General features: G+C 65.6%; 12 protein-coding genes across 26 annotated transcripts; 5 read left to right on the top strand and 7 right to left on the bottom strand.

Moving 5' to 3' along the window:
• Positions 1-21,348: 21,348 nt before the first annotated feature.
• On the bottom strand, positions 21,349-26,836 carry SAPCD2 (suppressor APC domain containing 2). Its single transcript, XM_028526335.2, has 6 exons — positions 25,338-26,836; positions 23,335-23,447; positions 22,675-22,821; positions 22,279-22,386; positions 22,082-22,192; positions 21,349-22,010 (listed from the first exon to the last, which is right to left on the bottom strand). Exons 1-6 carry the CDS (start codon positions 25,930-25,932, stop codon positions 21,882-21,884), a joined length of 1,203 nt encoding a protein of 400 aa, XP_028382136.1. The 5' UTR covers positions 25,933-26,836; the 3' UTR covers positions 21,349-21,881.
• Positions 26,837-30,632: 3,796 nt separating this feature from the next.
• On the top strand, positions 30,633-35,257 carry UAP1L1 (UDP-N-acetylglucosamine pyrophosphorylase 1 like 1). Of its 2 annotated transcripts, none has more exons than XM_028528991.2 (9): positions 30,633-30,995; positions 31,606-31,810; positions 31,993-32,168; positions 32,434-32,606; positions 32,741-32,934; positions 33,291-33,431; positions 33,858-34,043; positions 34,554-34,620; positions 34,987-35,257. In XM_028528991.2, the coding sequence occupies exons 1-9, from the start codon at positions 30,707-30,709 to the stop codon at positions 35,068-35,070; spliced, it is 1,515 nt and encodes a 504-aa protein (XP_028384792.1). In that variant the 5' UTR covers positions 30,633-30,706; the 3' UTR covers positions 35,071-35,257. The 2 variants fall into 2 exon arrangements, with proteins under 2 accessions (XP_028384792.1, XP_035878397.1); XM_036022504.1 differs by having other exon boundaries at positions 34,566-34,620.
• Positions 35,258-37,854: 2,597 nt separating this feature from the next.
• On the top strand, positions 37,855-46,692 carry MAN1B1 (mannosidase alpha class 1B member 1). Its single transcript, XM_028525944.2, has 13 exons — positions 37,855-38,109; positions 38,754-38,862; positions 39,494-39,609; positions 40,194-40,348; positions 40,627-40,736; positions 41,830-42,015; positions 42,592-42,740; positions 42,992-43,180; positions 43,645-43,835; positions 44,374-44,494; positions 44,884-45,081; positions 45,171-45,302; positions 45,788-46,692. The coding sequence occupies exons 1-13, from the start codon at positions 37,999-38,001 to the stop codon at positions 45,989-45,991; spliced, it is 1,971 nt and encodes a 656-aa protein (XP_028381745.1). The 5' UTR covers positions 37,855-37,998; the 3' UTR covers positions 45,992-46,692.
• A 674-nt stretch (positions 46,693-47,366) lies between these two features.
• DPP7 (dipeptidyl peptidase 7) lies at positions 47,367-50,818 on the bottom strand. Of its 2 annotated transcripts, XM_028525948.2 has the most exons (13): positions 50,680-50,818; positions 50,499-50,612; positions 50,280-50,419; positions 50,027-50,190; positions 49,601-49,736; positions 49,426-49,507; positions 49,176-49,342; positions 48,924-48,984; positions 48,557-48,675; positions 48,313-48,469; positions 48,146-48,210; positions 47,779-47,849; positions 47,370-47,653 (listed from the first exon to the last, which is right to left on the bottom strand). In XM_028525948.2, the coding sequence occupies exons 1-13, from the start codon at positions 50,759-50,761 to the stop codon at positions 47,509-47,511; spliced, it is 1,503 nt and encodes a 500-aa protein (XP_028381749.1). In that variant the 5' UTR covers positions 50,762-50,818; the 3' UTR covers positions 47,370-47,508. The 2 variants fall into 2 exon arrangements, with proteins under 2 accessions (XP_035878395.1, XP_028381749.1); XM_036022502.1 differs by lacking the exon at positions 48,146-48,210 and having other exon boundaries at positions 47,367-47,653.
• A 3,077-nt stretch (positions 50,819-53,895) lies between these two features.
• LOC118499400 lies at positions 53,896-58,573 on the bottom strand. The gene is made up of 4 exons (XM_036020143.1): positions 58,511-58,573; positions 58,106-58,438; positions 54,629-55,014; positions 53,896-54,349 (listed from the first exon to the last, which is right to left on the bottom strand). The coding sequence occupies exons 1-4, from the start codon at positions 58,571-58,573 to the stop codon at positions 53,896-53,898; spliced, it is 1,236 nt and encodes a 411-aa protein (XP_035876036.1).
• On the top strand, positions 58,455-80,813 carry GRIN1 (glutamate ionotropic receptor NMDA type subunit 1). Of its 10 annotated transcripts, XR_004902390.1 has the most exons (22): positions 58,572-58,829; positions 60,903-61,037; positions 62,171-62,347; positions 64,351-64,413; positions 65,173-65,273; positions 69,362-69,483; positions 69,557-69,731; positions 71,281-71,425; positions 71,523-71,606; positions 73,428-73,569; positions 73,666-73,793; positions 74,104-74,268; positions 74,344-74,462; positions 74,580-74,692; positions 74,776-74,924; positions 75,029-75,186; positions 75,459-75,620; positions 75,857-75,966; positions 76,076-76,221; positions 77,448-77,558; positions 79,565-79,779; positions 79,929-80,811. XR_004902390.1 is itself a non-coding variant. In XM_028517485.2 (21 exons), the coding sequence occupies exons 1-21, from the start codon at positions 58,572-58,574 to the stop codon at positions 79,995-79,997; spliced, it is 2,832 nt and encodes a 943-aa protein (XP_028373286.1). In that variant the 3' UTR covers positions 79,998-80,811. The 10 variants fall into 10 exon arrangements, 8 of the variants coding, with proteins under 8 accessions (XP_028373292.1, XP_028373298.1, XP_028373305.1 ...); XR_004902391.1 differs by lacking the exon at positions 77,448-77,558; XM_028517485.2 differs by lacking the exon at positions 79,565-79,779.
• LRRC26 (leucine rich repeat containing 26) lies at positions 80,813-82,336 on the bottom strand. The gene is made up of 2 exons (XM_028517536.2): positions 81,280-82,336; positions 80,813-81,203 (listed from the first exon to the last, which is right to left on the bottom strand). The coding sequence occupies exons 1-2, from the start codon at positions 81,944-81,946 to the stop codon at positions 80,890-80,892; spliced, it is 981 nt and encodes a 326-aa protein (XP_028373337.1). The 5' UTR covers positions 81,947-82,336; the 3' UTR covers positions 80,813-80,889.
• Positions 82,337-82,926: 590 nt separating this feature from the next.
• On the bottom strand, positions 82,927-84,306 carry TMEM210 (transmembrane protein 210). The gene is made up of 4 exons (XM_028506215.2): positions 83,885-84,306; positions 83,583-83,718; positions 83,320-83,349; positions 82,927-83,191 (listed from the first exon to the last, which is right to left on the bottom strand). Exons 1-4 carry the CDS (start codon positions 83,967-83,969, stop codon positions 82,942-82,944), a joined length of 501 nt encoding a protein of 166 aa, XP_028362016.1. The 5' UTR covers positions 83,970-84,306; the 3' UTR covers positions 82,927-82,941.
• A 1,918-nt stretch (positions 84,307-86,224) lies between these two features.
• ANAPC2 (anaphase promoting complex subunit 2) lies at positions 86,225-93,809 on the bottom strand. Its single transcript, XM_028518281.2, has 13 exons — positions 93,488-93,809; positions 92,601-93,223; positions 91,338-91,470; positions 90,249-90,423; positions 89,771-89,890; positions 89,383-89,500; positions 88,813-88,994; positions 88,490-88,631; positions 88,232-88,307; positions 87,932-88,135; positions 87,079-87,208; positions 86,677-86,912; positions 86,225-86,590 (listed from the first exon to the last, which is right to left on the bottom strand). Exons 1-13 carry the CDS (start codon positions 93,782-93,784, stop codon positions 86,378-86,380), a joined length of 2,649 nt encoding a protein of 882 aa, XP_028374082.2. The 5' UTR covers positions 93,785-93,809; the 3' UTR covers positions 86,225-86,377.
• SSNA1 (SS nuclear autoantigen 1) lies at positions 93,682-95,450 on the top strand. Its single transcript, XM_028517352.2, has 3 exons — positions 93,682-93,834; positions 94,301-94,500; positions 94,943-95,450. Exons 1-3 carry the CDS (start codon positions 93,783-93,785, stop codon positions 95,048-95,050), a joined length of 360 nt encoding a protein of 119 aa, XP_028373153.1. The 5' UTR covers positions 93,682-93,782; the 3' UTR covers positions 95,051-95,450.
• Positions 95,451-96,533: 1,083 nt separating this feature from the next.
• Positions 96,534-104,382, bottom strand: TPRN (taperin). Its single transcript, XM_028521381.2, has 4 exons — positions 102,510-104,382; positions 97,269-97,494; positions 97,064-97,170; positions 96,534-96,968 (listed from the first exon to the last, which is right to left on the bottom strand). Exons 1-4 carry the CDS (start codon positions 104,307-104,309, stop codon positions 96,906-96,908), a joined length of 2,196 nt encoding a protein of 731 aa, XP_028377182.1. The 5' UTR covers positions 104,310-104,382; the 3' UTR covers positions 96,534-96,905.
• A 2,237-nt stretch (positions 104,383-106,619) lies between these two features.
• NDOR1 (NADPH dependent diflavin oxidoreductase 1) lies at positions 106,620-115,221 on the top strand. Of its 4 annotated transcripts, none has more exons than XM_036022507.1 (14): positions 106,620-108,107; positions 108,443-108,520; positions 111,957-112,054; positions 112,403-112,501; positions 112,584-112,685; positions 112,795-113,004; positions 113,164-113,288; positions 113,377-113,594; positions 113,681-113,788; positions 113,865-113,979; positions 114,062-114,208; positions 114,292-114,410; positions 114,493-114,587; positions 114,680-115,221. In XM_036022507.1, exons 1-14 carry the CDS (start codon positions 107,184-107,186, stop codon positions 114,822-114,824), a joined length of 2,583 nt encoding a protein of 860 aa, XP_035878400.1. In that variant the 5' UTR covers positions 106,620-107,183; the 3' UTR covers positions 114,825-115,221. The 4 variants fall into 4 exon arrangements, with proteins under 4 accessions (XP_035878400.1, XP_028367587.2, XP_035878401.1 ...); XM_028511786.2 differs by having other exon boundaries at positions 113,164-113,285; positions 113,374-113,594; XM_028511815.2 differs by having other exon boundaries at positions 107,709-108,107; positions 108,492-108,520; positions 113,164-113,285; positions 113,374-113,594.
• Positions 115,222-115,575: the final 354 nt, after the last annotated feature.

The following is a 115,575-nucleotide window of genomic DNA, read 5'->3' on the forward strand; positions in this document are numbered from 1 at the left end:
CTCGAGGGCTCCAGGCCCCGGCTTCCCGGCAGCCCTCCAGCCCCCTCCCCCTGGGCCCTTTCTTCCACCCAGAAAGCCTGGAGGGGGAGAGAGGCTGGGCTGGAGGCTGAAAAGGGAGAGACAAAGGCAGCTCAGAGCAGCCCCAGCCGCCCATAAAAGGGCATGAAAGGCAGGCGTGGGGGAGACCTGGTCCCCCAGGGCCCCTTCCTCCCCTCCCCGGGCCCAAGCAGGGCTCCCCGATGTCCTGAGCTGCCCTGGGATGGAGCCCCCCTCCCACCGGCCTGAGAGGATGGGGTTTGGACCCTGCCTTCGGGGAGCCGGGTGCATGGCCCAGCGCCCGGCTGAGCCCGGGGACAGGAGGGAAGGGGGCGGGAGCAGGGAACAGCCGGGCTGGGGCGGAGGCCGGGAGTGAGTTCTGTCCCCGGGAACCAGCACAGGAACGCCCCTTCTTGGCGCGCGGACAAGCCCTTCGGGAGCTAGGGCCCTGGAAGGGGGTGGGTGGGGTGGGGTGGGGTGGGGTGGGGTGGGGGGTGCGAGTGCGAGGCCAGCCCCGGCAGCGGCCCAGGGACCCGGCGCCCGGGGCCTGCGGAGCCTCAGCAGGGGCGAGGCTCCAGATGTGCGGCAGCGGGGTGCGGCCCGGCTCCAGGCTGGATGTGCCAGAGCGAGGCGTGGGCGGGCCCTCGGGAGAGGGGTCCTGGAGCCCAGGCCAGGAGCCAGACCTCCCACGCAGGGCGGGGGCGGTCACCGAGGCCTCGGCCACCTCTGCCCCAGTCTCCCCGTGGGAAACCTCAGTGTCCGGTGGCTGAAACACCTTAGCAGGTGAGGGCTCTTGGGCCTGTGTGGCCACTGGACCAGCTCTGGCCATCACAGAAAGCGGGGTGCTCATGGCTGCTGTGCTGTGGACACCGGGGCCCCCCACCAGCTGTCCTCAGGGGACAGGCTTGTCAGAGGCCCCCTCCCAGGAGGGGACCCCGTGCTGCTGGCCAGATGTCCCCGCCCCCCAGCAGAGCAGGGGACGGGGACAGTGCGGCAGCAGGTCAGAGGCCGCCTCCACCCCGACCAGGTGGGGGTGCCTGTCCCCCGCCTGCCCGCCTGTCTTCCCCTTGCGGTGCGTCCGTCCACAGCACGGTGTGGCTTCCCCGAGCCTCCGGGCTGTGTTCCACTGACCCCCTGGATGTGCCCGCTGCTCAGGCCCCGGCTGGGTCACTGCGGCCGGTGCAGCTGGTCCGTGCTGACCTCGGAGAGGGCGTGCCTCCCTGCTGTCATGGGCCCACTGAAGATTTCATTTATTTATTTTTAGAGAGCAGGGGAGGGAGCAGAGAGGAAGAGAAACAATTGATGTGAGAGAGAGATACGTTGTAGCCTATTGTGCAATCCCGACTGGGGGCGCGGCAGGCAACAGGCATGCGCCCTGAGTGGGACTTGAAACCGTGACCTTGTGGTTTGCAGGCTGGCCCTCGATCCACTGAGCCACACCAGCCACAATCATCCTTATGATTTTCTAAATCACACCATCTTTTCTCTAGATAACTTTCTTTCTTTTCTTTTCTTTTCTTTTTTTTTCTTAGAGAGGGAAGGGAGGGAGAAACAGAGAGAGAGAGAAACATCAATGTGCGGTTGCTGGGGGCCGAGAGCCAGCCCAGCCCTGCCGTCTGACACAGTCACGGAGGGAGCAGCACGTCCGCACAGCAGGCACGGCGGGGGAAAGTGCCTGGCGCTCCTCTGCTTAATCACGGTATTACTGCCCGTGCCTAGGGTCTATGTGATCTACCATGGGACTGGGACAAATGGCAGTTCCACAGGAGAAATACAGTTCTTTGAAAGTAAGCAAGAAAATGACAGCTCACTGGAGAGTGACTCCCCACCAGAGTGTCCTCCTAAGTGGGTTAGAGAGTTCAAGGAACGGGTATTGGAAAGATTATTATACACTCCTTTTCTATGAATGCTTAAGCGATCGGGACCCCCATGGTGTTTATTGCCTAAAAAAGTCAGACATCAAAGATGGAAACAAATAATAAAAATGCATCAACACCAAGGTAGATGGCAGGCAGCCAAATAGACTGAGCAAAACAAAGATTGTTACTCGCACAGGATGACAGGGTTCTGGCGCTGGAGTGAGAAGTGAGAGACAGGAACTACCACACTGACCACGAAGGCCTTCGCATGGCCTTTGCCAGTGAGCCTAGACAGCCCTGTGCCCAGCTACGTGCCCAGCTTGCAGCTTTAGAATATATAGATCAAACTTAAGGTGAGCTTTAAGGAATTGAGGTGCTATATAGTGAGGTAAAATGTGTTACTGTTTAGTTGCAAAGATTAGGAGCTAAAAACTTGCACAATAATATACAATAGAGAGCTGCTTCCTGCTTTCTGCAGAATAAGGATAAAGCAAATATGACTTAAAAACCTCAATTTTTTATTGCTTTTACATATGCCACGTGTACACACCCAACTGTATAAAAATAAAAAACTCAAGAGCCCAGCAGAGATGCCTGGCCGCTGAGCTTGAAACCGCACCTCTTGTGTCTTTCCTTCGCCGACGCCGTCCATCCACGGGGATCCCTGGACCTGCTGGAGCTGGACTCCGGCAGAGTGGCGCCTGAACAGGGACCCTTTGGTAAGCCCCCCTCGAGAATAACGGGATGGATAGGACTCCACCGTAGGGTACTGCAGACCCCCTTGTAGAAGAGAGTAAGCAAGGTAAGAAGGTGGAAAGGATTACAGAACTATTTGAGAAGTTATGGGCCATGCTGAGTCAGAAGAGAAACGGCTCTGTGTAGAAATTACTCAGCATACACTGAGTAAAAAAGAAATGAAAGTTCCTACACATAAAATCCAAACCTTTTTGGGTTTTGTGCAAGAATGTTGCTCCTGGTTCCCAGGAGAAGGTACCGTCAATCAAAAGATCTGGGGCAAAGTAGGAGAGGAATTAAAGCTATATTATGAACATCAGGGGCCAGCGGGAGTGCCAGTCCATGCTCTAGCCCTGTGGACTTTAGGAAGAGATGCATTAGACCTACAACATGAGAAAAAAGTTCTTACTAGAAAGTTAGGGACTTTGCCCGACCTGGATAGCGAACCACGTGAAAAAACTCCCTTAGTCGCTTCAACTGATTCTAACCCAAGTTTGTTTACCGTCGAAGAGGAAGATGCAGATGAAAGAGTAGATAATGAGTCTAACCAAAATAATGCAAAAAAAACGAGAATGAGGGGAAAAGTAACTTAGACCAAGGAGGCCAGTTGTCCCCCGAAGATGAGGTGGATTTAGAGGAGGCTGCAGCCACTTACCATAATGATAATGGTTAGACTTTCCCTGTACTTAGTCCTAACAAAACTACCCAGATTTATATCTAATTCATCATATGGATGACATTTTGTTAGCCCATGCTGACCGAGCAACTCTACAAAATATTTTAACAGAAACGGTGATAGTTTGACAACAGTATGGACCAAAAATAGCCCCTGAAGAAATTCAAACACAACCACCTATTTCCTGCCTCAAATGGTAGGAAATGGTCAAATGGTGTTGACCAGCACTGTGACTCACCAACCCTTACAGCTCAGAATACCTTGTCACTCTTAATGATTATCAAAAATTGTTAGGAGATATAACTTGGGTCCAACCTTACCTCATATTGACCACGGCAGAACTAAAACCCGTTTGACATACTAAGGGGAGATTCCAATCCTAAGTCCCCTCACCTTCTTACTCCTGAAGCTAAGCTTGCTTTGAAGAGAGTAGAGCAGGCAATTAATGCTCAACAGTTAACTAGAATTGATTATGATTGCCCTTGGCAATTTGTGATCTTATCTACTCCCCATACTCCTACGGGTTGCTTATGGCAGGAGGGGCCTTTGGAGTGGATTCACTTGCCGGCGTCCAGCAGGAAAATAGTGATGGCCTATCCCTCCCCGGTTGCCCAGCTAATTACAAAAGGCCAAAAAAGAAGCCAAGAATTGTTTGGCAAAGAGGCGGCTGAAATTATCATCCCTTACACAGATGAACAGTTGTCGGCCTTGCTGCAGAACAATGATGAGGGGCAGGCAGCCTTGACCGCGTTTCCGGGGCGAGTTAAACTTCATCTCCCCCCTAATCTGTTGTTGCGCTTCTTAACGGAGCATCCTGTTCTGTTTCCAAAAGTCACCTCGAACACCCCCTTTCTCCTCCCGCGGCTCTCGTTTTTACCGATGGCTCTTCTAACGGGACCGCGGAGACCATTATTGATAATACGCCCATAACTACTCAAACTTCTGAAACTTCCGCACAGAGAACAGAAATTGTAGCAGTGCTTACTGCGTTTCAAGACTTAAAACACTTGCCCTTTAACCTGCACTCTGACGCTCAGTACCCAGCGCGGTTCTTCCCGCACGTGAGACGGCCACGTCGCCGGAAAACAAGTTGGCCGTTTTCCCTTTGCCACAGAAGCTGCAGCTATTACTACAGCAGAGACCGCAGCCTGGCTTTACAGGGTACGTACGAGCGCATACATCCATTCCGGGACCTCTCCACGAGGGGAGTCGGAAATGCACTAACTCGATCTTGTGTGTTTACTGCAGCTGAAAACGCTCGACGCTCCCATGAGCTGCACCACTAAAACGCTCTGCTCCACGGTACCAGTTCCACATTCCTAGGGAGGCTGCTCGTGCTATCGTGTGTAGCTGTAGCCATTGCCCTGCTCGTTTTCCTGCTGTTGTTGCTGGAGTTAACCCTAGAGGACTTAGACCCAATGACCTCTGGCAGATGGATGTTACTCATATGCCATCTTTTGGCAAACTTTCTTATGTGCATGTTTGTACTGACACCTACTCTCATGCTATTATTGCTTCTGCACACACGGGGGAGGCATTTAAGGATGCAAGTCAGCATTTACTTCTAGCCTTTTCATATTTAAGACTCCCGGAGTCAATAAAGATGGATAATGCTCCTGCCTACACATCCACGGCTTTCAAAAAATTTTGTGCCTTTTTTCAAATCGCTCACAGCACAGGGATTCCTTATAATCCTCAGGGCCAAGGAATTGTAGAAAGAGCTCATCAAACGCTTAAAAACCAAGTAGAAAAATTACAAGATGGAGAGTTTAAGTATTGCTCTCCTCACCAAATCCTACAACTTGCTCTCTTTACAATAAACATTTTAAATGTAGATGAAAAAGACAAAACCCTCTGTATAAGCACTGGAATCCTGATTACAAGACACCTAAACCCCTGGTAAAACGGAAGGACCTCCTTACGGGGAATGGAAAGGACCAGACGTAGTCCTAACATGGGGAGGAGGATGTGCTTGTGTCTTTCAGCAGGATTCAGACTCTCCTGTTTGGATTCCTGAGCGACTTATCTGGCCACATGGCGGGGTTGCCCCCTCCTCCACCTCTCCATCTGCCAATCAACCTTCTCCACCCAATCAATCTGGAAGCAGTGACAACAGAGGAGATTCCGCCAACACCCCTGCAGATCCCTCCACCATCACAGGAAGAGGATCCTTGCCCACGACCACCCAACGTACAAATCCTACAGTCAGAGGGCCTTGTTCCTCCACTTCAGCGCTTGCACATCCATGACCCCGAGCTACACCGTTACCCCAGCTGACACCAACGACTTGCAAGAGCCACCCCCGAGGGAAGACCCCCTACTTGGGGCCAACTTAAGGCCTTAACAGAGGAAGCAGAAAACATTGTCCAAGGACAAGGAGCCACTAAGGACCCAGCCACAATTTTTGTGGCTATGCTTGCTGTTCTTGTGTGGCAGGTACCGTTTGTTTGTGCAGATTCCTCACAAGGTAATACTTTTTTGGCATATTTGCCAGAGCCTCCATTGTCGCGCCCTGTACCTTGGAGGCATGAAAATATCCCTGTGTTTGTGAATGATACTGCTCTATTGGGTGGGAGTGCCAGTTCTTTTATAACCCCATGTACTAACTTTAATTTTACCTTTCAAGGTAAAACAGGTACTCCCCCAACATGCATAAATTTTAACCCAAAAAATAATCTAACCGGGTGCGTGAATGCCGCAATTTGAACCCAATTAACTGATGTCCCTAAATCTACTCCCAATACTCGGGATCTGTGGTCCATCACTATGATGACACCAGGAGGTCCAGGATTTGGGTTTAAGTTAGGCCCCCAAAAGCACCCCCCTGGAGCAGTCCCATGTGGTCCTCCAATGGCATCAGGTCACAATTGGAATCGAGGGGACCCTCATACTGGATACCCTTTGTGGAATTATCGTGCAGCCCCACAAAGTGTAGTGTGGGGAATGCATGGAACGAAGGAGTCTATTTCAGATTGGTCTGTTAATAACCCTACCCAGAATTATAGAAACTATTTGCACGCAGCTAATGTTCGCTTTAACTGGTCTGATGACTTTGTCCCCACGCCACAGACTGTTAGTCGCTGGCACTCTCACGGCTGGGTAGCACCAATCCTTACCTATGTAGTCAATGGAACCTATTATCCCCAATTTAAACTGTGCCAATTGCTAGCTGCTACCTCCCCTCTGTTGTTACGCCACCCCTATCTACCTCCTAGACTGCTTACAGCTCAAGCATGTGTACAGACTCCTTATGCTATTTTATATCCTGGAGGAACTGGTAATCTGACTATACAAGCTACTTCTACAAGTTACGCTATATCCTGTACTGAAAGTCGCCTAACTAATTGCCTCACACCAAATAATAATGTAAAGACATTTGTGATTGTTCAGCAACCCCCTTATGTGATGCTCCTGGTTAAGCTAGATATTCCCTGGTATGATGACCCTGGCTTGCAAGCATTAGAGTTAGCTAAAAATGCACTAGAAAGACCTAAGCGTTTTGTAGCTGCTCTAATTTTAGGAATAACCACTCTAATAGCCATTATAGGATCTATAACTGCTTCTACTGCAGCCTTAGTACAACAAGTACTAAGTGCAAACTGCTCAACATGTGGATCAATTAACTCATAATATAACTTTAGCTTTAGCAGCACAAGAACGCACAGATAGAAACTTAGAAGTGAAAGTTAATGCCTTAGAGGGAGCAGTATTACATATTGGTAGTCAGTTACTTTCCCTCAAGGTCCGGCTCACTGTGAAATGCCATGCAGATTTTAAATGGATTTGTGTTACCCCTTTGTCTTATAACAGCCCTGAAATTTCTGGGGAACGAATTCAACACCATCTTACAGGACTGTGGAACCACAGTGACTTCGGGTTTGATTTGCACACCTTGCAACAAAAAATTAAAGATATCAGTTCCTCTCCTCATGATGTAATACCTGCTGCCCAAATAGCCTCCTCCTTTGTAGAACAATTTAAATCTTACATAGCTCAGCAAAACTTTATCCCTTTTATTAGAAACCTCGCCATTATCATTCTTGTGGTCCTTATTGCCGTTTATCTTTTTCCAGTCATCATCAGACTCCTAAGCAGACTCAAATAACAAAACAGCTACGCAAGTAGAGCTTCAAAAACTGCATTTAAAAAACAAAAAAGGGGGAGATGCTGAGAGCCAGCCCAGCCCTGCCGCCTGATACAGTCACAGAGGGAGCCGCACGTCCGCACAGCAGGCACGGCGGGGGGAAGTGCCTGGCGCTCCTCTGCTTAATCACGGTATTACTGCCCGTGCCTAGGGTCTATGTGATCTACCATGGGACTGGGACAAATGGCAATTCCACAGGAGAAATACAGTTCTTTGAAAGTAAGCAAGAAAATGACAGCTCACTGGAGAGTGACTCCCCACCAGAGTGTCCTCCTAAGTGGGTTAGAGAGTTCAAGGAACGGGTATTGGAAAGATTATTATACACTCCTTTTCTATGAATGCTTAAGCGATCGGGACCCCCATGGTGTTTATTGTCTAAAAAAGTCAGACATCAAAGATGGAAACAAATAATAAAAATGCATCAACACCAAGGTAGATGGCAGGCAGCCAAATAGACTGAGCCAAACAAAGATTGTTACTCGCACAGGATGACAGGGTTCTGGCGCTGGAGTGAGAAGTCAGAGGCAGATACTAACCACATTGACCATGAAGGCCTTCGCATGGCCTTTGCCAGTGAGCCTAGACAGCCCTGTGCCCAGCTACGTGCCCAGCTTGCAGCTTTAGAATATATAGATCAAACTTAAGGTGAGCTTTAAGGAATTGAGGTGCTATATAGTGAGGTAAAATGTGTTACTGTTTAGTTGCAAAGATTAGGAGCTAAAAACTTGCACAATAATATACAATAAAGAGCTGCTTCCTGCTTTCTGCAGAATAAGGATAAAGCAAATATGACTTAAAAAAACCTCATTTTTTTTTATTGCTTTTACATATGCCACGTGTACACACCCAACTGTATAAAAATAAAGAACTCAAGAGCCCAGCAGAGATGCCTGGCCGCTGAGCTTGAAACCGCACCTCTCGTGTCTTTCCTTCGCTGACGCCATCCCCCCACGGGGAACCCCTGGACCTGCTGGAGCTGGACTCCGGCAGCTGGGGGCCGTGGCCTGCAACCCAGGCACGTGCCCTGACTGGGAATCGAACCTGTGATGCTTTGGTTCGCAGCCTGCACTCAATCCACTGAGCTACGCCAGCCAGGGTAGATTACTTTCTTATGAGAGTACGGTGTGTTTTATGTATGACATACGAAGTTCACGTTAGTTGACTGTTTCTGTTTTCAGAAGACTCCGAGTCAACAGTTGGCTCTCAATGGTCACATTTTGGGGGAGCTGGAGTTCTATGTGAGTTTGTGGCTGTGTGGGGGTGCAGCGCCCGGGCCCTGCATTGTTCACGGGTCAGTGGCACCCCGACACCGACGCTCTGGCTGTGCGGTCCCCACGGACCCCCTCCCTGCCCCTTCGTTTCCTCCCTCAACGAGCCTGGCCTTGCTGATGGCCACCCTTTGGTCCGCCTGGCCTGGGGCTTGCTTTCTGCGGCATGGGCAGGGGGTGTCCAATTCCTGCCTTCCCACCTGGGGAATGGCTTGTCCCAGCACCGGGACACACGGCACGCGTGGGCCCTGAGGTTGACAGGGGACTCAAAACTTGGAAAATTTTAGCTTAAGGTAAAAAGCTGTAGGTGTAGCAAGTCATGTGTATGGTAAGCTTTTGTTTCAGAAACTACAGATAAGGCCCATCCTGGCTCCTGGGAAAAGCAGCCAACCTCCTGGGGCCCTGGCTAGAGATGACCGCCTGGGGACAAGTTGGAAGCATCCGGGCCTTTTGTGTGACCACCGCCCCCCCTTGGGAACAGCTAACTGCCTGAGAGAACAGGAAGGGAGAACAGGAAGGCTGCAGTTTCGATCACCTAATCCTCCCTGAATCTCAAAGCCCTCATCCCACCTTGTTTGTCCTCCCCACCCCCTTATAAAAGGTCTGGCCAGGAAAGAGAAGGGAAGATGGTGTGTTAGGATATCAACCCACCATCTTCTCAGATCGCCGGCCATCTGAATAAAGGGCCTATAAAAGATTCAATCGCTGTCATTGCTTATTGGATTTGGTAGTGACAGGCAGCCCAAACGCCGGTGTCTTTTCCGGTTACATATTTTGGCGAGTCCGTTCGGGGACAGACTTTGGGACTCCCTGGTAAGTTTGGGTGTTTGCGGGGAGTCCCATTGGCTGCCTGGACTGAGGGGCCCTTGGGGGCTTGGAGTCAGAGAATCCCAAGCAGCTGCCAAGTGATTTCACTTGGGGATTCTCACCCCTTGCTCCCAGCACCTCTCCTCGCGCATCACACTGGATCGAATCGTTGCGCTTTCTGGTTCAGGTTGAAATCCCGGGTCACAACTTAGGTCATCTGTTCTGTTTGGGTACCGTCTGGTCCGCAAGGACATCTGTCTGGTCTGAGAGGACTTCCGTTGGGAGCCCCGCGGAGTTCCGACTGGTAGAATGGGGGGAAAGCCTCCATTCCGCGAAACGGCCCTTTGGGCCAGTTGTAATTTGACAACTTATGAGCGTGTATCGAAAGCGTATGTTGTTTTGTTGTAGTACTGTTCTGTTTGTGTCCTGTATAATTTAGACCCAGGAGAGTGCTGGTCACTGAATGGGTCTTTAAATTACTGTATTATACTGTAACAAAAGTTGTTTTGTCAAAATCAGGGAAGTAGGACAAATTGCCTTACCTAGAAGTTTTTGAGTTTACGTGATAAAGATGCATGCAGAGTTAAAAAGGAAAAAAGAGAGGAAAGTGAGTTAATAGCTCAGAGAAAAGAGAATTTACATATGAAAGACAGAAGGTCAGAGCAGAGGGGCCAAGAAGATCTAGGTATTAAGGCCAGCTGCAGGCTGGTCAGAGTTCCTGCAGCCCCAGGGCATCCACTCCTGGGAGTGAAATGGGAAAAGTGCGCCTGAACTGGCATCGCTATCTTGAATCGGTCAAGAAACCAGATTCGGTGGAGGAAAAGCCCCCACCGGGGCAGGGCACTATCCTTTTTGGAGACTTTTCAGTGCGAGTAAGGTCAGAAGGCCAGTCTGCTAGATGTTGTCTGGCACATACTCTGTTTCCTACAGTGGACCTGTGAAACTGGAAAAGCTCAAACCCTTCTTATGGACATAACCCTGCTAAAATGACTGATTTGATCGCGCCAGTTTTTGCCATTTATCATCTCAATTGGCCAGACATAGAAGCCCTATTGAATTCTTTGCTTCAGTAAGGGGGATGAGCAGAGGCTCGTGTTGGATAAGGCAAATGGAGAGGCTCGGAGGTTATGCCAAGAAAAGCCAGATGGGGCTCTGGGCCTTCCCAGGGCAGTACCTATCGCTGAGCCCAACTGGGACCCTTAAGGGGATGGCCTTTCTCTCTTAAGAGTGTTATAAGAGATGCCTCCTTGAGGGAATGGGAAAGGCATCCCTGAGCAGAAAGTCTGAGTAAGTGCAGGTCGTGCAACAGAAATCCACAGAGGACTCCTCCCAACACCAGGAAACAGTTAAGGAGATTCCTGAGGATGGCAAGGGACTGCTGCATTTGAACTCCAAGCTTTGGGCCCACTGCTAATCCACTGTGTGAGGTTCTGAAGGGACCAGAATATCGCCCTGTTCTTTGTCCTAAAGTGGACAAAGGAGTGCACTCAGGCTTCTGAGTCCCTGAAAGTGCACCTGGCTTCAGCACCAGCCTTGGGGCTTTCAAGCCTCCTGGAGCCCTTCCAACGGTATGTGTGTGAGAAACAGGGCGTTGCCTAGAATTCCTCACCCAAATGCTTAGTGGCATTTGCAATCCATCGCATAATTGTCAAGGAAATTAAATCACACTTGTCCAGGGGTGGCCAGCCTGCTTGAGAGTGGCAGCCACCTGCGAGCTCTTGGAGGAAGCTGAAAAAGTTTGCCTTGGGGCAGCCTATGCCAGTTATGTGTCACAGCAAGTGTTGAGCCTGCTGGAGCAAGAGGGGAATATGTGGCTGACTGCTGAAGGAACGGGCAGGTACCAAGCTCTTTCTTCTCGACAGTCCCAACGTCTCCCTCAAAACTGTAAGTAAAGTAATTCCTGCCTTTTTCTCCCAGACCCCGACTCGGCTGCACTAATACATGACTGCACTGAAATAACTGATGAAGTGTATTCTAGCAGAATTGGTTTACAGGACCATCCTGTAGCAGAAGCAGACTGGACTCTCTGTACAGATGGAAGCAGTTATATAAACAAAGGAAGCAGAGAAGCTGGATATGCCGTTGTGACTCTTCAAGGAATAGTGGAGGCCAAGGCCTTGCTGCCAGGAACCTCTGCCCAGAAGGCTAAACTGGCTGCATTGACAAGGGCACTGGAACTGTCTCATGGGAAGAGAGTGAATGTGTGTATCAACTCAAGGTAGGCTTTTTGATTTTGCATGCACATGGTTCCATCTGAGAAAACGAAAGACTGTTAACCTCCAATAAAAAGGAAATTAAGCATGCAGCCGAAATTCTAAAGTTATTAGAGGCTGTCCAGGCACCCCTACAGGTGGCAGTCATGCACTGCCCGGGGCATCAAAGAGAGGGAACTGAAGTGGCTAGAGAAAGCAATCTGGCTGGACGGGCAGCAAAAGAGGCTGCTAAAGGAATATTTATGATGCCATTGGTACTTGTTCTGGACTTGTCAAAATTTGACCCTGAATATCTGACTGCAGACTTAGAAAAAGTTAAGAGATGGGGTTTGAATGAAGAAGGTCCTGATAACTGATAGAAAAAGAATAAGAAAGGAGCTATACTGTTTTCCTGAACATTTAGTAGAGCTACTCATAAAGCATTTGCACGAGGCCATGCACTGTGGAAAAGACTCATCAACCACCTATGTCAACTGTGGCTCACAGGTCCTGGAATTTCTAAAGAAACAAGGAAAGTAACTGCTAGATGTGTTGTAGGCCAGAAGAACAACCCCCAAACAGAGCCCCACCAAAAGAAAGAAGGAAAGCAATGTCAAGGACGGTGCCCATTTGAAGACTGGCAAATAGACTTTGTTGGGAACTGCCTTGCCTGGTATCAGAAGCTGTAACCCCCAGCAGGGCTAAGGCTGAGGGAGTGGCCTTGGACCCTAAACCAGCAAGGAGACAGGAGCTTACCTCCCTGGCAGGAGCGCTGCTTCTGCTGCTTCATTCATAACTGAACCCCAAAGCTTGGTCAGTTAGCCAATGACAGGTAAGATTCCCCAAGGGGGGAATGACCTAAGACAGGCACGATCATGTGGGAGGCCCCCCAAAGAAGGACTTTGGGGGCTACGGCAAAAGGGGGTGATGGACCCTCGCTCCTCGGCTTTGACATAGCCTGAGTCCTCATTGTCTGGGAGAAAATCTCCTTATCTCTTGGCTGCCTTACTTCCCTTGCTCCACCTAAGCCTGAAACAATGACAGGGTGGTGCAGCCCTGTGCTGGAAAGGGCGGATTCCCCGGGTGATCAGGCCTAAAAGAACATGTAAATTCCTGTGAAACCTGCTTTGTTTGGAATGCTCTCAGTTGAATGATAAGGGTCCAAGGAGGAAGTTATTTGTTCCTCAAAGTCTTACAGCTCTTTGACCCTGACTCAAAATAGGCCCTCAGACTTCCTTGTTATCTACTGTTTGATCCTTACTTCCTAGCAATGAGTAATGAGCTTTTACGTGAATTCTTATACAAACGAAACCAATAAAAAGCATCTCCGGAGGGGGAACGGCGGGCGCTCTCCCCACCAGGGAGGGTGGCCATGGCGCCCTCCAGGAGAGAGGGTGGCCAAGGCATTCCCCACGTGAGGAGTGGCCCCACTGTTCCTATTTCCGCACAGGACCTGGTTGTCTCTGTGTATGTTTTTCTCGAGTTTCGATGAGCCATCTGCAGCGTTCTGTGCTCACTGCTGGCCGGTGACCCACGCATCAGACTCTACCCAGATGCCAAGGCTCCGAGGGTGGAAATATTGGTTAACCTTTGTGGACACCTTTTCGGGATGGGTAGAAGCCTATCCCACTAGAACAGAGAAATCTTCAGAAGCAGTCAAAGCATTCTTGAAGGAAATAATCCCTCGTTTTGGTCTCCCTGACAGCATTCAGAGCAATAACGGACCTGCTTTTGTTTCAGAAATCACACAGAAGGTTAGTAAAATCTAAAATCTTAGGAATTCAGTGGAGACTCCACACGGCATGGAGACCCCAGGCTTCTGGGAAAGTAGAGAAAATGAACCACACCTTGAAGAAAAATATAGCCAAAGTGTCAAGAAAAGCTCATCTTCATTGGGATCGAGCTTTCCTTATTGCCCTGCTCAGGATAAGGGTGGCTCCTCGAAGTGGGATTCAGCTGAGTCCCTATAAAATTGTGTACAGGTAGCCATGTCAGGCCACAACTGGGGTGAAAGATATGTGTATAGATAAAAGTCTGAAGGTAAGAAATATGTGCAACATTTAAACCAGACCTTAGCTGTGATGAACGACCTTGCTGAGTTAGAGACTTTTCTCCCACAGGTTTGCCGCAGTCACCTGAGCCTGCAGGCAGGATGCTGCTCAAGATCTGCGTGACTGCGTCTCCAAAAACCCAGCTAGGAGGACAGTGACCTGGACCTCAGGACATCCTCCTCACCACCCCCACCACGGTGAAACTGAGGGAAACGAAACCTGGGGCTGATCACGCCAGGATAAAGAAAGCGCCCGAGGAACAATGGGTCGCGAGGCCTTGAGAAAACCTGGAAGTCATCTTTCGGAAACAGTGGCTTCTGTTCTCTTCATTACCTCCTGTTTGACCCCTTGTTCAAGTGGACAACTTATTCCATTCAAACAAGATGAAAATATGTGGGTATATTTAGCAAAATTGTTCTGAATATTTCTAACTTTTGCTTTGCAGGAGGAACTTGAAAAAAGTTTCGCTTCATGTCTTATAAGTGTCTGTTCCCCTTTAGAAAGCCTTAGAAACTATGCTGTGTTTGATGATATTGAGAAGAAAATGACCTACTCTGGTATTTATAATTGGGGACCCGTGGTAACTATAAAGGACAGGGAAATGTTTTCCTGAAAGGTCACTTATGTACCCCAGCTAGAGAGTGTGCAACCTTTGTCAGCTGTGCTAAAACTGTCTCGTGTTCTCAGCAGGTGTGAGGATGAATTGCACCACCACCAGTGATGTATCTTATGGTTTTGTTTCTGTTAAACTGCCAACGGGATGGTTCCTGATATGTGGGATGACAGTCTATTCCTGTGTTCCAGCAAACAGCCCTGGGGGACCGTGCTCTCTGGGAAGACCGACGGTGTTTATGCCTCAGAAGCCCCACTTGACCCGGGTTCGATGGGATGTCTCCCTTACATCTGATTGCATCAGTGACTTACACCTTTAGCCCTGTTGAATATGGGCCCTTAACTATATTTGTAATGTCAACCATGGTAACTTATTTAATGTAGAAATGAGCAGATTAGCCTGCGCTGTGGCAAAAGCTTTGAATGCCACCTTGCAAGCCATCAGTGCCGTCAGTGGAGAACCAAGACAAGTCAGGAAAGTACTGGATAATCGTGCAGCTTTGGGCTGCCTTCTTGGAAGGCACAATCGTGGATGTGAAAAATTTCAAAAGACTCTGCTGTTTTAACTGATAGTTCACAACTCAAAAAAAAAAAAAGTAAAGCAAGTAGATAATGCAATGTCTAATATAAAACAGGGAGGAGGATTCTTTGGCATTGACTTGTCTAAACTAACCTCCTGGCTGCCTAATATACCTGGTCTTTGAGAGGCATTTATTGTTTTTATCCTTGTCATTTTCTTCAGTGTCACAGCTTGTTGTTGCACACAATGTGCCTCCTCATGTAGGTCTGCAATTAGATATATTCCTAACCACCCCCACACCGGACAGCCCAATGCTACGTTCTGATCTCATGGAAATGAGATAGTTTAATACTAACCGTGGGGAATGATAGGAGACTCAAAACTTGGAAAATTTTAGCTTAAGGTAAAAAGCTGTAGGTGTAGCAAGTCATGTGTATGGTAAGCTTTTGTTTCAGAAACTACAGATAAGGCCCATCCTGGCTCCTGGGAAAAGCAGCCAACCTCCTGGGGCCCTGGCTAGAGATGACCGCCTGGGGACAAGTTGGAGGCATCTGGGCCTTTTGTGTGACCACCGCCCCCCCTTGGGAACAGCTAACTGCCTGAGAGAACAGGAAGGGAGAACAGGAAGGCTGCAGTTTTCGCTCACCCTAATCCTTCCTGAATCTCAAAGCCCTCCCTGCACCTTGTTTGCCCTCCCCCACCCCCTTATAAAAGGTCTGGCCAGGAAAGAGAAGGGAAATGGTGTGTTAGGATATCAACCCACCGTCTTCTCAGACCTCCGGCCATCTGAGTAAAACGCCCGTAAAAGATTCAGTGGCTGTCATTGCTTACTGGGTTTGGTAGTGACAGGCAGCCCGAACTGAACGCCGGGTTTTTTTTCCCCCGGTTACAAGGTCACACCTGGGGCTGCTGTTCACCACCCCGGAACCTGCTTCTCGAGGGGGGGAGTGAGGGGAAGGGCCCCCGCCCCACTTATTTTCCCAGAGCCCTTAGCCTCCCACGGAAATTTGGGAGCGACCTGCCCAGATTCCTGGAATAGCTGTGCTGTGCCGGCAGCGGGGAGCAGGTGGAGCCTACTCACCAGCCAGCCGGGGCAGGGCAACGCCCTTCAGACCCCGAGGCTTGGCTCTGAAGCCGAGATTTGTGTCTCGTGGGCCTTTCAGGAAAGTGTTAAATAGTTTTCTCCTTCAAGTCCTCCCACACTTTCCTTAGGTGACCTGCTTGGTACACACACACACACACACACACACACACTACTTGACAGGTGTTTTTTTTTTAAGATTTTATTTATTTATTTTTAGGGAGGGAAGGAAGGGGGAGAGAGAGAGGGAGAGAGGGAGAGAGAGAGAGAGAGAAACATCAATGTGCGGTTGCTGGGGGTTATGGCCTGCAACCCAGGAATGTACCCTGACTGGGAATCGAACCTGGGACACTTTGGTTCCCAGCCCGCGCTCAATCCACTGAGCTAGGCCAGCCAGGGCTTGACAGTTTTAAATTACAGTTTCTCAGGGCTTTTGTGTGCCGGGTTATAGAGATCCATCGGACTCTTACACATTCATTTTGTCCTCAGAACCCCGTTAGCCTCTCGGGAATTCTGACAGGCTGTCGGTAAAACGTGGGGCAGCAATGCCCGCGATGGGCGCGACTGTTTTCTTCGTCAGGGTCGGAGGAGAGGATGCGTTCAGCATCCCTCCATTCACCGGGATGTTGGCCGAGGGCTTTTTTTTTTTGCAAATTCTTAGCTCCCCACGATTTCTTGGAGACAGACAAGCGCATGTGAGCTGCCACTGGGCGCAGTCGGGGGCTTCCATCCGCACCTGTTTCGCTTCAAACCCGCTCAGGCTGCGGGTTACGGGGCGTTTGCAAAGGATCTAATCTCGCCTCCGAACCCCAAGGCACCCCGCGGGGGACAGACAGCTCACTTCCTTTGTTACTGGAACGGGATGACACTCGGTTTTTCCATCGTTGCAACATCCCACTGGGGGGTGCATTCAGGGCTCTAAACGCTCCTCTGAGACACTCTCGCAGGATCGGGGTCCCTGTCATCAGGCTTGGGGGCCTGGCGTTTCCTCACGGTGGGTGGGGTTTACCGCCCGTGGGCGTGGCGTCCGCGGAGGGCGGGCTCTGCTCCAGCTTGACTTAGTTTCCTGTGTTTTGAGAAATTTACCCGCTTCGCATGGCTTGGGGTGGCCTCCTGTTTTCTTTTAAAGAGACTATTGCAATTCTCTTATTTATTTATTTATTATTTATTTACGTACTTACGTTCAAGGATTTATTTATTCACTTCTGAGAGAGGGGAAAGGAGGGAGAAAGAGAGGGAGAGAAACAGTGATGTGCAAGAAATACATCAATCAGTTGCCTCTCACGCGGCCCCCCAACCAGGATCCGGTCTGCAACCCAGGCACGTGCCCTGACCGGGAATCGAACCGGCAACCTTTCAGCCCGCAGGCTGGCGCTCAGTCCACGGAGCCACACCAGCCAGGGCGTTATCACAGTTTTACTGTAGCCAGTCTCATTGGGGTGTGGCAATATCCCGCTGCAGTTTTAGCCTGCATTTTTCTTTTTTTAGTGTGCATCTTTATTTTCCTCCCTCCCTCCCTCCCTCCCTCCCTCCCTTCCTTCCTCCCTCCCTCCCTCCCTCCTCCCTTCCTTCCTCCCTCCCTCCCTCCCTCCCTCCCTCCTCCTCCCTTCCTTCCTCCCTCCCTCCCTCCCTCCCTCCCTCCTCCCTTCCTTCCTCCCTCCCTCCCTCCCTCCCTCCTCCCTTCCTTCCTCCCTCCCTCCCTCCCCCCCTTGGTGTGCACTTTTCTAGCAGCTAACCTGTCGGACTTCCTCTCCACCATCTGCACCTGCTCTTGGGTGAGGGGTCCACACACCTGTGTGAGGTGTGTATTTGGGGACAGTGTTCGTAGTTGATGGCTGTTATATTTTCCTGGTAAATTAAGCTTTTTATTATTAGGTGGTTACTCTTCATCACTAGTAGTGTTTCTGGCCTTACAAATCTACTTTGTTTTATATTATACAACTACTTGGGTTTGTCTGTGTGTGTGTGTTATTCTACTTTGGGTGTGTCTCTTACAAGTTGTTTTTTTTTTTAAATGAGGGACTGTTCTTTTTTTAAATTGTTTAAAAGATTTTATTTATTTATTTTTTAGGGAGGGAAGGGAAGGGGAGAGAGAGAGAGAAAGAGAGAGAGAGAGAGAGAAACATCAATGTGTGGTTGCTGGGGGTTATGGCCTGCAACCCAGGCATGTGCCCTGACTGGGAATCGAACCTGGGGCACTTTAGTTCCCAGCCCGCGCTCAATCCACTGAGCTACACCAGCCAGGGCTCAAGTTTTTATCTGAATTTCTAAAAACCCAGCCTGACAACTTCGACCTGAACCAGAGTGTGTGACCCATGCACATTCGTGGGGATCACTACTGTTTTCCTACAGTCTTACATGATTCCTGAGTTTTTCCCTTTTCTTCTTAGGGTTGACTTCTTCCTCTCCTCATCCGCTGCCCTCCGCCCCCAGAAGATAGACAGTGAATAGTTTGTTTTTTTTTTTAAACTCTGCGTCTCCGACCTACTTTAATGCACTTAATAAGGGCTGGGTAACGTCCTTTCCCCCCTGTGATCGAACCCCTGTGGGCTTACCCCACTCACGGCTTCCTGCCCACGGGCCCGGGGCTACCCCGCCACCCACGCATGAGTTAGCGTGACCGTTTTTGTGATGTGTACAGCCAGCGCTCACTCAGGCCCCCCTGCATATGTAACGACACGTTTTCGTTGACTTGAAAACAGGTGCACAGCTCTGGCTGGTCGGCTGGGACTTCCAAAGGTTGGGGGTCTCAGGTCACATCTGGGCGGGGCGCGGACGGGCCCCTGGGCGGGGCATGTCTGGCCGGGGCACATCTGGGCGGGGCTCGTAGGGGAAGCCAGTCCGCGTTCCGCGTTCCTCCTCTCTTTTTCTGACAGCAGTGGAAAAATGCCCTCAGGTGGGGTAAGAAATAGGTGCGCCCGCAGATTACTCGGAAAGATAGAGCCTAATTCCCTGCACATCCTTCGAGAAAGGACAGGCTTGTGAGGCACAGAAGACGGTGACGGTGCGACTCGTCCGTGACCCGGAGACCCGAAGAGGCACACGGGGTCCTTCCCGGTCACGCGCTCCAAGGGAACCGGCAGTCACACCCCAGTGAGGACGCCCAAGCAGCCCCGCGGGGACGAGAAACCGAGGGGCTGTGCCAAGAGCCGGTGGGTGTGCTGCCTCGGCGGCGAGTCCTTCAGCCCCGAGCAGCCTTCAGCGCCCTGACTCTATCCCTGCCCCTACTGGGGCCCTGGCCCACGACCCAGGCGTGTGGCCTGACTGGGAATTGAACCGGCGACCTTCCGGCGTGCAGGTCAGCACTCAATCCACTGAGCCACACCGGCCAGGGTTCAGATTTTTTTTGAAATTCTGTTTTGCCTTCCTTCTTGAAACCTTGTTTCTCTGGGGATGGCTCTCTGGGGTCAAGGCTACACCGTCTCAGTGTCAGAGGCAGTCACCCACTCCCCGGACTCCGGTGTCACGGCAGCTCCGGTGCAGGTCATGGGCTTCGCCACCAGAATCTTTTTAGGATCTTCTAAGAGAAAATGTGCAATTTTTATTCACCCCAGCAATTTAAAAAAAACAAAACCTTGAACCCTGGCTGGTGTGGCTCAGTGGATTGAGTGCTGGCCCGCACACCGGAAGGTCGCCGGTTCAATTCCCAGTCAGGGCACATGCCTGGACCTGTGGACCGACATTTTGAGGCAATTCTGGAAAAACGTAGATGTTCATTCCCATATTTTGCCCCCCTTCCTTGCCCCCCAGGCAAACAGCCCCCTCCCCGGGCACCTGCCGTCCACTCCAGCGCGTCTCTCCTCCGTCGCCCCGAGAACTTCCCCTGAAGCTCGGGCCGCTCACATTTTTACCCTCGACTCCGTATTTGGGTTTCTAAAACTCCCGTTTGATTTTTAACCCTTTATTGGGTAGAGTAAGAAACCATAAAGACTTTTGCTTGTCAACATTCCGGAAGACCTTTTATTCCCTTAGACGTATAAGTTACTTTATATTCTGGTAACTCCAGCATCTGAAAACGCTCGTCCGTGGTTTCTGCTGCCCCTCCCGGTGGAGTCTTCCCTCGTGTTTGCGAAAGTTTGCTTTCCACCCAAAGATGCTCATTTTCCTCGGAACTTGCATTGCTTGGGGGCAAAGGTCCCCACCCAGAGCTACCTGTACCTGCCCCCCCCCCAGTGTCTCAGCCATTTTGGTTGTTTCTGGGGGTCCAGTTAGAAGTGGGGAATGCAGCTCAGCGCCCTGCAGGGAACGGGAGCCCTAATTTCCCTGCCACCCCAAACTTCACCGTGCCAGGCCAGGGGCTCTCCAGAGCTGTTTGCCTCTCTCTGCCTGTGGCCTGGCCCCAACGACCTGGGACCCCCTCAGATCCTGCCCTTGAGGCCTCCAGGGCCACGCAGGCAACTGGATGTCACCCTGCATGGAACACCAGGGCCAAGGGAGGCCACTCTCCCTGTCTCCTTTGCACAAGGGTCAGCTTCACGTGGGAGGTCCCTGACGACAGTCGCCCTGGGCAGACCTGTGTCCTGTCTCCGGTCTCCCAAGGGCCCCGGCTGCTTGGACCTCCAGATGGAGCAGCGTGTACAAAGCCCATATGTGGGACATGGGTCGTGCAGCTACAGTGTGCTACCGGAGACTCGGGTGGGGGCTCAGGGCCCATGCCACTGGAGTCTGCGAGCGACAGGATCGCGGGAGGACCAGGAGCAGGGACGGTGGTCTCCAGTTCTGCAGACGTCATGGGCTGCATTTGGAGGTCTGGGAGCTGAGCGACCCCCAGTGAGTGCGGCTCAGGCGCGGGGCTGGCTCAGGGCACAGGCCCAACCTGATGACCAGGACCCCTCCTTGGCTGGCACTGGTCTGACCAGGGCACCGCCTGGGTGCTGGGGTCGATACCCCGGCCTCCTGGTCCTTCTCCCCCCATCCCAGGGGGACCCGGCCTCTCCCCGAGTCCCGCAGCTCCCCTTTTCCGAGCAAAGTGCTGTCTCGCAGCCCAGATCTGGGGGCTGAGCTGGAGGGGAGGGAGGCTATGACAGGTGGGGTGCCCACCAGGTACCCTGGGGCATGCCTGGGATTCCCAGGCTCCCTGCCCCGGTGAGGGCCACACGGGAGCCAGTTGGCCCCTGAAGGTGCCCGGCCCGGTTGCCTGGCAGACCCAGGGGGCCAAGCCCGAGTCACAGACTGCCACGTGGGCACGTCTGGGTTGAGCCTCGGCCGGGAGGGACGACGGCTAACCCCCAGGTTGGTTTAGGGTCCGGAGTCAGCGAGGCCACCCTTCCAGCCTCACCCCAGGAACCCCCAGCCGTCCCAGGGAGGGGCGAGGGGGGACGGGGCTTAGGGCCAGGCACAGGTAGACCCCACCCCTTTCTCACCCCTAGTCTTGGTGCCCTAGGTTGGGAGAAGATGCCCCTGGGCCCCCAGGCCCAGTCACCTGCTGCACCCTCAGGGGTCCCAGCCCCCCCACAGGTCCCTGAATATCCCATCCCCCTGAGACTCCCTTGTGGGCGCTCCAGGGCCCAAGAGCAGCATGAAGGTGATGCCCTCTGCTGGCTGCTGGCAGAAGTGCAGCCTAGCGGGACCAGCGCCTTCTACTGGAGACCGCAGGTGGGAGGGGAGACAGGCCCGCTGTAAACACGGGCAGAGCAGCCGCGAGCCCCTCGGCCCCGGGCGGCCTGACACCTGGTAAACGTGAGGACGCGTCTCCACTGCCGCAACTGTGGCAGCAGCAGCAGCAGCTCAAGATGTGCCTGCACAGTGGAGTCCTGCCCAGGCCAGCCCTGCAGCCCCAGGCCAGGACCAAAGGGCATCCTGGGGGCGGCCCACCTGCGGAGGAGGGAGGGCTACGTCCGCGCGGCCCGTGCCTGCCCAGGCCCGCGCCAGGCTGAGGCCCACGGCCATTCCGGTGGCCACTAGATGAAGGTGGAGTCCAGAGGCCCGGCGTCCTGCTGGCTGAGGGCGCGGGCCTCGAACAGCTGCTTGATGAGGGCGGACTTCTCTTGCTCCAGCTGTGTGATCCGCTCGCTCTTGTCCGTCACCTCCTAGCAGGTGGGGGGGGGGCAGTCAGGGCGGGCCAGGCTGCGGCCCCACCCCCACCCCTCCCGCACCTCACCTGGGTGAGCAGCCGGTTCTGCTCCTTCAGCATCAGGATGGTCTGCTGCTGCCAGCCTGGCGCCGGGGGTGAGGCGGGGCCCGGGGCCGCTGAGGAGGAGGGGGGTGGGGCCTGTGGGAGGGCAGAGTCAGGTGGGCCTGGCCGCTCCTGCTCGGCCTCCGGGACGGGACAGGGAGCCGGGCGGTCGGGGCACTCACCGAGCCGGCACAGGCTGCGGCCAGCAGCTCCCCCAGGCACCGGGCCACCTCCTGCACCTTGGGCAGCAGTCTTCCCAGCGGGCGGGGGCTCCCCTCGGCCCCAAGGTCCTGGGAGGAAGCAGGGAGGGGCGTCAGAGAGCAGGGCCATTCCGGGGAAAGCCGCCAAGCCTCGAGGGAGTCCCCACCGGTGGCTCTCCTGCCCCCAAAGTTACTGCTTGGAGCCGAGAGTCCGAGGGTGTTGCTGCTGGGCGGGGGGAGGCCTCTCCATGGGGGTCCCAGCACCCTGGGGGGAGAGACAGCTGCTGTGCCCTGAAGAGGGGGGCAGTCCTACAGCTGCCGGGGTGCCGGGCATAGGTGGGTGGTCGCCGGGGGTGGGGCCCAGGCAGGGTCACTCACGGCGCTGGCCCTGCTCTGGCCCAGGCGGCGCTGGCGCTCCTGCACGCGCTGCAGCTGCTGCTGGCACCAGGCGCGGCCCCGGGCCGTCATCTGCAGCCCCTGCAGCAGCACCTCCTTCTCCTGCTCCAGCTCCGCCATCTGCTTCAGCTGCACACGGGGACGCACGCATGCCCGTGAGCACACCGCCCGTGTGGGCCTGCACGCACCTACCCACGGGCGCACCTGTCGTGAGCCCGCACACACCTCCGCACCGGGGAGCAGAGCCCTGTTCCCCCTCCTGGGGGGCCCAGCCTTCTCAGCCCCTGGACACAGGCCTGCCCAGGGAGCACGGTGAGCTGGGCCCCTGAGCAGAGGGGAGAGCCAGGCAGCGGCGGGGGCAGGGCACTTCCAGGGAGGGGCCAAGCCCAGGACCCACGCTGCCGCCTCCCCGAAGGACTTCCTGGCCTGGCCTCGGGCCATTCTGTCCCTGGAGTGGATTCGAGCCCACGGGGTGGGGAGAGGTATTTAGAACTGACCCCCATTCCTGTTGCAGGTCACCCCCAGAACCCAGGCTGGGCTGCCCCCTCCCAGGCAGAGGGGTGGTCCAGGAGACAAAGTGTGGGGGCCAAGTCCAACCCTGGGTGAGACAGAGAGAGCCCAGAGCCCCAGGACCCCTCTCACCAGGTCACAGTCCACTCCGTGGGTGATGGTGTGCCTCCGCCGTTCACCTCGGGCGCGGGGGGCCCGCCGCGTGTCCCCCACGCCTAGCTCCCAGGCCCTGCAGGCCGTGGCACCTGCAGCAGATGTGCGGGCCTGGCTCACCTCCACGTCCGCCTAGTCCAGGGGGACCCCCACAGCTGGCTCCCAGGGCCCTCCGGGGCCACCCCCCCTGCCACCCCTGGGGAAGCACAGCTCAGCCCAGGCCTGCAGGCCTCTGGGGCCCTCTCTGGGCGCTTCCCACCTCAGTCCAGCCTCGGGCAGCGGCCCAGCAGGCCCGCACCTCGCCTCTGTGCCTGGCTGGGGTCTGGGCTGCACTTGACTCCCACCAGCTCCCCTCACACCTGCCTGGGGCCTGTGGCTTCGTGTCCGTACACGCACACACACGCACACACATGTGCGCGGTGTGAGTTCCCTGAGGGCAGGGGCTTACCCAGCTCGGCCCCGCAACCCCAGTCCCACTTCTGGTCTCAAAGGCCGAGGTACTGGGGAAGACGCTCCTCGCGGGGTACTGGGCCTCAGGGGTGGGTTCCTACAGGCAACAGGTGGTGGGGGTGTGGGTGGCAGGGACCTGACGTGCTCCAGGTGGGGGTCGCAACTCGGCTAGTCCTCGCCTGTGTGCACACGCAGCGCATTAAGCAGGGCACAGGAGCTTCTGAGGCTCACACGTCCACCTGCAGCCAGAAGGCCCGGGTTGCCTGTGAGAGCCTCCCGGAGGGCCAGCCCACTCCTTGGAGGCCGGGGAGCGTGTGCAGGGCCTCCCGGGAGGGGAGCATGGGGTGCAGGTGCGCAGGGCCCGCCCCCCCCCCCCCCCCCGGCTCCCTCGCCCTACCCACCACACCAGGCTCATCTTCCAAGGCCATGGGAGTGGGTGGGTGATGCAAGCAGGGGTGCAGGGGTGCCTGGCAGGGACGCATCCAGGGGGCTGGCACGAGGCGGTATGTGGGCTGCCAGCCAGCCCTGGCAGGCGGGCTCTGAACAGGCCCAGAGCTCACGTCCCAGCCTGCAGTGCTGCGTGGCAGAGAAGGCACAGGAAGAGGGAGGCTGGGAGAGGCAGGGACACCCCAGAACGCCCGGACCCGGTCTGCACTACCAGGTCCACGGGCAGATTCCAGGTTACGCCGCAATAGCACACTAGACGTCCAGCTGGACGACCAGGAGACAGAGATGGGGGCTGGGGAGGGTGGAAGAGGCTGGGGCAGGGGTCCGGTGAGGCTGGCCAGCAGAAGGCGGCACCGAAAAGGCCGAAGCCGCCATCCGGCAGGTCCTGCTCCCAGGGCAGGCACGGGGCCTTCAGCCATCTCTGTCCCTGCCCACCGCACCAGGATCCAGGTCCAGCCCCAGGGGCTGGACACCTCCAGGGACTGTGGCCCGTGTTCCTCCCCGGCCCCACAAGCCCCAAGCCCCTCACCCCCCAACCAGGCCAGGTCCTCCTGCAGAAGCAGCCCCCATCTGCCTGGACCTCAGTAGGGACAGTGGGCCCAACCTCCTTGGCCTAGCGGTCAGACTGAGAAGGACCCAAGAAGGCAAAACGGTCCCCTCCATGGCCTAGGAGACCCTCTTGTCCACATTAGAAGGAAACGCCTCCGCCCAGGGTGTCCAGCCTGCAGCCCAGGGATGAAGCCACGGCCCAGGTGTCTCCAGGTATAGAGCAGGCGTTTGAGGTGGAGTCACACCCGGAGGGTGTCCCCAGTGCCCAGCGCTGGTGTGGGGCAGAGAGAATTCCTGGTGGGGTTTGCGGAGTCACCCACCAGCCCCTTGGCCCCTGCGGCCTCACACTGTGGTTGGGGAAGCACACGGACAGGTACGAGGCCTCTTTCCCTTCCAGGCTCAGGAGCCCAGGAAGAGCAGCCCGTCCCGCCCCCGCCCCCGCCCCCGGTGGGCGATGCACAGGCCGCAGTTCTCTGACTCCCGCCTCAGGTGCGGGCCGGGGTGGGGAGCTCCGAGGGGAGCTGCCCTGCACTCACCAGCGTCCGCGCTCGGGCTCCGCTCCAGCGCCGCTCCCTGCGGCCGCTCCGGCTCCGCGAGGCCCGGCACCGCCTCCGCGGGGCCGCACAACTTTTCTAGACTCCGGGAGGTGCCTCCGGAGTCGGCCGCTGGGGGGCGCGCACACAGCGGCAAGGGTTTCCTCTCCAGGACCGTCCGCGGCTCGTCCGCGGGCGCGAACACTAGGCGCTGCGGAGGCGGCGGCGGTGGCTGACCCCCCGGGCGCGCTGGTCCTCCTCCCCGGGTCGAGGAGCGCGCCGGGCCTCGCGGGCCTCCGTCGGCGCTCAGCAGCGAGGTGCGCAGGCCGGCCACGAAGCGTTCGAAGGTCAGGTAGCCGCTGGCCGGGGCCACCTGGCGCAAGCCCTCGAGTACGCCGCAGGGCAGCTCGCGCGCGTCGGCGCCCTGCCATCGGGACTCGATCTCGCGCAGGTGCACGTAGCCGCGCCGCCGGTCGTCCAGGATATCAAAGAGGGTGCGCAGGCTCTGCAGGAAGGCGCGCGGCAGCCCCTCTGTGCTGGGCTCCGGGGGCGCGGCGGGCGGCGGGCGGCCCGGCTCGGCCATCGCGGCTCCGGCCATGGGCCCGCCAGCCGGGCTCCCTGCTGGGCCCGCCCCAGGCTGAGTCCCCGCGTGGGCCCGGGCCCGGGCCGGTCCCCTCGCAGCTCGACAGCGGGGAGGACGGCCGCACACACCCCGCAGCGACAATAGCTGCTACTTTTTGAATGGGCCTCCTCGTGGCGTCAGTGCTCATTAGCATTCGCTGCGACCATTGGCTAAGGCCGGCTCATCTTCTCCCTGATTGGCTGAGAGGCCGCCAGCCGGGTTTGATTTTCCGGCCGAGGGGCCAGCTCCCAGGGCGCTCCCGCCTCGGTGCCTGTAGGAGCCGGGGGCGCGCGGAGGCCCAGAGCTGGTAGGGGCGGCGCCCGCCCGCTCCTTCTCCCTCCCGGGCCTCATTGGGTGAGGGAGGGGGACCCCAGGGGACCCCCTTCTGCTCCCGCCGCCACCACACCGATCCTCTCGCCGCGGCTCATACCGCTCTCGGATTGGCCGCCTGGCCTACCTCTCCGAGGGGCGGGGCCTGGCGTCCAATACAAAACCTGTCCCCAGGTGGCCTCTTGGGGTAAGCCTGGGGAGTACACCCCGCCCCCAGGGACCCAGCTGCCCCCCCTAGCTCCCCTGGGCGCTCTTCGCTGAGGGTCTCGAGCACAGACACCACCGACTCTGGAGCCTCTTTCTCTTGCCCCAGGCGGGCCCCGAGAGGATTGTGCGCTCCAGCCAGCTGGGCGCTTCCCCTCACAGAGGCCTCTCTGTCCCCGCTGCTGCCAGCCCCTCCCCCGGTCCCTGGGGACAGCCTGGCCTTCTCCGCCTGTTGCGGGACAAAGCCACTTGTTCCTGTGTCCCCAGATCCCCATCTGGTGACCAGCTCTCCTCAGTTCCCAAGGTCCTCTGCTCCAGCCGCTTCCTCCCGCTGGACACCCCTCCACCTGCGCTCCGAGCTCTCTCGGCCTCCTCGGGCTGGCCAGGCGGCCCTGTGTCCCCTGGGCCCTTTCTTTCTAGCCAGACAGTCACTGTCTGATCGGTCCGGGTGGGCCCCGGAGGCCTAGCCTGCTGCCCAGCTCGGGAGCCCGTCTCAGGGAGCTGCCCAGAGGCTATCTGACCGGAATCCCCACCTTCACCCCTGCCTGCCCTCCAGGCCCTGCCCTGGTCCCCGGGCCTCCCCCGAGGGTCTTCCTGGGCATTCCCTGGCCGGGCCGTGGGCACCTTGCCACTGAGCACTCATCTGCCACTTTCTAAAGAGCCACAGGCTGTTTATCCTCAGGGATACATCGGTGGTGAGTCACCAGACATCCCTTCCAGGCAGGCCTCCCGCACTGGGCTCACCTTGGCCCTCCAGCTGGCCTCCCTCAGGCTCTCCCTGTGTGGCCTGCCTACCTGGGCCGCTGTGTCCTTGGGCCCCAAGGCCCTGGTGCCTGTGTGTCAGTCCCAGGCTGGCCAGGGAGCGCCCTGCCTCTTCTCTCCTGGAGTTACCCACCAAACTCAGGGATCCTTGTGGTAAGCAACTGGGGGGACCTAGGAAGCCCCCTGCAGCCTGGCCTGCTGTGGCTCCCCCGTTAGTGCCAGGACCTGCCAAAGTCTCAGGATGGCGTCCAAGCTCTTTGCCCTGCGGTTCCCCTCCCCCCACGCAGTCCCCCTTGCCCAGGACACCTGGCACCCCCTCACCTCCGGGCCTCTGTGCGCGGTGGCCTTTCTACCAGGAATGCCCTTCCCTGTTTGCTCCCAGCCGATCCCTGGGCTGATGCTTCAAAGCTCCACTCAGACACCCGGCCCGACCCTGAAAGTCAGGCTAGGTGCCTGTACCCTGACCTTCAAAGCCTGGGGCTGCTTTCTGCTTGCTAGGGTGGCTGTCTCCCGATGAGCCCCTGTGCTCTTTGGGAGCAGGGTGGGGCCACCCAGACCTGGCATCGGCTTGGCCCTCGGTGGGTGCTCCGTGGATGGCTGGCACATGGGGAACCTTATCCTGGAGGTCACAGTGGAGACACCCACCGTCCTTGTGTGGGACACCAAGCCACAGCGAGGGCCGAAGACAGCTGGGGGGGCGGTTAGCGTGGGTGTGGAGGCCAGGGGCCCGCAGTGCCCAGGCCAGGCTGGGCCCCGTGAGCCCGAGCTCGGGGTGCAGAGGAGTCTGACACTGTGAGGATGGCAGCCCCCGCTGGCTTTTGGCCCCTGAGCTTCCTTGTGGCCCTGGCCAGGCCCTGGAGCAAGGTGCAGCAGAAAGGAGCCAGTGCCAGCTCAGGGCGTGGGTGGGGCTAAGGTGCGGCCCCAGGCCGTCCTGCCCCTGAACTTCGATCACTTCCTCCTTCCAACCTGGCCCAGCACGCCCCCAGCTCTCACTTTCAGCCTTGCTGTCACCCGGGAGGCTCCTCAGAGCCCCTGGCCAGGTGGGTCCCCTGCGGACCTGGCGCTTTTTGAGGCACCAGCCCAGTTACGGTTATATTCGTGCCGTGCCAGCCGGGAGCTTCCTGGAGGTGGGCAGGGGGACAGGCCCCTCTGTCCCTGCCTGACACTGGGCGTGGGGTGAAAGCGGCAGCTGCCTCGCAGCCCCCGAGCCTATTCCAGGGTGCTCTGGTCTCTCCTTCTGTGACAACAACCATTGGCCCACGGTGGCCTCTGGGCCCTGCTCCCCGGAGCCCTTTGGGTGAGGTCCTCTGACAGAGGGAAGGCGTCTCCTTGGCACAAGCCTGCCCTTGACAGGTGGTCCAGGAGGTGGAGGGGGTCACCCGCCGCTTCCTCACTGGCACGCCCGCCTGTCTGCACCCCCATCTGCCCAGGCGGGTCCGCTCCTTCCCTCTTGGTTCTTCTGGTGCCTCTGGCTGCATGGTCCTGACGGTCCAAACCCTTCTGGTTTCAGGCCCACTGCCACCTTGAGGCAGGGCGCGGGGGTCACCCTGACCCAGACAGGTCCCAAGTTCATGTTCTGGCACCTGCCTTCAAGGGCAAAAGTGCAGGGGCAGGAAGAGTTCCCATGGACTCTGTTCTGGGGCGTGGAGGCCGCTCTGCTGCTTCCCCCCTGCCCCCCCCCCACACCCTCTACCTCCAGCGTCTGCCCCAAACTGCTCCTCCACTGCCACAAAGTATCGGAGCAGACTAGCCACTCATTCATTCACTCATTCATTCAGCAAACACTCCCTGTGGCCCAGTCACGGGCTTGGGACCCAGCACTCGTTCACCCAGTCAGCAAACACGGACTGCCTGCCTCCTGTGTGCCGGGCCCTAGTCTACCAGGATGGGCAGGGCAGTGAGCCAACAAGCCCATCTGTCATGGGGTTCACTTCCAAGGGGGGTGGTGGGCTCAGGCAGGGGAGCGTGCCGAAAGCCAGGAAGGAACAGAAGTCTGGGAGGGTGACCTGGGAGGGTCTCTGCAAAGAGGTGGCAGAAGCAGAGGCCTGACGAAGCCTGGCCGGAAGTCACGGGACTTTCTGGGGGAAGAGTGGTTGTGCAGGTAGGAGCCGCAGCAGGCGCGAGGGCCCTGAGGCAGCCTCGGACCGGCCTCGGGAGAGAAGGCCTTCCAGGTCCACAGAGCTCGCGGGGCCTCCAAGGGAGCTGGGAGGGCCTGCCTCCTCACCCCCGCAGGGCGAGTGTGGTGGGAGGGGCACCACAGGCCGGAGCTGCTTGCCAGGAGACACAGCTGTCTCAACAGGGGCTGGCCGAGCAGGCCTGGCCCGGGGCCCTTTTCCTGTTGAGTCCAAAACCACCATTTAAATTCATCTTACGGGGGGAGGGGGGTGCAGGCAGAGGGGAATAAGGGGGTGGGGGATGGGACAACTGTAACAACATCATCAATAAAGTATATTAAAAACCAAAAATAAATTCGTTTTAACCATGGGCATGTATAACTTTTAGACTCGATGAGACTAGTTTCTAAAAAGGAGTTCTGTCCCCAGATGACCGAAAACACTTGCATATTTGTCACAAGGAAGTTCATAAACAGCAAAATATTTTAAAGCCTGGTAGTTTTAATAGCAAGGCAGGGCGGGGGCGGCCCCGGAACGGTTTGGGTCACAGCGGCAGTGGGGAGGAGACGGAGCGTGAAGGGCGCAGGGCGGCTTTCTTGGGCCTGGGGACACCCAGAAAACCAGCCCTGCTGCTGACGCGGTCCGTGCCCTGCAGCCCAGCCCAGCTGTGAGTCTGGCCCCTTCCAGGGCTGCTGTCCCTGCTGCCAGGCGTCTCAGTACGTGCAAACGTGGCTGCGTGCAGGACAGACCCCAGCCTTCCTCCAGGTGCGCCCCCCCCCCCCCAATCCAGGGCAGTGGGCAGAGGGGGTGTTGTGTAATTTTACTTTTATTTTTAGAGAGGAGAAGGGACGGAGAAAGAGAGGGGAAGGGAGGGAGAAAGAGGGGGAGAGAAATATGAATGTGTGGTTGCCTCTCGTGCGCCCCCCACCGGGACCGGGCATGTGCTCCGAGCAGGAATCGAACCAGCGACAATCTGGTTTACAGGCCGGCGCTCAATCCAGCGCAGAAGCGGTGTTTCTGAACTGAAGTCAGTCCACATGCTCCCGGGAAAGGGGAGTTGCAGAACCTGAGAAGAAGGGCTGTCCAACTCGAAGTGCCCCAACCCCCGTGCCTCAGGCGTTTCTGGCGCCGACTCTGGCTCCTCCGCTCACTGCATTGAGCGGGACCCCAGAGATCCGGCGCTGTGGGTGGGGCGCAGTTGAGGCCGCAGTTAGGTTGGAGCTTGGGGGCAGGGCCTGGGCGGGGCTCTAGGGCCAGCACCGCCCGTCTGGTCCCGTGATGCCGGTCTGAGCGCAGGGGTCACGAGTGCCTAGGGGGCCGACAGCAGCGGCAACGGCGACATGGCTTCAGAGCAGGATGTGCGCGCACGGCTGCAGCGCGTGGGCCAGGAGCACCTCCTGCGCTTCTGCGCGGAGCTGGCGCCGGGGCCGCGCGCCGCACTGCTGGCGGAGCTGGAGTCGCTGGAGCCCGAGGCGCTGCGCGAGCACTGCCAGCGCGCGGCCGCGGCCTGTGCGCGTCCCCCGGGCCCACCGCCCGACCTGGCCACGCGCCTGCGTCCCCTACCCCCGGAGCGAGTGGGCAGCGTGAGCCGGAGCGACTCGGAGAGACGGCGACTCTGGGAGGAAGAAGGTGAGGGGTCGGGAGGCCTGGGCGGGGCGGAGCGGGTGTCCCGGCAGCCGCCGCTCCTGGCCGCTGGAAGGGGCCTGGCCCGTAGAGCAGAGTGAGAGGAGATGCAGTGCTTGGAGTTTAGTTTGTTTCAGTGCTTTGTTCTTTTTAATTGTTGTTCATGTACAGTTGTCTCCTTTTTCCTGCCGCCACTCCCTCCCACCCTCAGTCTTTTCCCGCTCTGGCTTGGTCCACGTGCAGTCTCCTTTCTCACACCCACGAGCTCGGACCGTGGTGGGGCGCCCCCAGACGCTCGCAGGCTGGCAGCCGCCCGAGAGAGTGCTGTGTGCCTGCGCCCACTTGGCCGGCCAGTGCCCAGCCCCCAGGCGTGCTGGCAGCAGGGGACCCCTTGCACACTTGAGCACACTCCTGCCCCCCGTGTTCCCTCTGAAGGGCCCAGGGTGGGAATGAACCCAGGAGGACGCCACCCAAACCTCTGCAGGGTCAGGGCCAGGTTAGGCCGTCCGGGGGCTGTCAGGAGTCTCTGTCCCAGACACCAGCTTCCCTTCCCGAGAGGTGAAGGGTGGCAGTGCGGCGGGTCCTGGCGTCTCCTCATGGCACCCTTCGCCCCCAGGTTTCCGCCAGATCGCCCTGAACAAGGTGGCCGTGCTGCTGCTGGCGGGTGGGCAGGGCACGCGCCTGGGCGTGGCCTACCCCAAGGGCATGTATCAGGTGGGGCTGCCCAGCCGGAAGACTCTGTACCAGCTGCAGGCCGAGCGGATTCGGCGGGTGCAGCAGCTGGCCGGTGAGCGCCACGGAGTCCGCTGCACAGTGCCCTGGTGTGTCCCCTCTGCGTGACCCTGGCCCTGGAGCGGTCCCCCCATGTAGCCCCAGCCCTGCCCCACACCAGGATTTGAACCCCAACCCCAGCACAGCGCCCGGCATCCACCCAGACCGGAGCCCCCGATGCCAGCCCCCGTCGGAGCTCCTGAAGGCGGGCTGGGTCTCCCTGTCTCGGCAGGTACGTCATGACGAGTGAGTTCACTCTGGGGCCCACGGCCGAGTTCTTCAAGCAGCACGACTTCTTTCACCTGGACCCCGACAACGTGGTCCTGTTTGAGCAGCGCATGCTGCCTGTTGTGACCTTCGACGGGAAGGCCATCCTGGAGCGGAAAGACAAGGTTGCCATGGCCCCAGGTAGGCCCCGCCCCTGGCCCAGCACAGGGACGGGCCGCAATGTGCCTCCTGGAGGTTGTGGGGTTGGAGAGCGGCCTCCGCCGTCCGGGCCTTGATTTCTGTCTGTCACGTGGCGTAAACACGTGACTACTGGGCTAGTGAGAGAGCCGCTTCCGGCTCAAGGTGCAACCGCGAAGGGCTTCCTACCTCCAGCGCTACCGCCCCCGCCCCAGTAGCTAGGCGAGGCCAGGCTGCAGCCGTCTCAAGGCGCACCCCTTCTCCGCAGACGGCAACGGGGGCCTGTACTGCGCGCTGGCGGACCACCAGATTCTAGAGGACATGGAGCGCCGAGGAGTCGAGTTTGTGCACGTGTACTGTGTGGACAACATCCTGGTGCGGCTGGCAGACCCCGCCTTCGTTGGCTTCTGCGTGCTGCAAGGCGCGGACTGTGGCGCCAAGGCGAGCCCTCCCACCCTAGCCGCCTTGCCCCTCCCAGCCCCGCCCTCACTGCATTGCCCCGCCCCAGCCGCACCTCCAGCCCCACAGGGCCCCCGACAGACCCAGCCGTGCCAGCCCCACTGTCGTGGCCGCAGGTGGTGGAAAAGGCTTACCCCGAGGAGCCTGTGGGCGTGGTGTGCCAGGTGGACGGAGTCCCCCAGGTGGTGGAGTACAGCGAGATCAGCCCCGAGACCGCCGGCCTGCGCGCGCCCGACGGGGGCCTGCTCTACCGCGCCGGGAACATCTGCAACCACTTCTTCACCCGGCGCTTCCTGCGGGAGGTCACCGGGTGAGCGGTGGCCGGCGGCTGGCCCGAGGGGGGTGGGGCTCCGGGGAGGCGCTGTGCGTGGGTTGGGGTGGAGAAAGGTTCTTGGTGTGGAAAGAAGCCAGAGGCGCCGGAGGGCTGGGTAGCTGCTGGAAGGCTGAGGGGTGAGGCCGGCCTGCACGTCCTGGGGCGTGGCCCACGGCACCGCCTCCGCCCCTTTGCCCGTGCCCCTGGGCACGGATGAGGTGCCTGTGCCTCCCACGGCCCCAGCTCAGCTCCTACCAGCCGGTGCCCTTCAGGCCCATCCGCCACCTGCCCCGCCCAGCTGGGCGACCCTGTCTGAACCGCCTCTTGCCTCCCCTTGCCCTCCCCTCTCCCAGGAAGTTTGAGCCCTTGCTGAAGCCACACGTGGCTGTGAAGAAGGTCCCGTACGTGGACGACGAGGGGAATCTGGTGAAGCCGCTGACGCCAAACGGGATAAAGATGGAGAAGTTTGTTTTCGACGTGTTCCAGTTTGCCGAGTGAGTGGCAGTGGTCACTCTTTCCGCGTCTCCCTTCCTGCTCTGGGGGAGAGGGGGGCGGGGTTCTGCGGCCCAGGTGGGCAGGGGTGCGGAGGCTGTGGTTGGGGGACACCGTGGGAGTGCCCCTTCACAGTGGGGGACTTGGGGAGGAGGCCCCGCTGACGGTGGGAGGGCAGGGAAGGGCAGGGGCTGTGGACTTCGGGGCCCACCTGGTCCCCCCTCCTGAGTCCTCCGCCTGCCGTTTCCAGGTCGGGGTGCAGGGCCTCCTGGGGCATCTGGGCCTCACTTTGGGGTCGGTTTTGACTGGCAGCCGTAGGAGGGAGGACCTCAGGTGGCACCTGGGGGCCCCCCCAGGCCTGCTGCCCACCTGCCAGGGCCTCAGAACCCTGAGGTCCAGCGTGGCAGGTCGCCGGTTGTCCTCGCCAGGAAATTCGTGGCCTTCGAGGTGCTGCGGGACGAGGAGTTCTCCCCTCTGAAGAACGCCGACTCGGCCGACCGGGACACCCCCACCACGGCCCGGCGGGCGCTGCTCGCCCAGCACTACCGCTGGGCCCTGCAGGCCGGGGCCCGCTTCCTGGATGCACACGGGGCCCGGCGCCCCGAGCTGCCCGGGTGAGTGCGGGCCCCGGGTGCCACCGTCCAAGCACGTGGCCGTGTGCCCTGCTTGGCCATGCAGTGGCCGCTGCCGCTGCCTTGTGGCTCAGCCCCCTCAAGATTTGTTCAGGGTCCTAGGGAAGGTGGGGGCCGGGGGGCACTGCAGCCTCATCTGGCTCATGCACAAGCTCTGAAACCAGGTAGGGCGTTCAGAGAACAGCGAGGAGGGGGTTGCTTTTCAGGGCCGGAAAGGGAGAACGTTGGGTTTCCACGTCTCCGGTGTTCGCAGCCCCCGCCTACATTTTGGTGGTGCAGGTTCTGGGAGGGGAGCCTGCCAGGGCAGGGTGGTGGCTGGGGGTTCCGGGGTCCCATGGGAGAGATTCCCGGGAAGAGGAGTGTGGGCAGCTGGGGGTGTGGCGGTCAGCCTGCTGGGCCAGGACAGGGCCAGCACCCGAGACGGGTGGTGCTGGGGTCGGGCCCCGGGGCCCACCCCCGCCCCCGCAGAGGCTGACAAGGGCCTTCCCTCAGCCTGCCCAGCAGCGAAGAGCCTCCGGCCGTGTGCGAGATCTCGCCGTTGGTGTCCTACTCTGGAGAGGTGAGAGCCCCCTGGCCGCCTGGGCTTCTGTGGGGTTTTCCCGGGGTCAGGCTGCACGAGCAGAGGAAGGCGCTCTGGGGAGAGGTGGGTGCTTGGGTAGCAAGTCGCAGCTCGGCCTCGCTTTACCCGTGGGGTGAATGGGCCCTTCGGTTGCGGAGGAACCCCCAGATGTGTGGGGGCTGGTGCGGCCCTCCGAGGTCCTGGGAGCGGCGGGAGGGCGAGCCTTGCAGAGGGAGGGGTGCTGGCCCCCTGGGGAAGCTCTGGCCTGAACTGGCCCCAGGGCCGGGGTGGGGGGGGCGGTCCTGCTCCAGGCTGAGTTGGGACCCCAGCCTGGGGACGAGAGAGAGACACTCGGCTCATTTCCAGGGTCTGGAGGCGTACCTGCAAGGCCGGGAGTTCCAGTCCCCAGTCATCCTGGACGAGAGTGGGGTCAGGGCATTGGGTCCCTGACTGGCGCCCAGACCCGCCGGCCCCCGTGGTCCGCAGGGGTGTGGACGTGGCCCTGGCCCGGGGCCCCGGGTAGGAAAGCAGGCTGCTGTGCCGCTCTGGACCGTGGGACCCGGAAGGAAGAGCCCAGGCTCGCTCCGTCACTCCTGGTTTACAGAGGGACTGCTCCCCTCGCCCTGGCAGCCCGCCCACTGGGGCCGACAGAGAAGCCGCCCGACTCATCAAGGGCTGGCGGCACCGACGAGAGGCTGGACTGCGGCTGCATTCTCTGCGTTGTCTCCCAGGCCTCAGCCCCTCCGCCCCGTCTGTGACCGGTTCAGGCTGCTGAGCTCCCCCCAGGCAGAGCGGGACCAGCACCCCGGCCTCCTTCCGTCACTGACTGGAATTTAGATGGGGAGCGCCACCCCTTCTCCAGCCTGCGGGTGGCTCTGATCTTGGTGCTCACTCCCCTCCCTGCCCCCTGCAGCCTGGCCCAGGTTGGGGGCAGCCAGCGGGTCCTGTTTGTTCTCTTGTCCTGGCTTTACTGCCCCGGGCCCCAGCGCCACCTCCCCTTCTGGACGTAGCACAGGGGCGTCTACCTCCCGCTCACGTGAAGAGCGGTGTACAGTGCAGCCTGCTGCTAAACCGGGTCGCCTGCCCCTCCCCTCCACTGCCCCCCACTGCCCGCAGGGAACCCCCTGGTTTCCTCAGGGCAAAGGTGTCATCAGGACGGTGGGTTCAGGTGCCGCTGGTCCCTCCAGGGGCTTGGAGCAGACCCTGGCTGCACCCACGATCCCCGCCTGGGTGTGATGGCAGAGTTGGGGCCAGGCCCAGGTCTCCCAGCTTGTTGTAAACCTCAAAACCAAACCATGTGCCTTGGGGGCTTCTCCTCAGCTGCTCCCCAGGCAAGTTGGGGGCCTAGGGCAGAGGCAGGTCCACCTGGTGGAGGCCCCCAGCCAGGGTCGTGCCCAGAGCGCCCCCCCGCCCCTCACTGCCGGAACAGGAACGCTGAGCAGTCTCTTTTCTACGTAGTTTGCTGGGCGAACTATTGAAACGGCTCAACTTTTAAAGACTTGTTTTTGAATAATTGTATCTTCATATAAAGTTTCAAACAGCACCGAGGTCCCAGGCTCCCCTGTTTCCTGCACTGTTTGTAGCATGTGTGGTTACCAGGTGCCACCACAGCAGGACCCGGAGGTGCCCAGGCACTTCCCACAGGTGCGCGTCCTGTGTCCCCTCTGCACTGCAGAGGCCAGATGGTTCCATCGACACACACACGTTGCCTCTATAGCCCCCCGCCCCGCGTCTAACCCCAGACAACTGCTACCGAAGTCACTGAAATACCGCCAAGCCTGATTTTTTCACGCACGGGGTGGGGGCGGGGCTGCCAATAAACACGGGGTACTGTGATTGGCCCCCAGCCTGCAGAGTGCTGGAGGGCCATGGCCGGTAGCGGCAGTGGGAACTAGCCCACTCCCACGTGCGTTTACACCGTGTCTGTAAATGCTGGTTGTGGCACGCCGCTTGTAGCTGAACAGCACATTCGTGTAAGAACCCTAGGAACTAACTTCAAAAGACACACACTGACCTTCAAGCGCCCCAGCCCCCTGAGATTTGCTGACTGTCATCCATGGAGCCAGGATGACGCACACAGGGCCGTCACCCACCTTGTTGGGATGGACTGGGCACGCTGCCATGTAGGGAACTTGTCAACCTCCTCCTGTGGCTTCTGTTCCTCTCTTCCTCCTTTTAAAACCTCTCTCCACAGAGGGGGAGACAAGCTTGGAGACATGAGGCCCCCATCTTCCAGGTGGCCCGCAACTGAATAAACCCCTTTCCTTCACGTGTTGGCTTCCCTAGCGGCAGGCGGCCGGGCCTCCCTTCGGTCACAGGACCAGCACCACGTGGTGTCAGTCAAGGGCTGGAGCCTGCACGCCGAGCTGCAGCCGCTCTGGGCGGGATGGTCGGTCAGGAAGCCGCTCCTGCTTGCTCTGCCCAGCTACCTCCCAGGGTCTAGGGAACCTGCAACAACTCAGTGCGTCAGGCATCTGGGGCTTAGGCACAGAACTTGCCGCTTGAACTAGTTCTCCAGGACCGGCCCGCCAAGGGCGTGTGCATCCTGCAGATGCCACCGTTTCCTCGGTAACTGGTTGTGCAGTGAGGGACGAGCGAGGGCCGCGTTAGAACCCCCCCCGCAGCCCGCAGAGCTGTGTGTGGGGTGAGACCCGCCGGGGCCTGAGAGATGGCCCCTGCAAGGGAACAGGGAGCTCCCTGGCGCAGGTGCAAAGGAGCCAGGCGTGGAGCAGGGGCACACGCGGCGGGGAGTCCCGCAGACATCCAGACAGGTCCTGAGCCGAGCGGGCCCCGGCAGCACCGGGCGGCTCTGCCAGGAGGAGAACCGCCGTACGCCCCCAAGACCGGCGTGTCTCATCGGTGGAAACCCAGCGCGGGATGGGGGACGGTCACTGTGGCGGTTACACGGGACCCCGCCCCGCGGCCTGGCTCCAACAGGGAGGAGCGGCCGGTCCCACTGACCACAGGACCTGCGGCAGTCGGGCTGGGGACGCAGATGACCGGGAAGCCGAGGGACCACGCCCCCGAGGGCCAGTCCAAACCCGCTCCTAGTCAAGGCCACGCCCACACCTGGCGCGCAGGCGCTGGAAGGCGCTAGTGTCGCGGCTGTGAGGTCACCGCGCAGGCGCAGAAGCGAGGAGACGCCGGTGCCGTGAAACGTTAACAGGGTTGCAGGGGCTGCGAAGCCAGGCGCACGCGTAGTAGAGTTTAGAGGGCGCGGCGCACGCGCATTGGCTGTGAGTGCGATGGGCGGGGTGTTGCCGGAGCTGAGATGGCTGCCCGCTGTTGTGCGAAGAAGCGAGCCTCCGGTCCCTCTCACCTCCCGGCCTCTTGACGCCACCTGTGGGCGGGGTCCCGCGGGCCCTCTCCCCCGCTGTCATGTACCCGCCGGCGCCGCCGGCGCCGCACCGGGACTTCATCTCGGTGACGCTGAGCCTTGGCCAGGGCGACGACGGCAGCAAAGCCCAGCGGCGCCGCTCGTGCTGGCGGGTGAGGGTCGGTCCCGCAGGCCCCGGGGTCTCCGCCCGCCGCGCCGGTCCCGGGCAGGGGGCGCCGGTCCCAGCGGCGCCGTCCGCGCGGGCCAGGCTCTGCGGCTTGGGCCGGGGAGGGCGCCGGGCGGGGCCGCCGCACCCCCAGCGGGTCCCGGTGCGGTCTTGTCCTCTCCGCCCCGGACGGGCACCTGAAGTTCCCTGGATGAGTTCTTCCCCGTGCGGACGCCGGGAACAGGAGCTCAGCCCCTCTGACGCCCTCGGGGGCGTTCGGGGGCCTCAGGCCGTGGGGCGTCCGCACACCGCGTCCGGGCAGGTGCCGGTCCGGGGTGGGGGCTGAGCCCGAACGCTCGTTGCGGAGCCTTTCTCCGCCGTCCGTGTGCAGGACAGAAGTGGACCCTGCGTCCGCTTCCATTCTCCTGTGACCTGTCCCGGGGCATTCTGTCACCTGCAGTCCGGCCCCAGCCTGTCACCCTGCTGGCGAGGGAACTGCGCCCAGTCCAGGAACAATATAGCTGCACATTGGACCTCCCGAGTCCCTCATTGACCTCACAGAGTTTGTCACAGAGGAAGAGAATTCCATTTTATTTTCAGTAAAAAGTGTCACTTTCCGTGTCCCCCCCTCCCCCCACCCCGCCGCCCCAGAAATGGAAGCAGCTGTCGAGGTTGCAGCGGAACGTGATTCTCTTCATCCTGGCGTTTCTGATGCTCTGTGGGCTCCTGTCCTACATCAGCGTGGCTGACCAGTGGAAAGGTACCCGCTCCTGAGTGCCTCAGACACCCCCGGGGGTTGGCTAGACAGAAGCGACCTTGCTTTCCGCCTGAACCAGCCCCCGGAGCCACGAAGGGCAAGGAGTGGGCAGGGGAGCCACATGAAGGGGGCACGGTGTGCCTTCAGCTCCTCGATAGAACACAGATGTTACCGTGACGTTCCCTGCCTGCCCGCCCCCTGCCTGTCCTCTGCGGGGCCGCATCCAGCCTCTGCCCCGGGGCCGAACGCTCACTCCATCACTCCAGGCGTGTCCCGGGGATTTCGCAATGCACGCTGCCCCGTGTCTGGGAGGAACCAGGCAGGGAGCGGGCGCAGGCGTGGAGCGCGCTAATTGGAGGAGGCGCGCAGACGCCGCTGTGGGCCGCCTTGTGCACCTTCTGCAGAGGAAACAGGAGCAGCCTCTGGGGCCGGGGGTGCCGGCGAGGGCAGAGGCGGCCAGGTGCTTTGAGAACACTTGGTTCCCTGTGGACGTTCTCGGGTGCGCTTGGGTGACTCCCCGGGGCCTCGGGGCGTCCTTTGTTAAAAACAGCACCTGCGCAGGCACCTTCCACAGAGCACCCGAGTGCGCCCCAGCACAGGTGCACGTCTGAGTCAAACGGGTTCTCTTGTTTAGCCCCGGGTGGCAGGTCGGCAAGAGAGCAGAGAGCGAGGCCAGCAAACCCGCCCATCTTGCCAGCCCCTCAGAAGGCAGCCGCCGACCCAGGGGACGGCCCCGTGCGGCCCCCTCAGGTACTTTCCCTGAGCTGCATGGGGGGCTGTAAGCGGGCTTAGTCCCAGGACCATCGGGACGGTGCGCAGGGTCCAAGCCAGTCGGGAAGGGGGCCTTTTCCCGCCGTCTGTCTGGTGTGCCAGCCTCGTTCCTCTGGGCAGGTTGGACGCTGCCCCGGGGAGGAAGGGGGAACACCCTCTCCTTTCGTTCTCGGCTGCACAGCTGCTGGGCACCAGACCCTGGGTCAGGTGGTGAACCACACAGGCCCGTCCCTGCTCCCCTGGGGCCGCTGCGAGGGCCGGCTGGGAGCCCGGGAACAGGCAGGTGGCCCACACCTGTGTCCTGTGAGGACGAAAGCAGACACCACCGAGGGGCCTGGGCGCGTGGTCAGGGCGGCCCCCGGAGGACGGGGCACTGGACTGCAGTCCTGCCGGCTGAGGAACCCCTGGCTCTGGGTGGGGTCGGGGGCAGGGCCCGCTCCAGGGAGCTGCCCGAGGCAGGGGCTCGGTTCGTTTGGGGAGCTGAAACTCAGCGGGGCCTGGGCAGGAAGGGGCAGCTCGAGGCACCTAAATTCTCCTCATGAGTGATGCTTGTCTTTGTCCAGAGGCCTCAGAGGCACGCCCGGCGGGGCCCCCCCAACCTGCAGATCAGAGCCCCCGACAGAGACGCGCAGGGCAGGAGGCAGGACGGCTCCAGGAGGAGGGAGGGGGCGGTGGACGAGGCGCACCAGCAGCAGAACCCGCCCAGGACGGTCGTCAGGTACCTGCAGCCGGACACGCGGGTCTGAGCTCAAGGTGACGGGAGGCCGCCGCGCTGGGCGTCTCTTCTCTGAAAGACAAGGAGAACCAGCAGCTGGCTGAGCCCACCTTCCTTCGGAAGCAGGCAGTCTGCCCCATCCTCAGGGCGCCCCCCAGGGCGGGGTGGGGGGGCCTGTCTCCTGGTTGTCCGGGCTGGAGTGGGGCTGAGCCCAGCTGGGCGGCCCCCACGGGCTCCCGAGTCCCGGCCTCTGCACGGCTGACGGCCCCCTCTCCCCGCAGCTGGCGGGGGGCCGTGATAGAGCCGGAGCAGGGCACCGAGCTCCCGTCCAGGAGGGCAGAGGCCCCCAGCAGGCCCTCCTCGTGGGGCCCCCGGATTCTGAAGCACGTGGGTAAGGCCCCACCCGCGCCCTGCAGGGCCCCCCCCCGGGCTCCCCGACAGACAGGGGGCGTGTGGACGCGCCCCTGAACGTGTGGGGTGAGGGGCGGGGCGCGGGGCGCCGCCCCCCAAGGCTGACTGTCCCTCAGCGCCCAGGTGGGCCCAGGTCCTCAGGGTCGCATGCTCTTCAGAAGCCTGGTGGCTGCAGGTGGTTCCTGGACACTGTACACAGGCGTGTACGTGTGTGGGAGGCCCATCTTCCTGCCCGTGTCTGGTCCAAGAGGGGCCTGGGGTGTGGAGCCAGGGCTTCCCCTCAGTGTCACCCCCAGGCCTGCGGGCCTCAGGCGGTGGGTGGGTGCGTGCACTCGGACCCCAGGAGTCAGGGGCCCCCTGGGTGCTGGCACTCCTCTGAGGGGGGACGGGGGAGCCCAGAGCCGGGGCTGGCAGCTGGGCTTGCGGGGACACAGAGCGGTTGTGTGGCCTGAAGAAGGGATGGCTCGGCGTGGGTGTCACGAGGGGAGGCCCCCACCCCCGCAGAGGACACGCGGTGTGAAGTCGGTGCCACGGCTTCCTGGACACGCTCCTCCGTGGCCCTGCCTGTGTGGGGAGCACCCCGCCAAGGGCGTGGTGGGTGCGGCAGCACAGGCTGTGCCCGCCCCACGGCTCTCCTCTCAGAGGACACCAGCCAGGCGTGGGCTCGTGAGGGATGAGCGGGCTGGTCCCCGTCGCCAGCACCTGTCACGGTGGATGTTCCCACACCCGCGCTGCCAGCACAGCCAGTGCCACCGTGTGCCTGGCTGCGGTGTCGAACGCTTTTGCTTGCCACGTGCTCCCCGTGGCCCCAAGGGTGTGCCCCAGAGGGTGGCGTGGACAGGGCCGGGCCAGGTGGACACGAGCCCAAGCTGCCACGTGAGACCCCCAGGGCCTCGCCACCTCGGCAGCCGTGTCCGGCTCTGAGGGTCTGGCCTCCAGGGCTGGGCGCGGATCTTCGTGCCCGCCGATCTTCGTGCCCGCCACCGCTGCCCTGGCCAGTGTCCCCCAGGTCACCAGCGTCCCTGCCCTCTCTGACCTGGCCCCGGTCCCCCCGACCTGCTTTCCCCCTCCAGCCGCCCCCAACGAGCGCCAGAAGGCTGTGATCGACGCCTTCCGCCACGCGTGGGCCGGCTACCGCAAGTTCGCCTGGGGCCACGACGAGCTGAAGCCCGTGTCCAGGTCCTTCAGCGAGTGGTTCGGCCTCGGCCTCACGCTCATCGACTCCCTGGACACCCTGTGGATCCTGGGCCTGAAGAAAGGTGCCTGGTGCCCTCCCGCGGGTGGCCGGGCCCGCCAGTCCCCCCCCGCCGCCGTGTCCACACGCCCGGGCGGCCCTCCTCTGGGTGACGGAGGGGGCGTGCTGGTCCTGGGCACTTGCCCCTGGCCTCCGGTCCCGGCGTTCGGGGACGCTGCGGGCAGCTGTGCAGGCCCTGCCGGACGCGGGCGAGGGCCCTGTGGCGGGGGGAGGGGAGGCGGCACACGGCCTGGCGCAGCCGCCGGCACCAGGGGTCTGCCCCTGGGCCCACACTGCCACAGGGCGGGGGGCGGGCGGCGGCGGGCGCTGGCGGCTGCTTCTGAGGGGACGTCCCCTGGGAGGGGGCTGTCCCCGAGTACTGGGTCCTCGTGCCGCGGCCTTGGACTGTCCGCCACTCGTGCCCACGGCCAGGGATGGCTCCCCAGCCGCACGCTGGCCTGTTTACGCTCAGACGTGAGATTATTGGGGGTTCGGGCCTCTGCCCCCTCGGGGAGACGGGGAGGAGAAAGTATGTCACCCCGCCGGAAGCCGTGGGGCGCCGGGACCCACGGGCATATACCCCCCCCGCCCCCCGCCCCAGAGTTCGGAGAGGCCAGGAGGTGGGTGTCGCGGAGGCTGCAGTTCCAGAAGGACGTGGACGTGAACCTGTTTGAGAGCACCATCCGCATCCTGGGGGGGCTTCTGAGCGCCTACCACCTGTCTGGGGACCCGCTGTTCCTGCAGAGGGCTGTGAGCGCCTGGCCCCGGGGACCCGGGTCTGGGGGCGGGGGGTGGGGGGGGGTCATTCCCGATGCGGCACGGCTCGTCCGCTGCGGCCGGAGGGGCGTCCCCCCCGGCTCCCAGCTCCCGGCGCCGCTGTGGGGGCTGGGCCTTGTAACGGGCCCGGGGCGGGGGGGGCCAGGGGTCCCTGTCCCTCGAGGCAGACGCAGCCAGCCCCTGGGGACAGCCCACAGCGGTGACCCCCGCCGTGTGTGCGCCAGGAGGACTTCGGGAACCGGCTGATGCCCGCCTTCCAGACGCCCTCCAAGATCCCCTACTCGGACGTGAACATCGGCACCGGCGTGGCCCACCCGCCCTGGTGGACGTCGGACAGCACGGTGGCCGAGGTGACCAGCATCCAGCTGGAGTTCCGGGAGCTCTCGCGCCTCACGGGAGTCCGGAAGTTCCAGGTGCGGAGGCCGCGCATCCGTGGGGCTCCTGGCTCGGCCCCGTCAGCGCCGGTCCCTCCCTCGCGGCCGCCGCCTGCCCTTCCTTCTCTGGGGCCGGCTCCTCTCCTCACCACCGCCCAGCCTCCTCCCGGGCCACGCCCCGCTCCAGCACGTGACCTCTGGACCCCGGCAGGGCTGGTGGCTGCTCAGGCAGAGCTCTCGTGGCCCCGGGTCCACCTGGCCGTGTGTCTGTGGCCGCCTCTGTCACAGCTGCCTGGGGTTGGGGTGTCGGCAGGCTGGCGGTGTAGCCCGTGTCCTGCTGGTCTCCCTGCGCTCGGCCCGCCCAGCGGTCTCCCGGGTGCCGCAGCGGCCCCCGGACCGGACCCCGGGCTCACGTTCACTGCCCACAGCAGCAGTGTCCGTGGCGGTGAGGCAGGAGGAAACCTCACGTTGGGCCACTCGCCCGCTCTCCCCCCTGTGCCCAGGAGGCCGCGGAGGAGGTGACCCGGCGCGTCCACGCCCTGTCGGGGAAGAAGGACGGGCTGGTGCCCATGTTCATCAACACACACAGCGGCCTCTTCACGCACATGGGCGTGTTCACGCTGGGCGCCCGGGCCGACAGCTACTACGAGTACCTGCTCAAGCAGTGGATCCAGGGCGGGAAGCGGGACGCACGGTGAGGCCACCCCGCCGCCCGCCCCGCTCCCCTGGGGGCCCCGAGCGAGCACCGAGGGCGAGGACGGCCCGCTGCCCGGCAGGGTCTGGGCTGGCTGGGGGCGGGGGTGGGGTGGGGTGCGGCTCCGCTCGTCCCTCCTGGGCGGGAGGCAGTGGGACTCCTGGGCCGCCCTCTGCATATCACTCGGGGGCTGCACACAGCTCTGTCCATGAGGCAGCCCCCCCCCCCCGTCTGGAAAACCCAGCTGCCCAGACCCTCGCCCGGGACCCCGAGGTGCCTGCCCACCGCCCCCAGCCCAGGGGTGACATGACCCACATGGGTGTGTGGCTTCAGCCGACTGCCGGGGCAGGGGCCTGGTGGTCCCCGTCAGAGAGCCCCGAGGCCTCTGGGGGGGGGTGGGTGAGAGGAACGGCCTGTTGTGGGGGGAGGGCGGAGGACACAGCTCTGCCCTCCGGGCCGACCGCCCCAGCGCCCCCCGCCCCCGGGCCGGCCGAGGCGCCCGCGGGCAGAGCTGACGGCGCTGCCGGCCGGCCCCCAGGCTGCTGGAGGACTACCTGGAGGCGGTCGCGGGGATCCAGAGGCACCTCCTGCGCAGGTCGGAGCCCAGCAAGCTCGCCTTTGTGGGCGAGCTCGCCCACGGCCGCTTCAGCGCCAAGATGGTGAGCGCAGGCCAGGCGGTGGGGCGGGCCCGGCCCGGGTCCCTCACCCTGGGGCTCCAGGTCTGGACCAGGGAGGCCAAGGACCTCGTGGCCAGGAGTTCGGGGCACCCGGTGGACATGGGCTGGGGGCCTGGGCGGTCGCCACGGTGGCCCTGCCTGCTGCAGCTGGCGGCCCCTGGTGGTTGGAGGGGGCGGAGACCGGGCCGGGCGTGCTCCCTGCGATGCGGGTGTCCCACCAGCTCAATCTCTGCCCGTTGGACCCCCGTGCAGCGCCTGGGTGTCAGGGTCCCCCTGGGGTGCGGGGGCTGGACAGCATCGGGGCAGCGCTGGGCCCATGGGCCCTGTGTGGCCGCTGGCTCTGTGGTGGTGAGGAGACCCTTCCGTTTCAGGACCACCTGGTGTGTTTCCTGCCAGGAACACTGGCCCTGGGAGCCCACCACGGCCTGCCCGCCGCCCACATGGACCTGGCCCGGGAGCTCATGGACACCTGCTACCAGATGAACAGGCAGATGGAGACGGGGCTGAGCCCCGAGATCGTGCACTTCAACCTGCACGCACAGGAGGGCCAGAAGGACGTGCAGGTCAAGGTGAGGGGGCCGGGCGGGGTGGGGGCCGGGCCAGGCGGGGGCCGGCCCCAGGGTGGGCACGAGGTCCTCACGCGGCGCCATGTCCCCAGCCGGCCGACAGGCACAACCTGCTGCGCCCCGAGACGGTGGAGAGCCTCTTCTACCTGCACCGCCTCACGGGGGAGCGCAAGTACCAGGACTGGGGCTGGGAGATCCTCCAGAGCTTCAACACCTACACGCGGGTGAGCTGCGCCGCCCTCCCACCAGGTGTCCCGCCCCCTGCCCAGTCTCGAGGGGCCAGCCCGTTGGGGAGGGTCCCTGCAGTGCACACACGCACAGATCAGGTCCCTCCCGGGCCCTCCGCACGGCCTGGGCAGCTTTGTGCCCCCCGAGGCGGCCACGGGGCCCCTGCTCCCCAGGACGCAGCCAGACCCCGGTGCCCCCCTCACCGTCGGAGCCTTGGCCCAGGGCCTGCTGCCTGGTGTGTGCGGCAGTGGGTTCCAGGCTCCTCGGGTGACCGCCACAGGCTCTGGAGGCCACGCTCGCCGCTGGTCACCCGGGGCAACCACAAGTGATTCCAGTCGCCCTGTGGCCTCACTGCCACCCGGCCCGGGCCCTGCTCGGGGCCCTGCGTGCTGTGGTGAGGCGGGGGATCTGGGGTGCCTCTGGCAGGTGGCCCGCTCAGCATTGTGCCGAGTGGTGATGCCACGGCCCCGGGTCCTCTCAGGTCGCCTCTGGGGGCTACTCCTCCATCAGCAACGTCCAGGACCCCCGCAACCCCCAGCCCAGGGACAAGATGGAGAGCTTCTTCCTGGGAGAGACGCTCAAGTACCTGTACCTGCTCTTCTCCGATGACCCCGACCTGCTCAGCCTGGACGCCTACGTGTTCAACACCGAGGCCCACCCCCTGCCCATCTGGGCCCCCGCTTAGGGCGCGGCTGCTGTGTGGGTGCCGCCCCGCGCCTGGCGCTGCCTGCGCACCAGGGCGCCTGCCTGCAGGACCCTGGCCCTGGAGGTCCTCCCTTCTCGGACCTGGGCCGTGTGGTGCCTGCCAGCCGGCTGGACGTGCCCTGGGCCCGGCTGGTGACAGGCCAGGAGGCAGCTGGGCTGCAGAGGTCTCTGGCTTTGGGAGGTGCTTGGGGCGGCCGCAAGCGGCCGGTGCTCTGCCCCAGTGTGGGCCCCTTGTCTGTGGTTCCGTGGGGACGCCGTTAGGAGAGAGAACCCAGTGTTGGGGTTCAGGGGGATCCAGTCGCCCAGTGCCCCCTCCTTCCGGAGAAACTACAGATTGAGAGTTACATTCCTATAGCTCGACCGTCCTGTCGGCTGGGTCCCAGGCCTCCTGGAGGTCCTGGGCCTCTGGTCACCTCCTGGGCCCCTGTGCTGTGTGCAGAGGCAGGAACCGAGAGGACACGGGTGCAGCTCCACCTTGGGGTCCTGGCGGGTGACCCTGTGCCGACCCAAGGTCCTGGGAGGCGTCTGTGACCCCGCTGGGCCGGGGCTTCTGGCTGGCTGTGCCGTGTGTGAGATGGACTCAGGGATCCCTCAGGGTCTAGAGGGCGGGTGCCAAGTGCCCCTGCTCCCAGACTACCCGGCGGAGTGGCCTTCCGCCGGGATAAAGCCAATTCTCTCTGACTGGTGTCCTGTGTCTGTGTGGGAGCCCGCTTCCCGGCACTTGGTGGGGGCTGGGGGCCGTGGGCTGGCCACCTCGCCCTGTCCGCTGAGGCCTGGCCCTTGCTGCTGCCCCCTCTGCGGGCCTCTCCCTTCCCTCCTGCGGCACCTGCCCCTTAGGACTGACCCGGGCAGTCTGCAGAAAAGGCAGACCTGGGGTCCCCTGCCCAGGTGACCTCCTGTCCAGGAAAACCCACCTGAGAAGCCAGGGCCTCCGAGGGCCCAGTGTGCCTGTGCTGAGGCCAAGGCCCGACCTCGCCCCGCCTGGGCACTCAGACGTGCTCCGGGCCGGTCCCCACACTCGGGGCCTCTGGCCCAGCCCTGTGGCTGCTGGCCGCCTGCCCGGCAGGGCACCCCGTCGGAGGGCACACCGAGCTCCCTCGGGCCTCGCAGTGTGCGGCTGGGCTGGACAGCCCCCTCGTCCACCCTGGGGTGGGGCTTGCGGCAGCCCCCACCCCATGCTCAGGGCCGCAGAGATGCTCAGGGAGGGGTGGCGGGGAGAACCGCAGGGGCAGCCACGCCCGGGTGCCAGTGACACCGGGGAGGGGAGGGAAGGGACGTGGGGAATCGCTCGAGTTTGGTGTCACAGTTTATCTGGCCACGAGAAAGCCACACACACACCCCCCCCAAACAGCAAACCCCAAGTTGACCATTTTATTGACTGACGGCTGATGGGGGAGGGGCAGCATGCTCACAGGTCCACACCCTTGTCCCCTGTGGGGCCTGCCAGGGCCCCCTCCCTGAGCCAGGGCTCAAGGGGATGCCCCGAGCCCTCCGGTCCTAGCTGGGGCCACGCCCCTCGGCCATCGAGATGCCGTGCTGTGTCCACCGCTCCCGCCTGGCTGCCTCGACCCACCGGCGGATGTACGTGGCCTCCAGCTGGCGCGCTTCCAGGACGGACACGGGGTCTGCCGGGTGGGATGCTCTGTGGGGCAGGCAGGGGTGGGGACACTTGGTGGGCACGCTGGCTGGGCTCCCCGGGCCCCCACCAGGTCCAGCCATGGGCCCAGGCCACGCGCATGCAGTGCCCCTGCTGGGACAGGGCCGCACCTGAGGTCCAGGTGGTGGGCTCCCCCGCGGATGGTGACCGCCAGGATGGAAGCACTCAGGTTTCTCTGGATCTGTGTCGGCCGGAGACGCCAGCACGTGTGAGGGCCGAGCTCCGGGCAGGCAGCCCCCAGCCTGCGGCACAGCCCACACGTGCCCCACCCCCGGGGGTCCCCACCCCAGGGTGCAGGGAGCGCAGCGACTCGAGGTGGCTGTGCGGCCTTGGCTGGTCCCGTCAGACAAGGAGCCACAGGCAGGGCCCGGCATGTCAGGGAAAGACCCAGGAGGGCAGAGGCGGGAGGAAGGAGACACAGACCCCCCACGGGGACCCTGCAAGGACGGTTGCTGCCTGCGGAGACCCCCGACTCACCCCGCCCCCGGCCCAGGGGTCTAGGTCACCGTTGGAGAAGATGATGTTGCTGGCAGCTCTGAGGTCTGAAAGGACAGAGCAAGTGGCCGGGGACCGGGCAGGGCCCAAGCCGGGCGAGCCACAGTGCTGCCGGCCCCGGGCAGAGCCCCCCCCACCCCGAGCCTCACCGGCGCCCCCGAAGCTGGTGTGCAGCCAGTCCCGCCGCGGCCACACGCCCCACGTGCGCAGGCAGTACTGCTGGCGCTGCTCCTCGGTGAAGGGCAGCTCGGGGAAGAGGTCCGTCACGTTGTTGCTGGAGAAGGCCAGGTTCATCTCCGTGCAGGCCTGCGGGCCGCGCGGGGCTCAGGCCGGCGGGCACACAGGCCCCAGCACCCCATCCCTGGTGGTCCCCAGTGGTCCTGCCCCCGGTACCTGGTAGTCCCAGGCCCTGGCGTCGGGGCCCAAGCCGCAGCCCGTGGGGTCCGCGCACGCCCGGTACTGCAGGTAGATGTCGTAGCAGGGCTGTGCGCCGGAGGAGTTGTACACCAGCCCTGCAGGGAGGGGCACCCCTGGGTGTGCACTGGTGCCTCCCGCCCCCTGTGCCGGGGCCTCCTGCAGCCCCCGGGGAGCAGCAACCCCAGGCCGGGCCAGGAAGGAGACGGCCGTTTCCTGCCCAAGGCGACAGTGGAGGCGTCCTGGGCCCTGAGGTCCCCTGGGCTCCCCCCACAGCCCACCCGTCCTCAGCCCACAACAGGACCCCCAGTCTCCACACCAGCCCGAGGCAGAGGGGCAGACGCACCTGCCAGGGCTCGGAGCCCCTCGATCCTGCCGCTCTCATTCAGCAGCCGGTCGCAGGCCACCTAGCGGGCGGGGGGGGGGGGGGGAATGCCAGCAGAGCTCCTCAGCAGGGGCCCCCCTGGCGACCTGCAGCCGCTCCCAGCTCCCCTTCCCTGGTCCCAGGCGGCAGAGCGGAGCCCGGCCCTCAGGCTGGCCGGCACTGACCGCCCCGGGCGGCCGGGCCCTTCCCTGTCCATGGGTGCAGGCGCCTTGCCTGGACGGGGTTGGCGGGCAGGCGCCCCAGGAAGTCCGTGGGGTACGGGTAGTCCATCATGGCCAGCACGGTGAACGCGTTCCGGGCAAACCCGAAGAGCTGGACCAGGTCCTTCCAGCCCGAGAGTGGCTGGCAGAGGCCGAAGGCCCGGCTGACCGCGTCGTAGGCTGCCGGGAGGGGGCAGGAAAGGCCTTTGGAGGTTGCTGGTCGGCGAGGGGGACGGGGTGCGAGGGGCGGGGCGGGGCCTCACCTCCCTGGAGGAACAGATCTTTGATCTGCCGGAAGGCGTCGCGCACGCCCTGGGCACACTTGGGGCCCTGGCCCTCAAAGTCCTGGAGGAGGGAGCGGTGTTGCGGCTGAGGCTGCGGCTGCGGCTGCGGCTGCAGCTGCGGCTGGACCCCGAGCCCCCCTCCCTCCTCACTCACCGCAGAGACGTCCCGGAAGAACTGGTGGGCGTCCCCAAGGCCGGCCGCCAGCACCACAGGGGCGCTGGCCGCCAGCGCCCCCGCCACTAGGTGGGGGTACTTCATCCTCATGTAAGCGCTGAGCATCCCCCCGTAGCTGTTGGGGGCACGCGCGGGTTCGAGGCTGCGGACCTCCCTCCCAAGCCCCGCCCACTAGGGGCGACTCAGCTCCCTCCCAAACCCCGCCCACCACGGGCGACTCCGGCAGCAGCCTCTCCACCCCCCGGTGGGTGGGGGGCTGTGCCCCAGCACTGCCCCTCTCCCCCTCAGCCCCATGCCCCCCACACCCCAAGCGGTGCCTGAAATGTCTGAGACCCACACAAGTGTCGCCCCTGGGGCTGGGTGCCCACTCGTCCCCGGAAGAGAGAGGAGACGGCGAGGACCCACCTCCCGCCAAAGGCGACGGCCGGGACGTCCTGGGCCCCGAGGTCCCGCCGCAGCGCCTGCAGCAGCCTGGCGAAGTCGGCCAGCGCCTGCTCCACCGTCAGCAGCTCCATGTGGCCTCGCTGCGTGGACTGCTCGCCGAACGGGAGCGACTTCCCGTAGTACCTCTGCGGGCGGCACCGGGACCGTGGCCTCGCCTGCGCCGAGCCCCGGCGCCCCCAGCGGCCCCCCCCCCCCCGCCGCGGCCGGTACCCACGTGCTCCGCGAAGACCACCAGAGCCGCCTGCTGCGCCGCCAGCTCCAGGATGAACCCCGAGTTGTTGGCGAAGGCCCACACGTCCCCCTCGTTGCCCGTGTAGAAGAACAGGGGCCCCTCGCCCCTCTTCCAGAACTTCTCTGCGGGGTGCAGAGGGGAGGAGTGGGGGTGAGGCGCGCGGCAGGCCCCCCGGGCCCGGGGGTCCCCACCAGACCTCACCTGACACCAAGAACCGCTGCGGGAACGTCTTGTTGCCAAACCTCTCGAAGTTGAAATGGTCCAGGAACTGCTCGAAGTAGCTTTCTCGGAAGTCGGGGTCCAGGGCTCTGTGGGCTGGAGCGCACAACGCTCAGCAGATGAGGCCACCAGGAGGGGGGAGGGGCCGCGGGTCGCCACTTACCCCTGGCCTCCGGGCCGCGCAGCCCCAGCGCCAGCAGCAGGGCCAGTGCCCAAGGCAGGGCCGGCGGGGACGCAGAGCCCATGTCTGCTCCGCCCGCGGGCCGGCAGTCACATGACTGGCGGGGACACCCTCACGTGGCTGGCTGGGCGGAGCTATGCGCGCATCTCCCCCGCCCCCCATCCCCAAGCTTGCCGGCAGCCATTGTCGCCACGGAGGTGGTTGCCATGGAGACACATGAAGCAGAGGGAGGGCTCCACGGCCTGGCAGTGGGACAGGGGACCTGTGTGCCCAGCCACCTGCCCTCCAATGGCCACCACTAAGGGCCCGGCCTGCCCCACGCCTCCCCGCTGGGCACCCAAGCTGGTCCTCCTCACTCCAGTCACCCGCCAGAGGGGCAGGTCACCAACACACACCTGGGCGAGAAGTGCCCGGCCCTGCGGCCCAGCGGTCCCAGGCTGACAGCCTCCCGGAGATGCCCGAGCCGGGGCCCCTGCTGGCAGGCACCGGGGGCGGGGCCGGGCGGAGGAAACCCCCGGAAGGTGGGGTCAGGGGGGTCGGGTGCTGAGGGCAGCATGCCTAACCAGGCAGCTTGTCCAGGGGGCAGCCAGGGGCCGTGTGGCTGTGGGGCAGTGTCCTGGGGCCCAGGCAGGGGCGGGCAGTGGCTGGCAACTGCCGGAAGCCAGGGGAGGGGGTCCCCATCCCCCCAGGCCAGTCTGTTCACTGGCTCTCCAGGGGGCCAGGCTCCCCAGGTGGTGCCAGAACCCAGGGGACAGAGAGGCCACCGCCCCCTGCCCCAGGGTGCCGTCCAGGGCCTGGGTGGGGGGCCAGGCCCACAGAGCCATGCCCCACCCCGCTGCCCCAGCTGCAGAGGAAGGAGCCCGGCTCCACTCCCGAGGCTGCCCCTGGCCAGGGTGGCCCCCGGTCCCGGCCCAGGCCCAGCCTGCCTGGCGCTGGCCCTGGCTGCCGCGCCGAAACCCGGGGACCCATTAGGCTGGGCCGACCGCGGGTCTGGCTGCTGGAGCCGGCCCTTGGGCTGCCCCTCACTCAGTCCCCAGGCTGTCACTGAGGCAACCAGTGTGGTGACAATGGCTGTGCGCCATGTCACACCACCCCATGGGCGTGGCCATCCCATGGCACCCAGGGACAGACCGCGGTCACCCCACAGTCCCTGACCCAGCGGCTCTGTCCCCATGTCCTCCTGTCCCCCCTGTCCCTGTACCCCCACCTCCCTGTGCCCCTGCGTCTCCGTCCCCGCGTCCCCATGCCCCCCGTGTCCCCGCCTCCCTGTCCCTGTGTCCTCGACCCTGTGTCACTGTGTCCCCACATCCCTGTGTCCCTGCCCCTGTGTCTCCATCCCTGTGCCATGTCCGCGAGTCCCTGTCCCCGTGGTGGGCCCGCCCCTGTGTCCTCGCCCCTGTGTCTCCGTGACCCCGCACTCCTGTCCCTGCGTCTCTGTGCCCGTGTCCCCAGTGTCCCCGTGTGCCCCGAGTCACGTCACCGTCCCGGCCTGCCCCCCCCTGTGCCCCCGGCCCTGTGTCCCCCTGTCCCCATGCCCCCGGCCCCGAGCCCCCATAACCCCCTCCTCCCCCGTCTGCGCCTCCAAGCACCAGTGCCCGCGGGTCCCCGTGTCCCTGTTCCTCTGCCCACGGACCTGCACCCAGGGCTGCGTGTCCTGTGCTAAGTAGAGCGGCCGCTCGGGGCCCCCGAGCCCCCACACCAGGACTTGCAGCCCCTCCCCGGCTGCTCGTGCTTGGGCACCGGATGCTGAGCCCCACCGAGAACCCGGTGCGTCGCCTCCGGACCTCCCGGCGGTCTCTCCATCGGCGGCGCTGGCAGGGCCTGTTCAGACTCTCTCCGGCGGCAGTCCGGCCACGACGGGCGGCCCTGCACAGGCGGGTACCTCTGCGGGTCCAGGAGCCCCCCCCCCCGCCCCACGAACTCACTGCCTGGGAAACACGAGTCCCCGCCCCTTGGTTCTCCCTCCCAAGGTGGCTGCGTCTTCTCCGGGCCCCTTGCCGGTCCGGTCTGTACACGCGAGCGCTGACCGCTGCGCTTCCCCAGCAGAGGCCGTGGGGGCCTCGACGGGGGTGGCTCTGGATCCGAGGGGCACTCGGGGGGGCGCTGACCCCTCAGATGCAGGCTTCCCAGCCACGGGCAAAGGCTCTCTTCCCACGCAGGTCTTCGAACTCAACGGTGGGTCACAGTTCTCTGTGTACAAGCATGTTGCCTCCTTGGTTAGACTTATTCCTAGTTATTTTCATCTTTCTTAAAATGACTTTATTTATTTTTAGAGAGAGGGGAAGGGAGGGAGAAAGAGAGAGAGAGAGAAACATCCATGTGTGGTTGCCTCTCGCACGCCCCCTACTGGGGACCTGGCCCGCAACCCAGGCCTGTGCCCTGACTGGGAATCAAACCAGCGACCCTTTGGTCCGCAGGCTGGTGCTCAGTGCACTGAGCCGCAGCAGCCGGGGCTGACGGACTTTCCCGTCTGAGCGGCTGTACTTGTTCTCTTCACGGAGCCGCTCGCCCCGCACGCACCTCGCCGTCCCGGAGCACCCGTGCGACAGCCTGTGCAGGCTCTTCCGCCCACTCCGCCGTGCGGCTGTCTGCCGGGACTGTTCCCGTCGCTGGTTTTCTGGCTCCGAGTGGACGTGCTCGCCGGCACGGCTTCTTCCCGGTGCCCTTGGTGTCGCGTCTGCGAGAGCCAGGGGTGGTGGCGGTGCTGCCGGAGTGTGATGTGTGGGGGGGGGGCAGGGATGCGAGCAGGGAGCTCCCCACGCCGCCCCTGGCCGACACCCGCCCTTGGCCTTTCCGGTCTCCTCTGCGTGGCACGTCCCCAGGCTCTGCACCTCATCACCCTGGGCTCCGAGCCTCGCCCGCGGCCGCTCCCCGGGGCGTTTCCCCGTCAGGCTGAAGGAGATGCCCCCCTCCTGTTCCCAGACCGAATACGCAACCTCGTGCAGCCCCGGGGAGGGGCAGGCGACCCTGGAGGGGCCTGACACTGAGGACACTGAGTTCTGAGCTGTGGCCCAAGGAACAACTGCTCTCCTCCGTCCGCACCCAGGAGTTTCGCTGCGACGGAGACCCGCCGGCCGGTCCGGGAAATGTCACTGCTCTGGGAGAGCCAGCCCCAGGCGGGCCGGATGGCCGCTCCGGGTCCCGGACGGGGGTCTGTGCAGCTGGGTTTTCCAGACCAGTGGGGGGGGGGGTGCTGCCTCAGGGACAGCGCTGTGTGCAGCCCCCGAGTGACGTGCAGAGGGCGCCTCCGGAGGGGGCGGGTGAGTGGGGGCACCAGGCACCCCAGGGCTGTGCCCACTCCTCCCCCACAGACCCATCCCGGGGCGGCCAGAGGGCCAGTGTCCTCGCCACCACGTCCTCGGCCCACTGACCCCGCAGAAGTCCTGGGGCCACCAGGCTGGCCGTGTCCTCTGGGCAGGTCTGAGCCCCCCCGCTGGGGGGTGACAGTGTCTGCGGCCCACCTGCTCCCGTGCACGTCCACACGCCCCCTGTCTGTCGGGGAGCCCGGGGGGGGGCCCTGCAGGGCGCGGGTGGGGCCTTACCCACGTGCTTCAGAATCCGGGGGCCCCACGAGGAGGGCCTGCTGGGGGCCTCTGCCCTCCTGGACGGGAGCTCGGTGCCCTGCTCCGGCTCTATCACGGCCCCCCGCCAGCTGCGGGGAGAGGGGGGCCGTCAGCCGTGCAGAGGCCGGGACTCGGGAGCCCGTGGGGGCCGCCCGGCTGGGCTCAGCCCCACTCCAGCCCCGACAACCAGGAGACAGGCCCCCCCACCCCGCCCTGGGGGGCGCCCTGAGGATGGGGCAGACTGCCTGCTTCCAAAGGAAGGTGGGCTCAGCCAGCTGCTGGTTCTCCTTGTCTTTCAGAGAAGAGACGCCCAGCGCGGCGGCCTCCCGTCACCTTGAGCTCAGACCCGCGTGTCCGGCTGCAGGTACCTGACGACCGTCCTGGGCGGGTTCTGCTGCTGGTGCGCCTCGTCCACCGCCCCCTCCCTCCTCCTGGAGCCGTCCTGCCTCCTGCCCTGCGCGTCTCTGTCGGGGGCTCTGATCTGCAGGTCGGGGGGCCTGCCGGACGTGCCTCTGAGGCCTCTGGACAAAGACAAGACCTGCTTTCGAGGAGAAACCAGCTGCCTACAGGCTGCCGTCCGGTTCCGCCTGGGCCCCCCCACCCCCGACCTCCGCCCCGTCAGACCAGCCCCCGGGACTGACTGTGCACGGACGACTTGTTTTCGTCCCCACTGTGACGTGCAGATTTGGGGGAGCCCCTTCCCTGCAGCCTCCTGGGCCTGACCGACCGCGGTGTGGACTCTGTCATCTCCCGGCTGTCACAGCCCCAGGGGGACAGCAAACGGCTGAGAGGCTTGTCCAGCAAATGGACTCACCGGGACCTCTGCTGCAGGTGGGCCCTCTGCTTCGTCCTGCGCCCTGGGGCCAAGGCCCAGGCCCCTGACCGTGTCCGGGGCTCAGGCGTGGGCTGGGGGCGGGCCTCTACCTGGCTCTCGCGGCCCGTCCTCCCCGGTGGGTGTGACCAGCGACACCATCGGGGACAGGAAGGAGCCCCATGTGTGACGCGTGGTCTTGGCTTCTCAATACACTTCCTGTGAGCCCGGGAGGCGGTCTCGTGGTGGTGGCAGCCGAAGGACTCGGCGTCGGCCCAGCCAAGAGGACTGGGTACATTGCGCCATCGCCGAATCGCATCGTGCGGGCGGGGCTGCGGTCTGCGGGTTGGGGCGAGGCCTCCGGGCGGGTGTCCTCCCCGATTCTCGCCCCAGGGGCGTGAGGCGTTCACCCTGCCATCCGGGCCCCTGCCGGGTGCCAGGGCCCGGGCCGTGGCCGTGTCCGGGGGCACAGGTGCCGAGTTCTGCTTCCGTGCAGTTGGACGGTCCCCAGGGGCGAGCCGCCGAGGGCACGGGAGGGAATGCTCGTCAGCTGGACCGGGGGAGGCAGGGTGGGCGGCGGGGTGTGAGGGCCACTCCTGGCCCAGCGTCCACTCCCCCCAACCCCTGCTGCATCCCCCCCGTCCCCCTGCCAGCCATAGAGGGGGTCCCGGGCTCCCAGCATCAGGGCCTCAGAGACCACCTCCCTAGAACCACCCATCTCCAGGGAGCCCACCCCAGGCCTCCTGTTAGGGTGGGGGTGCCCCAGGGCCCGACACAGCCCCTGCAGCCCCCTTCCTGGAGGGTGGGCTCGCGCCCCTGCCTGGGCCTCGCGCACCTGTCTCCTCCGGGCCCAGGCTCCGATCCTGGCTGCCCCACCCCCACCCCACGAGGGGTCGTGAGGTGACAACCCATGTCAGCCTGGGCTGGGCCAGGGCTGGGTGGCCTCGGAGTCGCAAGGTGGCGCCCTCCACGTGGCCTCGCCCGGGGCTGGAGGAAGCCCTCGTGGCAGCGTGACCCTGGCACTGGGACGGAGCAGGGGGCCCAGAGCAGCGGCCCCAGGGCCGCTGTGCTCCCTCGGCCCCGCCCCGGAACTCTCACCCCCAGCCTCCCCGCCCCCCCGCCACATTCTGGTGGAGCCACCACGTCCAGGCCACTCCAAAGGCGGGGAACCGGCTGCCCGTGGAAGGGTCCAAGTCAGAGAAGCCCCCCACAGCCCCGCACGCTCCGCCTGCCCTGAGGACCACTGAGCGAGCCCCCCCCCCCTGGGTGGGCTCCTCGTTCCCTGTGGTTCCCGCCAGTGAACCCCGATCCTTGGTTCGCTGTGCCCCTCCGGTCCCCTGAGGGCCTCCGGCCTGACACGTGCCACTGCGGAGCCGGCCTCTAGGGCGGCACCCCGCCCCCGCCCACAGGTGCACGGGGAGTGGAGCCCTAGAGAGACTCACTCACTCGAAGGGGCCCCCACCCCACCTCTGGAGGTTGGGGGCCTCGCCAGGGGCTCCAGACAGAAGCTCGAGCACCTGCAGCCTGGGGGAGGCGGGGCACCACAGCTGAGCTCTGGAGTGGGGACTCACAGTGCCCAGGGGGAGACACTCCCACCACGGCCCCCTCGGGGCTCCCAGCCCGCAGGTCCCCGCAGCCAGTAGAAGCCTCTCCGGGCCCCACGGGGGCAGTGGGCGGGCAGGAGGGGGCTGGCCTTCTGCAGTCTGGATGCAGCCCCGCCAAACCCCTTCTCCCGTCCTAGGCCACCCCGAGCTGGCCGACCCAGTGGCACCCACACCTCTCCCCACCCATGCAGCCCCCAGGCTCCGACCTGCCAGAGGCCACGCAAGTTCAGAGACAGGCCCCTGAGCCTTTGGAGACGGAGCCCCACATGCCCTCCCGGGAGCCCCCGGGAAAGGTCCGCGCCCCCAGGGCTGGGGCTCTTCCCCCTGTGAGCCTCCTCCTGCAGAGACAGGGTGGGGGCTGCAGCCAGATGCCGGGCACTGGGCCCTCGGTGGAGAGAGAAGGGGCTGAAGGGGAGCCTGACCCACACCGCAGCCCCTGCCGCTTGGGGCCAGGGTGGCCCTCAGCGTCTGTGCTCGGCCCTGGGGAGCGGCCTAGGGGGGAGAACGGCGGGCAGTCGGGCGAGGACCAGCAGCGGGACCGCACGGCTCCGCCCCCCCCCCCCCCAGTGCTCAGAACCCCACGTAGGTGAGGGGATGACTCTGCTTTGTCCCCACTGGGGGCTTTTGCTGTTGGGTCTGCAGAATCCTCCGTTGCTATTGGAAACGGTGATGTCACTGGCAGGGGCGGAGCTTTGGCCTTCCTTTTAGTGTGGGAGGGGGAAAGCACACGCCAGGCGTGGAGGGGACAAAGAATTAGGGCTGTGAGGCCCGCAGGGTCAGGGAGGCTCTGGGGAGGGGCAGGCTGGGTGAGGAGAGCGGCTGCAGAGGGCCTCGGGGCACACGGGGGGCAGGCGCCTCGCGGGGCAGGTGCTTCTGTTGTCTAAACTCAGCCCCGGCTCCCACACGCTCACCGCCTCCGGCCTCGGTCTCCCCGCGCTGGTTTGGGGCCAGACCCGGGGCTCCGGTGTGAGGTCCCGGGGTGGCCCCTGTCACCCCTTCTGTTCTTTTCAACCCTTTCGGGCGAGTCCAGGGGGCACGGCCAGGCGAATGGTGTCTCTTCCTCATTTCCAAGCCTTCTGGGGCCAGGAGCCACCCTGCCCCTCCCCAGGAGGGACATGCTGAGGGCCTCGCCACCCCCTGGATCTCCAGCCCGCGGCAGGTCCCGGAATACCACGGACTATGAATGGGGGCTCGTGCACACGCGTGCATGCGCGTGCACACACACACACACACACACACACAACCTGGCACGCAAAATTCGGCCACGTTAAAAGACACGAGGCTTCACGCGGTGACACGGCACGCTGCCGCAAGTCAGCCCCCTGCAGGTCCCACACGGCCCAGGTCCCTGTCCCAGCGACCCCTCCACAGATGCGCGCGCGCGCGCGCGCACACTCTCCCCCGCTCGCCGCGCTCTGGCAAACGCTCACACGAACGCAGGCGCACACTCCGGCGCGGGAGGCGCCCTCCCTCGGCTCCGCGTTAAGAAGCGGGGGCGGCGGGAGGGGTAGGAGACTTGGGTCCCGCTCGAGGCTCCGCAGCTGCCGCAGTCGCCGCAGCGTCAGGACCCGGACCCTCCAAGCCCGCGGAGGAGTCTCCTCCGCGGGGTCCACTTGGCAGAAGGCGGCGGGAACCACGCCGGGACCTGCTTCAGCACCGCGGACAGCGCCGCTCGCTCGGGGCCGAAAACCCACGCGCACCCGGGACAGCCCCAGCCGGGCGAAGGCGCGGGTGCTCCGTTCCCTCCCGAAGACGTCCAGGGCCTAAGGTCCCCGGGGAGGTGGCGACCCTCGCCCGCCAGATCGGGCGCGCGCAGGACGGCCGGGGCGCCCCGCCGGGGATGCGCCGAGAGCCCCGCGTTCGCGCTGCCCAGAGCCAGGGCGCTGCCCGGAGCCCATGAGCACCATGCACCTGCTGACACTCGCCCTGCTTTTCTCCTGCTCCTTCGCCCGTGCCGCCTGCGACCCCAAGATCGTCAACATCGGCGCGGTGCTGAGCACGCGGAAGCACGAGCAGGTCTTCCGCGAGGCCGTGAACCAGGCCAACAAGCGGCACGGCTCCTGGAAGATCCAGCTCAATGCCACCTCCGTCACCCACAAGCCCAACGCCATCCAGATGGCCCTGTCCGTGTGCGAGGACCTCATCTCCAGCCAGGTGCCCGCCCCCGCCCCCGGGGCTCGCCGCGCGCTCTTGCCCCTCCCCCACCGCCTCCCACCACCCTCCCCCCTGGCCCTCCAGCCTTCCCGCCGACCCAGTTTCGTCCCCCGCTCCTGGCCCTCGCCCCTCCCTAAGAAGGGCCCCCGGGTCAGCCGCCGGGCCGGGGGGGCCGGTCTTGGCCCCCAGACCGGTCGCCCGCCCCGCAGGGCAACGCGTCCTCAGAAGGGTCCCAGGGCTCGAGGCCCCGACTGGTACGCACAGATATGTGACGGGCATTTGGTAGTGCGTTTCGTCACCGCGTGTGTGAGCCGGGTGACTGCGCGCTCCCGGCAGAGGTGCCTGTCCCAGTCCCAAGCCACAGGGCTTCCACCGGGATGGCGCCTGGGGCCCCCGTTGCTCCGGCTTCCAGATCCGCCCTCCCTCCCTCCCGGTGCCCCCGCCACAGGTCTGCCCGGGATGGGAAGTGCCCAGGCGTCGCAGCCCAGTGTGCTGGGGGGTAGGAGTGGGGGCCACGTGTGGGAGGCGGCAGGGCGCGGCGTGGGGGCGGCTGGCAGCGGGAGCCGCGCTGCGCCGCGCTGCGGGGGAGGACACGACCGGGAGCTCGCTGTGGGGACTGTGCGCCCCTGGGCGCGCGCGCCGCCGCGGCGGGATTCCAGTGAGGCTGCAGGACCGCCGCATTGCAGCCCTTTATGTAAGAGGCAGGACCGCCGCCGCGCCCCGCGCTCCGCGGCTGTGCAGAGGGGCGGGGCCTTGCACGAACACACACGTGCACACCAGCAGCACACAACCAACTGCGCTCGCACCCCACGCACATCCATGGACACACGCGCTTGTGCGCCACACACCGCTTGGCACCCCCCAGTGCACACGCAAACCCCTGCTCGCCCACGCCAGGTTCAGCCACCCATCCGGGTGCACATGGGACACAGGCACACGGGGCACGCGGTGTGCACACGCATGCCACACACACGCTCACGCAAACACGGACTGCGCACCTTTGGGTGCAGACTGGAGTGAGGGCCGGGGTGGGGCAGGCCCACCCAAAGAGCGCACCCGCCGAAGCCAGGCCAGAGCTCTGCTCACAGGCCACTCCCATGCCCGGGTGGCACTCGTGTGGCCAGTGGCCCCTGTCACGTGTCCTGTGTGTGGGGGGCACATGAGGAGGGAGTCCGGGACCCCCTGCTGAGGGTCCCTCCTCCAGCTCACAGTGTTGCTGTCTGAGGGGGCTGTCTCCCCAGCGAGCACCCGCCCCGTGGGCAGAGGGGCCAGCGCTGGCCGTCACGCCGGGTGGGGCAGGCTCTGTGCGAGCGTGGTGGCCGCGCCCAGCCGTCTGGGGCCGGGCGCACTGCCCCACCCTCTGCAGAAGCAGGCAGCTGAGCAAGGGGAGGCAGAGTCGGGGCAGACACAAGTCCCTCTAACGTGAGGACGGTGCCCCTCACCCCGCTATCTGTCCCCCGCCCCCCTGCCTGGGGGACCGGGCTTGGTCCACGCAGGAAGGCCTGGCCGCCTCCCACCCCTCCCGGTGCCGGAGCGTTGCGTCCTGTCCAAACCGAGCTCGCCCGCCTGCTCCTGGAAGCCACCAACAAAGGGATGGGGTCCCCGGTCGCCCCTCACCCCCCCGCTCTGGCTGCGGCTCTGGCTCCGGAACGCCAGCTCGGAGCTGGGACCAGGGCATGGGTGGTCTGGGTGGGGGCACCAGGCTTCCCCCCGGCCCACTCTGGGGGACTTGTGCAGCCAGCAGACAGGCCTTCGCCCTCCCTGTCGGGGTCTCAGCGTGCACGTCACGGCCACCCCTGCAGCGTGGGGGGCGTGAGAGGGGCCTGTCATCTCCCTGCGTGTCCTTCCAAACGGGCTCAGCCCCGTCCTGCCTCTGACCTGAGGGCATCAGAGGGCATCAAAGGGCGGCTGCGGGGTCCTGCCTCGGGGTGTGCGTGCCTGTGGCTGTGCAGGCACGGGAGGCAGCCCCTCCCCCCGCCACCTGCCCAGCTCAGCCTCTGCTGCAGCCGGATGCGGCTCCGGCGCGGGACGCAGCCCGCCCCCGTCAAGCTGACAGTGTCCCCTTGTCCACAGGTGTACGCCATCCTAGTCAGTCACCCACCCACGCCCAATGACCACTTCACCCCCACCCCTGTCTCCTACACAGCCGGCTTCTACCGCATCCCCGTTCTGGGGCTGACCACCCGCATGTCCATCTACTCAGACAAGGTAAGCCTGACCCCTCGGCTAGGCCGGCCGCTCTGCTCTGTGCCGACACCCCCAGCTCCTGCAGCCCAGGGCCGCCAGCAGTGGCCAGCCATGGGGGGCAGGGGCAAGGTCAGGGATAGTGCTCAGACCAGCGGCTCCAGGCTCCGGGAACCCAGGGCGATACTCGAGCACACGGATTTGTGCATGCTCCCCACACACTCACACCCATACACACTCATAGCCTCCTTAACACACAAACCCACTTGTGCACATGCCCAACAACAGGGTGCACACACTCAGATACAGACAAATCCAGTCTCTCACACCTGCACACACACACATGACACACAACCCCACACCCACACTCGTGTGCACACTCACACATCGTGCACACACATCTGTACACACCCACAGTCTCACACACATGCACGTGCCCCCCACATGCGGCCGCACATGCACCCCAGCAGGAGGCCCCTGAGAGGGGACAGGATCGGTCCTCTGGCCGGTGGAGAAGGGGGGGCTCCTTCCCGCACCCTCCAGCTGCTGCCCCCCCCCCGTTTCTGGGCACCTGTCTCCCCCAGTGCAAAGGGGGGAACGGCCCCTCCGGAGGGCCTGGGGGGGACCCGCTCCGCACGTGCCCCCAGCCTGGATCCAGACCCGGCCCCGCTCCCTGGTCCAGCACGAGGCCCGTCTGATGGCCAGACCTCCGGCTCTACCCCAGCCACACTCACAGTCCCACCACGGCCAACCCCGACCCAACATGTGGGCCGGGAGACCCGGTCAGACCCCCCTCTGACACCCCCAGTACAACCTCCCGCAACCACTTGGCCAGGTGTATGGCCGACAGAAGGGAAGGGGTTACTGGGGCTCCAAGGCACTGCCCTGAGGCCAGGAAGAGGGGGCAGGTGGGAAAAAACCCCGGAGGGCTCAGAGGAGCACAGCAGGCGCGCGGGCCAGCGGAGGCACCAGCCACCGGCGGAGCGCTCCTGCTGCCTCCGCAGACAGAGGACCCTCCCCCGCGGAGGGCAGCGCCTGCTCCCTCCGCGCTGGGACGGCGGGCAGGGCCCAAAGCCCAAGGGGCGGGACGGTTCCCCCACCGCGAGGCCCTCCCGGCCAATCCCCGCGGCCCTCAGCCCCGCCCCTGCCCCCCGCAGAGCATCCACCTGAGCTTCCTGCGCACCGTGCCGCCCTACTCCCACCAGTCCAGCGTCTGGTTCGAGATGATGCGCGTCTACAGCTGGAACCACATCATCCTCCTGGTCAGCGACGACCACGAGGGCCGCGCGGCGCAGAAGCGCCTGGAGACGCTGCTGGAGGAGCGCGAGTCCAAGGTGAGGCCCGGGCCGCGGCGGGGGGCGCCTGCGCAGCAGGCGGAGCAGCGGCCCGCGCCGTGTCTGTGGCCCGTGTGTGAACACTTCTCTCTCCATCGTGCATGGTCCGCACCACCACGTCTGGCGAGCGCCCGCCCCAGCCTGTCCTCGGCTCATTTCACTCGCTTTTGCCATTAGTCGAAATCTCCTTCGTGTCAGTCCCTGCGGGGCGAGGGCAGGACCACCTGGAGCTCCGCAAACACCCCGCCCCGCCCCCCCTCCCCTCCAGGGCCGCCCGGCCCGCTCCCACCCCTGCCAGCCCCCCGCCAGGCCCAGGACTCGGGGCGCCCCGCCCCGCCCCCCACAGCCTCAGGCATGGTGGTCACGGGCCACACTGTCCCCAAAGGACCGGTTCCCTCCCCGCCGTGACTCCTTGGACGTCCTTGCGCTGGCCTCGCCTGCCCCACGCACCCCCTCACCTCACAGCGGCCCACCGCCCACCCTCCGCAAAGCCCCATCCACTGACACGCGCGGCCCCCAGCCCCGCCTGGGCTCTGCCCCCTGCACACCTCCCACCACAGGGCTGGGCTCCTCTCGGAGACCATCAGACACCTGCTTCGCGGACACGCTGGCCACCCTGCCCCAGCCCCTCTCCGAGGGGCTGCCCAGAGACCAGACAGGTGGTTCTGGGGGTCCAGGAGACCCCCGTCCCCTCCTTGCCTGTCCCCACTGCCAGCCTGAGGAAGGGCAGGTGCTCGCTCACCAGAGGCCCCAAGGGAGCCTTCAGCCAGTCCAGAGCCCTGCTGCCCAGCCCCTGGGCCGCAGGCCCCCCGGTGGGGTGGAGGCCAAGCCGGGCAGAGAGGGAGGGAGGCCAGGCTGGGGAGGGCCCCGGGGGGACCAGACCTGGGGTGGTGGGGAGCATGCTCTCTCGGGGCAGTCAGAGCGGGCTTCTCCAAGCTCAGTGCCGCCTCAGGGCCCCAAGGCGTCGTAGAGCCCTGAAGGGAGCAGGGGGTGCCAGGTGGGCGGTGAAGCCAGAGAGCAGCCCCCGAGGGTCCTGGGGGTCCCTGTTGTGGGGACTGGCTGAGGTGGGGAGGGAGGGCTGGCTCCCAGTGCCCTGTGAGGACCCCCCTCTGGAGACAGCACCCCCGAGCCCGTCAGGCACATCGCCCCCTCCTGCTGTACCCCCCCAGGGCCACACAGACCCCCATGCCCAGTGCACACTCACACGCTCATCAGACACACCCCTGCACACCCAACCACACGTGCATGCTCTCTCGGTCGGGTGCACTCCCTCCCCACCTCCCACTGCAGACCCCATGTGCCTCCCCACAGCCTCCCCTGGGGTTCCCGGGCACCCCCGTGCAGGCACGGGTCTCACGGGCACACTCACCCTCCAGCTCACACACTCGTGAGCATACACACACACACACACACACACACACCAGTGAGTGCTCGGACGGCACTGGCGCCCTCCCCACCCTGTGCAGGTGCCTGTCACCCCTGCACACACACATGCACACGAGCCCCTGTCACTCTCCCGTGGGCTGGCGGGGTGCACACAGCTGTGGGCGAGAACAGGACACATGGACCTCTTAGACAGTCGGAGGGAGCACACAAGGAGGAGGGGGGCGTAGGGGCAGTGCATGGGGAGGGGCCGTTCACCTCCCACTCAGGACCGGCGTGGGGTGGGGCCACACAGCAGGTGCATGAGGAGAGTGGGGGCGGCAGGTGGGACCCCAAAGGGACATGTCCGGCATGGACGCGGGCAGGGTCTCCCTCTCTCCCGAGTGTGACCATTTCCAAGAGCACAGCTCCGCGGCCAGGAGCCTCCGTGGCCCTGCGCCCCCCGCCCCGCATCGCCCGGCCCCCGCCCCGCCCCGGGCCTAGGTGTTTGCGAGCTCCAGGTACGTGCCCATCTGCAGACGTGCCGAGGAGGTGGTGTGATTGCTTTGGCGCCGTCATTTTCAACCGTTTATAATCTTCTTCTGTGTCTGCATATTTTCTCTGTGCACATTATTCATCAGAGTAAAAAAAGGAACTATGAAAACCTCGACCAACTGTCCTATGACAACAAGCGCGGACCCAAGGTATATATGCATGGACGTGCACGCCACCCACCGACTAGGGAGCCTTGGCCTCTGGCGCCTCGGCCGCTGGGGCCGCTTTCCGGCCCGGCCGAGCCGCAGGCCCGAGCAGTGAAGAGAGTGAGGTCGTGAGGCAGGCAGCCACAGGCAGGAGAGGGCAGGAGCGGCCGCGGGGGGTCCCCGCGGCCCCGCCGTCGCAGCCAGGGCCGGCCCGCGCCCGAGAGCGGGCACGCCGCAGAAGGAGCTGCTCTCCGGGAAGTGCATGCGAATCTCTGGAACCCCCGGGGTTTCCTCGCGGAACCCAGGAGGGGGCCCGCCCGTGCAGCCGCCCGCCCGCCTGCCTGCTGGGGTCCGGGCGCTCTGCAAGGGCCTGTGGACTCAGGCCTGCGAGGACCTCCCGTGGTTTTGGCACAGTCGGCCCCGTCTCTGCTCCCAGTTGTTCCGAAACTCTTCCAGTTCCTGGGCGCTGCACGCTCTCTGGGTCTAGGCCCGCTCCAGCTTGCATGCTCCGAGCAGAGGACAGCCGTGGCAGGCACAGAGAGAGGCGAGGAGAGCAGGGCGCGGCCCAGCCCAGCCGGCGGGCCGGAGGAAGGAGGAGCCAGGCCGGGCCGGGCCGGAGCCAGGAAGGCAGGCGCACAGCGCAGGTGGCAGGCGCAGGCCTCGGCAGCCTCGGGGCTCCTAGTGGCTGTGGCCCAACTCTCGCCCCTGAGGCGCTATGTCCCCGGCCCCGGCCACCCGCTGACGCTCCCGCTCACACCACAGGCGGAGAAGGTGCTGCAGTTTGACCCGGGGACCAAGAATGTGACGGCCCTGCTGATGGAAGCGCGGGAGCTGGAGGCCCGGGTCATCATCCTCTCGGCCAGGTGAGGCTGCCCCCGGGTCGGGGCTGGGGGCACCACGGGGTGGAAGTTGAGCTCCGAAGTGCCCTTGCCAAAGACAGCCCCTGCCACAGACACCTGGCGACCCGGCAGGCGGGACGCCCTCTGTCTGTCCATCCCTCCCTGGGTCCTTCCTGCCGTCCGCCGTCACCCGCTGCCACTTGCCCTGAGCTGGGCTGCAGGGGTGCGGTGTGGACAAGCTCCCGCTCCGAGGGAGGCGCGAGCTCAGCCCCGGTGACAGAGGGGTGACAGAGAGGTGACCGTGTGCTCTGGCAGCTGGGCTCAGGGAGAGGGCTCCTAGGAGTGACCTGCCGGTGTGCCAGTGAGCCCAGGTGGGAGGCCCCGAGCAAAGAGGGGCTAGTGTGCAAGGACCGAAGGGCTGGAGCCCTTGGAGTGGGCAGCAAGGAGGGAACCAGTTAGAGGCGGGGAGAGCCAGGCTCCGCCACCACGAACCGCGCCTGGCCCCGCCCCTCAACCTCAGGGACCGGCCCGCAGTAAAAATGCCGCTGTGTGCAAATGGCTGGCTCTCCCGAGAAGGGAAAATCTAGGCCACGCGGGAAAGACAGAGGAAGAGCCCCACCCCGTGGGGCAGCCAGGAGCACCTGGGGGGCATCCACCCCGCCCTCCGCCCCGGCCCGGTCCTGGACGCTCCGCTGGAGGCTCCACAGAGCAGAGCAACCACAGGCATCACCCCGCCCAGAGGGACGCGCCCCGTACGCTGCGGTCCTGCGGGCCGAGAGCGCTGGCGCCCCAGGGCGGGTGTCCGCGCGCAAGTTCAGTGGACGAACCTCCGACCCAGAGAGACGGCAGCCCTCCCCCACCCCGCCCCCCACAGACGCAGGGTCTGGCGGACCCGGACTCCTGGGGTTGGGAGGCGGAAGCAGCCGCACTCCCGCCCACTGAGGGTGCTAATCCCGCCCCCGCTGCCCCGTCCCGCTTTACAGTGGCGACCCCTAACCCGAGTCTCAGTCACGAGCCACTTGCTCGTGCCGACCGTCCGTCCGACCCCGCGCACAGTGGGGAGGGCTTCTGGAGTCAGCGCTCCTTCCAGGACCTGCGCGGGCGGAGTCCAGAGCGCGCGCTGCCCTCCCCAGACAAGCCCCGCCCAGAGAAAAACCCCACCCAGAACAAGCCCCGCCCAGAGCTGGCTCAACCCAGAGAAAGCCCCGCCCAGAACAAGCCCCGCCCAGACCCTCTCCTTCACTTCCCTGCTCCTTTACACTTCTGTCGTCACAGCGCTTGAGGGAGACTGGGAGAAGGCGCTGGGGTGCAGGATGGACGGGCGGGTGCACCACCCACAGGCGGGCAGATGGGCTGCTGGACAGTCGGCCAGCGATCCGAAGGTCCGTCCATTCAGGGCAGAGCAGACCAAGGAACCCATTGCCCGAATCGTAGGTGTCCACTGCTGGGCACATTTGCAAAAGACAAGGTCACACCGAACCTGACCTGACCAACCCTTACATCGTAATCACCAGGACCTGGGCCAGAAAGCCACGCGGAGAAGCCACACACCATCCCCAGCCCACCCAAGCCCCTGAGGAGGGCGGGCTCTGAGGCAGGGTTTCCCTCTGGTCACACGAGCCCCGCCCCACACGCTGCAGGCCTGGGTGGGGAAGGTCCCCGGGCACAGGCTGAGAGGGTGTCATCCTCTGTCGCTAGCCCCAAGGTCAAGGACCAGTTTTCCAGATGCGGCTCCAAAAAACAGGTCAGCCCAGAGAAGGGGACATGGTCACGGCAGACAGTTGCACGTGTACTACACACAGAGACACACACACACACTATGTGCACAGCACATGCACATGAGCACGAGCCATGCACACCGCCTGTGCACACAGTATATGCATACCATGTGTGCACTCATGCATGCATCTCTCACACACACACACACAGACCCAAACATGTGTACACACATGCACAGGCACACCGCGTATTCACACCATTCACACTCATGTACACATCACATGTTTGCACACACACCATACACATGCACAGTGTGTACCCACCATACACAACACACACCGAACGTGCACACCAGACACACATGAACACACTGTGCACATGTGGTGTACACGTGCACACACCATGTGCACACCCATAGACCTGTGTGTGCTGTACACACACCACACCAATGCGTTGCATGCTCACATGCAGGCGCCATACAAACACCACACACATGTTGCATTTATGCACACCCACCACATACAAATGCATGTATATACCTATTTACATGTACATCCTGCATGCACACAGTCCACACCAACATACACAGTGCACACATTTGTGTGTGCAGAATCACATGCACAGCACATGCTACGTGCCTGCATGCACCCCACACAGATGGGGACACCGCCCACTGAGGCACAGCACCCACAGCAGCCACACGCCCACCAGCGCCCCTCTGGAGCCTGTCTGTGTGAGGCCTCGAGGCTGCCAGGGCCAGCAGGTGCCCCGCCCCGTACACACCAGGTTCCTCGGAGCCCAGAGCCCAGGATCCCACAGTGGACGGCAGACCAGCGCCCGGCACACCCGGCTGCAGAAGCCTGGGGCGGCAAGGCTGTCCCTGACTGTCCCCAGGCAGCAGCGGCCAGCACCGGTCTTCTTGATCTTGGCACGCCAGCATGGTACATCTTGGCTCACGCATTTTGCAGAGATGCCATCAAGCTGAGCTTAATTTTTGGCCAACTTTCTGCTGACTGCAAAGAATTCATTTCTGGATGTTTCCTTTTTGTCATCCTGGAACAGTTCTTACTGCAGGCAGCTATTTCCATGAAACCGTTTGAAGATTTTATTTATTTTTAGAGAGAGGGGAAGGGAAGGAGAAAGGAAGAGAAACATCCATGTGTGGTTGCCTCTCCTGCGCCCCCTGCTGGAGGCCTGACTGGGAATCAAACCAGCAACGCTTTGGTTTGCAGGCTTGAGCCTCAGTTTTGGGGGTTTTTTTTCTTTGCTTTTGTTTTTCTGCATTGGCTAATCTTTGAGAAAACTCGAGGCCGACCCCTCAGACAGCCTAGGGCCACCTTGGTCTCCGGGGGCAGCCACTGTGACAATGACAGAGCACTCAGCCCACCTGTCCAGCCCCTTTGCACCCTGCTGCCCGTGTCCTGGAGCCACAAAGTGTCCGTGGCGGTTCAGGTCCATCTGGGGCGGGTCTGGCCGGCAGGAGAGGGAGGGTGGGAGTGAGGGAGGACTCCCAGTGGCCCCACAACCCCACCGCCTCGCTGGGCCGAGGGTCCTTGTCCCGAGGGGACTGGGTCCACAGGGGCTCCTCCGTGGGGTGAGGACACTCCAGGATCTCGGGAGCACGTGCACCTGCCTGCCAGGTGAGGCCTGTGCTGTCCCGCCAGCGGTCCCAGCGGGGGGAGACGGGCGGAGCGCAGGGCCCGCACAGACTCCAGGGCGTGGAGCAGCAGCCCTCCTGTCTTTTCCTGTGGCTTCCACGGCGACGCCCAGGGCAGGGCGGTCCCCAGACGCTGGGTCCTCCAGCAGCTGAGTGCCCGGGAGAGCTCCCAGCCCCTCATTTCCTGGACGCACATGAAGAACCAGAGGGCGTGTGGCTGTTCAGGACCACCGGGGCGAGCCGTCCGGGCACAGACCTGACTCTGCCTCTTACTGTCCCTCGTGCGCCCTGGGTGCCTCAGTTTCCCCTCCTGGCACACGGGCAGTAATGCCTGCCGCATAGGGGTCTTGTGAGAAGGAAAGAAAATAGTCCACATAAAGCACTTAAAAGATAAAGTTCCCGGTGACTAAGTGATCAGTCAATAATGATCCACCGCTATTCACATCACCTTGACCCTGCGCGGCAAGGGTGGCCAGTGAGGGAGGCCTGAGGAGCTCTGGGGGCTGGGGCGCCACCCCATCTCACCTCTGTGGGGTTCCCGGGCCCAGGGGCGGGCTGGGGGCGGGGCTGGTCCCTGTAACCCTGCCGTGTTCCTGGGCGCCCATCCAGGTGAGGGGCTTGGGGAGAGGCAGGGACTGGAGGAGGACCTGGGAAGCGGAGGGGGGGGGCAGCCGCCCGCCGGCCTTGGTGGGGGGAGGGCTGGAGTCCTGGCCCGTCACCTCCCTCTGCCCCACAGCGAGGACGACGCTGCCACCGTGTACCGCGCCGCCGCGATGCTGAACATGACGGGTTCCGGGTACGTGTGGCTGGTGGGGGAGCGCGAGATCTCGGGGAACGCCCTGCGCTACGCCCCAGATGGTGAGTGCTGGGCCTGTCCGGGTCCCGGCGGGCGGGGTTCCCCCTACGGGCTCTAAGCGGACGTTCGTCCCAGGCATCATCGGGCTGCAGCTCATCAACGGCAAGAACGAGTCGGCCCACATCAGCGATGCGGTGGGCGTGGTGGCCCAGGCCGTGCACGAGCTCCTGGAGAAGGAGAACATCACCGACCCGCCCCGGGGCTGCGTGGGCAACACCAACATCTGGAAGACCGGGCCGCTCTTCAAGAGGTGGGCGGGGCTGCTGACGAGGTGGGCGGGGCCTGCTCTGGGAGCGGGCGGGGCCTCTGGAGAGGCAAGTGAGTCTCCTCTGGGAGTGGGCGGGCCTCTGAAGAGATGGGCGGGTCCGCTGACGAGGTGGGCGGGGCCTGCTCTGGGAGCGGGCGGGGCCTCTGGAGAGGCAAGTGAGTCTCCTCTAGGAGTGGGCGGGCCGCTGAGGAGATGGGCGGGTCCGCTGACGAGGTGGGCGGGGCCTGCTCTGGGAGCGGGCGGGGCCTCTGGAGAGGCAAGTGAGTCTCCTCTGGGAGTGGGCGGGCCGCTGAAGAGATGGGCGGGGCCTGCTCTGGGAGCGTGCGGGGCCTCTGGAGAGGCAAGTGAGTCTCCTCTAGGAGTGGGCGGGTCCGCTGACGAGGTGGGCGGGGCCTGCTCTGGGAGCGGGCGGGGCCTCTGAAGAGGATAGCGGGTCGGCTGTAGGAGTGAGTGGGCCGCTCTTGAGCGGGGCCGAACCACCGCAGTCAGTGGGTGGAGCTTCTGGGAGGTGTAAATAGTCGCTCTGCAGCTGGTGCGGCTCAGCCTGCTGCCCACAAACTCAGATACAGTCACTCACGCCATTCGCCCCTTTCTCCTCTCCTCCCCTCCACCGCCGGCTCCGCCCTGACAATCATCTGCCCCGTTTCCAGCACACACCCATGCCTTGACTGTCGCTGCCTCTACAAGGGGCTTCTGCCCCTTGTTCTAACACTGCAACCAGCCTGAAACCCACCCGACTCCCCATGGTGGCTGACAGGGAAGGGGCCCCATGGGAGGGGGCTCCTGCTGCAGGCGGGGGGACTGGGCGCTGCCAGAGACCCAGGCGTGCAGATGAGGCATCCAGGGACCCAGAGGGCCAGGGCTGGCCACAGACGCAGGTGGATGGCCATGTGGGGCAGCAGTCACCTCCCAGCGCCTTGGACACCACGCCCCAGGGTGGGCAGGCCCAGCCCACCACCAGACCCCACCCCTCGAGTAGCAAGCACTGGGTTGCATGTGGGAACCACTGTCCCCCGTGCCCACAACAGGAGACACGTGGCCGCACGTACAGGCTCCGTGTGCACGCAGACTCTGAGAGGTGTGAGCCACACACATACATGACACACACACAGGCAGGGGGGTGCATGCCACACAAGGATCACACTCACCCACAGATGTGTGGGCATGCCACGGCACACACACGGGTGCACACGCGCAGGGAGGCAGGACCTCAACCCTGTCCCGCCCACTCGCTGGCAAACAGGCCACGATGCGCTTTCTGGGCGTCCGCCTGTTTGTAAAGCGAGGGCAGCCGCTGTGAGGATTGAACACCCCGGCCCACAGAGGGAGCCCTCAGCGCAGGGCCTGGCCCCCAGGAGCCGCTCTGCTGCCACAGCCGAGCTGTCCAGCGGGTGCAGGCAGGTCGGCCTGCCGCCCGCCGGGCTCCCAGCTCCCAGGCCTGACAGGGACCAGGGTAGAGAGCAGGGCCCGGGCTGCTCGGGAGGCCAGGCAGGGGGCAGCCTGAGCAGCCAACCGACGCCGCCCTCCCCAGAGTGCTGATGTCCTCCAAGTACGCGGACGGCGTGACCGGCCGCGTGGAGTTCAACGAGGACGGGGACCGCAAGTTCGCCAACTACAGCATCATGAACCTGCAGAACCGCAAGCTGGTGCAAGTGGGCATCTACAACGGCACCCACGTAGGTGGGGGTCATGAGGGGGTGGGGGCTGGGGCCTTAGGGTCCTGGGGCCAAGACCCCTGCGTGGCCACCCTCCATCTCATACTCCCACCCCCAGGTCATCCCCAACGACAGGAAGATCATCTGGCCGGGCGGAGAGACAGAGAAGCCGCGAGGGTACCAGATGTCCACCCGGCTGAAGGTGGGGTCCACCGCCCTGCCCAGCACCCACACCCTGGACACTCCTTCCAACCCCTCCCGCCCTGAGGAGGGCACAGTGAGGCCACTGAAAGCACCTGAAGGGAGTGGGGACAGGACTGGCACCTGGCTGCCCGCGCATGCACGTGGCTCGGCAGGGGAAGCACGGAGAACCACTGGAGAGGGGAGAGGAAGCAGGTGGCCCCTGTGCTCTGTCTCCCTCCGGTGCCCCTGCTTACCCAGCTCCACTTAAATGCAGGGAAGCTGTGAGGGACAGCACTCCCCTGGGAATGAGCTAAGGGGGGGACCGAGAGCCAGATGGTGGTCATTCTGTGGACGTCAGCCTTGGCGCTCCGTCCTGAGTTCTGGTCCTAGAGACACAACCTCCATGCTGCTTGTCACCCCGCCCCCCAGGTGGTCCTAGCCAACCCCACTCCAGCCCCACAGCCCCACGCCGTGACCGGGTCCTCCTGTCCTTCAGCCCTGGCCTGCCTGCAGCCTTCCCGGTGGTGGTGGGCCATTCCCTCCTGGACTCTCTCCCGGGGCCTCTGAGGGCCCCTCCCCAGCAGCCTCGCCCTCACAGCTCCTCTGCCCTGGCCAGCTCGACTCTCCCCAGCTCCTCGGGGCTCTCTCCTGGGCCCCTTCTGTCCTCTGAGGGTGCTCTCTGGGGGGCCCTGCTCATGCTCACCAGCACCAGGCCCTGTCTTAGTTCCCCACCAGCCCCCAGCGTCTTGGGCCCTCCGTGCCTCTCGGTCAGCCTCATGTGCATTCTGGACCCGTCCCTGTGTCCTCTCTCCCGGAGCCCCTGTCCGCAGGTCACCTCCCTGCTCCCCAGACTTCAGACACCATGTGTTGAAAACTCTGACAGTAACCCCCAAACACCAACGGCCGATGATTCCATCCAGACTGCCAGCTTTTTCCATGTTTTCCCACTGACTTTTAAAAAGCACAGACATGTACTGCTTGTCTGAGAGAAAAGCGTGGTGAAAGTTCAAACGGGCACTAAGCCCTTTTAGGAGCTCCCAGTCCCCCGGCAGAAAGCCGAAACACTGCCCTCGCTGCTGAGGCTCAGGCCGGTCCACCCTGCAGGCCGAGCCACCTCCGGGCCCCGCCCAGAGGGTGCCTCCCAGACCCCTGCTCGCTGCAGGCTCAGCTCCAATACCACCTGCCCTTAAGCCCCTGGCCAGCATGCTGTGCTGGGTTCAGCCCTCTCTGCAGGAACCTGTCCCCCCACCCCCGGCCCCAGTGTACAGGCCCCTCAAGGACAGGGACAGGCCCAGCATGGCCCCAGGAGGCCCTGGGTTGGAGGGGCAGGAGTGGGAGAGAGGACAGCACCAGCAGGGGGTGGAGGAAGGGAGGGAGGATGGATGACCAGACAAGGACCTACTGCTGGGGAGGCTGGGGAGGCTGGGCAGTCAGAGGAGGGCAGCCGTGGGCCCTGGGTCCTGCTCGGATGTCAGGGGACAGGCCCCTGTGCGCAGGGGGCAGGGGCCGGGCAGGGGCCAGGAGTTCCTCATCCCTGAGACGTCAGACAGGGTGCCCGACAGACGGGACATTTCAGCAGGGCCATGTCCCTTCCGGATGCCGAGGTGGCGTGGGTGCTGCGGGGAGACAGGGCCCCTCCTGAGGGGAGGGTGCTGGCGGCGGGGGCGGGGGGCTGGGAGGACGAGGCTGGAGAGGCGCAGCGGCAGGATGGGGAACAGGTCTGGGGCTTGGAGGGGCTTCAGGGGAGTCTGGGCGCTGTGAAGAGGACAGCGACCCCTGGCAGCTGCGGGCAGGTGGTCCAGGCTGGGTCTCTGCCTCCCCGCCCCCTCCCCCGCCCCAGATTGTGACGATCCACCAGGAGCCCTTCGTGTACGTCAAGCCCACGCTGAGCGATGGCACGTGCAAGGAGGAGTTCACAGTCAACGGGGATCCTGTCAAGAAAGTGATCTGCACGGGGCCCAACGACACGTCGCCGGGCAGCCGTGAGTGGGGGCAGGGGCGCGCGGGGCGCGGGGGCGGCCGCGGGGGCGGGGGCGGCTGGCCGGGAAGCCCCGAGGTCACCACCCCTCCTCCCCCAGCACGCCACACGGTGCCTCAGTGCTGTTACGGCTTCTGCATCGACCTGCTCATCAAGCTGGCGCGGACCATGAACTTCACCTACGAGGTGCACCTGGTGGCTGATGGCAAGTTCGGCACACAGGAACGGGTACGCGAGGGTCGCTGCGGGACCCCGCGCAGGACGGGTCCCATGGAAGGGGTCTGACTAGGGGCAGGGCAACGGGCCTGTGGGGCCTGCAGGCTGGGCGGAGTCTGGGGTGGGCGGGGCCTGTGGGGCCTGCAGGCTGGGCGGGGTCTGGGGTGAGCGGGGCCTGCGGTGGGGCGGGGCCTGTGGTGGGCGGGGCCAGCAGGCTGGAAGCGGACTGGAGCCGCCTACTCTGGGGTGCGCTAGAGCAGCAGCCTGTTTCGGGCCTGGGGCCCGCGGTGTCCGCGTCCCCACCGGCGGTGTCGCCCCGCAGGTGAATAACAGCAATAAGAAGGAGTGGAACGGCATGATGGGCGAGCTGCTCAGCGGGCAGGCGGACATGATCGTGGCCCCGCTGACCATCAACAACGAGCGCGCACAGTACATCGAGTTCTCCAAGCCCTTCAAGTACCAGGGCCTGACCATTCTGGTCAAGAAGGTGGGCCGGGGCCCGCGTGGGCTGGGCGGGGTCCTGGGAGGCCCCGGGCGCCGCTGACGGCCTGCCCGCCCGCAGGAGATCCCGCGGAGCACGCTGGACTCCTTCATGCAGCCCTTCCAGAGCACGCTGTGGCTTCTGGTGGGGCTGTCGGTGCACGTGGTGGCTGTGATGCTCTACCTGCTGGACCGCTTCAGGTGAGCGCGGCCGGGGGCCGGACACATCCACCTGCGGGGCGGGCGGAGCGGGCGAGGGCGAGGGCGGGGCGCGGCTGCCTCTCCCGCCCTCTCCCGCCCGCCCTCTGCGCCCTGCAGCCCCTTCGGCCGGTTCAAGGTGAACAGCGAAGAGGAGGAGGAGGACGCGCTGACGCTGTCCTCGGCCATGTGGTTCTCCTGGGGCGTCCTGCTGAACTCGGGCATCGGAGAAGGTGAGGCTATGCCAGGCCCCGCCCCGCCCCGCCCCGCCCCGCCCGGCGCCTGCAGCCCGCGGCTGACGGGCCTCTGCTCACAGGCGCCCCCCGGAGCTTCTCCGCGCGCATCCTGGGCATGGTGTGGGCCGGCTTTGCCATGATCATCGTGGCCTCCTACACCGCCAACCTGGCGGCCTTCCTGGTCCTGGACCGGCCCGAGGAGCGCATCACGGGGATCAACGACCCGCGGGTGAGGCCCGGCCCTGCGGGGGGAGGGGTCGCGAGGTCCGCGGGGATGTCCCTGGGGGTGGGCGGGGCTAGGGAGCAGCCGCGAGCTCGCCTTTGACCCCGCAGCTGAGGAACCCCTCGGACAAGTTCATCTACGCGACGGTGAAGCAGAGTTCGGTGGACATCTACTTCCGGCGGCAGGTGGAGCTGAGCACCATGTACCGACACATGGAAAAGCACAACTACGAGAGCGCGGCCGAGGCCATCCAGGCCGTGCGGGACAAGTGAGGGGGCGGGGCCGGCAGGGGGCGGGGCCGCGCGGGGCAAGGGCGGGGGCGGGGCCGGCGAGGGGGCGGGGCCGCGCGGGACCTCCGCGGGGCGGGCTGCGCCAGGCGGATCGTCCCCGCTGAAAGGAACAGCGAGTGTCCAGGCTGGATGGGGCGGGGACGGGGACGGACATGAGGTTGGCAGGCTGGCAGGACGAGGGAGCGCAAACGCGCGGGTTGAGGGCAGACGGGCTGTGCGGGTCTCCCGTGACCCCTGCCCCTGCCTGCAGCAAACTGCACGCCTTCATCTGGGACTCGGCGGTGCTGGAGTTCGAGGCCTCGCAGAAGTGCGACTTGGTGACCACGGGCGAGCTGTTCTTCCGCTCCGGCTTCGGCATCGGCATGCGCAAGGACAGCCCCTGGAAGCAGAACGTCTCTCTGTCCATCCTCAAGTGAGTCGGCCTCATCTGCAGCCCCGCCCCCCGCCCTCTGCTCCCCCAGAGCCTCTGCACCCGCAGCAGGGGCAGCCCCACTCGGCCCACCACCGCCTCGCCGCACCCCAGTCCCCTAGATCCCCACATCCCACCCGGCCCCATTCACTCGCCCCGCCCCTTTGCTCGGGCCTAGCCACGCCCAATCCACACGCAGCACCCGGGCCCCACCCCCACCACACTCCTGGCCCGCCCAGGTCTCATGAGAACGGCTTTATGGAAGACCTGGACAAGACGTGGGTGAGGTACCAGGAGTGTGACTCGCGCAGCAATGCCCCTGCCACCCTCACCTTCGAGAACATGGCAGGTGCGTCTTCCCCCTCCGCCTTAACGCCCCTGGTGACCCTGGGTGGGTTCTGCGGGGAGGCCTGCGGCCCGCTCAGCCAGCGGCTGAGGCGCTGGGTCCTGGCCCGCAGGGGTCTTCATGCTGGTGGCCGGGGGCATCGTGGCTGGGATCTTCCTGATCTTCATCGAAATTGCCTACAAGCGGCACAAGGACGCCCGCCGGAAGCAGATGCAGCTGGCTTTCGCCGCGGTGAACGTGTGGAGAAAGAACCTGCAGGTAGGGAGGGCCGCCCTGCGAGGCCTGGAGCCCACGGCCGACCTGGCCCGGTCCTCCTCCACCCCCACAGGCCGGAGCGCTGGCCCTGGCTCCTGGGGCCCCTGTGAGCAGGGCTGGAGCCAGGAGCCACGGCCACGGGCGGCGCCAGTGGGGGACCACCCGCAGGTGGCTGCCCACTGCCCAGCCAGGCGGAGGGGGGCCACGCACCCTGCCCCAGGCCTCCGCCCGGCCCCTCCGTCTCCAGAGTCGCCCTCCGGCGCCCATCCCGTAGGAAGGCAAACTGAGGCAGGGTAAGACAGGGACCCCCCCGGGGGAAGCACGTGAGTCTCAGATGCACTCTGCCCTCGCCGCCCCACAGTCCTCCTCAGCGACCTCCGGGGCCCCGCCCCCGCTGCCCTGCTGCGTCCTGTGCTGCATCGCTCCGGTCTGAAGCGGTCTGGCTGGCCCGGCCCGGCGCCTCTGCCCGCGTCTGCGGGAGCTCGCTGCCAGCGGGGCAGGGACCGCGCTCGGGGCAGCCACAGCCCTCCTGGGGTGGGGCAGGCCCCTGGCGCCTGCCCTGCGGCCCGAGCTCAGGTTGCCGCATCTCTTCTCTTTCTCTGGGTGCCTCCCCAGAGCCCGCGTCCTGGGAAGAAGCTTGCAGTGCAGAGAGGGCGGGCCTCGGGGGGACGGGTTGCTGGACTCCCCCCACCTCTCATCTGCCCACTCTTGCTCTCGGGACCTGGGTGCTGCTGTCACTGGTGGGCACAGGGTCGTCCTGGCCACCAGACCCAAGGCCAGGGTCCCAGGAGCTGCCTCCACCTGCTGCCCCAACTCGTCTGGACACCCGCCTCTGGCCCCTCGGCCCCTCCTGAATCTCCGTGTGCCCCTCCGGGGCCAGCACGGCCAGCAGGCCCGAGGGGCGACTCCTCTGGCACTTGGGGGGGACCCTCCTCCTTGGGAAGCCTGTAAACCAGGGCCACCCAGGAGCCAGGGAGCCGAGCGGACCTCCCAGGAAGAGAGCCAGACGGGACCCCCCAAGCCCGGCCCCAGCGCGAGCCAGGTCAGACCCGACCCGACCCGACCCGGAGCCCAGGCCGCCTGCGCGCGTCCGGCGGCCCAGCGCAGGGAGGCAGGCAGGAGCGAGGGCCCGAGCGGGGGCCAGGCCGGGCAGCGGCCCCCAAGCAGCAGGCGAGGGCAGGTGTGGCCGTGCCCCCTAGCCGTCTAATCACTATACATATTCATTTTAGGATAGAAAGAGTGGTAGAGCAGAGCCCGACCCTAAAAAGAAAGCCACATTTAGGGCTATCACCTCCACCCTGGCTTCCAGCTTCAAGAGACGTAGGTCCTCCAAAGACACGGTAAGGGGAAGAACGCCCAGCCCCCCGTCTCCGACTCTTCTCTCGCCCTCCGTGTCTGTGTCCCGTGCATCAGGCGTCCCTCTCCCCTCATCATCCCACCCCACCACACCCGCCCGCGTGGCCTCTGCCCTCATCTCGACTCGCCCGCGCACTAGGTCTTCTCTCTCCGGCCCCGGGCCTCTCTCCGGCCGGCCCGCACGGGGCCCCCTCCCCATGTGTCTCTGCGTCAGTCCGCCCCGCCCATGCCATGACGCCATGCGCCATCCTGAAGCTGTGTCATGTTGTCGGTCCGCCAGTCGGCCTCACCGCTCGGGCCGTGCCCGGGAGTCCGGGGCTCCTCGCGCATCGGGAGGCCGCACCACCTCACTGCTGCGTCAGTTCTCAGCCTCTCCGGGTCGGGCCCGCTGCCCTCTCCCCCTCCCCGCGGAGTCCGCGGAGAGGGGCGGCTGGGACGTCCCATCCGTCCATCTGTCTGGCTGCCGGCCCGCCACCCAGACACCTGTCTCTCGTGTCTCACCAGAGCCATGCCTGTTGCACCCCTTCCATGTGGTCTCTGTGTGGGCCGGGGCTGGGGGCCGGGCCTGGCTCCCTCTGGGTGGACGGTTGGGGCCTGCACTTGGAACAGGCCCCCAGCCACAGGGGACTGTCAGGCGGGGAGCGGATGGGACCAGAGGGGGCAGCTCCCACCCCAGGCTGAGCAGGGCCCTGCAGGAGGTGTGCCAGCAGCCCCCGGGGGTCCTGAGAAGGGGTGGGCTTGGCCCGCAGAGCTTAGAGCTTGGAGAGTCCCAGACAGAGGCCCAGGAAGGGGATGCCTCCTTGGAGGAGACCAGCCCCTCAGCTCCTGCCCCCAGCCCCCCCCCCCCCCCCACAGAACCCACAGAACCACATCACAGCCAGGCCTTCACCTTCGCCCAGAGCCCCGCCCTCCTGCCTTGGGCAGCTTGTCGCTGCAGCTGGCTGTGCTGCTTGGGCCAAAAGCCCCTGAGGCGTACCCAGCCTCACCAGGGGCGCCCCAGTCTCAGGAGGGGCGGGGCCACCCCGAACCGGCACAGCCAGCCCTTGGGCCAGCAGAAGCCCTGCAGCCCTGGGGCAGATTTGGCCCTGACCCCACGGGAGCTGAGCTCCAAGGTGGAAGTGGGTTTGCAGCACCCTCCCCCACCCACCGCAGTGCTTGGGAAGAGGGGAAGACCCCCGGGACACAGCCAGAGCAACCTGAAGTCGAGGCGAAGCCAGCAGGGCGCCCCCGGCGAGGACCCTGAGGCTTGGCTGGCTCCTCTTCACCAGAGGTTCTGGGCACCAGGACAGTGGGGGACAGTGAGGGTCAGCGGGGCTGGAGCGCAGGCTAGGCCACCCAAGCCCAGGAAAGCGGGGAGGGTCTGAGACAGGGGCACCGCCCAGGGTGCAGGAAGAGGAGGGCAGGTGTCCAGCACAAGAGGGTAGTGGGGGTGGGGCAGTCCGGGGGTGCAGGTGTCCCCAGCAGACAGTGCTTTTGGGCGGGCACCTGCAAGGAGGCACACGGAAGTCCCACAGGCGATGGCCCACTTCCCGCGGTGGCACTGAGCCCTCCCGCCACCCCCGCTCCCCCCTGTAGCAGACAGGCACGCCCCTTAGTGGTCCAGGTGCAGTTCAGAAACTCTCACAGTGCCCTTCCGGGGACACGCCCCCACCGGAGGCCTCGCCCGAGCCTCCCCGGGCACCAGGCACTGTCCCCAGGCCAGCCCCGGGACTGGCCCTTCCCTGCGGGGTGACCGGGGGCTCTGCCAGCTGGGGGGGTGGGGTGGGGGAGGGCAGCCTGGCTCCCACCCTGGTTCAGGCTGGGCGCCCGCTCGGAGGGAGGCCTGGGGGGGGGGGGGCTCTGTCGGGATGGGTGGGGTCGGTCCGGCTGCTGAGATCCTCTGCCCCTGTGCTGTGGCCGGTCCGGGCCAGGGTGGCACTGGGCGCTCAGGGCTGGGGTCCCTGGCGGCCAGCGGGGCCGGCGGGTATTGATTGTTGGTTCTCATTTATAGAGCACCGGGGGTGGACGCGGCGCTTTGCAAAACCAAAAAGACACAGTGCTGCCGCGACGCGCTATTGAGAGGGAGGAGGGCCAGCTGCAGATGTGTGCCCGTCATAGGGAGAGCTGAGACGCCCCGCCCGCCCTGCTCTGGCCCCCCCCCGCAGACAGACAGACAGACGGACGGGACCGCGGCCTGGCCCACGCAGAGTCCCGGAGCACGACGGGGTCAGGGGGAGGAGCGCCCCCAGCCTCCCCCAGGCCGCGCCCGCCCGCCCGCCGCTCGGCCGGCTGGCCGGCCCACCCGCCCCGGCCCCGCGTGCGCCCCTGAGCGTCGGGCTAACGGGCCGCCTTGTCTGTGTATTTCTATTTTGCAGCAGTACCATCCCACTGATATCACGGGCCCGCTCAACCTCTCAGATCCCTCGGTCAGCACCGTGGTGTGAGGCCCCCGGAGGCGCCCACCTGCCCAGTTAGCCCGGCCGAGGACACTGAGGGGTCCTGCTGCTCGGGAAGGCCTGAGGGAAGCCCACCGGCCCGAGACTGCCCACCCTGGGCCTCCCGTCCGTTCGTCTGCCCTGCTGCCTGGTGGGCGGCCCCTGCTGGACCCAGGCGCGGACCAGAGCGGCTGAGGACGGGCCAGAGCTGAGCTGGCTGGGCAGGGCCACAGGGCGCTCCGGCAGAGGCAGGGCCCTGGGGTCTCTGAGAGTGGGGAGAGGGGCTCGGAGCAGAGACTGAAGCCCCATCTTTCCCCAGCCACCACCAGAGCCACAGTGCGGGCCTGTGGCCCCAGGGGACTGAGTCACCCCTGCTGCAGGGCCCACTCCTAGCAGCCTCGGCCCCGCCCGCTCTCCTCTTCTTGCCCTCCCCTTCCTCCTCGATCCCTCTCGCGGAACCAACCCTGCCCTCCCCCGACCGCAGACCCTGACCCCCGCACCGGCAGCCGCTCCGCAGGGGGCTCTGTGGCCTCCCAGCGGCCTCCCTGCTTTTCCTCCAGACTCCGTCCGACCGAGCCTCCTCCTCTCCGCCTCTTCCGGCATGCAGCCCAGGATGGGCCTCCCCAATCCCTGGCTCCGGACTGTCCTCAGCCCGCCCGCCACCTTGTACAGGCCTAGCCCGTCCTGTGTCCGAGCGCGTGCCTTCCCTCGCGGCCCGTGCGCGGCTGCGCGCTGACCCACCGCCCCAGAAGCTGGAAGCGCACCGCACCGCTCCCTGACCCAGTGTGTGCAGTGGTGATGCCTAAAAGAATGTCACGAAAACCCGGTCTGTGTCTCTTGTTGATGCCTGCAGGGAGTGTGAAGGGGAATGGGGGAGTATTCGAGGGCAGCAGCGGCCCACTCAGACTTGGGCGGTGGCAGCGGGGCTCCCAGGGTCCGCAGGGGAGGCCTCGGCGAGGCCAAGGTTCAGAGGCGGTCTCCGCCGGCGGCAGGCGGCGGCGCGTTGGCGGCGCGCGCGCCAGGCGGTGAGCACGGAACCCAGAGCCAGGCAGATGGCCAGACTGGTGAAGAAGGAGACTGGCCCCAGCGTGTAGACCACGACCAGGTCCCGCGGGGCGAGGGACTGCACGCAGCGGCGGAAGGCGATGTCGGAGAAGGCGGTCAAGGGGCTGAGCGTCTGGAGCCCCGGCGACACGCATAGCAACGTCTCGGCCTCTGCGGGACAGGGGCGCGGCGTCAAGCATTGGCGAGTCTGTAGCCGCCCCGCCCCGCCTGCGCCCCGAAGGCTCACCTGGCGCGGGCCGCGGGTGCCTGCGCAGCCAGGCGCAGAGCGGGCGTAGAGCGCAGCCGCAGGCCCAGGGATTGCCGCGCAGGCGCAGTGAGTTGAGGGCGGGAAGGCCGGCCAGTACCCCGGGCGCGAGCGCAGTCAGCTCGTTGTCCTGCAGGCTGAGGTCACGCAGCAGCGGGAGCGCGCCCAGCGCCGCGGGCTCCAGGCGCGCTAACCGGTTGTCCGCTAGCGAGAGTTTGCACAGCGCGCGCAGGGACGCGAAGGTGCCAGGAGCCAGCGCCTCCAGCTGGTTGGCACTGAGATCCAGCTGCTGCAGCGCGCCCAGACCCCAGAAGGCCCGAGCGTGCACCCGGCGCAGCCCGTTCTCGCGCAGATCCAGGCGCAGCAGCCCGCCAGCGCCCACGAAAGCTCCGGGCGGCAGCGCGCGCACATGGTTGTGATCCAGCAGCAGCGCGCGTACGCTCGGGCTCAGGCCAGCGGGCACCGCGGGCAGCGCACGCCCTGAGCAGTTGGCCTGGCCGCCCGGCGCGCACGCGCACGCCTCAGGGCAGTCCGGGGCGCCCGGGGTTCCCATGGGGGTGGCCGCCCAGAATGGCCACGGCGACAGCAGCAGCAGCAGCAGCAGCAACAGCGACGGAGGCGGCCGCGAGAGAAAGGAGGGGCTCAGCATGGGGGCAGCTGTGGGACCCGCGGTGGGAAACCTGCCGCCCGTGTGCCCCTGGAACCCGTCCGTCCCTTCTGCGCCGGCACAGATATTAACTCTCTGGCCCAAGCGCCGATAGTTCCTGTCCCACGGCTGGTCCCGCCTAGGGCGGGGGCTAGGCACCTAGCCAGGGCCCAGCACTGCCAGCCACCTGTCCCGGAGCGCCAGCTCCCCTTGGCTCCACGCCAGAAGCAGCGCTGACAAGATGCCCCCATCCCCCCTGTCGTCCACCATCGGAGCCGCGCTAAGGCCTGAGCAGCTGGACCACACACACACCACCCACATGGGTGCCACGCCCCGAACGGAGCCCCGTGCACCCTGCTCCTCACCCCGGTTTCTGCTATTCTGCTAGTCCCAGGCTCCCTGAAGTGACTGTCCCACACAAGTACAGAGCCCCCCGCCCCGTGTAGGTAGGGTCCCATCCCCAAGGTGTGTGATTGGTGGAGCACCAGCACGTGATGAGGGGGCTGAGCCAGGGGACAGGCTGGGCTGGGCGGTGGAGGGGGCCGCCGCACACCTGTGACAGGGGAGACAGTCTCATCTGCCCCCGCCCACCTCCTGAAGATTGTCCTGGAACCTCAAGGAGGCAGTGTGGGTGGGGCAGGGGCGCCAGCGCACGTCCCCTTATCAAATGCTTCTCCCCCTGGATTCCGGTCCTGTCCTGTCCTGGGGTTTTCTGCGGGTGGGGTGGGTGAGGGCCCAGGAGCCCTGTCAGCCTCATGGGACAAAGCAGCAGGAAGATTCTGGGAGGATCTGGGCTGAGGCTCCAGCAGGAAGAAGTGGAAAATCAAGGTGTGGCCGCGCCCAGGCCCTCGAAGAGAGACGGCGGTTGCCTGGTGTCACACTGCACACCCCTCCCCCCACATCGAAGAGGAGGTGGCGGAGGTGCCCGCAGAACCCCCTCCCCGGGACCCGGCTGCGCAGGGGCTCCAGGAGGACCCCGAAGAACGACTAAATACTGTTTAATTCCCCTCCGGCAGCTGCGCACAGCTCCACTCCGGTGGGGGGGGCTTCTCCAGGGTCAGGGAGGGGTCCATGGGGATGGTCATGAGGCTGTGGCCCTCTAGGGGCGGCATCAGGGAGACCTCCAGCCCGGGCTCCATGAGGTGGGGCTCCACCTGCTCCATCTGCAGGGGCTCCATGAGGTGGGACTCCATGTGCACCGTCTGCAGGTCCATGTGATCCTCCTGGACCCCGTAGTGCTCCACCGTTCTGCACGACAGGGCCCGGGTCAGCGCCGCGGGCCGGCCGGGCTGCAGACGCGCCTCCCGGGGTCGGGGGCCGGGGGCCGGGGGCCGGGGGGGAAGCTCACCCTTGGGGCCCTCCCCCGGGTCACTCACCGGCTGTCCATGGTTTCGGAGCACGTTTCACTGTGGGGACAAAGGCAGGTATGGCTCCTAGAACAACGGGGCTGGGCTCCAGGAGCCCAGAAGTGACCCGCACCTCTCCCCAGCCCATAATCTGGGAAGGCCACGGCCCGAGCCTCTGGTGACATCTCTCCCGGGCGGGGGGGGGGGGGGGGGCTGGCAGGGGCCCCTCTGCAGGCAAGGCCGAGGCTCCGGGGCGGGCAGCCCTGCACCCCCCGGCCCTGGGGCCCGCGCACCCCCTGCTCCGGAGGACGCCGATAACCACGATGACGAGGGCGGAGAAGCAGCTGGCGCCGATGCCCGCCAGCACCACGAGCAGGGCGATGAGGGCCTCTCGGCTGAGGCCCAGGCTGCAGTCGCAATAGGATCCAACTGCAGAGACAGGTCCGAGCATCCAGGCGGCTGTCACCATGTACCGGTGGAGGGCCCCCAGGGCCACCCCCCCGATCCTGGGGGTCGCCAGGATACAGACGCGTCCGCCCCGCCGGGACAAGGGAGGGGCCCTGGTGCGGGGGCGGGGCGGGGGCAGGAGAGGCACCTGCAGCAGGGATGAGCCAAAGGGACAAACAGAGACCCAGGGGGCTGCCAAACAGGCAGGAGCCAGGCTGGGGACCGGGGGCCATGTCCAGCCCCAGCCCCACCACACACACCTCTGGACAGAACTCATCGGAAGGCGCTGACCTCACAGTAGAGCTGTGAGGCGGGGGAGTGGGGGCAGGGCCTCTGCCTGAGCTTCACTCGCCCGTGGGTGCCGGGATTCGAGGAGGCCCTGTGGGGGCCGCCATGGCGGGACCAGGTAGGGTGGATGGGGAACCACTCCTCAACGTCCTGGCTGGATCCGTGGCAGAGGCAACGGTGGGGCTGGAGCTTCACGGGAAACGGGGTGGGCAGGTCCTGCCCGTGGGGCCCTGGGGTAGCAGAGACAGTGCCCCTAAACCCAGGGAAGTCCACAGTGGGCAGAGCCAGGCCTGGGGCAGCTCAGGCAAAACTTTCGAGGTGACCAACCTCCCCCCCCGAAGGCTGGGACAAGCAGGGCCTGATGGGGGTCAGGGGGTGGCCCTGTGCCTGTTGCCCTGGCACCAGCTCTTTGGAGGAGGGCCAGGCCCATACCCCAGTGATGCCCAGGCCTGCAGGGCCCTCAGGGTCCCCAGCCACCCAGATCATCCTCCTCCAGGGGCAGGGGGCTCACAAATGGCTGCGGGCGGCATCTGAGGCTCAGGCTTAAAGCCCACCACCACCTGGGGACCTGCCCGCCTGCCCCCCGAGGGCGTGGTCTCTGCTCGACTTCCTGCAGACCAGACAGCGCTGCCCGAGGGGCTCGCCAGCAGGCTGGCGTGGCCAGGGTTAACCCCTGCCGCCGCCTGGCCTTCCTGCACCGGCACCTCCGCCAGCCACTGGCAGCAAGAGGAAGTGCCCTGCCCCACCGCTGACCTTCAGCGCCGGGGGCAGTGCACAGCTGGGGCCCAGCTGGCCCCTGGCCACTGGGGACCTCCCAGACTCCTGACACAGGTGTCCCCTCTTGGCGGGGCCCTCGGGGACCCAGTGGCAACGCTATGCCTGTTGAGTGACCCAAGACGCACTGGGTCACACCACACTCTGTGTCCAAAGGCTCGCGGAGCAGGTGTGCCCGTGCGCCCTTGCCTGGGACTGACGCCGCCCCCCTGCCGGGCCGGTCCGGCAGGTTTGCATCCTGGTGTGGATGACCAAGGCACACCCAGGCCGGTGCCAAGCAGATGCCGGTGTTGGGAGACTCAGGCCCCCCCCAGCCAGAACTCAGAGGAGACTGGAAGCCCAAAGGCCGTGACCACAGCACCTGACTCCAAGCGGACAGGTAGGGGGGCCACGGAGGGGGGCTGCCAGCGAGCCAGGCCCCTCTGAGCACTAGAGCTGAGCCGAAGCCCCGCCCTTTGCCCCGCCCTTTGCCCCTTCAGGCCCTGTGGCAGGCAGCCATCTCGGGAGGAGGGAGGGGAAGTCCTAGATTTGGGAATGCCACTCAGGGCCCCGTGTAGAGCCAGCGGCCACGTGCAGAGGTGGAGGTAGCCTGCGGGGACCCGCAGGGCGCCTGGGGACAGCAAGCACGCCTCCAGGGCTGGAAGGCCCGGACAGTGGACACATGTGTTCCCAAGGGACGTTGTCACCGGCAAGGACAGCTGCCAGGCCGGAACAGCTCCCGCCTGATGAGGGAGGCCGGGGCCTGCGGGAGTCCACGCCCTCCCCTGCCTCAGGGACCTCTGGGTCCCCGACTGGCCTGGGGCAGGCTCGAGGGCACGGACAGGCGAGCTGCTGCGCCTGGAGAGGCTGGGTTCCCAGGGTCGGTTGTCCAGGGCCGAGCCCCGAGCCCCTGACCACACGCTGGCGTGCAGAGGTAAGTGGCTTTCCTGAGAATACCCTTCACCGTGGGCTCCGAGCGCTGTGGCCGCTCAGCGCTAGTGCGGGGCAGGTGGACCAGTGTCCAGTGCCCCCCGCCATGAGGGCGGGTCCCTGGCAGCCCCTCCTGCTGGGAATGCAGGCAGCTCCTGGCCTGGCGGGGACGCTTGGCCACCTGCACAGCTCCGGTGGTCTGATGGAACTCGTGCGTCCCAGCGGTGGTCCTGGGGCTCTTGGCCCAGAACCTTGGGGGCTGGACACTCAGGCCAGGCAGAGGGAGGTGACCCAGAGGCCCCTTCCGAGGGCCAAAGGAGCGAGGCTGCAGCTGCCGGCCCGCGCGTGGCTCGAGCCCACGCGCCGACGCCCTCAGGTTTGGAGTGCAAACACAGGTGCGCGGCCCACCCTGCACCAGGAGGCGGGCCCTGGCAGGCCGCAGTGCAGAGGCAGCCTGGAGGGAGACCCAGGTCACGTGTCCGTGAGGCCCCACACAACCACCGAAACAGGAAAGAATGAGAAACAAACTGCTTTACTCTGCACTCTGGGGACTGGACTGGGCTGTGGTGCGGGGGACACATGGGGGTTCCAGGCAGGGGAGTGGGGGCCAGGCCATCCGTCAGGCAGGACGGGGGCAGGCGGGGGCGGCGGGGGCAGGGCCTGGCGGGCGTCAGCTGCAGCTCTTGGGCAGGCGGTAGACGCCGGCCGCGTAGACCAGCTGCTGGTCCCGCACCTTCTTCTGCAGGAAGGCCTGCAGCTCCTGCAGGTCGATCTCGGCCAGCGCGGGGCCGGTGACCACGAACATGCGGAGCATGCTGTAGATGCGCTCCAGCGACAGGCTCTCCAGGTTGGTCAGCATGGCCTGGATGTAGGTCCAGAAGAGCTGGGGGGACAGCGGCCGAGCAGCTGTCAGCGGGGGGCCGCCCTCCAGCCCCGCCCCGCAGCCCCGCCCAGCCCCACGCGGCCCACCAGCAGCTCCTCCTCCTTCTGGTCCGCCTGCGAGGCCATGCCCGAGTCGCTCTCGTCGTCGCTGTCGATGAGCACCATGTTGTCGCGGTCCTGGGGCCGCTCCTCCTCCACCACGGAGAAGGTGCCGGCTGGCTCCTCCCGCAGCACGCCCTGCTGCAGCCACACGGACATCCGCCTCCGCAGCAGCGCCACCGGCATCTTCACCGCCTTGCTCAGCGCCTCCAGGGTCCAGGTGGCTGCGCAGGCAGTGGCCGGCACACTGGGTGGGCGGGGCCAGGCGGGCCCTCCCTCCGCCCGTCAGCCCCGCCAGGCCCCCGGGGATGGGAAGGGGCTGCCCAAGTCCTGCCTGCCTCTCCCGTACCAAGCATCGCAGGCTGGGCCTGGGAGGTGCGACTGGCTCACCTTGGTCCTGGAAGTACAACAGGACCACGGCCTGCACAGGAGTCACGGCCACGGACAGGGTGCGGTCCGCCAGCTCCACGTCCATGGTCACCAGGCCCAGCGTGTGCTTCCAGCTGAGGGTGCGCATGGCCTGTGGAGGGCTGGGGTGAGCCCGGGCGGCCGGCTGGCCGGGGGAGGGGGGGAGGGGAGGGGAGGGTCCGCCCCGTGCCCCAGGCCCGAGGAGGCGGGGGGGGGGGGGGGGGGGCAGCAGGGAGAGGGCAGGTGGGCTCTGGGTCTCACCCCCGGCCACCACTTTGTCGCTCTCACTCGAGGTCACTTGCCCTGCTTTCAGAGAGCGACAGAGGGGAGCGTGGGCGTGAGTGAGGAGCACCCACCCGCTGCCTCCCGCCCGCGTACGACCGAGCCCGCAGCTCGTCAGCCACAGCTCCAGGCACCCCGGCTGCACCCGCCAGGCCGAGAAGCCCCCGGGCCCGTGCTGCTCCGTGGTGGCCCCACAGGCGTGGGTTCCAGTCCCGGGACGGCGTGCCGCCCCAGCACACACCCAGTGGGCGTGGCCGCGCAGTTAGGTGACAGGTGGAGGCCTCGGGTTTGAGCATCCCGCCCGTAAGAGCCTGGATCGCCTTGAAGCGACAGGTTCCAGAACCACAAGCGACAGTAAGGCAGCACAGGCTGCTGCCGAGAAGGCACAGGTGACACAGGTGACGCAGGGATGCGGGCGCAGCCGGGGTCCGCGGAGGGAAGCAGGGCAGACGAGGAGGCGCTGGGAGGGGTGGTGAGGGCGGAGCCCACAGGGCACGCTGGGAAAGGCCCCCGGCCCGGCGCAGCCCCCTCGCTGCGGGCGGGCGGGCAGTACCTTCAGCTTCTCGTACTTCCTGCAGTAGGCCTCCAGGGCCTCCCTGATGTGCTCGGGGACCTCCAGCTTCTCCTCCTTGAAGGGGGGCCAGAACTCGCTGGACAGGATGACGGCGTAGACCCCGAAGGGCGGCTGCTCCTCCGCGGGCCGCTTCTCGTCCTCCTCGCGGATGTTGGCGTTGATGCGGCGGGAGTCGGCCATGTCCTGGGGGACGGCGGGAAAGGAGAGGAGGGTCTCTGAGGGGGGCGGGGCGGGGCGGGGCGGGGCGAGGGCAGGCAGTGGGCGGGGCCTGGCGCCCACCTTCAGCATGACCTCGCAGAAGTGCATGGGGGCCTCGCCGAACCGCAGCTTCAGCAGCTCCACGTTGCGAATCTCCCTAGGAGGATGCGTATCAGGGCAGCGGCTGCGCCTGCCCACCGCCGCACGGCCACCCCGAGGTCTCCCCGGGCAGCAGGGGGCGCAGAGCGAGCCTCCCCAGGGCTGAGGGGCCCAGAATGCACTGGGGCCAACGGAGGGCGGCCCGCAGCAGCGCAGGGGCCGCAGTGCCCGGCGCCTCACCGCTCGGGGCTGAAGCTGAACTGGTGCAGCAGGCGGTCGGCCAGCAGCGAGCGGTACTCGTTGATGAACAGGTCCTTGCTGCCGTAGATGCTGACCAGCAGGCTGATGATGTCGGAGGAGCGCCGCTTGGAGCTGGACTTCCCTGCGCAGGGGGGAGGGGCGCCATTGGCACCTCGCAGAGACAGAGGGAGGTCCCCCTGCCGGGCGCCGACCCCTCAGGCCTCAAAGGCAGGTGCGGCAATGACCTGCAAAGCACAGCGCCAACAGCCAGACCCTCCCCCCCCTCCCCACGGTGCAGAGCCCGCGGGCCACGGGGCGTGAACCTGGGTCTGCGTCCACGGGGTCCGGGACCCAGTCCTCTGGCTCCCCGGAGTCGTCCTCGCTGTCCTGGCCAGTCTCCAGGCTTGCTGGGTCCGTCTTGGACAGCTCGACAGCCAGGTCCCCCGTCCCGTCTGAGTCCCCCGTCAGCCCGGCCACGATCTGCCGCACCGTGTCCTCCCGAGTCCTGCCAGCGTGAGCGCGGGGCCCTCAGGGCGGCGTGGCGCCCACCCCCCTGAGCACACGGCACCGCCCGCCCCCGCAGCCAGCCCCCTGGCCCCCGAGCCAAGGACAAGCCCATCAGATTTCCGATCAAAACATGAAATAAAGCGATACACCCCACCCCTGTCCCGGAGCCACAGGAGCCGAGATGAAAACGTGGGCGGGGCCAGGCTGCTCCGGCCCAGAGGCGGCAGGTGCCCCCAGCCCTGAGGGGCGTCCGGCAGCACCTTCCGGAACCAAGGCTGCCCCTGCTGCCGGCCCTGCCTCCTGTCAGCCGGGGCCAGGTCAGCTGGGCCACCCCCGTGCTGGGCCAGGGGCGGGCGGAGCCAGAGCCCGGGGCCCAGAGCGCTCACCGCAGGTATCGGCGGACCGGCTCGCAGGCCACCTCCAGGATGACCATGGAGGGGTCCAGCACGCGCAGCGCCTTGATGGCAGAGATGTAGAGCGTGATGATGTCGCAGGTGTTGACGCCTGCGGGGGCGGGGCGTGGAGGCAGCCCAGGCTGGCCAGGTGGTCTTCTGTGGCCACCATGCCCTCACACGTCTGCAAGGAGTGGCCCCCTCCCACCTCCCGTCTGCAGCAGGGTTCTCCAGAACTTCCCCAGATCTGGGCACCCCCCAACCAAGCAGTGTATGTCAAGAGCCTGTGTAGTGCCCCACCTCCAGGCCAACCCCCAAAAGACCCCCCCCATACTGCTGCACAGCCCACCACAGCCCCAGGCCCTGTGGGTGGCGGCCACACCTGGGTGGAGCAGCCGTGTCTCCAGGGCGGCCTTGAGGGACACAAGCAGCTGCTGCCTCTGGTCGGTCCGCTCCAGGCAGTACTTGAGGTCCTCGACGGCAGGCCGGGAGTCTGGGAAGTCTGCAGGGGGAGGCCAGGCCTTGCACACCATGCACCCCACAGAGCGGGGGCGGCAGGGCCAGGAAGGCCAGCAGCCCTGCCCACACGAGGCGAGGTCCGCCCGGGCGGGGCACCCCGAGTCGCCCTTGTGCCTTCAAGTGTTCACCTGCGGGATCACAACTGCCTGCAGGGCAGGCAGCCGAAGGGCCAGCGCAGGGCGAGAGGCCGACAGGCTGGGGGGGGGACCCCAGAAGCACCGTCCCCCAGCCCCCCACCCACCCTGACTCAGACACCCGGCCAGGGGAGGCCACCCTGGGTGGGGGGCAGCTCCACCCCAGACCACAGGGCCCCGACCACCCGGGAGCGCCGCGGGGCGCACCCCGCACGATGCTGAAGAGCTCCTCGATGCGCAGGCCGGCGTAGATGCGGTAGAAGAACCTCTGCACGTGGCAGCGCCAGCGGCGCAGCGTGGGCCCGGCCTCGGGGGACGCCGGCCTGGCGGGGCCCTCCTGCAGGAACACCTTGCCCAGCCAGCCGACCACCCTCTCGATCCACTGTCGGGAGAGCACAGGTGTGGGCAGGGGGGTCAGGCCCGGCCTGACCCGGAGCAGAGGGGGAGACACAGCCGAGCCCCGGGCAGTCCCCGAGGCCACCCGCTGAGGAGACCAGAAGCACACTGGCATCACCAGGGGGGCGGGTCCTGAGGCCCTCCGGGTGCCCACCTCGTCCCTCCCACGTTGTAAGAGCGCCCCCGACAGGGCGCAGGGCAGAGCGCAGGCCCACCCCCGCCCTGGAGGCCAGACACGGGTACACTGGGGAGCGCACGGCCGAGCCCCACGTGCCGCCTCTGGGAGGCTCGGAGGCCAGTGAGAGACCCCTCCATTCACAAGCAATCCCGCCTCACGTCCTAAGACCCACACGTGCCCCCAGACTGTGCGACGCCAGGAGGACCGCTGGACACTCTGCAACCCAGGGCAACACAGCCACCCCGCCCAGGCCCCCAGCCCCATGCCTGCTCCAGACCCCGCCGCAGTGCCCGCTCTGAACGTCCCCACCGCAGCTAGTCTGCCCCCTGGAGGCAGACACCGGGACAGAGCGGGGGAAGACTAGGAAGTGGGAGCAGGCTAGACAGCCCTCCATGGTGGGTCCCAGCCCCTCCACGACTCCCGGGAGCTCAGAGGAGAGTGTGGACCACGCCCCAACTGAGCGGGGGCCACACGACCCCCTGCTGCAGCCCATCGACCCTCGACCCAGCCTCCAGCCGGGTGGCCCTGCACAGACCTTACTGCGCACAACACAGGGTCATCCTCACTGTCACCAAGGACGACCCCCGCGGGCCGGTCTCCCCCACCAGGGAGTCTGTTCTGCAGAGCCCCCACACCCTGGCTGCTTCTAAAGCCAGCCAGTCCCGTTGGCCAGCAACCCACTCCCTGGTCCCCGGGGGCCGAGCCCAAGGGGGCGGCCTTACCTTGTGGAACTCGCGCAGGAAGGAGCGCTCGTACTCGCCGCGGCAGCGGTCCTCCATCCTCTCCCGGGTCACCTGGTGCAGGGTGACAGTCACGGCCTCGGCGCTGACCCGCTCCAGCAGACTGAGCCGGTGCCTGGAGAAGAGCCCCGCCCATCAGCCAGCGAAACCCAGGCGTCCCCCCACCCCGCCCCTGTGTGCAGCCGCACGCGGTCCCACACGCTGGGAGGGCGGGGCCCCGCCATGGCTCCGCCCTCCCCCGCTGGCCTCCGCCTGGGCGGGGATACAGCCGCCCCTGTGTGCGCAGCGTGTGGGACTATCGGGGGTCAGAGCCTCATCCCCCAGAAGTGGCTCTGAAACAGCAGCTGCAACAGCACAGGGACCCACGAGGAGATGAGGAAGACCGCTTCCGTGCCACTGCCGTCCGGAAGGGACCCAGCAGAGGCCCTCAGCGCCTCCTGACCCTTGCCAGCAGCAGGGCTGCCCCCAGGTCTGGCTAACGGACTCTCCACTCACCAGCCCACATTGCTACCACTTCACTCAGCGAGACAAGCTTGTCCTACGCGGCCACGGAGGGTGGACGGCCTGTACAAGAGGACCTGACTCCAACAAGAACAAAATCCTCCCGTCTTCAAAGGGCCAGAGAGGCCTCTGCCTGCCCAGCCCGCGCCCCGCCCCCCTCCGCCTGGGGCGGGTGCCACAGAGCAGGGCAGCCAGCCCGTCCTCTGCAGCCACAGGGCAGGGTGGGTGCCATCCCTTCCCCGGAGCCTGCAGAAGCCTCGGCTGAGCTCTGCAGGGAACTCGAGCCTTGGCTGGAGCGGCTCAGGGGACCGAGTGCTGGCCTGCGCACCAAAGGGTTGTTGGTTCGATTCGCAGGCGGGGCACCTGCCTGGGTTGTGGGCCAGGGCCCCAGTGCGGGGGCGTGTGAGAAGCAACCACACAGTGAAGTTTCTTCTCTCTCTTTCTCCCTCCCTTCCCTTCCCTAAAAGGTAAATAAACTCATTTTTTTTAAGAAATCACATAGAATCTTGGTCTAAACGAAGTATGAAACCCTAGGCTAGTGTGAGCGACAGGGACAGACACAAGCAGTGTGTGAGGTTCACAGCACAAGGGTCCTGGCAACCCTCCCTCTGCCATGTCCACGGCCATGGCGACAGGTGGCAGAGACCCAGCCAGCGCGCCAGCTCCCTGCAGAGGTCGGCCAGGCCCAGGGGAGCGAGCAGGAGTCGGGAGGAACCCACCCGGCCGCACGGGCCCGGTACTCACAGGACCTGGCTGAGCTGGTGGAACTGCTCCAGCGCCTGGCGGCACCAGCACTGCTGCTTGTCACTGCCACAGCCGGCGCACAGGGGACTCTGCAGCAGCCGGTAGTACCGGCGGCGGGCATACCGGCTGTCCAGGTCCCCCTCCAGTTCCGGGTCTGTGCCCCCTTCTCCTTTCCTCTTGCTCTGCATGTAAACTCTCAGGAAGCGCCCATAGAGGCGCTGGACCATCTCCTGGAAGGTTCTGGGAGTGGAGAAGAACAGGACGCCCCGCAACGTGGTGTGGACCTTGTCCCGCAGCCCCTGAGCGCCGGTGCCCATCAGCAGGCCCAGGCGAGTCCACTTCTCCAGGAGCTCCAGGCTGCGCAGGTAGGGGTCCAGGCGGCTCTCCAGAAGTCCGAAAGCATCCAGGAGCAGCAGGAGGCACTGCGGCTCGTCCGCACAGTTTTCGCGCTGGGAGACAGCATTCCAGAACTCGAGCGAGATGTGGGCCTGCAGGTCGTTCTGCAGCACCTCCAGGAACCACTCCTCCAGGACCGAGTGCACTCCGTGGGCCCTCAGCACCTCCACCGCCGCCCGCAGCTCCTCCTCCTTGGGTGGGACTGCTCCGCTGGTCCGGGAGGACGCCTGGAGGCAGAAGGCCGTGGGGAACAGTGGAGGTGGGAGGGGGGACAGATGGGGAAGAGACAGAGCGGAGACTGCGGAAACGCCGCCGCCCCTCCTCCGCGGCAAGGGCTTCCGGGGCGCCGAACGAGGCGGGACCGTGAAGGAAAGAAGCAGTCCAGAGGCTGGGGACACACGCAGCCACAGGCACCCGAGAACGCACCCCCTGAGGCAGCCCGCAGGGTCCCGGGAACACCGCGCGCACGCCACCCTCGCCCCGGGCCTCACCAGTCCCAGCGCGGCCGGCGGCACCAGCCCGGTGCTCACGGTGTTCCAGGCCACCAGCAGCTCCTGGGTCGGCCCGACGGGGCCCTCCGCCGCCGCCATCGGCGCCCACCCGCTCCCAGAGCGGTGCGGCGCCGCGCGCAATGATGACGTAGGTCTAGGTGCGCGCACGGCGATGACGCACGCGGAGGCGCACAACGGTGACGCATCGGTGGGCGCGCGGTTGGGTGGCGGTGGGCGCGCGCCGGCGGCGATGCGGTAGCGGCGGTTGGAGTGGCGGGGACCCCGGGAGGCGACCATGACCCAGCAAGGCGCGGCGCTGCAGAACTACAACAACGAGCTGGTCAAGTGTGAGCGGCCGCGCGGCGCGCCCGCAGGGCAGACGGGGAGGGCGCGGGGCCGGCGGCCCAGGCGGTAGCTGGCCCGCTGCGCTCCGCGGAGTTTGTTGTCCTGCCTCCGCGGGGGTGGCCCTGTCCGGACGGCGCGCAGGCCGTTCGGACTTTCCCAGCGCACAGCGGTGGTGCGGCCCGCACCAGGGGCTGGGTGGCTATGGAGTGAGGAAGAAATAAGACAAACAAAAAACCGAATGGCCTGAACACGTCCTGCCTCCAGGCCCCGCGCGGGGCGGTCCGTGCGGTGCCTTCTTTAACTCTGAGACCCCTGGGAGGTAGGACACCGGCCTGACCCCGGGGCAGCGGGCCGAGCCGGCGCCTCGGCCTTGCACCACCGTGGTGCCCCACGGAGCGGTGGGCCGCAGAGTGGGTGGGGTGGCGCGCTCCCCCTGCCCGTGCCCACGGCCCTGCCCCTGGCCCCCAGGCATTGAAGAGCTGTGCCAGAAGCGGGAGGAGCTGTGCCAGCAGATCCAGCAGGAAGAAGAGGAGAAGCAGCGGCTGCAGAACGAGGTGCGGCAGCTCACTGAGAAGCTGGCCCGAGTCAACGAGAACCTGGCCCGCAAGATCGCCTCCCGGAACGAGTTCGATCGGACCATCGCAGAGACCGAGGCCGCCTACCTCAAGGTGGGGCTCAGGGCAGCTCTAGCAGCCTGGGTCCAGGCAAGGCCCCCTGGAGCTGCTGGCCTGGGGCGCTCACAGTCGGAAGTGACAGGATGGTGGCACCCCCAGACCCACCGCAGGGAGGGTGCAGGCTGTCCGTGGTGCCTGGCGTGGTTCGGGTTGTTCTGTGCACTGTACTTGGTGCCATGTGGCTCATTCCAGGCTGAGCAGCAAAGTGGCAGCAGGGGCCAGAGCTCGCCTGGCTTGCCAGGGTGCACAGAAGGGGTGCTAAGCTAAATTCAGAGGAGAAGAGGCATCACCCACCCCGTCCACCTGATCCCTGGGGGGCTCCCCCTGGCCTGCTCCTGCCCCACAGCCCCCGTGGCCTGGCCCTAGTACAGCAACTGAGGTGGGCTGAGCTGTGGGGACTTCCAGCGGGACAACTGTCACGTGTCTCTGCCCCTAGATCCTGGAGAGCTCCCAGACTCTGCTGAGTGTCCTGAAGAGGGAAGCAGGGAACCTGACCAAGGCCACGGCCTCAGAGCCGAAGAGCAGTGTGGGCAAGGACAGCTGACAGGGCCCCAGGTGGGGAGAGGCCTGTCTCCACCTCCTCCACTGACAGTGTGGTCTCCAGCGGGTCTGTCTGCAAAGCGGCAGCTGCCAATCTCCACGGCCCCTGGGCGACCAGGCCCTGGGGCAGCCCACCAGGTGGGAGGGGCCCTAGCCATGTGCTAAAGCAGACAATGGGGAGGGTGGGCTCTGGCTGTGCTCTGCTGGGGGCCAGGAGCCCCCACCCCCTCACTGGGCCACGGGGAGGCCCTGCTTCTGGTCTCTCAGCATTGTGGGAGAGCCCTCGTGTCCTTCTGCCAGCGGGTGCCCAGGCCTGGCACCTGGGCAGGGACAGGAGCCCTCCTTCATCCCCGAGTTCACACTGGTGGCTGTGACTGTTAATAAAGGTTGTGTTTTTAAAGATTTACGCCACCCTGCTGCCTGCTTCCTGTCAGGAGAGTGGAGCTGCCGGATGTGGCGTGAGGGGGGTCCCCGAGCACCTGCTGTGACTCTGGGACTGCCCACCCTCACCGTTCCTGGCCCCCTTCACCTGCGGCCAACACCCGCAGCCCATCCTTGGCCAAGGGGCTCTGCCACCCCCAGGTGCCCAGCACACGGCCTGACCTGGGAGATGTCCCCCCTGGGTCTGGGTACCCGTCTAGGGCTGTGCCTCAGCTCCGAGATCCCAGATCTTGCTCGGCGACAGCGCCAACGCGCCCTGCCCTCCCTGGCCACCCACCAGGCACGCCCGCTGCCAGACTTGGAGGCATGCTGGGGCCCTGCCTTCCTCGGCTACCCTCACCCCTGTGGGAGTCCCTGCAGCTGTGTGCCTGGGGGGAGTGGGGCGGGGAGATATGTACAGGTTGGGAGTCCAAGTGCAGAGAAACGAGCCCACACCTCCTGGGAACAACACCAAAAACACGTTGCTCTGGGACGCCGCTGAGCAGGCAGCCAGGCCCGACCTGGAGCAGCTCCCAGTGGGCAGCCCTGCACCTCCTGCCGCCTCCCAGGACCCACTGGGCTTCCCTGTCAGCCACTAACGCCGACCCCAAGGAAGCTCGGAGGCTTTCATGGGTCAGGGAGCTTTCTGAGCCAAACATGAGACAAGATGCCTGAGGCTCGGCCCACCCCACCTCCTGAGCCCCTTCCAGGCCCTCAGCCCTTCAGGAGCACCACTTGGGATCCAACAGCTGCAATGCCTGCCCCCCCCGTAGTCCAGGCCCCTGGGCACAGAGTTCCGTCTGGACAGGAGCGGAGGCCCGCTGTGCAGGCGCCAGGGAGCTGGGCAGGAGACGGCCACCCTGAGGCTGGGGGCGCACACAGGGTTCAAAGGGGCAGCTGCAAGGACAACAGGCGGTAGGGAGTGGGAACCAGCCCTGCAAGTTATGGGGTACCCACTGGGCACCCCCACCCCAAGGCAGGGGCCCAAGCTGGCCCTCCTCCCACTGCCAGCCCCTGGGTGGGGCCCGGCACCCCCTTCGCAGGCAGAGGACAGACGGCTGGAGAAGGCGGCCTCATCTGGTGCTGTTTATTGAGTCCACTGTCAGAGGCACGGACAGACTTCCGTTCACCACAAGGGAGGCGGGCTGAGCGCGGCCACAGGTGGGGGTAGCCTGGGGGACTTGTGGTCCTGCAGAGGACAGGCAGCTGAGCCAGCCCCTCACCCTGGACACACCAAGCAGGCCCTGGGCCTGGCGGCCGGCAGGACCCTACCCCTAAACCCTGGCTGCAGAGCGAGGCCCCAAGGGATGGAGGGGCCCCAGGTGCAGGCCTCCAGCACCAGCCTGGTTCTGAGGCCCCGGGAAGGCAGGGTGGGCCGCGGGGGGCAGAGCCTGGCAGGGCCAAAGGGGCTGTGGTGCTAGCCGTCCGGAGGGCTGGGGTCAGAAGTAGAGGGCTGGCTCGCTGCGGAAGTCCGAGAGGTCGTCGTGACTGGCGGGGGTGAGCTGTGGGGCAGGAAGGCGTCAGCAGGGGCTCGCCCAGGCCTTCGGGACCCGCCCCGCCCCACCTACACCTGGGCGTCCTCCTGGCCCCTGCTCACCATGACCTCCTTCTGCGAGGGCTCCGCCTCCGCCGGGGCCTGCGCCGGCACCGGCTCCTGCCAGCTGCTGAAGGCTGTGGAGTGCTTTGGAGTGTAGCTGGACAGGCCTGTGGGCGGAGGGGCACACGTGTGAACACGTGAATGCGCACACACACGTGGCCCAGGCTGCCCGCTGCGCTGTCCACTTGGACAGGTGGGCACTCACCTGAGCCACCGTCGGGCAGGCGGGGGCTCTCGGGCGCCACGCCGCTCACAAACTTGGCCCGGGGAAGGAAGAGCGTGAAGGGCTGCTCCACCGCCCCGTCGACGTCGGCCTCCTCCGCCGCGTCCTCCTCCGCCTCCGCCTCTCCCTCCGCCTCCCGCGCCAGCGAGCTCTCGGAGGGGTACTCGAACGTGGTGTGCAGGCTCTTGTCATTGAAGGAGATCTTCATCTGGGGGAGAAGGCGCGTCAGCCAGAGCCGCTGCTGACGCCAGCCGGTCCGAGTGGGGCACCAGGCCGGACCAGGGCGGCTGGGCACGGCATCCGCCCTCAATGTCTCTGACAGGCGGGGGGGGGGCTACCTCTCATCTGAGAGCACGCCCCCACCCGCACCCTGAAGACCCCTAGGAGAGCTGGGTCCGGCTGCATCCAGCCACCCCACGGGGTCTCCAGGAGACGCTGAGGCAGCTCCAAGGGTCAGGGCTGCCGTCTCAGCGCGGGGCAGCAGCGCACCAGCCACGCCTCCTCCCGCCTGCTGGTTCCCTGCAGGAGCAGAGTCCAGGTCAGGCTGCCCGGTAGCCCCGCCTCCTCGGCGCACAGAGGCTCCCGCTGTTGGCCGGGGCCCCTCTCCAGAGCCAAGTTCGTGCTGCAGCTTGCTGGGCATCTAGACGGTCCTGCCCACCCAGCCTAGCGTGGACCACCACTGCCAGACAAATCCGAGGCCACACCCCCACGGACCCAGGGCCCCAAAGCCAGCGGCTGCCACCAGGAATGTGGCCCGTGTGCGCGTCAGCACCGGTCTGAGGCCGCACCGAGGGCGGGGTCAGGGGGCTTCTCCTCCCGCCTGGCTGCCGTCTGGCCCACGTCCACCCTGCCCACTCTGTAGCCTCCAGAGTTTCCTGCCGGGGCCACGCGCCCCCAGGCCTGTTTGCAGGATCCCGCCAAGCCCCGGGGTCGGTAATGAATACTCAGCCCGCCCGCAGCAGATGGAGGCGGCCCTGCTGGGGCTCGAAATATTAAACTCCTGGGCACAGGACACCGGCGGCCGGCTCAGGTTCCTCCTCCGCCCCAGGAAGGAGCCGGAGGCAGGAGCGGGGCCTCCAGGCAGAGGACTGTGGGGGCCAGGGACCGTGGGACGGGGTGGGCCTCACAGGAGGGCGGGGCTGGCAGCCCCAGGCAACAGAGGGGCCCGCACCCCAGCCTCCAGACGCATGTAGGGCCCACCGGCGTCCGGGAACAAAGGCACACGCTCCAGCCGACCCACCCTCTCTCCTCTCTGGGCCACTGGAGCAGGTGCAGCCACGCCCGTCCACCGAGCGCCGGGTCCTTCCGGCTCAGCGTGGCCGCAGCACAGAGGCCCCGCAGGGCACGGCAAGGCTCCCAGAGCCCTTCGCCGCCGCCGCCACCCACACAGACCGGGAGCAGACCGCCCGAGCCTGGCAGAGCCAGGACGGAGATGTCTGCCTCCGTCCCTGGGGGGCACGCTGCCCCTCGCCCTGCTCTGCCCCTGCCGCGGGGGCCAGGAAGGGGGCCTGGCCCAGGGGTGATCACCACAGTCTACAGGTGCCCGCCCACTGCCAGCCAGCTGGGGGGGGCGCTGCCTGGCCCTCTGGGACTTGGGGATACCCCAGGAGGAGCCCAAGGCGGGACAGAGCTGCCGGCCCGGGGGCCTCCCCCTGCCCTAGGGCCCCACAGTGAATGGGACCTCCAGTCACCCCCAGGCACACGGCATCATCCCCGGAGACCCTGAGCCCTCCGGACCCATCCCCCGCTGCTGAGGACTCGGGAAGGGCTGGCTGCCAGGGCCAAGGCGGATTAGCGTGCCCTCATTAGTCCGCATGACTGGCTCCTAGCGGAGAGGCCGAGGGGGCTGGGCACACGCAGGCCCGGAGCCTGACACGGCCCGGCCGGGTGGGGGTGGGGCAGCGCTCGCAGGCCCTGCCCGCTCCCAGCGGGGCCCAGCGTGGGGCCACGTCCTGCCCCCCTCCACGACTCTGGACAGCCACCTCCTCTGTGGGCCCATGTGTTCGGGTCACAGGACGCCCTGAGAAGCGTGCGGCTGGGGGCACCCTCCAGACCCCCGGAAGGTGGAAGGAAGGGGGTGTGGGGCTGGCGCCCGCACACGCCCAGTCACCTGCCTCTGGGGACTTTGACCACCGCACTGAGCGCAGCCATGGCCCACCTCCCGGCCCTCTGTTCCCCTCGCCCCGCCCACCGCACACAGCCGCCCCGGACGGTGGGCCAACTGGGCCCGACCACCCCAGCTGGGATGAGTGCCCCGCCCCTCACCCCCCCACCTGCTGGCTCCCCCCTCACTCAGCCCTTCCCCCAGCCCACACTCAGGGTGCCCCCTGCTGCCCCCACCTAAGTTCCGACAACTGCCCAGGGTGGGGACCCCGAGTCCAGACCCTTGGCAGGTGGGGAAGCCGAGCAGAGCAGGGTACGGGCCTCCCCCCACGGCCTCGGGGCTCTGGGAAGGCCACTGACGGGGGGGGGGCGCCTGTGGGAAGAGGCGGGCAGGGCGGGCAGGGCAGAGAGCAGGTGCAGCCACAACAGCGCCGGGCACCTGGTGGCCCCCCCCACCCCGGCAGGGAGTGCAGGGCTCCACGCTGGCAGGCAGGTGGCCGCACAGGCCCCAGAGGGCGGCAGTACCCCAGGTCTGAGGCCCAGCCGAGACCGAGGGCCAAGGCCACGCCAGTGGACGCGGGTGCTGGGCAGTGGTCACCACGGGTGAAGTGAGGGCAGGGGTGTTGAGGACCCAGCCCTGGGGACACCGACACGCTCGCCTGGGCAGCCGACCAGCAGGCGAAGAGGGGAGGAGGGCAAAGAGGAGCCACCAGACAGCAAGGAGCCTGCGGGTGGCACCTCACAAAGGGGAGGCCCGCGGCCCCAGCCCCATGGGAGGCGGGTGTGGAGAGCCCGGGACCGCCCCACCCCCGACAGCCCGGGGGCCGGGCAGGGGTGAGAGGGAGCCAGGCCGCTTCGCCCAGCAGCAGCCAGCCGCGCTTGGCCACCCGGAGAAGTGGCGATAGAGCATCTGTGATTCCGCAGAGATAACTAAGTGGGGACGTGTGCTGCCAGGCGGGCGGCCCCGGGGCCCGGCCAGGGCAGGTGCCCCCGGTGCCCGGGCAGAGATGCGGCCCCCGAGGCTGCACCAGGGCACAACGCCCTCCCCTGAGGTGCTGCCCAGGGAGCCCAGCTGCAGGGGCCCACTGCACCCACACCTCCCTCCACCCCCCTGGGTCAGCGTGAGCCGTCGGCCCCGAGGCCCTGCTGGCCTCCAGGCCACCAGGTCCCTAGCAGAGGGACCGGGACACAAGGCAGGGATCCAACCCCAGGCTGGCGGAAGTGGTCCTGGTGAGGACGAGGCCCACAGCCCGGGGGGGGCAGTGGGAGGTGTTCCCAGGGACCACAGACAGGGGGGCAACAGGGGTAGCCCCAAACCGGCAGGCTGCTCTGGAGGGCTGGGCAGCCCACGCCCCATCCCACCCGCCGTGCGTCCGGCACTCCCTGGGCAGGGCGGTTGGTGCGTGCCCAGGCAGGAAGTCACCGCCAGCAGGTCGTGCTGCTCTGGCAGGGCAGGGCCCTCGCCAGGCCACCCGGCCCTGCCAGGCATCGTCCATCTGGACCCACAACCCCCTCAGGTTGGCACAGAGACAGGGCCAGGCTGCCGGAGCCGCCTCCACTCCAAGCCAGGTCTGCCGCCTGGCCCCCGCACTGCTGGCCCCCAGGCCACCGTCTCGCCCTTCTCACACCAACCACCCACAAGTGACCCCGCGGCTCTGCACCCAGCCCCCGCCAGGGTGCACCGGGCTGTAGCCCTCCGGCCCCAGGAGGAAGCCAGCTCCCACTGGAAGGGCAGCCAGGTTAGCACGGCAGCCCTAGCGACAGGAGCCGCCCCACGGGCCCCATGACCTGCCTCTCCTCTCTCCAGAGTGTCACCTCCGGTTCTCCCAGTGCAGCCAAGGTCAAGGGTCGGAAAGCAGGGTGGGGACACACAAGGGGGTTACCAGTATGGTGGGGTAGGGCCGGGGGCCAAGGCTACTGGGTGGATCGCGCCTGGGAAGTGAAGAGCAGGGACCGGGGAAGAGTCGTGGCTGGTGGCCCCAAAGAAAGGCCAGGCCGGGCCAGGCAGGGGGCGCTTTGGGAGCCAGGTGTGGGTGCCTGGCCCAGCAGTGGGAGCTGGCAGGAACGTGGGTGCCCTCAGCAGGGAAGGAAGGAGTGACAGGGGGCAGGGGCACGTGGGGGACAGGGTGCCGAGGTGGAGCTGAGGCAGTAGGTCAAAAGGGAGCAAACAGAGGGAGGAGCTGGCAGAGCTGGCAGGCACGTGCCCACTCAGGGAAACTGAGGCTGGGGCAGAGGCGGCCCAAAGGGCCCAGACGGCAGCCGCTGAGGAAGAGGCCCGCCCGCACCGTCTCTGCGGTCACTTCTCGGGAAGTCAGTTCCAGGAAAGCGCATCTGTTCCCGGTCTGCTAATCGTCACGCGGAGTTGTCCTTGGAATTCGCCCTGGGGCCGGCCACAGGTGATACAATGACCAGGAAGAATCTGAGGAACGCTTCCTGGTGCTGAGAGGGTTCCAGGCCACCAAGCAGGGCAGGGCCCCAGGGACCGAGACTCCTGGGTCACCCTCTGCCCTGGGCCCCTCCCCCTCAGCGAGGGGGGAGCCGTCCTCACCTCTCCCGGCACCACAGGCCAGACTCAGACCAAGCCTGGCACACACAGGAGGAGCTCAGGAAACACTCTCAGAGCCCAGGCCCTGCTGAGCTCCAGGCCGGCACGCCTTCTGGGGAGCTGAGGGCGCCCCTCTGAATGGCTGTGTGCCCCTGGGCTGACAGCGAGGCAGGGATCCAACCACACCTGGATCACAGGCCCCCTGCCCCTCTCCACTTCTGTCCTGGCACCTGCTACCCAAATAGGCCAGGAGAGCAGATCATACCAGAGCTACCCCTCTCTTACCTGGTGGCCAGGTGGAGCCACCAGGCCCGAGCTTTTCTCCCAGCTGGCCCTTCGGGACGACAGGCCTGCCCAGCCGACTCCAGACAAAGCGCTGGGACTCAGGGCAGGGGTTCCCCCCGCTCAGCCCCTCCTGGAGTTGGCATGGCCCCCCGGCCCCAGCTCTGCCCTGGTCCACAGAGAAACAGGACACCCCCCCCGCCCCCCACAGGCTAGACATCATCCTGGGAAAGCCGGACAGGAGACCCACCACCCCTACACCTCCTGGCCAGAGACCTGCCCCCACCACTGACCTTCTTTCTCGAGGAGCCAGCCTTGGTGAGGCAGGACTTCTGCAAGGCCAGGTAGCCGCCAATCACCTCGATCTCGTGCACGGTGGGGTAGCGCTTCTTCAGTGGTGCCCCCAGGGCAGCGGGTGGCTCTGAGAGGCTGCCCACCTCCGCCTCCTCGGCCTCCCGGGGCCCGGGCCCCCCGTTGGCCTGCAGGGCCCCTGGCTTCCTTTTGGGCACCACCGTGAAGGTGTTGCCGCCTCGGTGCAGGAGCTCTGACGGGTGGTACTGGGGAGGCGCGCCGGCCTCTGAGCGGGTCAGTTTGGCTTCTTGGGGGATCTCGTCCTCCGAGTCCACCTCATCGATGAAGGTGACAGGCAGCCCTGGTCTCCCGGGCTCCCCACCAGTCTTGGCCAAGCCGGGAACCCCAAAGCCCTGGGAAGGCTCAGCTTCGGTGGCAGCCGGAAGGGATGGGGGTGGCGGTGGGGAGGATGGCCTTGGCCACCTGACAGCCCGGTCCACCAGGGCAGTGGCTGGCCTGGGGAAGGCCCCTTCCTGGACCCCCAAGGGGCCCCTCCCACTGGCAGGTGCTCTGTCCGTCCCAGCCACTGCCTGGGCTCCACTCTGGGAGCCCTGGGAAGCCCAGACCACCTCTGTCTCGGGGGGCCGCACAGACGGCCTCCCTCTGGGGGGAGTTGTTCCGAAGGCCTTGCGCTTGGGGATGAACACAAAGGAGTTTCGAGAGTTCGCGCGGAGGCTGGCCAGGGCCCGGGCCTGCAGGTCCTCGGCGGGAATTGTGTCCATATCTGGCTTGGGGGCCGGCCGGATCTCGAAGGAGTCGTTGGCGCTAGTGGCTGAGGAGACCCACTGGCGCTGGCTGGGAGTGGCACTGGCATGGCTGGGCGTGGGCAAGGTTGGGGACGCAGCTGGGGTGGCACTGGAGGTCCCGGAACTGGGGGACGGGTGGGTGGGGAACTCCCCCGACTCCACCTTTGGCTTGCACTGGCTGGGCCCAAATGCAGAGCCCGCAATGCAGTTGGCAGCGCCGGCCCGGGACTCTGGGGCCGCGGGCCCGTTGGGGAGAGAGCGAGTGCCCGAACTGCGGGGCAGGCCGCGGGGATGGACGGTGAAGGAGTTGCTGCTGGTCTTCTGCAGGAAGTCGCTGCGTCGGGCCCCGGAGCCCGCGCCGAGGCGCTCAGACTCGAAGCAGGCGACGCGCTCGCCCACCCGCGGGCCAGTTGGGCCGGGGGAGGGTGGCTGCGGCGGCGGCGGCGGCGGCAAGGGGCGACTGCGCTCCGGACTCCCGCGACGGCACGGCGCAGTCGGCGGGTCGAACTTCTGGAGTAGACGGCTGACGCGGCCGGGCGGCGCCGGCGCCTCGTACACCACTACCTCGGCGGCGCAGATGCGGGCGGCTGGGCCAGTGTCAGGGCCGGGGACGGCAGGTGGGAAGCCGGGCGTCGACTCAATGATGAGAATGTTGTCGGCGCGGATGGTGCGCACACCCGGCACGCGGCTGTACAGCTCCAGCAGCTGCTGCACCGGCCGCGCTCCCGCCGCGCCCGCGCTCCCGCCGCGCCGCGCCCCGCGCCGCCGCTCCGACTCCAGCCGCATGAATGGGTTCTCTCGCAGTGGGCCCAGGCTATCGGCCAGCACCAGCCGCTCCTCCACCGGCTCCGCTGGTCCCGCTGCGTCCGGCCGGGCTCCGGGCGAAGCGCCCCCGCTCAGGGCCGCCAGCTTGGCCCGCTTCCGCTCCAGGATCTCCCGCTTCCAGGCGGGCATCGCCGCGCGGGGCCCCGGGCCCGGCCGCCCCAGGCCTGCCATGGTGCGGAGCGGCCGCCCGAGCCAGCGCTCGCTGGGAACTGCGGCCACCGCCCGCCGCTGGCCTTTGCGCCTCGGCCACTCCCTACCCCCCCTGCGGCCGCCGCCTATTGGGGGAGGCCCGCTCAGGCCCGCCCCGCACCAGGCAGCCCCACCTATAGCAGGAGAGGATGGCCTACCTGACTGGAGAATGTTCTCCCTAGCCCCACCCCCAGAGGATCTCATTGGACAGCGTCCTCACCAGAGCCAACCCCCACTGGGGAAGGCCCCCTTGAACACGCCCCCGACACCTGGCGCGGCTCATTGGCGGCCCTCACTTCCGCCTCTGCACCTTGTCTCGGTTCTCGGGGCGGGGCGGAGGCTTGGAGTCCAGCGGGGGCAGGTCCTGACTGGCTGCAGGAGACCGACCCCTGCCTCCGCGTCGCGGATGACCTTGGCCCGGCCAGGTCCTTCCTCTTGGTGCCAGCACCCAGCCTGCCTGTTCCCCATGCCGAGAGCGCAGTGGAGGAAGGGCCTGCCTGGACCAAAAGGCTATCCCCGCTCCCGTGGGTGATGCACAGGCTATACACCAGCCTCGCGCCTCCCGGTCCAGGCCCCTCCTGGCCCATGGACTGCCCACCTGCGGTCCTCTGTCCCCTGCGGGACTTAGCGGAGATGCCGATGCTAGAGCCCCGCCAGTGCTGAGGGACCGGTTTCTCAGGAATCCCTGGCTTTGCTGCCCCCAGAACTGAGTGTGTTGCTCAAACAAGTGGGAAAAGCTCACCCCGCACTTGGCCATCCAGGGCCCACAGGGCGTGGACAGGACTCCAGAGACTGTGAGGAGGAGGCACAGAGGGAAGGGGATCCCCCCTCTCCGCAGACAAGCAGGCGCACAGCTCTCCGCGGCAGGAAGAGCCACAAAGGCCAGGCCGTGTGTTCCCCCCTCTACTGTTGAACTTCCCGCATCCCAAGGCTGGCAGGGGTCTCCTGACCCCGAGGACACGGCCTCCCTGTCCAAGCGCCATGAGGAAGCTCACTCCCAGTGAGGGCTGCCCGGGGCCCACCCCACTCTTCTAGGTCTGCTGGGGCCAAGGGGAGAAGGGGAGCACTGATACGGGGAGATGTCGGCTGCCTTCCATACCTGCCCTGCGGTCAGCGGCTGCTCAGAAACGACACCACCGCCTCCCACACCACTCATCCTTTAGGGGAGGAGACCCAAGGGCCCCCAGGGCAGGTTTCAACCAGAGGCGCCCTTCTCACCGTTATGCTCATCACCTGTAACAGCAGCAGGACTCCCTAATGCCGAATTACTGGGCAAAAAACAGGGGAATGACAAATGTGCAAGCTAAAAACGACATTCAGAGGAAACCCGCTCCAAATGCTCAGCTGGTGTGTGGCTTTCGGCACACGTCATGTCACTCCGGAGACGCCTCTGTGGCTCTGGGACAGACCAGACCCGTCTCCAACTCGAGCGACACAGCACGCACCCTCAACAAGGGGTCACAAAGTTGCGGCCCTGGAACACGGGTCCGCAAACCTGGGTTGTCAAGGCCCACGCTGCTCCCCAGGGACATTTTTCTTCCAGAAGACTCGGCAATGTCTGGACACACTTTTGGCTGTCCCAGATGAGATGCTACTGGCATCTGGTGAGTAAAGGCCAGGGATGCAGCTAAATATTCTGCGATGCTCGGGAGGGCCCCCCTGCGATGAAGGATGACCCTACCCAAAAGACCAGCAGTGGCGAGGCGGAGAGAACCCGCGCACTGCAGCCACATCTGCTGTCTGTCAAATACTCTTTCCTACAGAGTGGCAGCAAGGCCCACAAACACCACGCGCTGGTTGGACACCCAGGCTCTGATGTCACACAAACGACTCAGTAGGGCCTCAGCAAGGGCCTGCCTCAGGTCTTCGGGTCAGCCCCCACGGCAGGAGGTAGGAACTCTCCCAGGGAAACCCGCCCACCCACCCACACCGCACAGCAGGAAGTGTCCCGGCGCTCGTTTAATTTCACTCCCAGTAGGTCAGGCAACCACCACACGGTTCAGCAAAACATTCTTATTTGATTTTAATCTCAGCAAATATTCTCATTTGGCACCTGACTGGTATCAAACCAAAGCCCTCGGGCCGACACATGTGGGCTGAGACCATTTGCAAACCTCCCACTTGCAGGTCTCCGTGCCTGTGGGCATCGGAACACCTGTTCCTCTCTCCATCCCTCAGTGGGGCCTCAGTGGGTCTCAGGTGCGCTAATGCTGCCGGCCACAAGGTGGTGGCAGAGTCGAGATACAGTGATGGGCTGGGCTAGGAAGTCAAGCAGAGCCTTTAAAGCAAAGTTCTTTTCTCAGGTGACAGATCACCAGACAGGGCCCTGATCGAGCTTACTCAACACAGTCCTGTCCGCCTTGGCTGGAATGACGGAAGGGCCACCTGTCCCCAGTGGCACAGGGGAGGAGACGCAAGCTGGCTTTTATGTTTTAGAGCCCACATATCTAAGGAAGTCTCGTCTGGGTGAATGGGACAGTGGGCTCTTAGGTCAGCGATGCTGGCTGTCTCTGCAGTCTCTGCCCAAGAGTACTTTCCCAGGGTCCATGAAAATACTCAGAGCCCATTAGGACATTTTACTTATACGCTATTTCCAGCTGTCCGAGGAGTTCAGGACTGTCTGCCCTGGGGCCCTTCTCAAGATTTCCATTCGGGATTAGCTACTCGAAGCATAAAATAACAGAAAATACATCTTTTCATCCCTGCTGAAAACCGTTTCGGGCATAACTGACACACAGAAAGCTGGACACAGGCTGGCGCTGCTTCCAGACCCGGACTTCTCCCCCGCTGCGGTGGAAGGCTGGCTCCTCAGACTTCCAGGGGGTGGTCCTCAGCTTGGCGTCCCGCGTTCTCGCTATGGAGAGCTCCCTCTCCGGCCACTCTGCGAGGCTAGTTGACCCGGCAGGCGCGGATCATGAGCAACTGCAGGAGAATGAAGACTGGAGACGTGATCAGGCCGAACCAGAGCTCCCGAGTCTGCTCCACCAGCTTCTGGCACAACAACATTTCGAAAACAAACTTGAGGCTAAGAACCGTGAGGATCCAGAAGAGGCGGAGCACGGCCAGCCGCTTCTCTCCGTCCTGGAAGAGGCGCACCGACACGATGGTGGTGAAGTAGGTGCTGAGCCCGTCAGCGGCGAAGAAGGGCACGAACACGTTCCACCAGGAGAGGCCGGGGGCCAGGCCGTCCACACGCAGTGCCAGCAGCACGGAGAACACCAGCAGGGCCAGCAGGTGTACGAAGATCTCGAAGGTGGCGAAGCCCAGCCACTGCACCAGCTCCCGGAGAGAAAAGAGCATCGCGCCGGTCGAGCGCGGGCCGGGGCCCAGCCGAGAGCCCCTCCAACCGGGCCGCGCCTCTTCTCCCCGCGGGCTCCGTTGGCGCCTGCCGCGGCGAACGAGAGGCAACGAGCAGCCCCGCCTGCCCCGGCTCTCGGTCCCAGCCCGCCGCGGACCTCCAGACCCCGGCCCGAGACCCAGCGCTGGCCGCCAACGGACGCCCGCACCGGTCGGACGCCATGCCCCGTCGGGCGCTGGCCAATGACGTCACTTCCTGCAGACGCCGGAAGACGGAAGTCAGAGCCGGTCCCGATCGCCTGCTCCGGTTCCTGGGTGCAAGGGTCTCCGGGGCGCAGAGACGCCCCGATGCCGAGCCCACGGCTGCTGGTCCTCTTCGGCAGCCAGACGGGCACGGCCCAGGATGTGTCGGAGAGGCTGGGCCGCGAAGCCCGGCGCCGGCATCTCGAGTGCCGGGTGCAGGCGCTGGACTCCTACCCAGTGGTGAGGGCTCCCTGGGCGTGGGCAGGGACACCGAGCGTGCCGGGGGCGCCGGCCCCCAGAGCGACCGCAGGGCGCCGCGCTTTGTCTGAGAGCGGACCCGTCCGTTACGGAGGGGACGGAGGGGACGGCGGGGACGGCAACGCTTAGAAACAGCGGTCACCTTAGCATCACCCGGAGGAGGGGACAGGGGGAGACAGAGACGGGGAAGGCCGGGGCTCGCGGTGCCCCCTCGGTCCCTTTGCCCTGACACCCTGAGCGAAGGAGAGGGGCCCGGCTGCGGGACGGGTGCCCGGTCCCCACAGCCTGCGCTCTTACACCTGTGTTTTTTTGTTGAGGCAAACCTGATTAATGAGCCCCTGGTGATATTTGTTTGTGCGACCACAGGCCAAGGAGACCCCCCTGACAACATGAAGGTAAGGCTCACCTGAAGTGGCTCCCTGTGCTCGGGGGCTCAGACCCCAGCTCTGGCCCCTCACCCCGTTTTCATCACCTGGTGGCTCTGAAAAGCACGACGAATATTTGCCCTTTTCCATGGTGCCCGGTAGCCATGGGTTTGAGAGGGCATTTTGGGGCGGGGCCGTGGCCACTGGTTATCGTCCTTAATAAACTCTTCACAGGTCACCGTTTTAACTTTCTGTATTTTTCCGGGGTTATGTGTGAATCTGGGTCTTCTGTGTGTTTCAAAATTGTTTCACCTTCAGGGGGCATTGTTCAATTCTTTGACCATCTCTTGGGCACACGTTATATTTCAAGCATGATCTAGTGCCAGGGGTCCAGTGCGATGAAGCCAGTAGCCACAGCTCCGCCCTCAGGGAGCCAACAACAAGGAGAAGCAGCAGGCCTAACAGGCAGTCACAGGGCGGGAAACCCGCACAGCAGGGGGAAGTGCCAGGCGTTGTGGGAGTGTTAACCTGGGGGCTCAGGGACAGCTTTCCGGCAGACAGGAGTGTAGGCTCAGCCCTGAGAGACACGTGGGGATAGCTCAGCCCCGGCCGAGAGGGAGCGGCCTGTGCAAGGGAGAACGACAGCCCAGCCTCCGGGAAGAGCAAAGGCAGCTCAGGAGGGCCGAGCCAAGCAGCGTGCTGGGGAGGAGGGACACGAGGAGGGAAGCAAGGCCCGGGAGCCACAGGGAGACGGCCACATTCAGGCCCTAGCAGAACCACTGCTGGTCTGCAGGAGGGCCAGGACAGCACCGAGTGCACGGTGCCGGCAAGACGCCGAACGTGGGCACGTTCCACAGATGCCAAGGGCAGCTGGGCAGGACTCGGAATCCAGCCCATCTCGAAGATGAGGAGGGAGGTGGGACTACTGAGACGGGGGTTCAGGCTCCGGTACCAGGAGGGAGGGTGGCTGCTGGCGCGGAGATACACTAGCGAGGGCCCGGTGCGAGGGAGTCGCCCAGGTGGAGATGCAAGGTGGGTCTGGAGCTGCAGGGAGGATCCAGGACTGCGGGGGGGGGGGGGGGGGGTAGATGCTGGAGAGACCCAAATACGAAGCCCGACAAAAGAGTGCCTCCCTCCCCCGGACAGGCTGTGAGGGGCAGGAGGGCGGCCCCAGCAGGAGAGCGCGAGCACACCACCTGAGTGCTCGGGCGGGGCGGTGGCCGTCCCAAGGGGCAGGTCTCCCTACTCAGAGCAGCGGGGCAGTGAGATAAGGCCGGAGGGGTGCCGACGGAGCTTATCAGTGCAGGGACTGGCGACCGGGGGAGAGCAGCTCCCGAGGCTTTCAGAGAGAGAAAGTGGATAACAGGGTCACGGGCAGTTGATGGGCGAGGGCGGAAGGGAGTCTGCGGGGAAGAGCTCAGAAAGGCTTCAGCTGTGGGTGGGGCTGAGGGGGTACAAAGGAGACGCCCGTAAGAAAGGAACGACTGGGGCCGGCCTCAGTGCTGGCGGCGAGGACTGGGGAACAGGGTCGCCGTGGAACGATGTGGGAGACCCAGGGGCAGGACCCCAGCGCCGGGTCGCCTCGGGAGAAGGCAGGTCGGAGGCGACCAAAGGCCGGAGGTGGCGGGTGGGTGTGAGACGTGCAGAGCGCAGGCAGGGGCTGGAGACCACCCGCCGCTGGGCTGGGCTGTCAGGGCGGAGGTGCAGGCTCAGTGTCAGATGCTGGGGGCACAGAGGTGGTGGCGTGCACCCTGAGATGAGGGTGGGTGCAGGAGGGCAGAGTGCAGGGCCGTGCACCCTCAGGGGTGGTCACGAGGGGGGCCTGCCCCACACAGCAGGGTCTGAAGCCTAGGGACACAGAGGCGGGGGCTTGTCACACCAGGCCCCACGAGCAGCTGTGTGCCCAGTGGGAAGACACTGGCTTCCGTGTCTCAGCCCTGGCCAGGTGTGCACCCCCAGGCAGCGGCCAGGGGAGCACTTGGGAACCCAGTGACGCCGTGGGTGGCCGGGCAGCCAGGTCCCTGCCCCGTCTCCCAGCCACAAAGCCACGGGGAGATGGGCCCAAACTGGTGACTTCCTGTTGGCCTCTGGAGCACAGACGGACCACCGGGAGCCCCAGACGCTGTGGGGAGGCCCGGGAGGAGTCGGCCCGGAGGAGCAGCCAGGGCAGCGGCGGGGCGCTGCCTGCAGAGGGACCGGCCTTGGCCCCCAGGGCCAGTGCTGGTGACCTACAGACGCTCTTTGAAATGATACCGGGAAAACTCGAGGAGGTGGACAGTTGAGAAAGTCTTCCGAGAAGTGTAACAAAAAATAAGCTAGGAACGAGAAAGAATACATTCATATTCCAAGGTCGCTCTGGCGGCCGCAGAGGCGGGAGAGCAGGGAGGAAGTCACCCCGGAAAGCACACGCAGCCTCCCACGTGCCCAGGCAGGGGCCACCAGAAGTGGGGAGGCCGCCTGACCGGCTGGTCCTCACAGGCCTCAGCTGTGGGGGACACGGGGGCCGAGGGGCTCCGGCCCCTCGGCCGTGACTGCCCCTCTGGGCCAGCTCACAGCAGAGCCTGGGGGTCTCAGGGATGCGGCTTCCCCCCGCCCGCCAAGCGCCCCCACCAGCAGTCCCTGTGGAGAGCACGAGGGTGCGCTGGGTCACGAGCATTCCATCCCCCCGGGTCCTTCCCGGGAGGCGCCCTGGGGGGACTTCTTTGTGGGCTTCCGGAAACTGAAGTCTCAGGACGCCAGGCAGGCGTGGTCCCCAGCACTGGCCGATGGCCTTGCAACAAAGTCCTTGGGAAGGCCAGGGGGCAGTGCGGGGCTGACAGGGCCACGGTCCACCCGCCTGGGTGGGCTCAGTTGGGTAAGGCATGGGATGAGGGGCAGGGGCCCAGGTGCTTTAGAAGCACCTCCAGTGGCCGGGGGGCCCTCGGCCAGCACCCAGCCAGCCAATGTGGCTCAGGGCCCGGGGGCGGGCGGCGGTGCTCCGGGGGAGAGAAGGCAAGGACACGCAGCCCAGAGCTGCTGCTAAGCCCCAGCCCGCACTGAGGCCGAGGGTGGAGGGGCTCCAGGGACCTGGGGCCCTCGGTGTGAAGAAAGAGGAGCCTTCCCGGGGACCCAGGTCAGAGCAAGCGCTTCCGTCAGCCGGGGGAGAGGTGAGGGGTACAGGGCAGTGCCCACCCCACGAGGACCCGGCGGTCGTCCGGCCTCCCCAGCCCGCACCCCAGGGAGATGCCCAGAGCCCTCTGCCCGGGGTGGGGACGGAGCCCCACGCTCTCGGGTGCGGGCTCGGGGGCGGCTTTCTCACGGTTCTCCGCCTCTTCCACGTTTCTTGCCCTTGTGATAGAATGAGAGGGGGCCCCTGGGGGGGGGGAGTGCAGAGCCCGGGAAGGCCCGGGACGCAGCCCCCCCACCCCAGCACCGCCTGGGCCCTCGGGGCCGGACAGGGCTGCAACCCAGTTCCCTCTGGCCGCAGAGCTTCTGGAGGTTCATCTTCCGGAAGAACCTGCCGCCGACTTCCCTCTGCCAGATGGACTTTGCCGTCCTGGGCCTCGGGGACTCCTCTTATGCCAAGTGAGTAGGGGCAGGCCAGGCTGCTGGCCAGGGTCCTCGGGTTGAGTGCAAGGCGTCGGGGGACAGGTGACCCGGCCTCCAGGACCCCCAGCGGACTCGGGGCCGGGGAGCCACCCCAAGGCACCGCATCCCTGGTGCGCACTGCCACCACCTCGGATGCTCTCGGCATCTCCACACCACATCTCGTCCTGGGCAGAGGGGGGTTGTTACTTTGGGTGATTTCCCAGGTGAGCCCGTGGCGCCGAGTCACAGGACACCAGCACCCTCGCGGTCCACAGGCCGCCCCCCCCCCCCCCCCCCCGTGTGGCCCCCAGCCGGGCAGCCGCAGCGGCCTCCCTCTCCACACAGGTTCAACTTCGTGGCCAAGAAGCTGCACCGCCGGCTGCTGCAGCTCGGGGGCGCCGCCCTCCTGCCCGTGTGCCTGGGCGACGACCAGCACGAGCTGGGGTGAGTGTGCGCGGGGCGCCTCCCTCCCGCGGGCCGGCCACGGGCGGGGTTCCTGCGGCGAGCACCTGTGCCCTCCCCGCAGGCCCGACGCCGCCATCGACCCCTGGCTGCACAGCCTGTGGGAGAAGGTGCTGGAGCTGCTCCCCGTGCCCCTCGGCCTCGGCGTGATCCCCCCAGAAGTCCCGTGAGTGTGGGCCCTGGGGCTTCGGCACCCGCGGGAGCAGCAGAGGAGCCTGGCCGCGGGGCTCTCCCCAGGCCTGCCGCCGGTCTGACGAGCGCTGGCCCCTCCGCAGTCTGCCGTCCAAGTTCACCCTGCGGTTCCTTCGGGAGGCCCCCGGGCCGGACTCCGAGGAGCGGCACGTGGCCGGGACGGACCCTCCGAGTCCCCCTTCCGAGCTGCAGCCCTTCCTGGCTCCCATGGTCGCCAACCAGCGGGTCACGGGCCCCTCGCACTTCCAGGATGTTCGTCTCATCGAGTTCGACATTGCAGGCTCGGGGATCAGGTGAGAAGGGCTGGAGACGCCCCGCGGGCGGCCGAGTCCGACCCGGGGACCGTGGAGGGCACGGCCGGGGGGGGCGGGGCACACACACAGCAGCTGGGTCCTCCGTGGCGCCCTCGAGCCCCAGCGCCCTCCCACGCCGGCCGCGGCTTTCCCGCCCAGCTTTGTGGCCGGCGACGTGGTGCTGATCCAGCCCGAGAACACGGCCCGGCACGTCCAGCAGTTCTGCCAGGTGCTGGGCCTGGACCCCGACCAGCGCTTCGTGCTGCAGCCTCGGGAGTCAGGTGAGCCCCGGCCCCGGCCACCGCCCTCGCTCCCCACCCCCGCCCCGAGTCCCCCGAGTCCCCCACCGTCTCCTGCTCCCCGCTGCAGGCTCCCCCCACCCCGAGAGGCTGCCCCAGCCCTGCTCCGTGCGGCACCTCGTGTCCAAGTACCTGGACGTCGCCAGCGTGCCGCGGCGCTCCTTCTTCGAGCTCCTGGCCTGCCTGTCGCCCCACGCGCTGGAGCGGGAGAAGCTGCTGGAGCTCAGCTCGGCCGCGGGCCAGGAGGCCCTGCACGAGTACTGCACGCGGCCCCGCAGGACTGCCCTGGAGGTGGGGACCGGCGGGCGGCGGGGTGCCCGGCCCGGAGCCCCCGGGGGCCCCGCAGGTGCAGCCCTCCTGAGGCTGTGTCCCTGCAGGTGCTGTCGGACTTCCCACACACGGCGGCAGCCGTCCCCCCGGACTACCTGCTGGACCTCATCCCCCCGATCCGGCCGCGCGCCTTCTCCATCGCCTCCTCCCTGCTGGTGAGGGTCCTTGCGGGCCGGGGGGTTGGGCTGGCAGCCCCGCGGGCAGGCGCCCACCGTGCCGTCATCCCCCCAGGCCCGCCCGGCGAGGCTGCAGATCCTCGTGGCTGTGGTGCAGTACCAGACTCGCCTCAAGGAGCCCCGGCGGGGCCTCTGCTCCTCCTGGCTGGCGTCTCTGGACCCTGGGCAAGGTGACCCCTGCTCTCTGGGGGGCGGCCTGGGCTCGGGCCCTGGTCCTTCAGGCCTGTTCACGCCACCTCCCTCCTGCAACAGGCCCAGTCCGAGTGCCCCTGTGGGTGCGGCCAGGGGGCCTGGCCTTCCCGCAGACTCCAGACACACCCGTGATAATGGTGGGGCCCGGCACTGGGGTGGCCCCTTTCCGAGCAGCCGTCCAGGAGCGAGTGGCCCAGGGTCAGAGGGGTGAGTGTGCAGGGTGCACGGGAGGGTGGGGGCCGGGCTCAGGCGGGGGAAGGGTCCAGGCTGGAGGCCCCTGCCCTCCCCAGGGAACCTCCTGTTCTTCGGCTGCCGCCAACGGGACCAGGACTTCTACTGGGAGGCCGAGTGGACGGAGCTGGAGGAGAGAGGCTGCCTGACCCTGGTCACGGCCTTCTCCCGTGAGCAGGTGGGCGTGTGCGGAGGGTGGGGGGCGGGGCTGTGGCCTGGGGGCAGGGCCGGGGCCCAGACTCATGCAGCCCACCCTGCAGGAGCAGAAGGTGTACGTGCAGCACAGGCTGCGTGAGCGCGGGCCGCTGGTGTGGGAGCTGCTGGACCGTTGGGGCGCCTGCTTCTACCTGGCAGGGTGAGCCGGGGCGGCGAGGGGGCGGCGGCGAGGGGGCCCCGGCCCGCGGGGCGCCCGGGCTGCGCTGAGCCCCGTCTGGCCTGTCCCTCCAGCAACGCCAAGTACATGCCAGCAGATGTGTCCGCAGCCCTGACGTCCGTCTTCCAGGAGGAGGGCGGGCTCTCGGGCCCCGACGCCGCCGCCTACCTGGCCCGGCTGCAGCGCACGCAGCGCTTCCAGACCGAGACGTGGGCCTGAGGAGCCGCCGGCCCCTGACCGCTGCCCTGTCAGACTCTGCCCGGCCTCTGTCCCCAGCTGGCCTTCCCCCACTGGCCCGACCTCGGGTCCTGCTTGGGGCGCTGACCCAGGAAGGCACCGGCTCCCAGCGGGCCTCAGGGAGCTTCCCCGACCACCAGCTTCCAGACGGCGGAGGGATCCGGGGTGCAGGGTCCGTGGCAGAGCCGAGTGCCCCCTCCTCTGCCCTGGGCGACAGTGGGCTCCCCCTCATCCTCTGCCACGCGTGTGCCACTGCAGCCACCAGGCGCCCCCAGGGCCCCTCGGGGCCCCGGTGCAGGCAGCGAGGCCCCGGCCAGCACACGCCACCCTCACCTGGCTCCAGGGAGTCTCGGCAATAAACGGCGGGTGCAGGGCAGCTGCTCCCGACCTTTCCTCCTCCCGCAGTCCCTGGGCCTCGGGGCGGTGGGCCTGCAGCCCCGAGGAGCGGCGGGGTGGTGGGGACACGGCACCACTGCTCAGCCACCTCACCTGCAACACTCGGGTGTCTGGTTCTCACGTGGTGGGGGCCCCGCAGTGCGCCCACCTTGTACAAGCCCTGTGGGTGGGGGGTGGTCTAGAGGGGACTCCAGGAAGGAAGAATGGGGCGGTCACCCGGCCAGGCTGATGTGGACCATCCCTTTGGCCTGGGAGCAGGCAGGACCCAAGGCCGCAGAGGAGGGGGGTGTGGCCTGAGAGCCAGGAAGGGGCAGGGGGGAGGGGCCGGCCTTGGTCC

This window comes from Phyllostomus discolor, chromosome 3 (assembly GCF_004126475.2).
Source record: "Phyllostomus discolor isolate MPI-MPIP mPhyDis1 chromosome 3, mPhyDis1.pri.v3, whole genome shotgun sequence".
Taxonomy (NCBI): domain Eukaryota; kingdom Metazoa; phylum Chordata; class Mammalia; order Chiroptera; family Phyllostomidae; genus Phyllostomus; species Phyllostomus discolor.

What these genes read in the sequence shown, in the direction of transcription:
- LOC118499400 (XM_036020143.1), bottom strand. Translation starts at nt 58,573, where the DNA reads ATGGGCTCCGGGCAGCGCCCTGGCTCTGGGCAGCGCGAACGCGGGGCT. An exon ending in GGGCTCTCGGCGCATCCCCG is followed by an intron (nt 58,439 to 58,510) that starts GCGGGGCGCCCC and finishes CGGGGACCTTAG; the next exon opens with GCCCTGGACGTCTTCGGGAG. An exon ending in CCGCCCAGGACGGTCGTCAG is followed by an intron (nt 54,350 to 54,628) that starts GTACCTGCAGCC and finishes CTCTCCCCGCAG; the next exon opens with CTGGCGGGGGGCCGTGATAG.
- ANAPC2 (XM_028518281.2), bottom strand. Translation starts at nt 93,784, where the DNA reads ATGGTCGCCTCCCGGGGTCCCCGCCACTCCAACCGCCGCTACCGCATC. An exon ending in GACACGGCTGCTCCACCCAG is followed by an intron (nt 89,501 to 89,770) that starts GTGTGGCCGCCA and finishes CCGCCCCCGCAG; the next exon opens with GCGTCAACACCTGCGACATC. An exon ending in GTTGTACTTCCAGGACCAAG is followed by an intron (nt 86,913 to 87,078) that starts GTGAGCCAGTCG and finishes CTGCCTGCGCAG; the next exon opens with CCACCTGGACCCTGGAGGCG.
- TMEM210 (XM_028506215.2), bottom strand. Translation starts at nt 83,969, where the DNA reads ATGGCCCCCGGTCCCCAGCCTGGCTCCTGCCTGTTTGGCAGCCCCCTG. An exon ending in GGCGTCCTCCGGAGCAGGGG is followed by an intron (nt 83,350 to 83,582) that starts GTGCGCGGGCCC and finishes TTGTCCCCACAG; the next exon opens with TGAAACGTGCTCCGAAACCA. An exon ending in TCCGAAACCATGGACAGCCG is followed by an intron (nt 83,192 to 83,319) that starts GTGAGTGACCCG and finishes CCTGTCGTGCAG; the next exon opens with AACGGTGGAGCACTACGGGG.
- NDOR1 (XM_036022507.1), top strand. Translation starts at nt 107,184, where the DNA reads ATGGAGAGCTCCCTCTCCGGCCACTCTGCGAGGCTAGTTGACCCGGCA. An exon ending in CCCGCAGGACTGCCCTGGAG is followed by an intron (nt 113,595 to 113,680) that starts GTGGGGACCGGC and finishes GTGTCCCTGCAG; the next exon opens with GTGCTGTCGGACTTCCCACA. An exon ending in AGTGGCCCAGGGTCAGAGGG is followed by an intron (nt 114,209 to 114,291) that starts GTGAGTGTGCAG and finishes TGCCCTCCCCAG; the next exon opens with GGAACCTCCTGTTCTTCGGC.
- DPP7 (XM_036022502.1), bottom strand. Translation starts at nt 50,761, where the DNA reads ATGGGCTCTGCGTCCCCGCCGGCCCTGCCTTGGGCACTGGCCCTGCTG. An exon ending in GCCGTCGCCTTTGGCGGGAG is followed by an intron (nt 49,737 to 50,026) that starts GTGGGTCCTCGC and finishes TGCCCCCAACAG; the next exon opens with CTACGGGGGGATGCTCAGCG. An exon ending in GGGGCTCCGAGCCCTGGCAG is followed by an intron (nt 48,676 to 48,923) that starts GTGCGTCTGCCC and finishes CCCTCCCTGCAG; the next exon opens with GGCTGGTGTACAACTCCTCC.
- SSNA1 (XM_028517352.2), top strand. Translation starts at nt 93,783, where the DNA reads ATGACCCAGCAAGGCGCGGCGCTGCAGAACTACAACAACGAGCTGGTC. An exon ending in CAACAACGAGCTGGTCAAGT is followed by an intron (nt 93,835 to 94,300) that starts GTGAGCGGCCGC and finishes CCTGGCCCCCAG; the next exon opens with GCATTGAAGAGCTGTGCCAG. An exon ending in CCGAGGCCGCCTACCTCAAG is followed by an intron (nt 94,501 to 94,942) that starts GTGGGGCTCAGG and finishes CTCTGCCCCTAG; the next exon opens with ATCCTGGAGAGCTCCCAGAC.
- GRIN1 (XM_036022506.1), top strand. Translation starts at nt 58,572, where the DNA reads ATGAGCACCATGCACCTGCTGACACTCGCCCTGCTTTTCTCCTGCTCC. An exon ending in ACCGGGCCGCTCTTCAAGAG is followed by an intron (nt 69,732 to 71,280) that starts GTGGGCGGGGCT and finishes CGCCCTCCCCAG; the next exon opens with AGTGCTGATGTCCTCCAAGT. An exon ending in AGATGTCCACCCGGCTGAAG is followed by an intron (nt 71,607 to 73,427) that starts GTGGGGTCCACC and finishes CCCCCGCCCCAG; the next exon opens with ATTGTGACGATCCACCAGGA.
- MAN1B1 (XM_028525944.2), top strand. Translation starts at nt 37,999, where the DNA reads ATGTACCCGCCGGCGCCGCCGGCGCCGCACCGGGACTTCATCTCGGTG. An exon ending in CCGCCCAGGACGGTCGTCAG is followed by an intron (nt 40,349 to 40,626) that starts GTACCTGCAGCC and finishes CTCTCCCCGCAG; the next exon opens with CTGGCGGGGGGCCGTGATAG. An exon ending in GCCGCTTCAGCGCCAAGATG is followed by an intron (nt 44,495 to 44,883) that starts GTGAGCGCAGGC and finishes CTTCCGTTTCAG; the next exon opens with GACCACCTGGTGTGTTTCCT.
- LRRC26 (XM_028517536.2), bottom strand. Translation starts at nt 81,946, where the DNA reads ATGCTGAGCCCCTCCTTTCTCTCGCGGCCGCCTCCGTCGCTGTTGCTG. An exon ending in GCACCCGCGGCCCGCGCCAG is followed by an intron (nt 81,204 to 81,279) that starts GTGAGCCTTCGG and finishes CCTGTCCCGCAG; the next exon opens with AGGCCGAGACGTTGCTATGC.
- SAPCD2 (XM_028526335.2), bottom strand. Translation starts at nt 25,932, where the DNA reads ATGGCCGGAGCCGCGATGGCCGAGCCGGGCCGCCCGCCGCCCGCCGCG. An exon ending in GAGCCCGAGCGCGGACGCTG is followed by an intron (nt 23,448 to 25,337) that starts GTGAGTGCAGGG and finishes CATCTGCTGCAG; the next exon opens with GTGCCACGGCCTGCAGGGCC. An exon ending in GCCAGAGCAGGGCCAGCGCC is followed by an intron (nt 22,387 to 22,674) that starts GTGAGTGACCCT and finishes GCTTCCTCCCAG; the next exon opens with GACCTTGGGGCCGAGGGGAG.
- UAP1L1 (XM_028528991.2), top strand. Translation starts at nt 30,707, where the DNA reads ATGGCTTCAGAGCAGGATGTGCGCGCACGGCTGCAGCGCGTGGGCCAG. An exon ending in GACGTGTTCCAGTTTGCCGA is followed by an intron (nt 33,432 to 33,857) that starts GTGAGTGGCAGT and finishes TGTCCTCGCCAG; the next exon opens with GAAATTCGTGGCCTTCGAGG. An exon ending in CGGCGCCCCGAGCTGCCCGG is followed by an intron (nt 34,044 to 34,553) that starts GTGAGTGCGGGC and finishes GCCTTCCCTCAG; the next exon opens with CCTGCCCAGCAGCGAAGAGC.
- TPRN (XM_028521381.2), bottom strand. Translation starts at nt 104,309, where the DNA reads ATGGCAGGCCTGGGGCGGCCGGGCCCGGGGCCCCGCGCGGCGATGCCC. An exon ending in CCTGCCCGACGGTGGCTCAG is followed by an intron (nt 97,171 to 97,268) that starts GTGAGTGCCCAC and finishes CTCCGCCCACAG; the next exon opens with GCCTGTCCAGCTACACTCCA. An exon ending in CCTCGCAGAAGGAGGTCATG is followed by an intron (nt 96,969 to 97,063) that starts GTGAGCAGGGGC and finishes CCTGCCCCACAG; the next exon opens with CTCACCCCCGCCAGTCACGA.